General features: G+C 29.3%; 10 protein-coding genes across 18 annotated transcripts; 5 read left to right on the top strand and 5 right to left on the bottom strand.

Moving 5' to 3' along the window:
• Window positions 1-396: 396 nt before the first annotated feature.
• On the top strand, window positions 397-5,394 carry LOC137820889 (putative receptor-like protein kinase At5g18500). Of its 5 annotated transcripts, none has more exons than XM_068625196.1 (8): window positions 397-938; window positions 1,666-2,332; window positions 2,464-2,568; window positions 2,748-2,870; window positions 2,974-3,144; window positions 3,897-4,026; window positions 4,465-4,677; window positions 4,924-5,394. In XM_068625196.1, exons 2-8 carry the CDS (start codon window positions 1,686-1,688, stop codon window positions 5,038-5,040), a joined length of 1,506 nt encoding a protein of 501 aa, XP_068481297.1. In that variant the 5' UTR covers window positions 397-938; window positions 1,666-1,685; the 3' UTR covers window positions 5,041-5,394. The 5 variants fall into 5 exon arrangements, with proteins under 5 accessions (XP_068481297.1, XP_090151434.1, XP_068481298.1 ...); XM_068625197.1 differs by having other exon boundaries at window positions 448-1,000; XM_068625198.1 differs by lacking the exon at window positions 397-938 and adding an exon at window positions 1,306-1,491.
• A 23,035-nt stretch (window positions 5,395-28,429) lies between these two features.
• LOC137820176 (squamosa promoter-binding-like protein 1) lies at window positions 28,430-39,410 on the top strand. 2 transcript variants are annotated; one of them, XM_068624083.1, is made up of 10 exons: window positions 28,430-29,774; window positions 30,031-30,215; window positions 33,535-34,187; window positions 34,664-34,738; window positions 34,828-34,935; window positions 35,035-35,149; window positions 35,274-35,415; window positions 36,520-36,667; window positions 37,222-37,857; window positions 38,678-39,410. In XM_068624083.1, the coding sequence occupies exons 1-10, from the start codon at window positions 29,194-29,196 to the stop codon at window positions 39,128-39,130; spliced, it is 3,096 nt and encodes a 1,031-aa protein (XP_068480184.1). In that variant the 5' UTR covers window positions 28,430-29,193; the 3' UTR covers window positions 39,131-39,410. The 2 variants fall into 2 exon arrangements, with proteins under 2 accessions (XP_068480184.1, XP_090150953.1); XM_090294827.1 differs by lacking the exon at window positions 28,430-29,774 and having other exon boundaries at window positions 30,085-30,225.
• Window positions 39,411-42,800: 3,390 nt separating this feature from the next.
• LOC137820694 (pentatricopeptide repeat-containing protein At3g06430, chloroplastic) lies at window positions 42,801-45,552 on the top strand. Its single transcript, XM_068624885.2, has 2 exons — window positions 42,801-43,220; window positions 44,127-45,552. The coding sequence occupies exons 1-2, from the start codon at window positions 42,861-42,863 to the stop codon at window positions 45,255-45,257; spliced, it is 1,491 nt and encodes a 496-aa protein (XP_068480986.1). The 5' UTR covers window positions 42,801-42,860; the 3' UTR covers window positions 45,258-45,552.
• Window positions 45,553-46,272: 720 nt separating this feature from the next.
• LOC137820695 (uncharacterized protein At4g18257) lies at window positions 46,273-49,432 on the bottom strand. Its single transcript, XM_068624886.2, has 3 exons — window positions 49,078-49,432; window positions 48,647-48,982; window positions 46,273-46,747 (listed from the first exon to the last, which is right to left on the bottom strand). Exons 1-3 carry the CDS (start codon window positions 49,356-49,358, stop codon window positions 46,573-46,575), a joined length of 792 nt encoding a protein of 263 aa, XP_068480987.1. The 5' UTR covers window positions 49,359-49,432; the 3' UTR covers window positions 46,273-46,572.
• A 1,132-nt stretch (window positions 49,433-50,564) lies between these two features.
• On the bottom strand, window positions 50,565-57,768 carry LOC137820979 (Subtilase family protein). Its single transcript, XM_068625342.2, has 10 exons — window positions 57,125-57,768; window positions 56,492-56,651; window positions 55,889-56,286; window positions 55,258-55,353; window positions 54,202-54,274; window positions 53,566-53,848; window positions 52,714-53,045; window positions 51,882-52,152; window positions 51,452-51,733; window positions 50,565-51,293 (listed from the first exon to the last, which is right to left on the bottom strand). Exons 1-10 carry the CDS (start codon window positions 57,352-57,354, stop codon window positions 50,866-50,868), a joined length of 2,553 nt encoding a protein of 850 aa, XP_068481443.1. The 5' UTR covers window positions 57,355-57,768; the 3' UTR covers window positions 50,565-50,865.
• A 9,832-nt stretch (window positions 57,769-67,600) lies between these two features.
• Window positions 67,601-71,463, bottom strand: LOC137821402 (UDP-glycosyltransferase 43). Of its 4 annotated transcripts, none has more exons than XM_068625985.2 (2): window positions 69,791-71,463; window positions 67,601-68,030 (listed from the first exon to the last, which is right to left on the bottom strand). In XM_068625985.2, exon 1 carries the CDS (start codon window positions 71,204-71,206, stop codon window positions 69,803-69,805), a length of 1,404 nt encoding a protein of 467 aa, XP_068482086.1. In that variant the 5' UTR covers window positions 71,207-71,463; the 3' UTR covers window positions 67,601-68,030; window positions 69,791-69,802. The 4 variants fall into 4 exon arrangements, with proteins under 4 accessions (XP_068482086.1, XP_068482087.1, XP_068482085.1 ...); XM_068625986.2 differs by having other exon boundaries at window positions 67,601-68,022; XM_068625984.2 differs by having other exon boundaries at window positions 67,601-68,005.
• Window positions 71,464-83,902: 12,439 nt separating this feature from the next.
• Window positions 83,903-92,126, top strand: GSNAP (gamma-soluble NSF attachment protein). Its single transcript, XM_068624634.2, has 9 exons — window positions 83,903-84,089; window positions 84,546-84,613; window positions 84,716-84,800; window positions 84,941-85,099; window positions 86,390-86,527; window positions 88,094-88,172; window positions 90,437-90,516; window positions 90,807-90,936; window positions 91,849-92,126. Exons 1-9 carry the CDS (start codon window positions 84,043-84,045, stop codon window positions 91,954-91,956), a joined length of 894 nt encoding a protein of 297 aa, XP_068480735.1. The 5' UTR covers window positions 83,903-84,042; the 3' UTR covers window positions 91,957-92,126.
• A 1,062-nt stretch (window positions 92,127-93,188) lies between these two features.
• Window positions 93,189-93,873, top strand: LOC137822478 (FAS1 domain-containing protein SELMODRAFT_448915). Its single transcript, XM_068627368.2, has one exon. The coding sequence runs from the start codon at window positions 93,199-93,201 to the stop codon at window positions 93,823-93,825; it is 627 nt and encodes a 208-aa protein (XP_068483469.1). The 5' UTR covers window positions 93,189-93,198; the 3' UTR covers window positions 93,826-93,873.
• Window positions 93,874-97,912: 4,039 nt separating this feature from the next.
• On the bottom strand, window positions 97,913-105,147 carry LOC137821199 (lysine-specific demethylase JMJ18). The gene is made up of 13 exons (XM_068625674.2): window positions 105,091-105,147; window positions 104,574-104,732; window positions 104,291-104,377; window positions 103,614-103,685; window positions 103,193-103,270; window positions 102,583-103,098; window positions 102,267-102,488; window positions 101,652-101,813; window positions 100,984-101,349; window positions 99,768-100,836; window positions 99,568-99,671; window positions 98,850-99,047; window positions 97,913-98,584 (listed from the first exon to the last, which is right to left on the bottom strand). Exons 3-13 carry the CDS (start codon window positions 104,330-104,332, stop codon window positions 98,276-98,278), a joined length of 3,138 nt encoding a protein of 1,045 aa, XP_068481775.1. The 5' UTR covers window positions 104,333-104,377; window positions 104,574-104,732; window positions 105,091-105,147; the 3' UTR covers window positions 97,913-98,275.
• A 13,752-nt stretch (window positions 105,148-118,899) lies between these two features.
• On the bottom strand, window positions 118,900-120,344 carry LOC137821198 (CASP-like protein 1B1). Its single transcript, XM_068625673.2, has 3 exons — window positions 119,936-120,344; window positions 119,430-119,553; window positions 118,900-119,333 (listed from the first exon to the last, which is right to left on the bottom strand). Exons 1-3 carry the CDS (start codon window positions 120,178-120,180, stop codon window positions 119,094-119,096), a joined length of 609 nt encoding a protein of 202 aa, XP_068481774.2. The 5' UTR covers window positions 120,181-120,344; the 3' UTR covers window positions 118,900-119,093.
• Window positions 120,345-121,896: the final 1,552 nt, after the last annotated feature.

Here is a 121,896-nt window from a genome sequence, read left to right as displayed (position 1 = left end):
AGTTAAAGAGATAAAAGAAAAGTAAAAATAATGAAAAATGAGATAACTTTAAGATGATTTGGTAAAGGAAAAACAAAGAAAATAAATGTTATAACTGATAAAAATATTGTAAATAAAAGATGTAAAATAAAGAAAAATATTTTTATAATTATACAAAAATTGTATTTTTTTTTTACATCCAAATAAAAGTCAGTATATTGATAATATTATTTTAGAAATTTAATAAAATAACTTTTTTTAATTTAGTATGTGTGATTATTTAAAAAGTGCTATAAAAAATTAACATAGTATTAATTTATTAATCAATTTATAGAATATTGATAGATAGAGTAATAATTGTACGTGCGAAAGCGTGCCAAAATCGATTATGAGAAGAATAATAAATACAAATAAAATATGATGAAGAGAAATGACAAAGATATGAACAGGAAGAAAGGGACTGAAAACAGGAGAGGGAAGAAATTTGAAGAAACAGCAAAGAAAAATTTCCATTTTGATGCCTTATCTTTTACTGTATGTAATGTGAGTCATGTCACTTCCCATCACCTACCATTGATAATTCCATGCCTTCTTATTAGCCCCACCATTTGCCTCTCCTCAGAATTTCATGTGCCTATTGTGTTCTCCAACTCCCTCCAACTTCACCACAGGGTCTGGTTAGTGCCTTTGCTGTGACCTCCTCCTTCATTTGGTCCAGTGAGGGGAGGGGGTCCCAGAAGTTCCATTTCAGAAGCAGACACCCTTTTGATCATTTGAGAAAACCCAGAAAGCAAAATCTCACATTGGTAGGATTTTTGACAATGGATGTGATGTTTTAGTGCTGCAATGGCTTCACACCCAAAAGGGTATTGGGAGCATAGAAGATCTAGTGCTTAACTTGCTTCAGGGTCTGAAAAGGAGCTGGGGATAAATCTGTCAAGGATTTGCGTTGTGAACGGGTATCATCATTGATCCTTTTCAGCTCCCAAGAGTAGATTGTTGCCTCATTTTCACATAATAAGTAAGAAAATTGTTGCAATGTTGATGGTAACAACCAAGGAGATGTTTACAAAAGATGGTTCCTTTCTTGTTGTTTTCTCATTGGCTCTCTTGCAACTTGACTCAATTATTTTGGCTCTGCTGAATTTTGAAATTTTATTTGGCTTGTCTTCCCGAGTACCAAGAGAACAAAGTCCGGTCCTTCTCGCTTACTTTGTTTTCAGTGTTGTAAAAAAACATTTTTCTTTGTTTGTTTTTATGCTCTTTTGGCTTCTTACGATTTTGTATTTTGCAATAAGTTTGAAATCAAAAACTTTTCTCCGCTTCATATGTGCTTCATTTAATAGGGATGTGAATACTACACCAAAATGCAGCCTTTGTTTTTCCAAAATTTTCCGCATTTATTTTTTTCTGGGAAATGAGCTCCTGTTAGAATGTAACCAGTTTTTTTCCCCCAGTTACTTGTGTATATGGTGGCAAAGATAGTTCACTTTGTTGCTGACATTTTTTAAGGTGGATGTGCAATTAACTTTCTCAAATCTGATGTATGATTTGCGGAATCTAGTTGAACAATTTGGTGTCATCACTCGTATCCATTGCTAGTGTAATCAAAATTTTTATTTTTTGCTACTTGATTTTCTGTGTGCATCCTAGTGCCCTCATATATTTTAACTCTGACTCGTGCAGATTTGTTTGGCAGCAGCAAAATGGCATCTGATCTGAATTCGGGGTTGTCCAAGAAAACTTTTGTTTTTGGTTTGAAAGTGTGGGTACTAATGGGAATAATAGTTGGGTTATTCATCGTAATCATTCTTGTGGTGCTATCCACATGTCTCACTTTAAGAAAGAAGTTCAGAAAGGTCAATGGCAAGCTTCCACTTAGCCATGTGCTAGCTCTTTCAGAAGAGATAAAAGAAATCAGAGTTGATCAGGTTTCAGCAAATAATCATCCTCAGAATGGTACTTTTATGAGTCTGAATGACAAATTTGGTGAAGGGGAGACTGAAAAGGTTTTGAACCAAACACAGAATGGGGACAATAGTAGTCAATCAGGCTCATTTAATCATTTAGAGAAAGATGCTAATGGCTCTCAATCAGGCGAAGAAAGTGTTGCTAAGGGAATATCTTCTTATAGGTCTTCTTTGCATCCTATAACCGCACCATCCCCTTTGTCTGGTCTGCCTGAATTCTCACAGCTTGGCTGGGGTCACTGGTTTACATTAAGGGACCTAGAACTTGCTACAAACAGATTTTCAAAAGAAAATGTTATTGGGGAAGGTGGATATGGAATTGTTTATCGAGGTCAATTAATCAATGGGAGTCCTGTGGCCATCAAGAAGCTTCTCAATAATTTGTAAGTTCTGTCATTAGCTTGTTATGTTGCATTGCAGCCATTATGTTTATATAATGTCATCTTCCGTGTTTTGTTAGAACATCTGCTGATGCAGGTTGTTTATCTCATAACTGTTGATATCCATCATGCAGAGGACAAGCTGAAAAGGAATTCAGGGTGGAGGTTGAGGCCATTGGTCATGTGCGGCATAAGAACTTAGTTCGACTTTTGGGCTACTGCATTGAAGGCACTCATAGGTAATGTCTCCATTATTCTGGTTTACAAATCTATTAGTTGTTTGAACAATTAAGGCCAGAAGTTTTTTCTAGGATGAAATTTCTTGGTAATTGACATTTATGTCTATAGTAGTACAGTTTGCATTTTCCTATTCATGTTAAGTACTGCTTTATGTTATTTGTAGATTTTATTGAATCAGGTTGTTGATTTATGAGTACGTTAACAATGGCAATTTAGAGCAGTGGCTTCACGGGGCCATGCGGCAGCTTGGCTTTCTTACTTGGGATGCTCGGATAAAAATTCTGCTTGGAACAGCCAAAGCGTATGCCCATTTGTTCCTGAAAACAAATTACTCTACTAATTGTCTTCAGCTTCATTTTCTTTTAGGGGTATGACTTTCCTTTTGATCTCTGATTATCTTGTAGGCTGGCTTATTTGCATGAGGCAATTGAGCCAAAAGTTGTGCATAGAGATATTAAGTCGAGCAATATTCTAATTGATGAGGACTTTAATGCCAAAATATCTGACTTTGGGCTGGCTAAGTTACTTGGTGCTGGAAAAAGTCATATTACAACCAGAGTAATGGGTACTTTTGGGTAAGCTTCTTGTTTGTTTCTGTGTAAAAGTTAGTTTCTTTATAAATCTTTAGTTAGGCATAGTTTTGTACACAACACAAGTAAGCATGATCTATTCTTGTTGTTATATTTTACCCTGAAAATTGAGCAATTATATTATTAACTTTTTATGGGATCTTGTCTGAAGGTTTGGATTTACATTCCAGGAATGTCAAAATGGGCATGTAACATTTTAAATGATGTAAGCTATCAAACATGGACATACAATATTTTCAGAAATATCATTCCTGGAGATTTATTCCCAAGAATGTGGCATCATTTCTCGAAGCAAGCACAATCTTTGGCTTAATTTTGCTCAGTGATCTTATGCATGGAGTCTAATCATGATTAGAAAATATACATTCCGTATACATAAATTAGTCCATTTTGCGTAAAAAAATCATGAAGGTTCTGTCATAACATAGCAGATAATCATTTACACACAAATTGTCATAGTCTAGTATATGTGCTTGCATTTCATTTTTCAGATATGTTGCTCCAGAATATGTCAATTCTGGCTTGCTGAACAAAGAGAATAATTAAGTGTTTCATTTTGCTTAAAAATTTATGACAAGCACCTCAAATTTTCAGTTCCACCATCTCACAACACATATCATTTGCACTCTAAATTTGACTAATTTGATTATTTTTTTTCTTCTTTGCACATGATATTATAGAAACTGAAACTGCCTCTAACATATTCTTCTTTTCTTGTTTTCGTTGCATTTTCCCAGATATGTAGCTCCAGAATATGCCAATTCTGGCTTGCTAAATGAGAAGAGTGATGTTTACAGCTTTGGGGTATTGCTTCTTGAAGCAATTACAGGAAGAGATCCCGTGGATTATAGCCGACCAGCAGCCGAGGTATGTACATTCAGTCTCTTTACTTTTATACAGAGTAGTTTGTTTTTGATAGAATGTGGGATTAAGTTTAACTCAATCCTACAAAATCAGTTATTACAATATGTATTTGTAGATTATAGTTTGATCATATTTAGTTGATATGGGGTCTTCCACAGCTTTTAAGTTGAGTAGCATTGATATTGATTCCCTTAACATATAACTGATTCCAAAATAAAACTCAGTCATAGATTTTATGTTGGATTAATTGATTGACTAATTGCCAAAGGAGCACTAATATGTTTTAACAGGAATTGTGTTTTTGAAAGAATGAAATACATAGAAAATATCGAATGGAACAGACAAGGACTTCATTCATTTCACAATCTTCTTTCTATTCCAACAGTTTTGACTCTTCATAGTCATTGGACTTTCCTTAACACCATCATGTCGATTTTGTAGGTAAATTTGGTGGACTGGCTGAAGATGATGGTAGGTTTTCGACGCTCAGAAGAGGTGTTGGATCCCAACATCGAGACTAGGCCATCGACAAGTGCCCTTAAACGAGCCCTCTTGACTGCTTTGAGGTGTGTTGATCCAGATGCTGAAAAAAGACCAAGGATGAGCCAAGTTGTCCGCATGCTTGAATCAGAGGAATATCCTATACCTCGAGAGGTTTGTTTGAGTTCTGATTCTCACCTTCAACTTCCAATTTGGTTCTGTTACATCAACAACATGTGAAAAGGCTAAACAAAACAAAAGGGAAAGTGTGCATGCAGGGATCACAAAGAGAATGAAAAACAAAAGCAAAAAGCGACATCTATTTTGGGACCCCTTTGACTCTTTGAACTCATCACATTTTAAAGTTTACATCTTTGTCTGAAGTGTGTTGTTTCTCAAACATTGTGAATGACATTTCAGGATCGAAGACGGCGGAAGAGTCAGGCAGGAAACATGGAGGTGGAGACTCATTCTGATACAGATAAGAGTGAGAATGCAGATTTCAAGTCCAATGGCAGAAGGAACCAATGTGTGTAGTAGATCTCAAAGAATTTATGGAATGAAGAAAACAAGTTAAGTGGGAAATTTTGCACTCTTTTGAGGTTTGTAAGAGTTCTGATGGCTGCCACTTTATGCATGAAAAACATGGAGCAGGAAGCAGCTACTTTGGAATGGTTTATATACCTATTTGTTGTTATAGTTAGTTGTAGATGTTAGGTTGTAGATTATTGTGTATGGATGTGGGATTGAACAGCTCCCTTGCACTAATGGTGGTGTGTACAGTTTCATTACTCTTCTTTTCTTTTGTCCTTTCATTTGTTTCATTGTCATGGAGGAAAAGCTGCACTTGCTTTCTGGAAGATCAGAAAAACATAAGCTGCTTCTTCATAATTGCTTTTTCTTCCCTTCTCTTTTCTTTTTCTTTTGGTAAAGGGAGAGGAGTTATGGAATTTCTTTCCTCAAAATCATTTACATTATAGGGTTGGAGAGTTTTTTTACATGTTAAAAAGTAAACTTTTGGAAAATATTATATAAGACAAGTCTAAAAAATTAATTTATGTATAACTTATAAAGAAGTTTATTCTATTTTTCTTCTCTTAAAAAGTATTTGAAAGGAAACTTAATAAAACACATAAAAAAATTAATATTTATTTGATAATTGTGTTCTATCCTACAATCCAATAAATATTAATATTTTAATTATTTATAGAAATTCATAATTTTGTTAATTTTGAAAAAAAATTCTTACTTTTTTTTTTGTGTTTTGCGTGTATTTTTATTAAAGAGTTTTTTTTTATTGCAAATATTAATATTTGTTGTGATTGTATTTTAGGGTTGATTGTCAAAATATAGAACTCTAAACAAAATTATTAATTTGTCTACCTTTTAAGCTAATTTAAATATGTAATATCTCTCATTTATTCTATTATGTTGTCTTTTACACTAAATCCTTCAAAGATATGAAATGGATTTAAAATTTACTACAATTAAATTAGACTAATATTGTATTTGCTTGATGATTTAAAGTGATGTTAACACTTTTAATCACTCTTAATTTGATCTTAGTGATTTTTTTTTAATTTTTAATCATTCTGCTTAATTTAATATTAGTGATTTATAGATTTTTTCATTGTAAAATGAATAATTACAAAATAAATTAAAGTCAAACAGGATAACTTTAACAAAATTGTTAAGCTAGATGAAAAAACATGAATGTAAGGTCATTGGATTTCATCTTTTCTCATTTTATGGCAACTTCATCATGCTCCATATCAATTTTAATCTGCATTTATCATCGTTTGAAAATTTTCCAAAATTGTCTTTATTCCAGATTTGAAAATCTAGAATTTAATAAGTATAATTTAAAATAAAAAAATACATTGGAAAAAAAAATGGGAACACAAAATTGAAAATGCATTGCAAATAAGAATTTCTAGAATTCAAAAATGTATTATAGAAATCCAAATCCAGAATATTTCCAGAGAAAGGGTTCTGAAAAGTAATTTTTTTATCCACATCCTCTTTTTATTTAAAGATTATTTTCATCATTTATAAGGGTATTTTCGTCATTTTAATAGAAAATTCGGTGCAATTTGGAATTGATATGGTGCAGATAGAATTTGGCTCATTTTATTTGTTTGGACTAGTCATCTAGGTTTTTTGGTCTTTTTCTTGGACCGCTTGCCAAGTTTAGTCACATCTTTTTGGGTTTATCTTCCTACACCTCTATAATTTATCTAATATATAAAATGATCAATTCTTTGTGTTATAACATTTTATAACTATATTATGAAATACGTAATTTGATATTGATTTATATTACTTAATAAAAATCATATTCTAAATTGTGTAATCGTGTTTTGAATTAAGTAATTTGACATACTGTTATAAATTACATTATTCATAATCATATTCTTAATTATATAATCTTTGTTATCAATTACACAATTCAAAATTATCTAAAATACATTTTAGATTATATAATATAAAATAGTAATATTCTGAATTACTTAATTCAAAACTATATTATGGACTAAGTAATATGAAAATAGATAATCTTGTTGCAAATTACATAATTTAAGATATTATTATAGATTACTTGATTCAAAACCATATTTTGAATTGGATAATTATACAATCTGGTAGTGTTATAGATTACATAATAAAAATAGTATTTCAGATTATACAATATAAAATTATATAATTTGAATATTTTATATTTCATAATTTAAAACACATTTAAGATATATTATGATAATAAGAGTTAGTAGGCTTGTGTATTATTTAAAATACATTTCGGATATATTATGATAATGTGAGTTAGTAAACTTGTATACTATGTAGATAAGAGAGATAAAAAAATATATAGAAGTGGAGGGAGAAAAACCCCATATTTTGAGTCTATGGGCTTTCATATGTGACTGTTTCTTCCTGCACCTCCATACCTTATTCTCTCACCTCCATATATTTTCAAATTTCCAAAAATGCCTTTCTATATTATTCCAAATTACATAATCTGGAAGTCATTTTTCAAATTTGTAATTAGTTTCTGGATTACATAATTCGGAAGCCTTTTTTCATATGCATAATTAATTTTTGAATTACATAATCCAGAAGTCTTATTTACCTTCCGGATTATGTAATCTGGAAGTCTTTTTTCAAATGAGTTTTCGGATTACATAATCCGGAAACTACTATATGAGAATGACATAAGAAGGATAAAAATGTATTTTCATGTTGTATATGGAGGTGGCAGAAGAAGATATGGAGGTGCAGGAAGAAACAGTCTTCATATGTTGGTATTTATGTGTGTCTTGATCCAATTTTTTTGAAGGTTGTTTCTTTTTGAACTTTCATAACTTCTCCTAGGATCCCACAGATAAGGTGAAAAGACTGTTTTGTCTTAAAAAAATAAATTTTGAATTCAACAATCCAGAAATATTTTTTTTTTCTATTTATATCTCTTGAATTATAAAAAATGTATTTCCAGATCCAGAATACTTTTCGGATCTAACAGTCCAAAATATTTTATTTTCTTAAAAAAAAAATACATTATGGATTACAGAATTCATAAGGTATTATTGGATCCAAAAATATCTAAAAATACCTTCTAGATTCTATAATCTAAAAATATCTTATAGAAATTCATTTTAAAACTCATAATGTATTTTTTAGAAAAACTCATTCTAAAATATATAATCTGAAAATGCCTTCCAAATTTTATAATTTAGAGTTTTTCCCAATCACTCATTTTAAAATAAAAATATATTAATAGAATAAAAAATATTTTTAATATTTTAAGAAATATGAGGGTGTCACAAGTAGCTACAAGTAGCTATGTAGCTATGAAGACAGTGGAAGAAAGAACTTTAGAATGTATTTTTGAAGTAGAGTAAGTTCTATATTAAATTTAGGTCTTTTTCTTCCTCTATCCTACACCACTTCTTACTCCCAAAATATTATGTTTCATTAATTATTTTATATTACTTTGCAAGTATGATATTTTGATTATAAAGTGTGTACTTTTAAAAAGCTAAGTTTATCTGAAAAAAAATTCATAATTATTTATTTTATAATTATTGTTTATTGTTTCACTATATCCATTAATCACACTATCTAAAAATTATGGTAAAAGATAATTTAAATATATTTTTTTTCTTAAATTTTTTTAAATTTAATAGATTTTAAGTCGGAACAATTATATTTACACATTTTGAAAATATAATATAGTGTGTCTAAAAAACTGTTTTTCGAAATAGGTATCTTCAATAAATAAAACTCATCTGGAAAGTGTTTTAGAATACCTCGTTCTCAGCATATTTAAAATATGATTAGGGTTTTGATAATTTAAAAGGAAAAATAGCTAAACAGAAAAACACACATGCAAAAGTTAATTAGTTTAAAAAATTTGAAAATTATGATTAGATTTTCCTGTTGAAGTAAAAAACAATCAGATATTATTACAAGGTGGATTTTAAGTTTAACTCAATCTCATAAAACTAGTTTATATTGTAAGGTTTGCACTAACTTATATACAATGGAATATCCTAATCTTTAGTCGATGTGGGATCTCCAACACACCCCTCACGACGAGAGTGACAACTTGTACGTGGGATAACATATTATGGGTGGTCCGATAACGGTCTGATAGCGGGTGACCTAATAAACCAACAAACACTCGCTATAATAGGTTCGAAATGACTCTGATACCATATAACAAAGTGGACTTTAAGCCTAACTCAACCCATAAAACCGGCTCATGAGGTGAGGTTTGCACCCATTTATATACAATGAAATGTCCTAATTGCAAAAAGTTGCACTAGTTAAGAAAAAAATACACGTCCTTTTAATGTTGAATTAATCTTAATAATATTATAACTTTTCTTTTATATAATTTTTATTTTTTATAAACAAAATTTAATAAAAGTTTAGACAAAAGGGCTTTTGAAGCACAAATGTTATAACAATCGAATATAAAAAACAAAAAGAAATATAAATTTTGATATTGAAACTTATAGTAGCCTAGTGTGCTACCATCCCTATCTACACGTGTTATCAATTATGGAGAGACTTGAGCTCAATGATGTAGTTTGAACGCGAGGTTGATGCCCTACACGTGTAGGACCATGTACTAAAAGTTAAGGATTTGTTTGGTGAGTGGGGTGACCAATACCATTATTATAGACCAAGAAAAAAGTCTTAGTACAAAATAATGTGAAGTCAAGTACTATCACTTACGTTTGGATGGGGGAGTTTACAAAGAAAGAAAAGGAAGAACTTAATTATTTTACTTTTAGTCAATGTTTAAATATTTCAACTAAAACAAAATATAAAAGAAGATAATATCATGAACCTTCTAATAATCATCTCTTATTTTCCAAAATAATAATAATTGTAAGTTTTAAATTTTCTAAAAGGTTTATGATAAAAAAATTCTAAAATTTTGAAAGTGTTACCTAAACTGGCCAAACACAACCCTAAAGAAAAGGACATGCTCAATTTAATAAGGGAGGGCTTGAATAGATTGGGCAGGGTTAATGAAGGACATGGGGAAAATCCTATTTACCAATTTTCTTAGGACAATTTTTTATACCAAGTGACAAATTCAAAAAACTAGTGCAATGACAATGAAATCAAGAAAATTTTACCATTTATTTTGTCTAGACTATATAACCAAAACATATAAATGCATATAAATAATAGTTTCTAGTGGATCAATTTTCTAAACAAAGTTATTTTTATCAAATTATAAAAAAAAAACTTCCTAGATCAAACCTAAGTTAATTAATCATATTCTTAATGGATAATATGGCTATAACCAAGACTAACTTTCTAGTAAGGTTATAAAATTATTTGAAACTGAATTTAGTATATAAAATTAACTTTTAATTAATATTTGTGTTAACATATATTTTATTTTAGTCATATGTTTAAATTGTGTAAGATACACCATAAAAAAAATCATTAAATAGAAATTAATTTTAGAGATAAAAAATAATTAGTTGTTATATTGATTAAATTAGATATTATTTTAGAGAATAAAAAACATAATTGGTATCTAAATTAGTTTCTATAATTGATAAATATAGTTTTTAAATTGATATCTAATTATCAATAAAATATTGATAAAATATCGAATCTAAATAATTTGTAGCTAAAATATTGGTAGCTAATTATATACCCATTTAAAAATTACTTCAGATACCAATAATTTTTGTAGTATCTAATTTAGTCAACATAACAATTAATTATTTTTGTCTCTAAAATTGGTTTTTATTTAACGATTTTATAGTAACAATAGGTTCAATAATACATTTAATTTCAAATGTGAAATTAAATATTTATATAACATTTTAATCATATTCCTAAATCATATTTAATAACTAACTTGAGTGCATATTCTAAAGGATGTGATGGAATATATGTGAATGTTTGAATTTGTGCACTCACATGTACAAAGGACTTCTAACTTAATCTAAATCTTAAATTTTAAATTCAAAAGTGTCCTTCACGAGAGTGAGTTTTCAATCTCTTCACAATGATGATTTGTTGCCACTAACTCATGATATTTACTCTAAATAGTTCTCCATATTTTCTGTTTTCGATTATCTAATAAATCACTTAATGAAAGTAGACTCTCTTTCCATCAACCTCTCCAAAAATATTTTAATGTCTAAGTGAATGTTTGGATGTGCATCTAAGTAACCAAAATTTGTGAAAAAATTAGTCAATTTGATTGTATGACTTGACTTAGTCATTGTAATAGGTATCTCATTTCATCATATTAGGAACTATCATGAAAAATGTGACATATATAAGGAACACATAATTTAACAAGTGGTAAAAATAACAAGTAGGTTAGAGGCACATAAATGACTTATACACCCATTTAATATGGATCAATAACTCATTGACTTTGAGTTTGTTAGTGCCAATTTATAACTGTGTAGGGCAATGTCTAAAAAAAAGAAAAAGAAAAAAAGAAGGGTCAATCTAAGTAGAATAAAAATTGTAGCCTAATATTTTTTGTAATGTTTTTGACATATGCATTAAAGAGAGGTAAGTTGAGAAGACTGGATTTTGGAAGTTGAGGTGGAGGAAAGTGATGTAAGGAATCATTTATAATGATATTTCAACTACCAGATGATAGAGTTTATAAAACCGATAAGGCTCTTGGGCTATTTGGATCACGTGAATCCATATGACGTGTGTTTGATGTTGAAACAAATTTCTTTTGTAGGATTACTACGAATAACTTTTTATAAAAACGTTAAAATATCTCTTAAATACTCTTATTTATTATTTTTTGTCATTAATGATAAAAAAAGAGTATATGAAATATGTTTACATAAATTAAATTAAATGAAAGAAACAACACTTTGAATTTGTGCAAAACAATATGATTAGTTTCCATTTGTAAGAAAGTATCCTTAACATAATCTTCCTTTAACATGAAATTTTGTTTATATAGAGACAAGTTTAGCATCATTTAAATAAATTAGTTGTTGGTTATGTATATGATTAATTTGATGATAGGTAGTAAATAGTTTGGAGTTTGGTCTTTAGGTTTAGGTTTTGTAAGAAGAAAGAGATAGAGAGGAGGAAGAATTGTAGGACAAAGATGAGGTCCACATTAGGAAAGAGGCAATGTCTTTGATAGCAAGCACATGAGGTGCCAACCATTGGGCTTGGGGACCACAAATAGAGTACCATATTACACACACAACACACTATTTTGCTTCCATTCTCAATGGCTTTGGCTTGGGTACAATATTTATGTATTTGTACAAACCCCACCTTCCATTCAATCACTTATTGACACAATGACACTTAGCTTTGTCTTTGGGTTTGGGTGGGTGGGGACTACCAATCCTAACTCACTAAAGCCTTCCATTCAAAGGGAACCACAACCATCATATGTTGAATTTATATATGTGTGTAAGTATATTTGTGTGTATTAGAGGGAAAGAACCATCTAAATTATAAATAATATTTGGCATGGGTTGACACACACTCTTGATCTTAACTTGGTTGAGCTTTTCTAATCCAAAGAGAGGTGTGAGGATGGATTTAGTTTTACATTACATTCACTCTTATATTATTCAAATTTTTATGGATCTCATATATAAAGTTTACATTAATTTAAAATAATTAATATCTTATTTATGTATATCAAAATTAATATAATTTATACTTTAAAAATATATGAAAATAACTTATTTTAGTCATTATTATTGTTTTTGTTTATTGTTATAAGGTTTGGCATAAATAATCTAGACATTGTATAACTATAATTCAAAATAAAATACTATTTAAAAAATAATTTAATAATAATTAATTTTAGAGATAAAAAATAATTAATCAATAAATAAGTTAGATACTATATAAACTAAAAAAATTACTGTGATATGTAAAATAATTTTTATTATTAATAAAAATTTATAAAATAGTTTTTAAATTGATATTTAAGAGATTTTAATTATTAATTATTTAAAATTTTAAATTAAATTATTATTTAAAACTATAGACAAACATATTATTGATATATTTTTACCCATTATGTTTCCATCAGTAATTTTTATTTATCGATAAATTTTTGACATTATGAATGGTAAAACTATTTTTTTTTACACAATCATATCCAATCCAATATTAAAACTCTTATTACTTTATCATTCATTTATTTATTGGATCCAATACCTATTATTGTAAAAAAATTATAATTAATAATCAAGTCAATTCTTTTTAGTTAAACTTCAACATTTCCATTATAACTTGACTTTTGTTATTGGATATATAGTGTAATAATTTTCTCCTAACAACAAAATTTTTCCATTTAGAATCTACTTTAATTCTAATACTAATTATTGAAAATGTTATCTACAAATTATTGAGTCCAATATTAATTTCGTAGTTGAGGTCTTACTTTGTATTTATTACAGTGTAAGTAAATATGACCACCTAACCTGAAATTAGGAATATAATTTACTCGAACTTTTGAGTTTATTTTTTTAATTATATTACACTTGATTTTTTTTTTAAAATTAACGAGATTTTGATATTGAGAATTAAATGCATGTTTTCACTACATGTCCTTGTTATCAATTCATCATTAAAAAAATATAATAAATTCTAATTATAAAATTTACATAATTTGAATATTAACAATTATTTTTATTTTTTTCACTTTTTTATAAAAGTGTTTTAAGCTAGAGTTGTTCTACAAAATATTTTAGATTTGTCTAGCAATTTTGGGCTATAAAAGAAGTTAACCAATTTTTAGATCTTGTTTTTATACTTTCTTTTATAGGATTTGGTGATTGTGGATTTAGGGTTTTTGTTTAGCTTTTTTCTTCTTAATCTTTGTAACTCAAGGTTTTTTTTATATGGATTGATGGATTATATTTATTAAATTTGATAGGTGAATATTGAGTGAGATTATGAGGTAGTAAATATTTTGGTTAATTATATTTTTCGTCATGTATTGTAATATGAGATTGATTTCTGTTTTTGGTCTAAACTTTAGACCATTCATGTACTTGCTTGTAATATGAAAATCATTAGGATGTATCATTTTGTATGCAGAATTAATTTAATTCAAGGTTCAATTCCATCAATCCATTGGAAGTAGTTATAATGAGCATGTGTTTGCAATTAAAATAATAATGAATTTTGAAAAAAATTAACATTTTTTTTAATAAAACTAAGAATCATTTCACATATACAAAAGCATCCATTCCAATCATTTCCATATTATAGGTACTTGAATGGTTTAAAATTTGAACCGAGGACAAAAATTAATTACATGTTATGTAACATCCTGAAAATGCATTTAACTATTACAATACAGGTTCTACATATTTCTATAAAAACTTAGAGTTTTTTTTTTAAAATTCTTAATACATGATTAGGACTTGTAGAAATAAAAATATTTACAAATCCATTGCTCGTAGTACAATCATCGCATTTCAGACACAACTAGAAAAACAAGGGTAAACTAATGTGAAGAACTTCTATAGCATAATTCATGCAAAAAGAACCAATTAGACTAATAATTTATGAACATTTCTTTAAATGTTTCATATAAAATTTCAATACTAATACCATCTTTCATATAGACCACACATGAATCTATTTTCAATCACAATCATTATATTTCATTTCAATCTCACTTCGTCTTCCAGAAGACTTATTAAGTATGTTCCTACCAGAGACTAACACATGATCCAAAGATTACCAGCGAATCTAAGAGAAAGGATCAGGGTAAGTTCAAACATCCAATACTGAATATCTACAGCGGGACCCGGTGTGTATGAACTCCCTCTCAGCTTCTCACCACCTGATATCTTAGTCTATATGACTTAGATCATCAGTGAAGTTAGATGATCTTTGTTAAACATAGTCTTTTCATACTTAATGCCATCAAACAACAACTCATACATTATCCCAAATGTATGACATCAGTTTCATACCATTTTCATTATTCATAAATAATACATATCATTCAATAACATAACATTTAAAAAATTATACCATTCATGAACTTTTCCAACATAAAAAATAATATTTAACTTTCAAACTATCGAAATATAATATTTATACATGTTCACACAACATAAAATCAAACATTTTTATCAACTAACATCACTGCAAGAGAAATTGAAACTTGGGATCACGTCTCCTCCACATTTAAATCTTCTAACCTAGGGTACCATTGAAAATTAAAGTGAGTTTCTCTTACCTGAAATTTCACTGATGGAAATTCTACCTCAAACAGGAAAAACACTCCAAAATTTAGGAACCTATAGCAAGTTATCTAAATATTATCAAATTTTAGTATGAGCTTAATCAAGTTGAGAGAAACACTTTTCTCAACTGGCCCCACTAATATTAATGACTAAATCATAGAGAAAAACAGATAGTAAGAGAACTTTAGAATAAAATAAACTTACTTTGTTTAAAAATCTGATCGGTAGAAATGTAGCAGCATGATTTCTCAGCTACTGTAGAGTGTAATCAAATTTTAAAATATATGAGGAATGAAAGAGAAATTGAAGAAAGAAAAAAGAGATATTAATGGAGAGATAGTGTTCACGGAATTACATGTTATAGTAGCGAAAAAAAACATATTTAACTTTAAATATTTTTATAAACCTTTTCTTCATGCCATTTTCTTTTATTCCTTAATAAAATAGAACATCCCCTTTTAACAAAAGGAATCAATCATAATTGAACCCTAAAGGTGATCAAATATATTATTGTAAAATGTAAAATGACTATACCTTTACCCAAAACCTTCACTTTTGCACAAAGAGTTTGATTAATGCACTAGAAACAAACAAAAATGACAAAATCAAAATCTTAATAACTTCCAAATCTATGCACTACCAATCTTTCTTTCTTTTATTTTTTTAATCCTGCCACTGGTGCTTATATTATTCTCAATTGGAGACCATGTCCCAATTTGACAATTTCATATTCCATTCTCAAATTGTAACTCACTATAAAAATCAATTACTCTCCTTTTCAAAATAATAATAATTTACAACATACTGATTAAAACTACTTAATTAATATAAATTTAAATATATATATATATATATTAATTACTTTTGTATCTCATTTTCAATATAAATCACATTGTATTATTTATTCTTAATTATATGTAGGGGTATAGTTAAAAATATAATTTACAAAATTAAAAAGAGTACACTTTTAGAAAAAAAATAAAAAACTAAAGTGAACAAAAAGTATTATGGTACATATGGTGAGTAATCGCATCTGCTTTTAAACCCTTTTTCTCAATTATCTCTTCCACTGTTCTTGCACATGCATGAACCAAATCACAAATGAAATTTTGGAGTGGTTCCTGATTTTGTGCAAACCCAAAAAGTTGAAGAAACTTGTCTGGAATCATTCCTGGTGCAATCAACACTTGATTGGAGGTAAATTTTAATAATAAGATATTTTGTCTTTCAGAAATATATTTTTTTAAGTTATTTAAGAGGCTAAAATTAACTTTGAAATGGATAAAAAATAAACTTACATACAAAACCCTAAGTACGGTTATGTTGATGATGTTGTTTAGTTATGGATATGTCTGTTTAAATTTTTCTTTTGAAAAAAATGTTTTTTTTTCGTAAAATAATCAGTTATGAAGTAAGAAAAAAAGAGTAAATGAGATAGATGAGAATTTTTTCTTAGAAAATACGGAAAATGTGATTATGATTTTTATTCAATAAAATTATTCTTAAAAATTCTTTAGCGTGTTATAATATTTTTCTCAATTCTCTTATTTTAATAAATGCATTTTTAGAAAGTTACTCCCTCCTTTTTTTTGGTATGATTTCAATGTAATTGGTTACCCAATTGGCATGCATAACGAGAATATCGACATAGAAGCTATCACGTATTTATATAAGTGAGATTGTTAGGTTATATGAAGTACTAGCTAACATTGTATCTTATAAAGATTGTGAAGATTTTGACAAATGTTATCAGAAACTTTGTAAACTAGTTTAAACTAACTTATCATTAGTCATCGGAAGATTATTTTTAGGATTTTATTTGATCATTTGGGTAATTGGGATGTCATTTTTTTTTTGGTGGAGTTCACTTACAGCAACGACTAAACAAGTTTTAGAATGATACCATATGAAGCTTTATACAACACAAAATTGCAGAACACCTTTTGTTGCTATAAAAATGGGGAGAGCATATTTGTTAAATAAAAGTTGTTACACGAGACCACTAAGAAGGTCAAATTAATACATGAGGGAACGAATACCTCTTTGAATGGACAAAAGTCTTATGCAAAATAAGCATCTTTGGAGTTTTCTAGGGGAGAACATGTATTCCTTAGAGTTTCACCCTACATTTGTGTAAGAAAGGTTATCAAGTCAATGAAGTTGACTTCTAAGTTCTTTGGATCCATCACATTATCAGGAAAATAGGTCCAACAACTTATGAAATTGCCCTTCCTTTTCTTTTGGCATGTCTTTCATAATTGAGGAAGTATATACATAACCCATTGTTGAAAATTTGGGCAAAAGCCTATGAACCCTCATCATAATCGCAACTCACATGGTACAAGTTACTCATATCCTATGTAGAAAAAGGACAACCACAAGGCAACCACTTGTATTAGGTTTTAAATTTTGTGCTAAGATTACATTTAGCTTTTCCTTGACGATGAAGAGTTCAACATCGAAGGTGGATGCTCCTCCACCTCCTTCTACTCTGATTCGCATCTAACTTTCATGTCTCACTACCACCACTGCCTCCACATCTTGAAAGAGGTTTTATAAGTTTTGATTTTAAGATGTAACACCTCAAATATTTCCTACAGTAGACTATAAACCCCTTAAAGGGTCTTATAAATCTTATAGTAATTCTAATATAAACTTAACCATATACATCATATATGTATATATAAATTCAAATCTTTACGAGAGGGAGAACAAAATATAATAAAAGTATGTATTCTTTTGCCGCTTTTGCACCTGTACGCATATATGTTTGTGTACATAGTATAGTCATCTATTGTTGGAGAATTTGAAGGTTTCATATACACATTTTCCAAATTATGTTTCAAGTAAGTGAAAAATTCTAAACATCTATTACCCAAGAATGGAGTTATGAAAAAAACATTGAGAAGTTGAGAACATATTCAAGACTCGTTTAAAGAGTTTGAAAGAGTAGAGTAAGATGAAATAAATCAATTCGATTGTACATTATGCAATGAGCATCCCATGTATGTACTAATATCTGTAATATATACTTTAGTAAACGTCTAACTATATTGTGTTTTTCTTTTAAGAGTTTTTAAATTTTAATGATCAATTTTTGATTCAATGCTTTCATCTTTATAAACATGCATTTACATATTATTTAACTACAATTTTACATAGGAAGGGTACATGTGAGCAAAATTCAGGGTAGAGTGCCTTATTCCCCTGAACGTAATAGAGTTCTCCACTACATTTATATTCCAACAGTCTCTCAAAAATTAGGTGCATCCATTTTATTTTCCTTTAAATTGATATTTGTTTTGTATGTGTCAAAAAAAGAAGATAGGAAGGTGATATATAAATATTATATAAATAAAATTGCATCAAAACAATAACTGAATAAAACAATTTATTTTTGTTTTTAAAATAATTTTGAATGAAACACTGCGTCAAAATCGATGAATAGTATAGCAAAACATGTAAAGTACAGTAAAAATCAATGAAAATTACAGTAAAACTAGTAAACTCACAGTACTGTAATTTCAGAAATTTGAAATATGTTTTTACTCTTTTTCTTTCTTCTCCTTATATTTCTCAGTGTTTTCCTGTGTTAAGATTGCAACTCATATCCTTATTTATAAGGTGTTTTGTAAAAATTGCTTATGCTTCCATTTGAATTGCTTAGTGTGGAATTTAATTAGATCTTATTAGTTAGTTTTTTATTTACCTAATTGTGAAGTTGAGATGACATGGTAAAAGCTAATGTGGCATGGTGAAATGATTTAAAAAGTTTTCTACATCAATAAATTTTATTTTTAAATTTATCTTCTCTTTTAAAAAGAATAAGTAAAATCTGATATAACATAGTACAATGATGAGAAATGAGATCAATTACCTACAAAGCTTATTTTATCTCTTAAGAGAGAAGTCCCTTCTATTAATCGTTATACATATTTGTAATTTTATATTTCAAACAAAAACTTTTGTTCTTATTCCATTATTATTTTTTACTTCTATAGTAATAATAATGTAACTATTACACAAATTTGTATTTATATAAAACATAAACCATTATATATATATATATATATATACTAATTATAGGTGGCGTGATTGATTAACTATCATTTTTTATTTATTTCTTTTATCATATTTTTCCCACACGTTCAAGATTTTTGGTAAATTTAATAGATTCAATATCATTTTTCTTCATATGAACTTCAACCTTTTATCATTAAAAATGCTTTTGAATCATTGTCTTGATAGTCAAAATCTTTTCTAATTATATTATTTAGAAATCCTTTTGAGTTTGTATTTTGAAAATCATTTCAAGTTTTTCAAAAAAGTATTTTTAAGAGAATACTAATCACATCAAACAATAAAAATAATTAATTATTATTTGATTAAATTAGAGATCATTTTATAAACTAAAACAACTATGGGTATCTAAGGTAGTTTCTATTATTAATAAAAAATTATAAAATGGTTTCAAAATTGGTATCTAACCATTAACTACCAAAGTTTTAACTATTTACTATTTTATATTCTAAATTAGTCTATATTAGTCTTTTAGAAAATAATTTAGAATCTAAAATATTAGTCTCTAAAACTTAAGTAACAAATTTACATACAAATTTAGAAATCATTTTATAAATTTTTATAACACTTTAGATATGAATATTTTTTAGTCTCTAAATTAGTATCTAATTTAGATAATATAGTAACTAATTATTTTTGTTTCTAAAATTGATTACTATATTTTCTTGTAGTGTTCCTTTAATTTGAAAATACACCACTTTTGATTTCAAATGTATTTTTAGCAAAAATGTTAGGTATAATAATTTTAAAAAACAAATTTAAAGTTTGAGAAAAAATAATGATTTTTTTAAAAAGAGTAAAACCATATTTTAATTTTTTTAATGAGACAAAAACATGCTTTGCCCACAAAACAAAATCTTACTTGTGAAATGGAATCCACCTCCTTGATGTGAATTTGGTTGAACCCTAATATGCCATCACCTTTTTTTGCTTAGTCAAAAAGTTGGATTAATTTTACTTTGATGCTTTTCCCGAATCACGATTGTGTAATGAGAGAAAAAACGTGGTTGACATTGAGTTTTGTGGAAAAGAAGTCAAAAAGTGAGCAGTAAAAATGAAGGAAAATTGTTAGAAGCATTAATGGTGGCTGTCCAAACACAACGAACAACGACAAACAAACACTCACAATCAAAAGTTCCATATTCGTGTGCCATCATCTTACACAAATTCTATCTTCCTCTTCATTTCTTTCCATCTCCAACAATACTTCACAATAATTATCAATAAATACAATTTATATGTATATTATGAATGAGTATATTCAGAGTTTAAATAAAAATAAATAAATAAAAATAAGAAGACAAATAAAAGAATATTATTTAAAAGGAATGAATGATTAAATGTCAAATATCAAATCATATTGATCTATTTGCATATAATGTCCATAATAAAACTTGGTGATAATTACACACCAATACTTTTTCTTAAGTTGACCTATTTTGGATGTTTTTATTGACTTTTACTTCAGTTTTAGGAAGATGTCTCAATTTCTTACATGTTTGTACTTATTATTCGTTTTTACTTAATGATTCATCTTTATCTTTTTAACCCAAACTTAATTATCAAATAATTTTTTTTTAAAAAACTATCAGTCAGGATAATATTCGTTGTTAAGATGGCTAGGCATGACTCACGAGCTTCTTGATAATCTTTTGAAAAAGATTCAAAACAATTTTACAATGTTAAATTATGAGAAACAATTTTACAATGTCAAATCATGAATAATAATTTTAAAAGTAACATCACTACAAGAAAAACGCGAATTACATTCCTTCAGCAACCCTTTAGCAACCAAAGAAAATTTAACCACTACACCAAACAAATTCTTTAGTTTTATTATGATTTTTATTATACTTATTATTATTATTAATATTAATATTAATAATACTAACAATATTAACAATATTAATAATACTAACAATATTAACAATATTAATAATACTAACAATATTAACAATATTAATAATACTAACAATATTAACAATATTAATAATACTAACAATATTAATAATACTAACAATATTAACATATGAATCACATTTAATTTATCTATAATCTACTTGAATCTAAACATAATTTATTATATTATCTATTAGTATGAATCACATTTAATATATGTCATACTCATAGTCATCATATTACCTATTACATTAAAATCAACTATCATACTAATTATTATTTTACGATCATATTGACTTAATTAAGTTCATTATAGGTAGTTGGTTTTATTTGTGTGTTATAGTAAAGAATATTGTCAACAAACAATATTATCTTTTAACTTAGAATGATGACTTTTACATTAACTATTAATTAAATCTCTAATACAGATTACTAGTTAGCTTATCATTATAGTTTAAACTATATTAATTATTCCATAAATCTATGTAAAAAGTTGTTACTAAATAACCTTTTCTACTAATATATAAATCATAATGACAAAGTGATTAAATAACTTATAATTTAAAATATTTTAAAAATTATACATTATATCAATTTTAATCTATGTAAGTAAATATTTGAAAATAAGATTTTTTTTATCGACAAAGAATAAAAAAAATTAAAGGAAACATTTTAAGGATATTTCAATCCTTATACAAGAATCTCAAATCAGAAAAGAAGTGTAAGATACAAGCACCTATATAGCCATCTAACAAAAACTTCACAACTACCTATAATAACCTATATTTGAAAATAAGATATCAAATAATTTTATATTAATATATATATATAATATAAAAGTAAATTTAAATTTAACCATGAGTTTTAAAAAATTAATGATTAAATAAAAATATATATTAATCAATATATATGTATTTATAGTATTAAAGTTATATTAATATTATATAATTTCTTCCTTTTTCTCTCTATCTATCTATATCCGGATAAAAGTAATATTACTCCAGTCAAATAAAACTACTATACACACACAATAAATATCTAAATGTATATTTATATCAAAATTAATATTAATTATATGAATATAATATTGATAATATGAATAATATAAATATAATATTAATAATATGAATATAATTTATTTTATTATTATTAATATAAATTATATTAATATGTATAAATTATATTAACATGTATAAATTATATTAACATGTATAAGTATAATAAAAATGATAATATGACTAAAGAATTTGTTTGGTCTAGTGATCAATGCTTCTTTGGTCACTGCAAAGACTTGGATTCGAATCCTAGTTGGTTTTGCTAGGTGGAGATATTTTCCGTATGAGAAAATTTATTGGTGCTTTTTCAGCATTTATGAATAGGTTGTATAGTGATGATTAACATAAACCGTGAAAGATAAGAGATATTCTTTATTTAATGTTTATGTAAAAACAGGTGAAGTCAATTACAATTAAAGTCTTACCCTTTGAAATAAGAAGAGAGTTAGAATATGACTAAATCTATTATAACTTTTTAATATAACGATAAATACTAATCTAATAATTGATGTCATAATAAAGATTATGAATTCAATTTTTTAAAAATATTATAATTCTTTATGTGATGATAAATATTCAATTTAACAATTCATATCATAATAAAATTAAGAATTTAACTTCTAAAATAAAATGTTATAATTTTGATGTAATCATAATCAATATTATTATTACTAAAAAATTATTAAATAGAAATTAATTTTAGAGACAAAATATAATTAGTTTCTAGATTTATAAACTAGTTTCTAAATTGATATCTAATTTGCTACCAATGTTTTAGCTATCAATCTTAGAATATAAATTAGTTGGTAGTTAAAACCTTGGAAACTAATTAGATACCAATTTAGAAACTAATTTATAAATTTTATTAATAATAGAAACTACTTTAGACACCAATAATTTTGTAATCTCGAAAATATTATCTAATTTAGTTAATATCATGATATTTCTGATATCTAAAATTGGTTTATATTCAATGATTTTCTTGCAAAGTAATTTTTCTAATTTTGCGAAAAGGGAATCTAACTTGGTTATGAGATTATCTTTTCTAGCTTACTTTGACATTGATTGTTATGTTACTAAGAGATTTGATTGTTTTAAAATGAGGAATGATATATTGATACTCTGCTCTACTATACAACCTCTAATTGATGATATAAAAAATGATATTTTTATTATTTCATAAAAAAATGAAATTTTAGAAAGAAAAAAAAAATTATATACGGAAGCAAGATTGTCAATGTATTTTTTTATTTTAAAATAAGTGAAAAGCTCAAACAAGGAGTTCAAAAGTTCTATGAATGAAAGTTTAAGAGAGATATCATATAATTTTTCTCTCCGATCAGGTATTGATATTTGAGTGTCAATATTTGAATACTTTAATCACTCTCTTAAAAAATGCACTCAAGTTAGAACAACTCATGTTGATAGAAACATTATTTTCTTTTTATTTAATGAGTATGTTATTATAAGTTGTGGTTTCCATTATGTTTAATATGAAGTGTGGTGTTTATGAAAAATAAAAATAAGATAGGATAAATAATAGTGTAGATATAGGTGATTTAATATGAATCGGTTATTATCAAAAGGGTAAAATTATGTTTGTAATATCATATAAATACTAAGTTACTTTGCAGAATTACACAATTTTACAATTACTAATAATCCTAATCATAATTATAAATATAGTACTGTTACATTTGTAAATATTTATGTAAATACCAAGTTACTTATTACATAATTATAAAATTCCATATTTTCACTTGTAACCTTAATGAAACATTCAAATTGCCAACATTAAAAAGATAATTCAAGCATCTCTCATACCTTAAAGATGATGAAAAACAATAAACATACATTTAATGCTACAGGAAAAGTTTCTCTCTCTTGATGGAATTTAAAGAAAAATAAGTAAAGAATAGCCCAAATCTCCATCATGCTACATAGTAGTTTTTTTGGGACAACCTATATGTATAGTCTCTCATGTCTTTTATCTAATCAAGTCATAAAAGTGTATCCTTTAGGTTGGGAATACTTTGATTATTGTTTGATAAAGTCAATAAAAGTGACATATGAAATAATACTTTTGTATTAGATCAAGATTTAATAGTTATCAAGAACTAGACAAATTTCAATGTAATGAGAGAAATAAATTTCAATGTGTTAAGAGAAATAAATATAAAAATTGTTGTACCTTTATTCTATTATTGTTTTTAAAAAGTATATAGAAAAATATAATTTATGAGTCAAGGTTAAGGATAATTTAAATATATTTTTTTTTTTAATTTCACTAAGTCATCTACTTACTGTTATTATGGTATGGTATTAATGGTCAGTTTACAAGGATGTTAATATTCCTATTTTATAGCTACTAGTAATTATAATTTTATTATTTATATTTTATTATGTTCAATCAGTTTCTATAATCTTTGTCTTCTGTTATTTCCTTCAACTAGTTTCAACAACTGATACGTATATTAAAAACAAAACTGTGACGGACTCACGAAACAGACAATATTTCAAATGCAGTGATTGATTCTAACAATACTATCAGAATGAAATTGAGATCAGAATCATAGCATATATAAGTGAATATACATTTTATCTTATAATTTTATAAAGATGACTTAAACTTCAACCGAACTTGCCTTATAAATTCATTAAAATTGAAATTATTGTTTTTTCAAAGTACAAGATAATGAGTTAGAAAATGTTATAATTGGAAGGTGACATGACCCTTTGAGGAATAAAAATTGGGCTAGACTTTGAAGGAGTGGACAGGAACAGAAAGATTCATGGAAAGTGTTGGACATGTATAGTTTTTGGATGATAGAAGATTGGAAGAACAAATGCTTTTGCATGGACACTGTTTGTTGTAATGACAATTTTCGACTTTCACGTGAGACGTTGAGTTTGCAGTGTTAATAGTAGCACACACATTGAGGAATAGCAGAGAGAGACCTTGCATTTCATTTGTCAGAGAACAAAAACAGAATATATAAGTGAACTGTCACTTAAAACCCAATAATTTTATTATTATTCTCATAAAGAATCAAAGAAAAAGTTTGCTTTTAGGAGATATAATGATTTCTGATAACTATAGTAAGTTTTGCACATACTATAAGGACATTTTAAAAAAAATTTAGAGTCAATTATATATTTTATCATTTAATTATTATTATTATTAGTTTATCATCTAAGTTAATTTTCACGTATTTTATTATTATTTTTTTAAAATTGACTAGTAAAAGGCATAAAAATTGAATACTTAAAATGTATTAAACAAACTAGAATGGTAAAATTAATAAAATAATGGGAGTTAAATAATAAGATGTATAATTAATTTTAAAATATATAACATGTTGAAGAACTTTTTTTTACTATGTAATGATGAAACTATGTATCTCAAAAAGAGAAATAAGAGTAATGGCATGTCTTTATGATTAGTAAATAATATATTTTATTAGAAACAAACAAACTAAAATAGATAATAATTTTAAAATTAAGGATTTTTTTAAAATAAATTATTTAATGTAAAGCACATTTTTATATTTATTAACATGATTTTTCAAAATTTAAAATTAAATTATAAAATAAGTTTTCAATTCAAAATGTAATACCCAAAAAATATCCTCTACACTATACTATAAACCCATATATTATTAAAAGAAATGTTTTTTTATAAAAGATATGCACAAAACTTATAATAATTTAAAATACAAGGTATTACACAATTTATTGAAAAAATATCCAATTTGATATATAAAAGATTGAGACATTGACTTATAAGTCAATGAATAATATTTTCGTCATGTATTTAAGCTCTTTTTTTAGTAAACTTTTAACAAACGTTCATATATTATACACTTAAATACACATAAATGTCAATGTATAATGACTCTCACTCTTATCTTGTTGTCCCGTGAAACACAATAAAAATAAGCTTAAATATATGTAAATAGGATTTTTAAATAATTTATTATTTTGTATTTAAGTTATTCTAATTTATAAAATGTTGTTCACTATTTCATTTCATACAAACCCTTCCCTCTTCCCTGTTAGCAAAAATTAAGGAAGAAACAATAAAAAAACTCAAAGAAACATAAATGAACCACACCAGTAATAATTTCATTCCACACAAACATTTAATGTCAGGGGAAGTCAAGCAAGAGTGATATGCTTTCTCCCCTTCTTTTATATTTTGAGTCCCAATTTTTTGAATTGTTTTTTTTTTTAATTATTAAAAAAAACTGTCAACAAACTTTATTATTTTGTTTTCTATTTAGTGAATCTTTTACTTCATTATTCAACTGTTCTTTGTGGGTTCAATATCTATTTTTAGAGAAAAATTATTATTTCTGACAACACAGTGAGTGCATTTGCCGTAAAGTAGTCATCAACATCCATGATCAGACCAAAGATGGACAGTCGAAATGTCAGGAATATATGTAATTTGAATATTAATAATAGACTATTGCATTACACTTTTGTGCGCATCTTGAGTCTGCGAGCCAACAATTTTTCTCAAGTATTGGATGAAGACATTTTTATATTGAGACATGAAAAATAATATATTGATTAATTGACCTCATTGCATCATGGAAAATGATGAAATGTTGAGACAATAACATACCTCTTTCTAACGACATTTTCATTACACAAATCATGACTCAGTACGACGTGGACTTATCCATCGATGCAATTGTGAAACTAGGGTGATCACATTATTTCTGAACAAAAACCTTGAACAAGTATAATACCTTTCAAGTGAACAGTGTCTGGCAACATGATAGAGATCACCATGACAATGAACAAGACCCACCAATACTCGATGACCATGTTGAAGATATAGCATCTCAACCCCAAATTTCTCATGATACTCAAATATATTCACAAATTTGGGGTGATATTCAGGACTTGCAGCCAGGATTAAATAATTTGACCATCAATACGAATAGAGGTTTTGATAGGTTCATAAAAGAATTAACCAATTGCAACAAAGATTTAATGACTTTCAGAACTCTTTCAAGGATAATTGTGATCATATAATTATTGTTTTTTTAATTCTTATTATTATAATTCTACTATTTTTTCCATTATATTGCATTTTACATTGATATATTCAATTATTAATAATAATTAGGCGTTGAATGTTGATAACAATTTTAATATATTTTATTAAATTTAACTACACTCATAATTTTTTATTAAATCTATTTCAATTATTAATATTTAAATATTATTTAATTTTATCAAAATCCATTTTCAACAATAATTGTATCTATCCACAATGGCAATATTTTTTTCTATTGAATTCTTCAACCGTAACGTAATGAAAATGACGTTTTAACCTCAATAACTTCCATACTGTGGGGATATCGTGTGTGGAAACGTGATAATTTCAATCAAAGATTATGAGAAATTAAAGTAACAAGAAAAATAAGAATGATACCATAATTTTTTTAGGTAAAAAACCCCTTTAAATAGAGGCAAAAAGATCACCGGTGAGAGAGTCAAACACTTACAAATGGTACTGGGAGTACAATGAATCCCTCTTAGACTAATAGATAAATAGTCTCAAAACAAATTCTCTCTATAAGGGTTAAACACTTACACCCAAGAAATGAAAAGAAATAAAGAGTAAATGAAAGGAGAGAGAAACAAATGTATGTTGTTATTTGTTGTGTGTTACATTGCTTAAAGGAAACTACTGGTTCTAGAAAACCACAATAATAATTAAAAAACAATTAAAGGAAAATGATAAGTAACCTCTTTGATAACAATTAACTGTGAACCCCGTAAATCATTTTTCTTTGATAACAATTAATTATGAATGGTAAGTAAATTTTCTTTAATTTCTTTGAATATGCTACTTTCAAGAAAACGGCAAAAAAGTGAGTTATATCCCCCACATACATAAATAGTTAATCAAATTTTATTTTCAATTAATTTTAATAACTATATCAAAATTCTAATCTTCCTTTTTATCAATTAATTTTTTTTATAGATCACGACACTTATTTCGTACTTATTCCATGACAGACAAATTTTCATTAATTTTTCCTTCAAAATTTTCCTTAACTTTTAACTATCTTCCTCTAATTTCAAACCATTTATTTCTCTAAAAAATTCATTATTTTAGTTTCCATGTTGAAATGGAAAACATGAGTAGTATGAAGATGGTGGAAAAACATGGTGGCAACGTATGAACATGACTAGTAGTCAGTAGTTACCATCCCCAGACAGTGTCTGTACAATTTGTTTCGTACTTTTGACCATTTTTTGATTTCAGTTTTACCAGAGAAAAAGTGAATTTATAACCTCTAAGATTCCTTTACCATGGCATCACACACAAATTAAGAGAGAGAAAGCGGCACTGTCTGAGCACAGAAACAGCATTTTCATCACATTCCTTCCTAACCTTTTCCTAATTTCCCTCTGTTTGACGCATGCTTTCTGTGGCCACCTCCTATATTCTTCTTTCTCCCCATCTCTCTCCACTTCCCATTTTGCTTCTTTTCTCTCCCTTTCAATTTTTCTTCACTTTTGATGCAAACTTCTCCCAACCTTCAAATCCTTTGACATTGAGCTATTGGTCCACGTGAAATCATGCTGCAAGTTTCGATTTTTCAATTATGGGTTACTTCCCATGGTTTAAGGGTTGATTCTGGCATCTTTGCTGGTTTTGGGTATGTAGCTGTTGTTGGATCCATGTGACTTGGGTTTGCTTTTGGGGTTTGTTGTTCCTTTTTTTGGTGTTTCTAGGTGGTTAAAGTTAGTGTTTTTGGAGGAAGGGTTTAAAGTCGTTGTGGTTATGCTGTAATTTCTGCAATTGGGTGTTGTGTTCTGGTGGACTTGGAATCTGGGTGTTTGGGATTTTGTTGATTTTTTTTCCTGGGGTGTTTGGATTCATGGAGGCTCAATTAGAGGGTAAAAATCAGTATTTGTATGGACCTGTGGTGCCAGAGATGAAGAGTGTTGGGAAGAGAAGTTTGGAGTGGGATTTGAATGATTGGAAGTGGGATGGGGATCTTTTCACTGCTACGCAACTGAATTCAGTGCCATCAGATTGTAGGAGTCGCCAGCCGTTTCCTGCTGATCCTGAAATTCTTGCAATTGGTGGTGCTTCTAACAATTTGTCTTCTGCTCATGATGATGTTAACCTTGCGGAAGGAAGGAGAGAATTGGAGAAGAGGAGGAGAGGTGTTGCTGATGAAGGAGGGGTGGAGATGAATGATGGAGCTGGTTCTCTTAATTTGAACCTTGGGGTCCAAGTATACCCTATCATAGAAGGGGAGGAAAAAAGTGGAAAGAAGACAAAGATAACTGGGAGTACTTTGAACCGGGCTGTTTGTCAGGTGGAAGATTGTAGGGCTGATCTTAGTAGTGCGAAGGATTATCACCGCCGCCACAAAGTTTGTGATATGCATTCTAAGGCAAGCAAGGCACTAGTTGGAAATGTTATGCAGAGATTCTGTCAACAGTGTAGCAGGTCAGTTAGGTTATGAAATGATAGTTTATGGGGGAGCTCCTTTCATATTATCGTTTGTTCATCACACTAACTTTTTGGAACATATTCTAAAGAGAAAGATAATTATTTGGGGTTTGTGTGGGGTAATGTTTTTAACTCTATTAGCCCTCCTATCACTTGCGGTTGATTATTTGAAACCTGCTCTATTTGCATTTTGTAGTTTCCTGAACCTTTTCTTTAGCACCCCAGTTAGTACAATTTGTTAAAACTATGGCAGGTTTCATGTTCTTCAAGAATTTGATGAAGGGAAGAGAAGTTGTCGAAGGCGTCTTGCAGGCCACAATAAGAGAAGGAGAAAAACGCATCCTGATGCTAGTGTAGTTAATGACGGCTCTGTAAATGAAGAAAAGGGCAGTAGCTATCTGTTAATGAGTCTGCTAAGGATACTGTCCAATATGCATTGTGAGTTTGTGTATGTTTAGAAATTTATCTACTTGGCATTCTTCTCGACCACAATTTATGTATTTTGGCTGCTTATTGTATTGTTTGGTCTGTGTATCCTCTGCATGGGACAAAGTGTGATCATCATAATTTTTCTAAAAAAGGTGGAAGCTTCTGCAGATGATACCTTGCTGGCAGGCATTAATTGATATCTTTGAACTTGTGATTTATGCTTTAATGCCGAAAATATTGTACCATAAATAAATTTTTTGAAGAGGTAAAATGAAATAACTAATTATTATCTTCAAGAAATGGCACCTTTGTATATAGCTTACAATTTTGAACTTCCAAGTTTGATGGGAATTGAAAGTCAAAACAACTAACCTTCTTGCGCTTTTGGGTGGATAATTCTCTTGAAATATTGCAAGGTGTCCTATCCTATCCTATGTGATTTTAAGAGGCTTATGATCACAACTGAAATTTTAATGTCCTTTGGCACCACAGAAGTTCACACTTAATTCCTATCCTAGGATTATTTTTCAAGATATATATGTGGAAACTTCTCCTTTGCATTTGTTTGGGTGATATTTTCTCTGAGATGAAGAGTAGAATGACTTGTTCTTAACAATAGAAGTTAAAGGGCATTCCTTTGCTTGGGTAGAGATAATCTCATGTGCACCATTTTATGTACCTAATGGCAACTTTGGTTAGTCCATGTAATCGTCATAAAAGGCAAAGTCCACCCTATTGACATAATTTTTTATGTTTATTTAAATCTCATTGCAAATCAATGGTAAATGCCTTAGGATTCATTTGAACAATAAAATTACTATTGATGCTTGGAATTATAATTTTTATTGAACAATGAATTGAGTACGTTAGGCACTATTTGGGGTTTGGGAGAGGTCAAATGTATGCGGCCTTACTCTCATCAGTGGCAAGGTCATTTTGGTTACTGGAAGCCATGCCCACCAAGTGACTTGGTAGTAACCTTGCTATTGTGCCAAAGCACAATAAATTATAGTCTGAGCTCAGCTCTAGTTTTCTTGTTTGATATATGAATTACATAGTAAACTCAATTTTTAATTAATTAATAATATGGTGAAGCAGATTGGATAGCAGCTGTGCAGGTATCCAAGTAGTGGTGGCAATAAATGGTGGCTGTTCAGGTGATGGTTGTTGAAGTATTGAAGTTAGGTGGCTGGAGGTGTTATACGACATATGTGTGATGTAGATTGCATTTTTTTTATTCTTTTTTCTTGGAAATAAAGTTGCTGTTTAGGTTAAGAGTTGATTTATTCCCTAGAAATCATCATTCAGAATTAGGTCTAATTCTGAAACTGAAATGCATAACAAAAATGAAATTTAGAACTGGCCCTGCTTTAATTTTAAGCACCAATGGGGTCCTTTAGATCGGTTGTCTCATTGATTGTTTTTCTAATTTTGCTAACTAGAATATAAAAGTAGTGTATATGTACAAAAAATCAGAAAAATTTAACATAATTCTTGGTATTTATAAAGTTCCTTCTATTGTTTGATATGATTTGATTATTTTTTTCCAGCATTGGCTTTCTGAGCTTGAATCTCTGTATTTAGTAATAATTAGGTTATCAATAGCAGATGACGGCCTATGGTTGCAATATATATGTTGAAAGGATTAGTGACAAAATAGGTCATGCAGGATATACCGCTTCGGTACCATGTTGAGAAGAAACCAGCTCCATGTGTTGTATACATGAGTATTCTTATTTATGATGAAGAGATACAAACTACAGTACTAAGGAACACAAACAATATCTAATAATCGGAAATATTTAAGAGCATATTTCCCTATCAAATCATATCTCTAACACAATCAAATAATATCTTTAAAAATATTAATATCTGATTATATATATATATATATATATATATATATGTATATATAAATTAAAAGAAATTCAGAAGAACATAGAACTTGATTTTGGGTGCCTGACATTGTCTAAAAGTGAAAAAGAATTGGGAACAACATTTTTGTTTTAATACAAAAATAGCATAGAACATAACATGATTATGAAATTTTAAAAACAACTAAAAATTCTCTAATTCTATAAGACAACTAAATTTTAAATTTTGAAAAAATAGAGCCCAGAAATATTCAACTGATGAAGAACAAGAACAAAGAGAGAAAACAAAGAAAAGGGAAAAAGAGATGAAGAATATCTGAAAAATGAAAAAGAAGAGAAAGAAGAAAAAGAAATGGTAGGAAGAACAAAAAAACAAAAACAAAGAAAAAAACCTGTTATGGTTTGCCGGATTTGTTCACAGGAAAAGCTTGCCAGAGCTCGGGTGGTGGCTACAGTTATGGTTGGCCGTGGCTTAGAAGGTTCACAAGAGTGGACAAGTGAAATCCTAGGTTTTACACTTTCATGAGATTGATGAGAGAGAAATACACATTGAAATTGGTGTTTGTCTGTGGGGGGGTTAACCGTTAAAACTTTTGGTAGTAGTAATACCTTAAAAGTGTTGTTTAAAATCGAAAATAAAAGGAAATAGGGGGAAGTTCTGTCATGGATGCTGCTGCATGCTGGGTGCCATGGTTGACAATAACGCCATACAACAGAAAATAATGGATAGCAAATGGCAAAGTGATTCAAAAGGGCCATGTTATAGTGTTATGGTGGCACCATAACTGTTAATTAACAACGTAGTAGTAATCGAGCATTACTGTAACTAGTGAGTTTAGACTCCTAACATTCATGAATTGAAGGTGTAATAGTAAAGTCTTGACGGCAATTTAGTGCTGAATTGACAATGATAATGGGGATGATTTGGGATGTGTTATCTTGTGTTATGAATATAATATAATGTGTGACCTGATTGTAGTGACAATTTAATGATGCTAACATGGGTTATTTAAATGAAGAACTTGCTTAGTTGCCATGATGATTTCAAGAGTTCTTTTTTTCTAATGATGCTGTAGGTTTTCTTCACCCAAAAAACTCTACCTGAAATATAGGTGGTTTTCTTGAACAATTTAGCTTGACTCCTTTTCTCTGTTATAGATTTTTCATTGCCAAAAGGATGGGAAAATAATTTGGGAATGAAAGTTACTCTGCCTGGATTGATCATTAGAATAATGATTCAGTGTGCTGTCATTATCATTTCATTTTTGTTATGGTTTCCCATGGGCACATGAATACTGGATCACTAAAAAGTTGGAAGTTTTAGCCTTCTAGGGAGTGTGTTTCTGCTGAAATATTTCTTTGAAAGATAAACTTTTCTTTTGAGCCTATTCTAATTATCTATGCTATGCTGGATTTCATTATTGGTATACTTATTTGACTCGATATAATTGCAGCAAATGGCTCAGATAATATGACAAGCCAGGATGTTCTATCTCATCTGCTGAGGAACCTGGCAAGTGTGGCTGGTACAATTAATGGGAGAAATATAGTGTCTTTATTGGAGGGATCTCAAGATTTGGTTAAAGCTGGAACTTCTGGAACTGCACATAATGTTCCCAACACAAATTCTAGTGGTCCTGAAACGTCCAGACCTTTTGATACTTCTACCAAGATGGATAATGGTCTAATCAGTCAGGACCCTCCAGAGTCTATGGTACAATGTGAGATGACTCCTGCTAATGGTATGACTAAAAGATTTATAGCTTCGGGCAGTGATGGGGTAGGAAGTTCAAAATATCCTTCATTACCACAGCCATCAAATGTACTTCTGTCACAGGATAGTCTTCCACCCCATTCAGTCTCAGCAGAGCCTACGGTTGGAAGAATTGGATTAAGTAATATTGACCTGAATAGTGCGTATGATGATGTACAGGATTATGTTGAGAACACGAGAAATTCTCGTCCTCCGTTGCCTTCAGGGAACGGGTCCCTTGATCATCCTTTATGGGTTCAATGTGATTCTCTCAAGTCAAGTCCACCACAGACGAGTAGAAACTCAGATTCAACCTCTACACAGTCACCATCTAGTTCTAGTGGAGAAGCTCAGGTATATTATTTTAGTGATTGAAATTCATTTCCTTATTACTCTATAAAGTGATAATCTTCCTATTTCTTCTGTATCAAAGAAGAGGTAAGGTAAGTTAATTTATCATGTAGACTATAATGTGTGCTTGGATGGCTATATTAGTTTATTTGGGAAACGACCTTATGATTCATTTTAGTTTTTTTTTGTTTCCATTTGTTTATCAACTAATAGATTTCTCAGCTATTGCAAATCCATGGAATTGGTTATCTGATGTAAACTTTTTGAAGTTATATATTTGTCAAACTTGTGTATAATAGATGTTATGATTGATTCATTTCTTATTGATTGATAAAGTAATGCATTCAGTTCAATGTTCATTTAAGTCATAGTCTACTTAGAGATAGAGTGTTCCTCCTCCACCTCAAGTATAAACTTTGTTTTCTTGTGGCTGTCAAGATTGTATTTGTTGGCATTTTATTTATATTTTCTGTTTGCAGAGTCGCACAGATCGAATTGTTTTCAAACTATTTGGCAAGGCTCCAAATGATTTCCCCCATGCTCTCCGATCACAGGTACTTTATCTTTGCCTTAAAATTGGTATAAACAATTTCACCGAACTGTTTTTTTATATGTTTGATTTATGTTTTTCTTTGAATGTCAGATCCTTAACTGGTTATCCCATAGTCCCACTGAGATAGAGAGCTATATAAGGCCTGGCTGTATCATATTAACTGTATATCTCCGTCTAGAAAATTCCGCTTGGGAAGAGGTATAATTTGATATAATATGATATATTAGTTGCCTACTGGAATCATGGGAACAGTCATAGAATGTCTAAATGTTTATATGTTACTATTTCATAATGCAGCTATGCTATAATCTAGGATCCAGCTTGAGAAAACTTGCTACGCCGAATGATTCTTTTTGGAGAACAGGATGGATATATACAAGAGTGCAGCACTCAGTAGCTTTTCTGTATAATGGTTTGTTCTCTCACTGTGTTGTGTTCATTCTTCTCATGTGATTGTATATCAATTATCATTAGGATTTTATCTCATCTTACTTAGGTAACAACAATCTATTTTATGTCATAAATCTCTCCTGCAGGTCAGGTGGTCATAGATGTACCATTGCGATTCAAAAGTCCACAGAATTGTCAGATTTTTTGTGTTAAACCACTTGCTGTTTCTTCAAGTTCTTGTGTTCAATTTATTGTGAAAGGATTCAACCTTTTGCTGTCCAACACCAGGTAAATCTCTATATGCCTGATGATTCAAATCTGTTCAGTTGAGACTTAGGTAATGTTGTTAAATGGTGTGGCTGTGCCAGAATGACATGGTGGAATTTTCACCAACCGCCATAGACAGTTTGTTGAGGGAGGCCTATTATGGTAGTGCTATAGGCTGCACTGGTGTGTTTATATAGTGGAATTTTTACCTCTACCATATTCCACCATCTGCCATTGATAACAGTGTGCTTATTTCAGTTATTATACTGCAGGGCATACTAAGTCATCCGAAGAAGTTAGGAAAAAACAAAATATATAATGTTTTTGTTGCTCGTTGTAGATACATCATTTGCCTTAGACTTAGGGCAATATGATAAGATAGGATTTTCAGAGAAGTACGACTTCTATGCAATACTTTTCCAGGCCCTGACATTGTTTCAAAGTTGGATGAGAGAGATACACTACTTAAATGTCTAGGGTATAGTTTTTCCTTACTAGTATATCACTTGTCAGTTGTATGGTCAAATTAAATTAAAAATAACTAAAATATAAAAGATGTGAAATTATATTTTTTGATAATTTTTGAAGAAGATATTACAAGAAAAGGAAGATACATACATACTTAAATAAATGTATTCTTTCGTTAAAATAAAATACTTTTGTCTTAATACTTATTTTTTAAGTAATTAATAGTATCTGAGAGTTTGTACTTAATGCATTTTAAATCATGCTCCAAATTTACAGTATAAAAAAAGTGTGTATAGACTAGATTAGGTTAATTAGATCTTATCTAAATATCAAATAAATATTTTTGTCTTTTTGGCATAGTTAGTTGTTGATATTTAAAATCACGTCTGTAATTGAAATGATTTTTTCTAATCATTTCCCCTAATTAATTTTTATAATATAATAATACTCGAACATCATTTCCTATCTGAATAATGTATGATTTTATTCCACAATTTATTTGACTTGTTTATTCTTCTAAGTAACATCTTATAAATGATTGCTTTTGTTAGTTACATAAATCCAATATAGATAGATTTGTGAAGGAAGGGAAATCTGTGGTCTGGATTTTGTTTGCTGCAATTGGACCTGAAGCTAATCCATTTCTCTTGATTTCAGGTTGCTCTGTGCACTTGAAGGGAAGTATCTGGTACAAGAAAGTTGTTATGATTTGGTTGATGCTGATGCTGCCATTGGACGTCATGAGCTTCAGCATCTGAGCTTCTCTTGTTGTATACCAAATGTGGCTGGAAGAGGGTTTATTGAGGTGGTGTACTTGTACTCATAGAAAAAAATATTCTTTTTGCACTGGCCTTCTCTTCAGCAAAATTTATGAAGTAATTTTTTATTTTTTCAATGTGAACTTTTGTAGCTTAGCTTAGAATTAGATGATGACTGCCACTTGGTGACTTTAGCTTTAATAAACTTTGAAGGTCCTCCATAGTTTTAGATTTTATGAACAATTGAAAACCATTCAATAAATGAGACTGAGTCATAGGTTGACATCACCCATTCTCCTTTTTCCTGTCTTGAGACATTGATTTATTATGTAATTATGTGGCTTTTCCCTTGGCGAAACTAGTTATGTAAGTGATACTTTATTCCTGAAACCAACAGATTTTCAAATGGTTTAAGAAAAGGCTGAATGGAGCCAAGTAACCTATCCATGCAAAAATGCATTTAGATAGTTTCTGCTGTTGAAGCGGAGAATTGTCAAGTGTTAGATTCAGATAAAAGATATTCTGCACAAATAGGATTTCACTTTCTCTTGCTTTTAAAGCTATATTTTCATATCTGATATGATAGATAATCTTGACTCAGGTGGAAGATAATGGTCTTAGCAGCTGTTCCTTTCCATTCATAGTTGCAGAGCAAGAAATTTGTTCAGAGATATGTAAGCTGGAGAATGTCATTGAGACAGCTGAGACTGCTGATGACATCCAAATGAAAACTAAACGAATGGAAGAAAAGACTCAAGCATTGTATTTCATACAGGAAATGGGTTGGCTCCTTCACAGAAACCGTATGAAAGTTCGGCTAGGTCCTGTGGCACCTGTACAAGATTGCTTCCATTTCAATCGGTTCATGTGGCTTGTTGGCTTCTCTATGGACCATGACTGGTGTGCTGTGATGAAAAAGCTCTTGAACATTATCTTTGAGGACACTGTTGATATAGGAGAGCATACCTCAGTTGAGTTAGCATTGTTAGAGATGGATCTTCTGCACAAAGCGGTAAAAAGAAATTGCAGGCCTATGGTGGAACTACTGTTAAAATTTGTGCCAGTTAATGCTTCAGATGGTGGAAACAGTAAAGAGCAGCAAGTCAGCAAGTCCCCTAACAGATTCATATTCAGACCTGATTCAGTTGGGCCGGCTGGGTTGACTCCCCTTCATGTTGCAGCAAGTATACATGGTTCGGATAATGTATTGGATGCATTAACTGATGATCCAGGACTGGTAATTCCTTTCTTCTCTGTATGCATCATACGTCTTCAGTTACTTTTTTAACTATTACAAACTCCAGGTTTTAGAATTTGGGTTTGGGTCTGCTTAAGATGACAAAAGTTAGCTCATATGATGAGGACTGCCCCTCATTTATATACACTATTTTGATCGTATCACTAGTGAATGTGAGATTTCCAACAATTCCTATATACCAAGACTAGATATCTTGCACGTAAGTTGTGTTTAATTAGACATTTTTGGATGATCCGATAAGAATCTCATAACAAGTGGTTCGGCCAACTATCTCTAGGATAGACTGTGGTACTATCTTAAGGATCACCCTCATTGGATAAGGGCCGACTCCTGGTATAAGGATCAGCCTCATTCATATATACTATTTGGCCATATCAGTAATTAATATGGGATCTCCAATGCAACGGATGGGAGATGTGTATGGAGATTACAGTTAAACTATTAGTAATTATGGAACATTTGGGTAAACAAAAGCAATTTTTAAATGAGTATATCAGATGAGTTTATTTTTTAAGTTTCACTATGAAATTTATTGAAATTTTTACAAGGCTCATAAGCCACTTTTACGAGCTTTCAAATGCCTTTTTAGAGCTTAAGATGTGATATGCTCATATACGATCCAAGCTCTTCCAAACGCTCCTTTATTTCTGATAATACTTAAAGCATTCTTCCTGTTCCCCACTTTTCACCTTCTTTAGCTAGTTCCTGTGCAGGATTTAGTTAACTGGCTATTCTTAATTGAATTACATGTGGCAGGGTGTAGTAAAAAATATTTAACTCCTTTGTTTTCCATGTTCAGGTGGGAATTGAGGCATGGAAAAGTGCTCAGGACACTACAGGTTTGACCCCTTATGACCATGCATCCCTGCGAGGCCACTACTCCTACATTCAACTTGTCCAGAGGAAAATAAGCAACACATGCAAAAGTGAACATGTGCTTAATATCCCAGGCACTCTTGTAGATAGTAACATAAAGCAGAAGCAATCAGATGGACATAAATCATCAAAAGTTTCAAGTTTGCAAACTGAGAAGATTGAAACAACAGCAATGCTGCGACATTGTGGGCTATGCCAGCACAAGTTGGCGTATGGTGGTGTGAAAACTGCACTGGTTTATAGGCCAGCAATGCTGTCAATGGTTGCCATTGCAGCTGTGTGTGTTTGCGTGGCTTTGCTCTTCAAAAGCTCACCCAAAGTCTATTATGTATTCCAGCCATTCAGTTGGGAATCATTGGAATATGGGTCCATGTAATGTTGTATATCAGATATTCTTTGCTGTAGGCCTGGACTTTTTTTTTTTTTGAAGTGTGAAAGTATTAGTTCTGGGTATATACATCTGTGGTAGTTGCTGTCATCAAAATATGTAGGGAAGGTTTACCTTCACTTCAGATGTTCAGCACAAAATGTTCACTGTGCTATCTAATGTTAGGTAGATGGTGTTATTAGTTCATGTATATGCAAAGATAATAGGGTCAGTTCGCGGGCATTTAGGAGGGTATTTGTATCAATCAATAATTATACAAGTTTTACTACAGGTGAGTACCCTTTAATATTATCTTGATTTATTTATGACAATTATATAAGCAACTAGATTTAGTTTACTTGTAACCAGAGAATCATGTAACTTGCAGGCAACTTTAGATTGAATTTTGGTGCCATTAATATCTTTCTTTCTCTTGATTACTTTGAATTTGATTTCTTTCTCTCTTTTAATATTTTCTTTTGGAGGTAATCTTACTTGAGATACCATTAAATGTTGACAAATTCTTTTAATGAAAATTCAAACTTTGGTACGTCAAGTTGTGCAGAATTAGTCCTTTCTACTAGAGCTAATTGACTTACAATGAGAGATTGTAATTTCAATCTCTTGCGTTCAAATGATTATATCAAAATTGTACAAAAATACAATATGGTATCACTAGTTTTGTACGCAAGAGGTATGGCAAGAAAATACAATATAGTAAAGTAAAGTGGTGCTTGGAGAGAGCTTGACTACTCAATTCAGAGACTGAGTAATGGATGGAAGAGTTTTATTAAGACTGATAAAACTGATAAAATAAAGTGATGTTCCTGTTCCTGCATGTTAGAGTTGAAAACATAATGAAGGGATCATTTTCTCTTGCCAAACTGTATAAAGAGAAATATGCCACAAGATCCAAACCAAACACTACCAGCCATTTCAGTAAACCAACCAGTTTTTCCAATAACCTGACCATGAACCAAACATTAAAAACCACTAGCCTTCCACTTTTACTACCTACTCCACCACAACATACTTTTCCACCCAACCAAGATGAGTAATGTTCGAAAGATGACACCAACTGAGATGCAATTGCAGAGAGATAAGGGATTGTGCTATACTTGTGATGAGAAATTCTCTCCAAGTCATAGATGTCCAAACAAGCAGTACTTGTGGTTAGAACTGGAAGAGGAAGATTATCAGGCTCAAGAATTGGATCCCCCTAATGCATCGGATACTACAGAATTACCCTCTGACCAAGAACATCATTTGTCATATAATGCTCTTGATGGATCCTCAGGAGTGGGAACAATGAGATTTCAAGGGTCTATCAATGGTATGATGGTTCAAATATTGTTAGAAATGGAAGTTCTGACAACTGCTTACAACCTTCAATTTCTCATTGTTTGAAACTTCTGATTGCCCCTATTCCTAATTTAGTGTTAGTGAGTAATAGGAATGCCCTGGTTGCGGAAGGACTAGTTCAAGATTTGGAAGTAAAGGTTCAAGCACATTCATTAACTTTGTTGGTATACTTGTTACCAGTTGCAGGTGCTGACTTAGTGCTTGGTGCAACTTGGCTTTCCACTTTGGGACCACATATCTCAGACTATAATGCCTTGACTGTTAAGTTCCAATTAGAGGATCACTTTGTTACTTTATACGGAGAGAAACCAAAGCTGCCTAGTCCTGCCCAGTTTCATCATTTGAGCAGAATGCACCACACTTCTCCCATTTATGAAGTTTTTACCTTACATGTTCAACATCATGATTGCCCTGCAGATCAGTGGTTTGGCATTCCTACTGACATTGCAGTTTTGCTACGTACTTACAAAGTTGTTTTTGATATTCCATCTGACTTTCCTCCTCCTAGTTCACATAATCATACTGTTTCCTTGTTGCCTGAAAGTGGACCTGTGAAGGTAAGGCCTTATAGATACCCTCATAATAAAAAACAGTAAATTGAAATTATGGTGTCAGATATGTTGAAGGAAGAACTTATAGTTCCTAGCACAAGCCCGTTTCCTCTCTTATCATCTTGGTTAAGAAGAAATATGGTATTTGGAGATTATACTGATTATGGCTTTAAATGCTACTACTATAAAAGATAGTTCCCTATCCCAACTATTGATGAGTTTCTTAATGATTCGGAGCCAAATATTTCCCTAAGTTGGATATAAGGTCAGGATATCATTCTTTACCCTGGGATAAACATAAAACTGTTTTTAGAACTCATCAAAGTCATTATTAATTGCTTGTGATGCTTTTTTGGCTCACTAATGCCCCCCTGCTACTTTCGAGAGTCTAATGAACCAAGTTTTTCAAGGACTTGAAGAAAGTTTTGTACTTGTGTCTTTTGATGACATATTAGTCTATAGTCCATCTTGGTCTTCACATTTGTATCATTTGGAGGTAGTGTTACAGATTCTAAAATAGAACAAGCTATTTCTATCTAAGTGTTCTTTTGGTCTACAACAATCTTGGTCATATAGTTTCAGGTACTGGAGTTGCTATGGATCAAGTGAAAGTAGAAGCAGTTTTAAATTGGCCTATTCCTCTTAATCTGAAGCAGTTTAGAAGTTTTTTTTTGGCATAACTGGTTACTATAGATTTATCAGGGGTTATGCTTCATCGGTTGCACCAATGTTCAGAGTTTTTATTCCCAGGGATCCAAAATTGAAGCATATCCTTGAGTTATGCAACACATGATCAACTTTTTATAACATTTTTTATATCAGTTAAAATCTTACTCAAAAAAATAAATATTTATTATGTCGATTTTAATTAAAACTGATAATAATAAATTTTAACATTATTTACTTTATTACTACATTCCAACTTATTAAGTATGGATTAACTTTATCATAGTAATTCCTGATTAATTCTATCTTTATATTAGTGTGTACTATTTTCTATATAACCCATGCTTTCATTATATAGTCGAGTGCTATTCACTTCAATAATCGTAATTGGTATGTTATTCTATTTTTTTTATGTGTCTTTTTTTAGTTTTATAACTTTTTAAATGAATTGTGAATTTTATCTAATACAGTGTATAAAAATAGTCCTATATTAATTATTTTCATATTAATTACAGGTTTACCGTGCATGGTGTTGTAATGACCCTAAGTTTAGTTTATATTTCCAACATGCAAAAACTAAATATTCCTCCTCTATTCATTTTTATTAAAGTTTTTTTTTTAGAAATCAATAAATATAATAATTTTTTAATTATAATAAAATAGTTGTACACTTTTCTATTTTCCTCATTTTTGTCTCCATCTAACAGAATAATACGTGTATGAATTAGAAAATAGGTATAAAAATAACAAAATAATAAATATAATTTTGAACTTCTAAAATGGCATATGAAATTAAATAATTATTTTTCAGAAAGAGAGTATTAAAAAAATGTTTTGAGGGAGCTTTTGTGAAATGAGTTTTCAAAGTCATTGATGATAAATTTTAATGAGTGCATTAAGATAATAATATTACACAAACATCCTTGTGTTATTAGTGGAACATTTAATTAAAAGAATCGCTATTTTTATTTAATATTTTGTTGTCAAAATATAAAAAACTAAAACTAATTTACGAAAACAAATTATAAATTATTTAGTGTATTCTACATGTAAATGGACCAACACTATAAAAATTAATATGACAACAATGAAATACAAAAACAAACACACAAAAGTTCAAAGTTCAGAGAAACAAAGTTATCTGTGTATGTTTCCTTTCCATGGTTTCAATGTCCCTTTGTCTTTCTTCTTCCATTATTCCTTCTCCCATTCCCCATTCCAAATTTCCCACAACCCAAGATCCGTTTTTTCGGGTCACCCGCTTCTCGGTTCCTGCTGCATCAAAAACCAGTGTCTCTGGCTATTCTACCAGAAAACCAGCTCCAAAAACCAAAACCAGAAACCCAAAAGATAAGGAATTTTCCCAAACACTGTTCTTTGAGGGTATGGAGGAGACACCCATCAAGAAGAAGAAGAAGAAAAAGAAGGAGAAAAGGAAGAGTGATAAGTTCTGGGTACACACTCTCCCTGAAGTCTTGAACTATCACATTCATAAGAAGGACTGGGTTATTGCCCTTGAGGTCAGTCATCACCCCCTTCTGTTTCAAAAACTTCATCTTTTTTCTTTTTAGGCTGAAAACTATGATTGTTGATGAATACTTGGATTTTTATACTCTTATGTCTAATTAATTGAGGGTCTTTTGGTTTATGTTGATTTAATTGGGTTGCTACATTAGTATGCCACTACTACCTTTAATACTAGTTTTGAAAGTTCAAAAATGATCCATGGATAGCCTTTGTTCCTATACACATAGAGAGAGAAGTGCTGATGTGATAAATCAACAAAGAAAGTGATAAAATAATTCATTTTTAAGTGACTATTGTATCAGAAGAAACTGATATGTGTTTGTTTACATGATTCAAAAACATTGGTTTAATTAAAAACAAATTAGTAAGGGAAGAGGAGGAGGGTAACCCTATAGAAGGATAAACTGCCATCACCAAATGTCTGGGTACTTTTTTGTCCCAAAATTGTCATAAAACAACACTCCATGTTTTTTCAACTTTCTTCTATCTTCTACTGCTTATTTAAATAAGTCTATCCAAACATGTAAGCATTACTAATAAGTGATTATTTTATTTAAAAATGTACTTTTTTCTTAACAAAGTTTAAACAAACAGACATAATGTCATGTGAAAAGGACATAGTCACATAAAAATGAGAGGTTTTAATGAAGAGTTTGCACTATAGGCTATAGCAGATGTTATTGAATTTTGAAGGTAGTTGGTATAAAAATCTGCAAAATTTGTCTTACACAGTGATTTTACAATTGCAATACTTAAGTTTATTTTCTCATAATAAAATTTAGATCGAGTTTGGACAGTTAGAAGTAATTCTTCGAGTGCATAAGAGCATCTTACGTAAGATTATCTTCTTTTCTCATGAGTTTAATACTCAAATCTCAATTAGTATTTTTAATGCACAGTTATTTGACATGCTTAGAGGCCAACCCTATTACCAACCCAGACAAGATACTTACATGAAACTCATTGTGTTGCTTGGAAAATCTGGCCAACCCCATCGTGCCAATGAGCTTTTTAACTCTATACATGAAGATGGTTGCCAAAGTACTGAACTTTACACGGCCTTAATTATAGCTTATTGTCGAAATAATTTGGTTGATGAGGCATTGTCGATTCTTGATGAGATGATGAACATCCCCGATTGCCAGCCTGATATTTTAACTTACAGTACCTTGATGAAAGCTCTTGTGGATGCTTTGAAGTTTGAAATGGTTGAGTTGGTGTATGATAAAATGGTAGAAAGATCTATCATGCCAACCACTCTCACCCAGAACCTCCTCCTGAGTGGTTTAGGTAAGGCCGGGAGGTTTGATGAGATGGAGAAAATAGTGTCAAGTATGCTGGAGAGCACTACCTGCAAGCCTGATGTTTGGACAATGAACGCGGTCATCGGCATCTTTCGTGATGAGGGTCAGATCGAGATGATGGAGAAATGGTATGAGAAATTTTGTAGTTTTGGGATACAGCCACAAAGGAGCACTTTCAACATTTTAATGGGAGCTTATAGTAAAAATAGAATGTATGAGAAAATGTCATCAGTGATGCAGTGTATGCACAAGGAAAAATGTCCATGGACAACCCCAACTTACAACTTCGTGATTGAGGCGTTTGCAGATGCAGGTGATGCTGCAAACATGGAACGTGCATTTGATCAAATGGCTGCTGAGGGTTTGAAAGCAGATACCAAGACTATCTGCTGCCTTATCAATGGCTATGCCAAGGCAGGAATCTTCTATAAAGTAATGAGTAGTGTTGTTTTGGCTAAGAAGCTTCAGATACATATGAATACTTCATTGTACAATGCAGTTATATCTGCCTGTGCCAAGGAGGATTCTTTGATTGAAATGGAAAGATTTTTCAATCGTATGAAAGAAAAAGAATGTCAACCAGATGAAACAACATACTCTGTCATGATTGAAGCATACAGAAAAGCAAATATGAACGATAAAATACACTATTTGGAGCAAGAAAAACAGATGATGATATCTGATGAGAAAAGTTTGAATGAGCCTCAGGAGACAATCTTTGATTGATCTGTTGTTTAAATACAAGTCCGAGTGCTAATTCATCTGCCACCATCCTCTTGAAGAAGCAGTTGGTAGTTGTTTTAAATTGACATGAAAGAATCAATCACTTGGGTAGTTTTGCTTCATTTTTTCATAGTGAATGATAACTACTACCTAACTTGATGTATGTTTATAGTATATATTGTTGGCATCATTTTTGGTGTTTTGATGCCAATAGATGTATGGTCCTTCAAAGATACAATGGAATCTTGAGCACCTCAATGACAATAATATTTTGGTGGCATTGAAATTTCTTTTGAAAGCTGGCCTTTAACAGGGATTAGATCACTCAAAGGGTTTTCTGTTCATGGATTTCAATTCAATTTTTTCATCAGTAAGAAGGCTATGAAACTCCTGCAGTTTGAAATATTTCTTTTTCCCTTGTGATAAACATAGCAGAAAATTTGTGGCGTTTTTAGGTTGTTGTATTTGGATGACACTTGTAATTAACCTAGATTTTACTTTATATAAACGGGAGCATTTATATCAATTGTTTACAACTTTGTCATTGCTTCTTCTTAAGAGTTTTCCATAACATAGTCCTCATATATTTATATGCACTCACTATTTCTGCCTTAGAATTGTTCAGTCTCTTCTTTTTCTCTTTTTCTGTTGTCATCTTGAAAATTTCTTCCATTTAAAATATTGTAATTAAATATAAAATATTGTTATTTATTTAAAGTTATTTATATTTTTTTAATTCAAAATATAATTGTCTATAATATTTTTTAGTTACATATGATTATATTAAGCAAAATCCATGAAATTTTATTTCAAATCTTAATTCAAAGATATAAATTAAGAGATATATTTTTTATTTATTTATTTTTATGTTTCTTTGTATGCAGCGGATCAAATAAGTGAAATAATGTTTTCATCCCCTTCACCAGCTTGTTTTCATTCTTTTTACAATTGCATACGGTTCGATATATGATATACATATGTAATTGCTGCAGCTCTCGTATCAGTTATCAGATTGATATTTTAGCTCAGTTCTGAATAACTAATTGACTAGGGTTGTTTCTTCTCAAGGTTAAAAAGGTGCAACTATGGTCCAATTACATCATTTACATCAGAAAAAATTATGTTTCTATTCATTTCTTTTTCTTTTTCCTTCATCTTTTGAGGCAGTTTTACATTGCATGCAGTCCAATTTACCAATGCTGCAGCTTTAATGAACAGTGATGAGCATTTTGGTCAGCTTGCAACTCTTCCTACCTTTTTCATAATGAAGTCCTGGTTTCACCAACATTAGCCTTCGTAAGTTATATTGGTGCATTCATCATGTTTGTTTACTTTCAGATCCAGATATAACAGATGAGGCTTTCAGTTGTTCCAGCTTCTTTCGAAGATAGGCTTGTTTAAGTTTCTCACGATGAGCAGCCACCTGCTCCTGCCTCCGAAGTTTAATTTCAGAAGCCTTCTCTCTAGCTCGATTAACTTCTTCATGAACTTCCCTACAAATCAAGATCAACTGAAGTATTAGGATTAACCAAAAACTCGCCATTTTAGTGAGATAATTAACCAAGAAAAATCATGAAAATATTAAAACATAGCAGAAGCCTACCTTGCCCTCAAAATTTTAAATCAAAAATAAAATTTATAGAACCTTATTCATTTGTAGGCCCCATGTCTATCTCAAACGGACCAAACGGGGTCATCTTTGTACTCTATTTATTCAACAGGCTCAAGCTGGGAAGAATTGATACTTACATGCACTACTACTAACCTTAATATATTATAACACTACATCATAATTATTACAAATTTCTAATATTCTCTCTTCAATGTAGTTTAATCCAATAAGTGAACATGGGCCATGGCCAGTCTACAACTCACCCAGCCCAAGCTAGCAAAAACAAAATATAACTCTGGAACAGTCTACAATTTCAGCACAAAAGTTTAGTTTGGTTATCAATCTCGGATAGCAGCACGTAGTGGCCAACTCTAACAATGCACGACTTTAAATGTTATAATACAAACTAATAGTATATACACTATATAAATACTAAAAAAACAAAAAAAATACCCAAATTTCAAGAAATTCATGATAAATAATAAGTCAGTTTGCACACATAATCACCATCAATATAGGAGCAAGAAGAAGAACAAAAGTACTAAGAATAAACGATGGCGGTGAAATTAATAAAAGAAGAATATGACAAACTAGATCAAAGTTTGCAAAGTCGATATGAAGAACAGAACAGAACACATGGCTAAAAAAGTCTTATTGAGTGTGATGGAACAAGAGTCAAATCAAAGATAACTTTTTTGTAGAATATTTTACCCCGAAAAAAGAACAAACAATGGTGTTCCAGGGTTAAACTGGGTTTTTGGAGGCTATATCATGGATGCGCCACTACATCATGGACAAAATAAAGCCATATGCATCTTGAACAAAACATACAAGTAAATACCAATGACCAACTATTATCTTCTAAATCCAAATCATCCTCATCCTTTACATCTAAAAACTCATTTTTGGAAATTGAAATCTCCATAGTAGCTCCCCAGAAGGTCCTAATAGTCTATGTTCAGAGGGCTCTTCTGCATCAAAAGATGGTGCCACTACACCTGCTATCGGACCATTATTTGATCTGCTGAGCCACAACACTAAACCACTCCCCTACAGCAGCCCCTGTAAGGGGCAGGTGCTGCTCTGCTTTAAAACCCTTCTTATAATACTGCCATAGTTTTCTTATTCTAGTTTTGATGGGAGTGAGAATTCATGAAAAAGAAACTCCGTAAGGCAAATCCATTGCCTACCAATAAATAGGGTGTTTGGTTAAGAATTAGAACCATACAATAGGGATCTAAAACATGAAAACTGGAAGCTAATATATAAATCTTCCATTGGGCTAGGGTATCAAATCAAACGTGAAAATTCATTGAGACACAATCCAAAACACATCCCTTGTACACTGAATACTTCTCCAAGTAACTTACAGGAGAGAATTAAGAACCTGGTGAATACAGTTTCACTTTCACGCCCTAATTCTAACGGTAATTATCATCTAAAGCGCTTCACATGGAATCCGTCCAAACTATCTGGCGTCCGTTTGAACAAGTTTTTCCATGTTCACTTCTAAGAGAGAAAAATAAGAAAATAATGAAATGTTCATAACTTAAAACTAGCTTATTGTAAAAGTTCTCTCATATAGCTTCACAAAATTATTATTTTTAACTTGTGAATATAAAGTAATTGTAATTTGTAGCTGACAGAGAAGCTCATTTCCTTTTTTTTCTTGTTTTGCTCAGACAGAAGAAGTGCTTATAAAGAAATTTGTCCAAACAAACCCCTAATCAAGAACATAGACATTCAATCACATAATGTAACAGAAAAACAAACCCCATACCTAATATTGCGTTTATAATCAGCAGTGTCAAAAGCTCCAACCGTTCGCCCAGGCCCAACAGGCTTCAAGTTAAACTGCAACGAAGCATCACTATCATCATCCTTAACAGCACCATCATCATTTTCTAGCAACACATTGCAGCCCGGTGGCGGCGGCGGCGGCGGTGGCAACTCATCATGCTCAGTGCCCTTACGAAAAAAGTCCACACAATACTTCTCTTGATCCTCTTCGTCGGACAACTCTCCCTTCACCAACTTCTCATACAGCTCAGCCTTCCTCTCCAGCGCAGCATAGCTCGCCGTGCCATCACGCACTGCTTTCAACTCCAGCTTGTCCCTGACACCAAAATCACCATAATTTTTAAATAATCATCAAATCACTGAATAAATAAGAACAGAAAACAATGAGAGAGTAATGCAATGATACGATACTTGTGAGCGCGTGCATCGACGCCACGGTTTTTGACAGATAAGAGGTCTTTGGGAGCGATTATGTTCTTGGCGCGTTGATACTCCACATCAGGACCTGACAATTCTCGTGACTTTCTGGAATCTTCCTGAGACTTGTAGAGTTCGGCCTTCAATTCAACGATTGAGGAGGCGCCAACGCCCTCTATGGCTCGGTGCTTCTTCGGCATTATCGACGATTCCGTTAGCCATCCCAGCGATTCCGTCACCACCCTCTTCTTCCCACCTCCCTCTTCACCCGCCATGGTTTTTCTGCACACAATTTTTCTCGTTAGGGTTTCTGTTCTATTTCGGTTATCAATTTAGATGCAAACGTAATAATAATAATAATAATAATAATAATACATGTGTTCTATTAAAAAAAATTATAATTTTAACTTTATATATTTTACATTTATTTTCTTATTATTTTATGCATAGTAAAATACTAATGAATAGTTTTCTAATTTAATAGGTGTAGACCATCAATATAAAAATATTCTACATTATTATTAAACAATTATCAAGAAATTTTTATTTTACTTTTGAAGTTATCACTGTGCAAGATGAGAATGGTTATGGTTATTATGCAAGTTAGTAATGGTGTAGAATATTAAGCTTAATTCGATTTTGCAATTGAAATATTTTACTTTATGCTAATATTGATATGCTCTATGAAAAGTCATTTAAAAAATATTCAACTAGTTAAAATAAATTTAATTTAATTTAATATGATCTTATCATGGTCACATTAATCTAGTTTTTGTTAATTAAGAATGTATAGAGTTGGAATTAAATTATATATAGATAAATTAATCATTAACTCAATAAAAAAAACTTTTGGTTAGATTAGGTTTATGTTTATTTTTTTGCTAAGATCAATCCAACTGAACAACTCTTAATTGTCAGTTAAATCGTAAGTTATAATTTTATTTTTCGTTTGATAAAATGCGTAATTTCGAAACACTTTTTTATTAGATTTTTTATAATGACTTTTAAAATAATAAATTATATTATTTCACATTAAAATAATTAAGTAATTATTATTATTATTTAATAATTTCAGTTAGATTGAATATCAAATTAAAAATATAAAACTCATCAAAGATTAAATTAAATTTTGATCTAATAGCAAAAAAATGTATAATTCATAAGATTAAATTGTATCCTACAAGTTCAATCAACACTCTCATAGTGCCAATAACATTCAAAATAGTAAAAAAATACATGAAAATATTTCAGCAAACTTTCCAACCTTTTTTCTTTGAGACAAACTTTTTAAGTGAAATTCAATTAATTTCCATCAAATATCATCATCCATTCGATGAATCACATTCTAAACTACAAGCATTTCCACCATTGATTAAGAAAGAAAAAATTCAAAACGAGGATTTGAGAAGAAATTCATCAAATATTCCTTAATAACATAAACTTGCTAGAGTAAAAGTACCACAAGAGAATGAACATGGTGGTGATGCAGAAGAATCAGGCACTGATCACATTTATCTATCTATACAAGAACCTTTAACTTCTTTACATGATAATGAATGAAAAAATAGCCAATACATCTTTGGACTCAAGAAAAGCAAAAAGAAAACAAATACTAAACAGAAACACATAAAAATCAGAATGAAGAACAAAAACTAAGATGAATCCTAGACAGTTTCAATGTTACTCTCGTATCAGACTATAATTCTGATTCAGGAATAACATCAAAAGCATCTAAAAACCACTACCTAAATTTTTCCTCAAAATGAATCAGTGAATACCCAGTTAGCTTGTAGTGGTGTTAGATGAGATTGTAACCATGATTGAAATTGGAATGTTTAGCACATGACCTTGATTCCCAAACAGCCCAATTCTCCCAAAGCTGGAAACAGAGCTGTTAACTGTTGCATTCAAGAACACAGACAATACCTGCCTCTCACCACTGCCAATGCAGAAGTGAGTTGGAGACACTTTCAATGAAACCCCATAAGGAGCAGTCCAACCAACACTGTATGATTCATTTTGAGCAGTGTTTTGAACTGTTCTCAGCACTATTCTAGATTTGTTCAGCTTTGATATAGTGATTGAGGGAAGGTTCAGATCAGGACCATAAACAGTGGAATTGTAGAGTCCACAATTTTGACCAGTGTAGTTTAGCACCACAGGAGCTGAACCATTGATACCACAGAGAAATGACATATAATCATCATAACCTACAAAGAAACATAAACATAACACTTCCACATTAAGTTTAGTTTACATAAACCAGAGAAAGTTAAAGATTAAGTACAAGTGAACAGTTGCAGTTACATTATCCACTCCACTTTCAATTATTGCACAATTTGAAACTTGAAATGCTGAAGTGACTTACTGGAATCAAAAATCAAACCCGGATTCAGTGCTCCACTTGCATTCACAAAACCACTTCCCATGTCAAAAGGAGTTGCCGGAGACTCGTTTAGTTCAGGAGAGGCATACGATCGCTGAGCCATTATTGGCCCACCACTCTTGTCATACAGAGAAGCTGTAGTGGAAAGTGCAGATCCAATTGCTGCAGGACTAAAATTTGGGAACTTTTGCCTAATTAGTGCAGCAAGACCTGCAACATGAGGAGCGGCCATGCTTGTGCCAGACATCAATGCAAAATTCTCACCTGTTGGCAGTGCAGAAATGAGAATTGCATTTTGACATTATGAACATGAATTGAAAACAAAAACATATCAGATTATTCCTTAAAAAGATGTTGTGTGACATATGAAAAGAGCTCCTTAAACTAGTGTAAACTTGTATCCATTACAAACCTAGGAATTCAACGGAATCGGTGCCAACAGAACTCCAAGCAGCCCATATAAAACTTCCAGGAGCTAACAAGTTGGGTTTCAAAATGTCTGCTTGGTGAGGAAGACCGTCTTCTGGATCTGGTCCTCTGGCAGAGTAATACATAACCTTGGGGGCAACACTGCCATAGTTTGCTTTTAGTCCACCACATATACGGGCAATGGCCCCAAATTTCACGATTTTCTTTGAAACTGCATCTATTTCCAACGAAGAATTGTAGTATTGCATTAAAATCTGACCATGTCAAAAAACCAGGAAACTGTCAGGGAATTATTCCTCATGCACATACACAAGTTACCTAACACATTGGCCAAATTGATGCATTGTTTTTTACAAAGACAGCAGGATGCTTTTAAGTAAAACACTGCATCAAAATATGCCATATATTGTAAAATGCAAGCCCAAGAAAAATGGACCATACAAAATGAACATGACATCAAGGAAGTACACACACACGCTTCAAAACAGTAGTCAAATTATCCACATCAGACCCATTCAGGTCAGACATTTTAAATACTTCTCCAGCAGTATATTATAATTCTTTTACTTTTATTTAGTTAAACTTTTATGCCAATACAAATCAGAATGGCATTAGATAACTGATAGCAGTTTAGTATATAATGACTCGTGCTCACTTTTAACATTTGTTTTATGTTCACTTTATACGAATTTTTATGTCGTATTTTAGACATGTATTGTGCCAAGAACACAAGTTTAAATTCCATGTCCTTTCCCTCTGTTCCCCAGATAATCAAGTCCATATAAGACGGAGAAGGTAAATGGATAACACGGCACCTTGGAATCATTTGTGGATGCAAGTATTATGCCTGGCATTTTCATTGGTACAGGGTTAAGCTGAAAACCAATCACATAGGGATCCATATAGAAGACAACACCAGCTGCACTAAGATTTTTGGCTGTTTCTGAGGCTCGTTTGATGGTGGAGAGTCCCAGCACAAATCGAATTGAATAGCTGCACATCAAGAGGTTCCCCTTTATCAAATCCTTGTTGAACTTATTTGCATCTTGGCACTCACCAACATACATATCATCAGCAACCGTTGTGTCATTGCTCAATGCATGATGTGCATGAATCAGTTTATAAAGTTTGCTTTCATCTGTGCCAGCTGAGGAAAATAATGATAATAATAATAAATGAAAAAAAGAGGGTCATATAAATTAATCCCAGCAAAGACGACAAAGAAATAATAAACTCCTATATTAACAATTGAATAATCTAACATTCTTGAGCAGAAATCCTTGACAGCAACAAAAACTGATTGACCACAATATAATGAGTGACAACAATAGATCTTAAGATTTTTTTTCTCTTGTTTGAGGTTCATGTCTAGTGAAGTATAATAAATTAAAAGTGCAACAGTTTGAGTTAATTCAAGCATAAAAAATCCCAATAACACAGTGAATCCTAACTCCTTTGTCCAATCCAACCCTCATTAACGTTATATATTTTCCACTTAATTTTATCACTAGTGAAAAATGCACAACAGTCTCATAGAAGCTCTTCACTGCCTGGATAACCCAAGGAGGAAATCCAATCATCAGAGTACGTAATATTACCCCCTGTGGCTAGTTAGTCTACAATAACTTTTTATATCATTAACCAGGAATAGAGAAACAGAAACTTACGTGCAAGACCAACTCCAGGTATGGTCACATTATTTCCAAGAAATATGGAGTTGCTATAAACTCGGTCATGAGAGGCAGCACCAACAGTAAAGATCCATGGACTGAAGGAGAACATACTTGTTGGTGATGGTCCAGTATTTCCTGCTGCTTGCACAACAAAAATACCGGCTTTCACAGCCGACAGCAGAGCCATGTCTATTGGATTGAAGAAAGTTGCCACACCAGGAGGACGTCTATTAGGAGTAATTGACAAGCTTATTATGTCAACCCCATCCTGAGCTGCCTGCAACATCATACTATTAATCTTACAAGAAAAGCAAATTGAAAGGAATTTTAGATAAATAGATTGTAAAGGCAACAAGTGTGTAAATGACAGGGATCCTAAGAGCTTAATAAAAATCCTAAAACAGTGTGAAAGAGTGCTCTTCACCACTATTGAGGTAGGGGCCAAATGGAATACAATGCTAAAAACAAGCCCTTGAAAAATGGATAACAGTTATATACTTTATTAGGGAATTGTAGTATTTTATACAAACATCTAGGGGGAATCAAAGACAGAGAAGGGAAAAAAATTAACCTGCTCAAATAATTATTTGCACAACAATGTATGACTTGTCTGAAAAATTAAAAATGTACCTGGTCAATAGCTGCAACAACATCTGCAGCAAATCCTCCAAAGCTCTTGTATAATGCCTTGTAAACAGCAATGCTGTAAAAGATTGAAACGCGACACAAGCATAAATTGTCTTTTTAAAGAAAAGGAAACTAATTAAGGTAGAATGAAATAACTAAATAGATAAAAACAAAGCTAACCAGACATAATTTCTATAGTTTTTTATAAACTTTCAAAGATAACCTATTTAAAAAGGCCTAGCTGTTTGTTGTTGTCAGAAAACAAAGTTATAAATGATAGAGATATTAATATAAAATCATTCATGTCTTTATTGTATTTAAGCTTTTGGAATGGTTGTTTCTGACAATGTGGTAAATCCCTTTTGCCCCCACTCTTTTAATAAAAAGTTTGATTTCAGTACAAGATATGGGACCTACGGAAGATTCACAATTCAACCCCGAAGAGCTCAAGTAAGGGGCACACTAAAAATGTAGTATAAAATAATTCTAGTCACTTTTGCTGGAAATATGGCCCTTATAAGATTTGGCAATCCTTCTTTCTTCAACTAACTTTGTGGTTGAGCTAGGTCCAATGGATTACTCGATGGGATTTTTCTATACTTTCAAAATTGGTCAGTAGCAATTTCAGAAAAATTGTATGAGAACTAATTCTAGATTTCACTCTATTATCCCCTTTCAAGTTTTAACAGTTTTGGACTGTAAGGATATACAAACCAAGTCAATAGGAAAAAAGCTTTTTTCTAATAGAAAAAAATAGTAAAACATCTGTGGGACAACACTAACGAACTACTAACATAACCAGTTAAGCACTATAGCGCGAAAAATAATATGCACAATTTCATACTTTTGCAAGATCTGTCCCTTAATCATGACACTCCAGAAGCATGTAATTTACATATCACTAAGGTTGGTTTAAAGAAACAAAACACGAAATGAAGCAGAATAATGCACAAGTCGTAGCATCATGCATGTCGATAGATCCAACATATTTCTACTCGGGTAAAGATAATGATACACAAATAAAATAAAATAACTAAGAAATGGTTCCAGATTATTTACTGTGAACGAGGAGCCATCCCACTAGCATTTCCAAAGTGATGTCCAGCAACAATCACTGGAATCCCATGGTTTCCTGCTGCAACAGCAGCTGTATGCCTGTGTATTTTAGTTACATCAGAATGGGCATTTAGTTAAAAGAGAAGTAAAGATAACTAATTACGTTGTGATTAAAAGCAATTTTGGGGACAATCCAATATGAAAACATAAGTTCAGTTTCAAGTCATATTTTAAAAATCATTTAGGGCTATAACAATTCCAATTTCCAGAACAAGCTCAACACTCCAAGGAACAGGAGAAAACACATTACTGTTAAGGTTCTGATGGATAGATATAAGCTGTGATGTGACATAATTCATCAATGTTGAAAGAAAGAGAAAACGTGAAAACCAAAATTAAGGTACAGTAAAAAAATTGATTGATAACATGTGGTAAGGGTAGACCAGTAGTTGTAGACAAAGGCTGACAGCTTAGAGTTTGTCATTGTGGACTGGCCATGGTAAAGCAGATGCCAACAAACAAGCCATATATCCCAATTATGTATCCAATTAGCGGTTGGATGAAATCAAGAGTATGGACCATGTAAGATACTACAACCAAACATAACACTCATAGAGAAAAGCCAAGAACTCACGTGCCATGGCCATCACCATCAAAAGGAGAAGCATAGTCCTGAGTTGAATTAAATATTCCTCTGGTTATGGCAGAAGCAGCAAAGTGACGGGCCCCAACAAGCTTCCTATTGCATGAACCAGAAGGAAAGTCGCGAGTAACCTCACAGATGCCAGAAAAATGAGCAGGAACAGGATATAGATGATTAGATTTACTATCACCAAAACTTGGATGTGTTGGATCTATGCCAGTGTCAACAAACCCAATAACAACTCCTTCTCCAGCAGTTTCAAACCCACCATCTTGAAACCATGCTCCCTGTGGCAGACCCAAAAACTGTGGCGTATGTGTAGTCGCAGTCCTCACAGAAAAATCCAAAACCACATTGGACACTTCACTGCTCCTTGCTAGTTTCCCTGCCTTCATGATTCAGTAATTATCAATCAACAGCTCAGAATGTGTTCACTTGCAGTAAATTAATGAGGAATAGTTGTAACTTTTAAACATGGAGGAGCACCGACACATGAAGCCAAATCATCAATAGAAAGAAACAACACATAAATGTATCTGGTCATATTTTTCTTAGCTAAGAGCATGATCACGATGAAGAAAACAAATATCATACCTGTTTCTGGGTAACCAGCACAGCGAATCCATTTATCAGGTAATGGTAGCTATAGAGCTTCAGATATTTCTCTCCGTTTAACACTTTCTTCAACAGAGAATCATGAACTCGGGAAACGTAAGAGCCATATCTCTTATCCGTCTTAGTAGCATTGTCATACCTTCAAAACAAAAGGATAATAAAATGAACAGGACCACATCTGTCAAATTAACCCACCACATTTCATAAACAATCTCAAAACTCTCTAAATTGGAAGAAAAGGAAAAGAAAGGATGAAACACGGCACTGAGAATTGAGAACATCATTGACAAATATAATGCATGTTTCAAACAAACAACCGATCATCTCTAAATGATAAGCAATCATTTATCTAAATACTTTTCATCTTACTCAAAACACAGCTTCCACAAGAAGCCTTAATGATTTGAGACCAAATAAAAATAAAGGAAAAGTTAAAAAAAAAAACATCTGACTTCAAAAGAATCCAGCACAATAGAACACCATCCAACACTTCACAAAAAAGAAATAAGCAATTCCTTTCCATAAAACAACAAAGAAAAGCAAGAGACCCATCAGCACCCTCAACCCCACAGAAAACCTTCAAACCAAGCTTGTGTTAGTGTGAGGGGATACCTTCTTGGTTTGTTAAATTGAGTTCTCCCAGGAGCAGGAGCAGCATCTTTGAAGCCATTAACCTCTCTTCTCAACTCACCATAGTAATGAGAAACAGGAGCATGTCTCAGGGTAACAACATACACAGCAGCGGTGTCATCATCATCTGAATCACCTTGACACAAACAAGGTAAAAACACCCCCAGGAGAAACACCACCACCATCAAATGTGCCACATAAATGTTCCCCATAAGGATTTCTAGGGAAACAAAAACACAAAAGCTGAAGACCCAGTTGGATCCAAAACCACCCCAGCAAGAATGAACAGCAACAATTCCTCAACAACCCACTTGCTCCATTCTCAAGCTCAAGACTTTCCCTTTGGTGTTTTCAGTTCAGTAAAGAAAATGAGACACCCCAAGTGAGAGACAGTGATAAAGCAAGGACCTTTTGGGTTAGTGAAGAACCCTTTGGTGAGTGAGAGAGTGTTTCAGTATTAATAGCTGGAGTAAGAGAATCAGCAAGCAAAAGCCTTCTTCTTGGGGTGTGTGAATTTGAACGTTTTGTTTATTTCAAAGAAGAAAAAAGTAGAAATAAAAAAAGTATGTTGTGTGAGAATAGAATGAGAAAATGAACGTTTTATTTGGTTTTATTCGGCTTTGGACATTTCCGTTCAGGTCGTTGGCTGTCAATATGTGTGAACATTGGAGTTTTCATGTGACTTCTGTAATGACAACAACATTGTACTTTTCTTCTTCTTCTTTTCTTTTCTTTATTTTATTTTATCTTATTTTTCCTCCTTCTAAATATTTCATTTTTAGTATCTATTATCATTTATGAAATTTATTGTTTACATTTACTTTTTCACCTTGTATTATCAATTTTATAATTTTTTTGCAAATTTTATACATTTCTAAGGTTGTAATGATATATCACAAAGAAATAAAGAAAAAAAAAATCAAAATGGTTGCTAATTTAGTGTTAATTTTTTTCTAATATTTTTCTATGTTCAAATAAAAAATTAAATTTTTTTAAGATAAAATACATGAAAAAAGAAGTTAATCATAAAAATTACAATAGAATGATAAGATTTGTAATTATTAATTAAGCTTATAAAAAATTATAGAGAGAGAATAAGTAAATTCAATAATAATTTAATGTATTAATTTAATCATGCAAAATTAATATCATTTATATTTCCCATGATGAGGGTATATAAAATAAATAATCCTATACAGATTAAAAACTCTTATTTTTTATTTTTTTGCAAGTACCTGGTACTCTTGTACTTTCTAGCTTTATACATAAAGTCTTACTTTTTCTTTTATTTTACAAAGGGAGGTGGAATTAATTTTGAAAATATTTATCAAATTTTGCTTGTGAAAAAAAAAAACTATTTCACAAATAGTTATGAACAGTAGCACAAGAGCTACACTGAACTCCAAGTTTACCATAAAAAGATAAACTCCAAACAAAATTATCAATAGCATGAATAGTTGAATATTTATCTTCTTTAAGATTGTGTGCACTATATAGAATGTTATTAACATTTTATTCTTGATTATGTGTAAAAAATAATTTTTTGAAAAATAAAACTATTTTATTACATCTTCATAATGTCTAGCTATCAATCTAAAGATATTTTAAAAATCAATTAGTAGGAGTTTTTTTCCATAAATGCTTTTTTGAAATTATAAATGAAATAAAAGTCTAACATTTATTGTAATGTACTCACAAAAATGTTCTAATGCAATTGATTTAATTAACTTGGCTTCTATATTTAGGATCATTAAATAATATGCCAAGTTAATTATTGTCTCTTGACAAATTTTTCCTTTTTTTAGAAAAAAAAAAACATTTTAGTCCGTGCCAATTAACAAAGTTAAAGTTTTGAAGCTAAGAGTATTTTTTATCTTAAATGTTTGAGGTGAAAAGTATTTATTATACTATTAAATGTGTATATTATTTTGTGGGAAAAAAGTGTGTGCATACCTTAACTGTAAATAAACCCACACAGTAGTATTTTAATATTTGTTTTTTAAATTTAAAAGCATTTAAATAAAATGGTGATACATTTTTTATATGAGAAAAGAAAATACATAAAAGTCACCTAGTAAATTGAACACTCATATTATTAACTTTTAAGGTGAGAGAGTAATTAGGGAAGAAGATAATCATTACATTCATGACAATCTAATAAATTACTATTTTAATTATATTTATTTTATTTTTCAATTTAAAATATTATTATAAATAGGTTTTCAAATAAGTCTAATTTAATTTATCCAATAGATGAACAATACCAATTGGAATGAGTTGGATTACCTGTTTTATCAATCTTAAATACATAATAATAAAATATTTTTATTAAAAAATATATTTTTTTTTAGTTTCCTCTCCTAAAATGTTTTGAATTCAAATTTCTTAGTTTGTGATTCAACATGCAATGCAAATGCATTCCACTAAATAAGTTAAGTTGGCGTGTGATGTGATGGGAGGAGCCAAAAGTTTCAATAGAGAATTAAATTGTGAACATAAAAACGTGATCATAATCAATTGCTTTTTTCCTCTTAATAATTAATGCACTTCTCAATTTAATGCTTCCTAATTTGCTACCATTTTTAATAAATAATTGCTTTCAATTTCAATAGTCTTTTTACTGATAATTTTAATTTTAATATAAATTCAAAATAATTTTTAATTTATATATCTACTCATTTTGTCACACTTTTTGTGAAAGCATTCATTCTTTTATTTCTGTGTTAGTTTTAATTTTGCTTTCAATAGAGCTAATAAAAATTATAGCTTTTCTGTTCTACTAAACTTTAACCCAATTATAAATGTTAAATCTAAAATCAGCATAAAAGTATATTAATTGCAATATTTATCTGAAAAATATTTTAATAAAACAATACTTTTATATACTATATTGAAGATTCAAGTAGATTTAATGATGTTTTATTGTATAAATTTTATAGTAGATATGTTGATGAGATGTTTGTTTAGTATGTGTTATAATTTTGGTGTTTAATATGTTATAAATAAGTTATCTTTATTAGTTTTGATATAAATATTTTTCAGAAGGGTTAAGAGCTCTTCTTGAAATGTTAACTTTCTTTTAATTGATTAAAAATAGTTTTAATAAGTTCTAGAATCTGTTAGATTTTTAAACTATAACATTTTAGTAAAATAGATTTTTGTTTTATTTAAGTAATTTTAACCAATTTTCATTAAAATAATTTCACATTCTAGAAAACATTTCTTAGAGTTATTCACTAAGAAGCATTGAATTAATATAGTAGTTTGATTATTTTTACGTTGATGACTACTTACTTATTTTTTTCCAATTTTGACCTAAGAATTTTAGGTGATTTTTTTTTTATATTTCTATTATTATGTGTTGATTGTTTCTTTATTAGGGTCATTAGGATATTCTTGTGATAGAGTTTTACAAGAGTTATTGTGATAAAATTTCATAAGATATATTTTAGGATTTAAGATCTTATTGTAGGTTAATTTTCTTGTTTTTTTAAGAGTCTTGTAAAACTTGAAATTGGTGAATTGATTTAATAACATTTACACTAAGTTTAGGAGTTATTTTTTAGTTCAATTAAACTCTTCTATTAAACTTAGTCTTTAATTCTAACACATACTCCTATTTATTTAACAACTCCAATAAAAAATTCTTATAAGAGTTTTCTATCAATTTTTTTTTTTAATATAGACTCTACTGACATAAATCATTAAAATTGAATAAACTTATGTTTGTACAATCTACAATAAAACAATATTTTTATTTATTATAAATTATTGTAAAAATCTCTCATTAAATATATTCTAACATTTTTTAAACGAAATTAGTTGTAAATTGTATTATTTTAGTAGACATAAATTAATTTATTAATTTGGATTGATTCAAATAAATTAAAAATGGGTTTCGTAAGAAGATAAAAATAATGAGTGTAGAACGAGTTAGATGAACTAAACATTAAGTTTAGGCTTACCTATTAGAAATTTAACCCAATAATTAAGTTGTGTGTGTATATAAGAAAATAATGTTGTAGTTTGGAGGGTTTCTAATACATATAATAAAAAATAGGGTTTATCAATATGAAAAAAAAAACTAAAAACTATTTAGGTTTATTAATATCGAAAAAAAAAACTAAAAACTGATTTATATTATTTGAATAGTAAATCTATAATAAAAACAAATACATATATAATTTTTTTTATAGGTTTTAGCTTTATTTTGGTTCAATATTTTTTATATTCTATTATTATGATACTTTTTAAAAAATATTTTTAATTTATTTTTTTTAAATGGGTTAATGTAATTTTTTCCATCAAATTAGTAGTGATGACTATATATGATATTGGTTCTCTGTGCCATTCATAAGTAAAAAAATTAATTAATACTAACAACTTTAAAAGTAAATATTGTGTAAATTATATATTAATTATAATAAATTAACTATAATTTTACTTTGGCATATAGTTGATGTGAGATTTTAACTCTCTTTTTCTAATACATTCCCTTATGATAATCATCACAAATATCATGATTATATTTTTTTGATAGAATCTAAAATTAAAGTAACACATACATCTATGGTAGAGAATTTTTTTAAAAAATTATTATATTTTAGGTAAAATTTGAAATTTTATAATTTCAATTAATCCAATTACTCTTATCAAATTCCAATTTTTAAATTTTTTTTACCCTAATAACATATTTTATCTTAGATCATTTCAATTTTTTTATAAATAAATTATTCTCTTAAAATTACATGTTCAAATTTAATATTGAAGTAACGATAAAAATTGAGAATGGTCCTTTATAAAATCAATGATTGTGATATACGTGTGATGTTTATTTAAGGACATACACATTATTAGTGAGTTTTACAAGTTCCTAATTATTACATTATCAAAACATTGGTGTTATTGCCTCAACATTTCTTCCTTTGTATTCCCATTAAATAATTCTATCATTGACATTTATTTTGGACTATGATAACAAACACAACTATAATAACCAATTAATTCCACATTTAAATTAAACATATCATTCCAAGAAGAAAATATCAAATAGAAATTAATTTTTAGAAACCAAAATAATTAGTTGCAATATTAACTAAATTAGAGACCATTTTAGAAACTAATTTTTTTTTTTATTTCTAAATTAGTTTCTATTATTGTTAAATACTTTATAAATTTATATCTAATTAGCTACCAAAGTTTTAACTACCAATTATTTAGTTTTTAATTTAATAGGAATAGAAACTAATTTAGAAATCAAAAATTTATTTAGTCCCTGAAATGGTCTCTAATTTAGTCACTATAACAAGTAATTATTTTTTGTTTCTAAAATTGGTTTCTATTTCATGATTTTCTTGTAGTATATTAGTGTTATGAAATATATTTTTCTTATTGAATTCCTTAATTTGTTACTAGTTAATATGCTATAAAAATCACATAATGTTAAAATTTTAGAGAAATTACTGTGTTATGGTTTTGAGACATTGAACCAAATAATCATTATTAAAGTTCGAGACTAAAGTAATTTTAATAAAAAGATAGTCTAATGTAATATTAGTTAATTACAATTACATTATAGTAATGAAGGTTGTTTTGAGTTATTAAACTAAATATTCTTCTATGAAGGGTAATTTTGTTATTAAATGAAATTGAGTTTTGAAAAATATTATGAAAAAAGTGATTTTTATATTAGGACAAATTATTAAATATTCACTGCAAATTCTAGGTTTGTGTTGAAAGTGGGAAATAAATCAATGATGAAGAGGTCAATTGTATGAGAATTCAACCTAAATTATTTAGGAAATCAAATTAAATCAAATTCATTTTTGCAAAAATAAAATAAGGGTTATTGATATAGAATTTTTTATAAACATCGACTTATGATATTTTGACAACCAAACCACCACCAAAATACAACCACAACAAATATTAATATTTACAACAGAAAAAAATAAATAAAAAGAAAAAAACCTTTAATGAAAATACACGCAAAACATAAAAAGTTATAATTTTTTTCAAAATTGACAAAATTATGAATTTTTATGAATAATTAAAATATTAATATTTATTAGGTTATAGGGTGGATCACGGTTGTCAAATAAACATTAATCACAAACATCTTATGTATGCTATTAGATATTTATGGATGTTCAAATAACAACTTGATAACAGGTAGCACAATAAGTCAAACAAACATTGTTGGTATAAACTCTAATATTATGTTAGAAAGTAAGTCTAAGTCTAATCTAAATTAGATACTAATTTAAAGAATAAAAAGTTATTCATATCTAAAGTGATTTCTATTATTAATAAAAATTTATAAAATATTTTTAAATTTGTATCTAAATTCACTACGTAAGTTTTAATGACTAATATTCTATATTTTAAATTAGTTTCTAAAAGACTAATAGAGACTAATTTAGAATATAAAGTAATAAGTAGTTAAAATAGTTAGATACCAATTTAGAAATCCTTTTATAATTTTTTATTAATAATAGAAATTACTTTAGATATAATAACTTTTTTAGTTTATAAAATGATATATAATTTAATCAAATAGTAACCAATTACTTCTGTCTCTAAAATTAATTTATATTTCATATTTTTCTTGTAGTAATAAATAATTATATTTTTTTTTATTTTGTAAAATATATTACATTAGAATCACCAAATCTAAACTCTAATAAGAAATGTAATGTGAACATAAATTTGTGGTCCATGATAAACCTTATGTTATATACTTGGCTACATTAACCTTTGGAAGAAATGTAGAAAAAAAAATCTTCCCTTCTTTGTTGTTTCAACATCTATGATGAAACAAAATTAGAATATTTTTTGTCTTTAGGGATAGAAAGAAGGTGAGGTAGGAAGCTAGGGCAAAAATGGTGGTGGGTCTCTAACAAAAACAAAATCATGGAAGGTTTGGTGACTCTTCTCTTGCGGTTAGTGTTCTCCACCAACCACAACATTTCAAACATTTTATTCATTTAAAAAAAATACTTATTTATAATATTATACTTTTAATATTGTATTTTTATTTTCATTCATCTCTCAATTTTTTTTAAACTTGTTTTTTTTTATCCTCAACTTATATATATACTATCCACAATTACTCAATAATTTAGGTCATATAATACATGTTTGACACTAGTAAATGTGACTTATGAAACACCATGAATTTATACCAAACTTTAACTTTTCAACTTTCATTTTTTTTTTAAAAAATATTAGGTGCTTAAAGCAAAAATTGGTCATATATTAAAAAAGTAAAACTTATTATTTTATATTTGTTGATTTTAGTGGGTTTTTATTCATTTTATATATATTTTTTCATTGGTAACCTTCAAACTCGAAGTGTTAGAAGAATAGAATAAATCAACTTCTGAAATAATTACCCATTTTCTCAATTACTAGTTTTCGTTGAAGAATATGACTAATTCCTTTTTTTAAAAATTTAAATAAGTTGAAAGTTTATATTAAAAAATCAATAATATATAAAAAGAAAAATCCATAAATTCATTACCTTAAAATTTCGAGTTGAAATCAGTGTCTTAATTTTACAATTAATTAGAAAAAACTATTTTTCTTCTAAAACGTTTTTACTAAAAAATTTGGAAAAAAATTCACAAATTTAGTGTGTTAAATAAATTTTTAAACTAAAAATAGTATCTAATTTTTTTATATGAATTTATTTATTTTCACTATAAATTGTTAGAGAAAAAAAGGCTATATTAGTGTCTAACGACTTCTTGGTAGATCCCTTTAATTTAAGGGTGAGTGTCACTCACTTTGTTCTCTTCCCTTTTCCTTTTTTTTTTTTTTGTTGAGAGAAAAAAAAAACATTATGGGACGGTGGCACGTGATTGGTGGTGACTTTGCGCACATGTGAAAGTGAGTTAGCACTCAACAAAATAAAGTGTTCTATTATGATGCCATTGTTAAATAGCATCTTCTTCCGAATCTTTTTCTTTCTAGATTACTCATAATTCTCTCTTTCTTTTACTATGCTAAATCACTTTCTTCTAATTACACTATTATTATATGCAATTTTCTCAATTCAAAACTTACCAAATGATTCATAAATTTTGTAGTTATTTTAATATTGATCACAAATAGATCAATCGGAAATTATTTTAAAAAATGTTTTAAAAGTAATGTAATTATTTTTTATATTATTCAATAAATATTTGAGTAGGTAGAAATCAGTGTCATATCATATTGTCGTTCTTGTTGAACAGTGTAATAACGTAATTTAGTTTAGTTAAAATGTAATTTTAGGTAATTTTGATTTTTTTTTCTTTTGCAATTTTAGTTTTCTACTTTTACAAATTTCATATTTCTATCTGTTTTTTTTTTTTTACATATTTTTATTTAATTAAACCTTACATCTATAATATTCATTTAAGATAGGTAGAAAAATAGTTAATTAAAAAAAAGTTAACAATTAATTTATTTTCTCCGATCGTATTCTCCGTCTTTTCTCTTTCTCTTCTAGTGTTTGAGTTTCGACTTTCGATCGAGAGTGTATTTGCTATAGTTCGTATTGTCTAATTTTTTACAATTCAATTAATGTTAATATGAACTTTAATTAACATGTTCACTTCTATGTCATTTTGTTGGTATTTAGTACATCCTCGAATCATTCGGTCATAAACTACAAATAGAAATAAATGTATGGAAAATTAAATATTACAGGAGAGTTGTAGATTTTCTAAGACTAAAATCTAAAGGAAGAAAGAGTTATGATGTTAAAAGAAACCAAAATTGCCTTTTATTCATCTATTTTTTTTATGAGATACACTTGGTTGGTTGTTAATTGATAGATGAATTTTTATTATAATTATCTAAGAAAAATGGTTAGTTATATAATTGGAATGAGATGAAAAAGTGAAGATAGTAAATTGTGTAAGACTTTGTGAAAGTTGTAGGACATGGTGTAGTGGTAGCATGATGTTAGGGGACAAATCATAGGACATAGTCGTTAAAGGGTTTCTTGGTGTCCTAAAAGAACCCAATTCCACAATCATTTGCATCACTTTTCTCTTTCCTATTAGCTCATCATCATTTTCAGCATGTCCTATTCAAAACTACAAAAGTCAATCACCATGATCAAGTTTGAGCACCACACAATAGAAAATAAGTATATTGCAAACAATTTTTATGTCTGTTAATATCAAAATTGTTAGGTAGAAATCATGTTTATTAAGACTTGGATAACTTTTATAGTTTTTTTATTAAGATTAAAAGATAAACAATTTATAAATATTCAAAAATAATAATATTTGACAAATATTATATGTTAATTTATTAAAATTAGCATGCTTTTAGTTAATGTTTATTTGAAAGAAATAAAAGAAATAATTGTTAAAATATAATTAAATAACAACTAAATTTAGAGATAAAAATAATTAGTTATTATATTAGTTAAATTAAATATTATTTTTTAGACTAAAAGATTATTGATATATAGTAATTTTTATTATTAATAAAAAATTATAAAATAATTTATAAATTAATATTTAAATTAGCTATCAAGTTTTAACTATTAATATTTTAAATTTTAAATTAATCTTTAAAATTGATAGAAACTAATTTAGAGTATAAAGTAGCTAATAATCAGATATAATTTTAAAAATTACTTTATAATTTTTTATTAATATAAAAACTACTTTAAATATCAATAATTTTTTAAATTTATAAAATATCATTAATTTAGTTAATATAATAAATAATTTAGTTAATATAGTAAATAATTATTTTGGTTTTCATCTAATTTTCTTATAGTAAAAAAATAAAAGATTTAGATTTTTAAATTGACTAGACAATAAATAAAGATTTAAATATGTATTAAGTTCCTAACTAAGTTTTTTTTATTATAATTCGTATATATTTTTTAGTTTTTAGAACTAAAATTCATTTAAAGTTAGGTAAAAAAACATTTGTTTCATAAATCTTACTTTTTAAAAAAGTATTAAATGTCAACATTATATTACAAACACCAGTGTGCCTTGTTAATTTATCTTTCAACACATGAACAATTAACAACAACCATTTAATACTAAGAATAAAATTAATGATTTTCAATTTTTAGACAAAAAATATTTTTTTTACAAACACTAAGCATATTTAAGTCTAAAAGTGAAAAATAATATAAGAAAAAAGAAAAATTTAATAAAATTTAAATAAAAACAAATTTAAGAATGTTTTTTCGAAAGCAAAGTATGTCCTGTTTGTAGTGATCTTTCTCACGGGTTGTTTAAGACATGACAAATTTGATTTTTCAAAAATATAATTCGGAGAACATTTGTTTTCTTGTTTACTTTGTTAGTTAAAAAGAATAACAATTTTAGGATTTTTTTTGTGGGGAATTTTTTCAGGCGCATTTTCACAAATTTGCTTGTACATTAATTATGTTAAATAATTAAATTATATATTTTTTACTAAACACAAATGACAAATCTTTAAATAAAAAATGACTATATTGAATGTGCAAACAAATTATGATTCCACTATAATTCTATGGTTTCTTTTTCCTTTTTCACTTCTGACTTTCCATTTGCACAATCCAAGTGTTAAAGTATTGATATGCACTGAACGAGAAATGCATGGTACATTTCTTATCTCATATACCACAAAAGTTGTTTGGATATGATCTGGATACTGACCCATGACAAACCCATTGAAGAGAAGAGAAAATAAAGATGAATTTTGTGATGATTCTGCAAACATGACAGTGTGATTAAAAAGTATCATGGACCACACTGGTTACTGACAACTTGATCTACACAAATTCAGTTCATTCGTAGCCTCAGAAAATTATTCAATATTATTTAGCTTCATTTATCTCTTTTCACTTCTGTGTCCCTGAAGAAAAATGTTATCTAAACCACTTTAAAAATAAATAAAAATATCAGTATTATCAGCAAACTGAGAAGAAACATGGAAGAATTATGCAGAAAAAGAGTATCAGTATTTTACGAGCAATGGAAAGTTCAGAACAGTGTTATCAGGAATAACCAAAAGCACTAAAGCATTGACAGATGACAGCAATTCCAGTAGGTGACAGTGTAAGAACAACATCAATGAAATGTGCATTTCTAATACCATAATGTTTTTGAGGATGTGAATGTGATTATGGTGATGACCCTGATCAACAACTTGAATTAAGACTATACCATTAATAAAGTTACCATAACACTTCAGAGCATGGCAAGATTGTAACAGTAACTCTGCATAAAGTTTTCTCAAACACAAAACAACTTAAAAGAATTACTTTCCATCGCTAATCATTGGATGCTTTTCAGAATTTTTTCTCTTTTTCTAAAAAATATCTTTAATTAATTGACCTGCTTTTATAAGTCTTTACATATATTAAAGTCTGACTCAACTACTTTACTTTTAAATATAATAAAATAATTTTAGAACAATAAAATAATTTGCTCATTAAATTGGCAACTTCTTTCTTTACCTCCATATTTTCCTCATCCACCTTGGTACTTTATTTTTTTAATTTCAATAATAGATTTATAAGTACGAGAGTATCATGTTTTCTTTTCTATTTTAAAAAATGATGGCTATTTTCAAATGATGGTTGTGGTGGTTGATATAAGTTTTGTAATGTTATTATTAGTGGTGGTTGTATTTTTGACTTATTTTTCTATTTTCTTGAAAACCACAAAATTCAGTAAAAAAAATGAGGTGTAAAAATGAAATACAAAACTAAAAAAGAAATTATCTTCACGTTTGAAAACATTTCTCGTCAACCCTCACACACGCTCGAATGATGAAACTACTATCTCAAACACAATGACGGGAGAAGAATAGAAATGTTACACTTGGAATGGAGGTATAGGGGTGCAATACAATTGAGATTATTAAAAAATTGTGAGATTATGTTGTATTTGAATTGAAGGTAAGGCAGAAAGTATGAATGTGGTGGGAGAATTTGACATTAAGTTTAACTAATTTCCTTAAAAAAAGCTGAATTAGTTAAAAAGTCTTATACATTTTTTTTGAAAGGTCAATATTGGACTGTGAATTTTATGCATTACCCAAATTTTGAAAAAGACTATTTTATTCTTTTGTTTTCTCTCTCTTATATACTTGTAAGAGAGTTCCATACGGTGGCTCATGTGGATGAAAATAATATACTAGTTATAGAAGAGGAAATAATTTAATAAAGGTTTAAATTATTTTGGATTTTTTCAAGAAATTTGTAGATCCCTATAAATAAAAAGATTATCATGCAGAATGTACACAATCTGTTGTAGAAAATTAGAGTACTTTGCATGCTTTACTCACTTAAGTTAGGAAGTGTTAAGATTATATACCTAAAAAGAGTGCAACATACTTTGTGAAGATATTTTTAAGCAAAAAAAAAATTGTTTGTACATTCTTTGATTTGCGAGTAATTGAAGACTTATGTTTTTCTTTTTACCTCAAATGTAAATAGATCATACTAGAATCATTATTTAATTAGTGTAATCATTTACAATTTTGTAATAGATAATTCTATATAATTTAGTGTTAGAGTGAACCAAAGTAAAACTGAAGTGTCTCATAATAATAATAATAATAATAATAAAATATGCAGGGATTATATATTATTTAATTAAAATTGTAATATGATATAAAACAGAAATTGATTACCTTGCATATTGATCAACTTGTCAACTCCTGAACCAGGGACACAAGGTTCTTGTAAGATGACCCGTCTTCTATAAGCGCGCTTTTACACTTCTCACTCATCTCTTTCACCTTTCTTCTAATCTCATCACTACCCTCCATCAGAGACCTTACACCTTTCTCCACTGCTTCCGCCCGCACAAGATCCCCACCCACCCTACAATCCGTGCTAATCTCCACCGCTAATCCCAGCTCCTTAATCATCTGAAACGCGTTCAGATGCTGCTCCGCGTACACCGGCCACGTGGCAATCACCACGCCATGCCACAAACTCTCCAGTATGGAGTTCCAACCACAGTGCGACACGAATCCCCCAATAGCCTCATGACTTAGCACCTTCGCTTGCGGGACCCACCCACACACCAAACCCATCCCAGCCGTTCGTTTCAAAAATCCATCTGGTAGAACATCCACCTCGTTTAAGTAATCAGTCGGGTCTTCTAATTGGGCCTTCGGAGGCTCCCGCAGGACCCACAGGAATCTAAACCCGGCCCGTTCAAGCCCAATCGCTATCTCCTCGACCTGGTTTGCCCTCATGCTTCCCATGCTGCCAAAGCAGAGTAAAACCACAGAACCCGCAGGCTGGCGGTCGAGCCACTCCATGATTCGCTTATACTGGACCGGGTTCGGATCCCATTGGGCCGATCCAGCAAGGTCAAGAACAGGCCCAATCGGGTAAACGCGTGGCAAAAGCGAATCGTCGTGGAGAGATTGAAGCGCGTGGGGTTCAAGCTCTCCAAGCGTGTTCACCACGATACCTTTCGTCTCCCTGTATCTTCGCGCGTGGTAAGAGAACCAGGAGGAGGCGTCGTTCGCATCCAGCACGAGGTTGGGCAAAGCAGATCGCGGCAAGGGGTTTTCGAAACACGGAATGGAGAACTCCTCCGAGTCGAGCGAGTCGGCTCGGGGGAGGTGGAGAGTCAAGCCGAGGAAGCTCGCGGGCGACGCGAAGTAGAGGTAGCACGGGACGGCGAGCTCGGCGGCGACGTCGATGAGAGTGGTGCAGAACATGTCGACGAAGACGGCGGCGAGTCGAACCGAGTCGGTGGAGTTGGAGTCGGAGGGAAGAAGGCTAAGGATTGCATTCTTGACGTGGTGTTTGTGGTTTTGTATGTGGAGGGAGAGGAAGGCGATGGAGGATTGGTACTGATCGGGTGGGGGCGGGTCGACGGTAGGGAGGTGGAGGATTCGGAGATTGGAGGGTGAGGAGGCGCGTGCTTGGACGTAGGCGTTGATGCGGGGTCGTTGTGGCATGAAAATGGTGAGAACGGTTGCAGAGAATCGAGGATCGTGTTTGGTTAGAAGGTTAGCGAATTGGACGAGTGGAACGAGATTACCTAGGGCTGGGGTAGCGATGAAAACGACTTCGTATCTGGTCATGTTTAGAAGATGAAGAAGCTCTGAATCTGGTTCACGTTGGCGCACACTACTAGTAAACGAAGGTCAAATATGGATAACTATTATTTAATATTAATTATGCCCCCACGTAACAATGCATTTCTATTATATTAATATAATATTTTGAATGTCTTGTAATGGGTGGGTATGTACCACTAATATCATGGGCTAACCCATATCATATATCCAATTACATTTAAATTGATTTAGTGAACTTAATTTATAATTAAGAGTTAAGGAATGTATACATGATTCAACTTCTCTAATTTGTTCTAGTAGAAAGATTTATCATAATAATATAAATAACACAATTTTAAAAATCAAGTACGTTATTATACTGTATTTAGAATATCGAGTATTGAATACTTAATAAATCTGACATGAGCGTCAGAGTGCATTTTGCCGGTATCACCGAGTTTGAGCTATGTGAAAATCGAGGAGTGAGACGAGTGGAGGAAAGAAAGGAGCTTGTAGGAAAAGGAACTGAAGTGCAATCCAACCGACCGAGGAAGAAGAGGAATAACTCCAAAACTCACTAGAAGGATGGAGAACTTAGAAAAATCCCACAAAACTCTGAAGGCTTACATAAACTCTTCTAAAAGAACAAAGATGGGTATGATCATGTAAGATTTGAATTTGATAAAGAATAACATGGAAAACTTTGTTGTAATGAATGAAGAGAGACTAATGAGAGTGCAAAATAGTAGCATTCAAGGGAATATGGTAGTTGCTACTACATTCCCACCTCATGTTTTATAAAGTCAAGGAACCCAAGAAAGCTAGACATATATTTTCCTCCAATATGGTTTCCTCTTGATCGCACCTTCCAAAAGAAAAATTATTTTGAGGAAGGGTCAAGCTATGCTTACCATAATCCAAAAAAACATTACGATGTCTTAGATGAGCACTCATGGGCCAAATCAAATTGTAATTCATGCTCATGTGTCCAAAAACCATATGTCTTTGAACTATGTTACATGAGGAAATATGTTTGGAACGACCGCTTTCACAAAACTTCAAGTTACTATTTGGCTTAAAGTTCTATATTTAATGGTGGGAGACATTTTAGATGAAATCATTATCTAATCTACTATAAATCAAAAGATTAACAATTAAAACTATAGTCAAAATTTTATTCTTTCATATATCTGAGTCCACCTTAATGATCTTGATGAAGAGTAGAATATTTCTATTTGCTCATAAATTATTTTTGAGTAACTTTCTTCTTTTTTTTCATGTGGGTGAAAGGATGTCATAAGAGCTTGGAAAATGAAGTGCTAACAAGAGTTTGATGTGCTTGAAAAAAAAATAAGAGATATTACTCTTAAAGTGAAAGAGAACGTTGGAGGTAGTCATAGGCAATGGTTGAAAGAAAGAGTTCAAATAATTAGATTACCATTTCCAAATGACAGAATGTTGATGGAGAAGAAGTTGAACAACCTATAAGCAATAAAGAAAAAATTAGAACTAAAGGCTTTAGAGAACATGGAAGTTGAAAAAATAAAAAGCTTAAAAAAAGTAAAAAATGGTTAAAAGAAAAAATAAACAGCTATAAAGTGAGAATTTTGTTAAATAATTTTTTTTATATCTTTAATTTGTTTAACAATAAAATCTTTGGTCTTTATATCATCAGATTCATGTATTGACTTCAAAAGTATTTGTTTATCCTCAATGGTATAACTATAAAATTGATAAGTGATCTTCTTTGCACACCACACTCATCACTAATAATTGTCACACATGTTTGATTTCGTGAGTTTCTTATTTGTTGTCAAATTTCTTTTGAAAGTAAATGATCTTTCAATTTATTATATACTGACGTACATATTTATCAAGATTAAAAATATTAGTTGCATAAGAAAGAAAATGCAAATGAGTAATTGTTCTTCTTGCTAAATAAAATGGTATCTCCAAACAATAAAACATTCTCACAATACAATAATGAAGAGTATCTCTCACTTAATACAGAAAGAAACTTGAGTTTTGGGTTAACATTGTTAGTCTGATTTCCTTCGTAAAATGCATGTGATAGAGAGACTTTTTTTTCTTCTATTTCAATGTTATTCATTATCTAATTTGTTTAACTCAACAAAATTTGACCACATCACGACAAATTGTAATTTCTCCTAGTGTAACTTTTAACAAATGAATTCTTACAAATCACATAGACTATATTTGATAATTGTTTTCACAACTTTTTCTTAACTTTAAAACAAATATATTTTTTTTTCATCTTTTTGTTAGATAGAATATATTTATCTTAATTTTCCATAACAAAAATAAATTAAATATAAAAAAATTCCTTAAATATAAAAATAAAATAAATTCATCTATCTAACATAAACTAATTTGTTTTTATCATAAATCAGTAAAATAATAAACTATTAATATAATAATATAAATTTTTATCGTAGTAAAACATGTTTGAATAAAATAATTAAAAAACTTTGTTTAAAGTTTTCGCTTCTTGTTTTTTTTTTCTGCAACTACTCCATTTTCTTCATCTTCCAGCGTCATTATTTTTACTCGGTCTAAGCATTTGGATATGATAACTCGATTTTAAACTTAAAAGGTGAATCACGAATTCAACTTGGTAGTCAGTTCAAAATAGATAATTAAAATTAAAGAGAATATTCAGATTTGTTATCCAAATAATTCATAAAATACAATTTTGGTTGCTATATATATTACAACTTTCAAATCACTTATTTTAGTCTAAATCTTAAGATTAAGGTAATGATTATTATAGTATATTTTGATAGATAATTTTTAGAATGTAGTTATTTTTTATAAGAAATTTGAAATGTTTTATAAAAAAATATGTTAATCATGAAATAAATTGAAATTCTAAGAATTATGAAAGTAATTTGATTATTTATAAATTAGGCAATTACAAGAATTAAAGATGAACGGTTGGTATTAATACTCTGATTATAACCAAAATATTTTAACCATCTTTTAGCCTTGGCTTACCAATTATTACATTATTCTTAGTTGTAGTCATTACAAATGCCCACAGCTCCTTTTTTTTTTCTTTTGTTTATCTTCGATATTTGATATTTCATGAATATCATTTTTAAACCTAAGTCACGAAAATGAGATGTTTTTACCAAAAAAATATAATTTCATAAATTAATTATTAAAATAAATATCAACATTTTAAAAAATTATCAAAATAAATAACTAATATTAAATAATATAATTTTAACATAATTAAATTTTAACTTAAATAATGTAAATTTGACACGAATTCAATATTAGACGACACCATTTATCTATTTTAATAATTTTTTAAAATTTATTTATTTTAGTAATTAAACTATAAAATTATTTTACTAAAAAAAAAATCAGAAAATGGGTATAATTAGAAAACTCATTTTCTTTTAACAGCAGCATGAATACAGTGCAGGGTGTTCTTTCTGTTCCTAACTCAGTATCCATTACTCCTGTTTCAGTTCTGTCTCAGAAACCCCTTCGGTTCTGACATAATAAAAAGGTATCACAACAAATTATTATTAACAAAATAACTATATTCAAATAATAATATTTTAATAATTTTATTCAGATAAGATGCTTATTAATAGGTATATTATTAATAAAAGTATTTTATAGCTTTTAATTTTCTAAAATTAAAAAAAAAACTAAATTATTAAAGTGGCAATAATCCTTGTACAAGTTTTAAGCTTATAATTTTTTTTTAGAAATTTTAGTATCATTTTAAATTATTATTCTCTGCGTAAGAATAAGATTAAATATTAAGATTTTAACAAAAAGAGACTAATTAAAATTCATAAATAAATTAAAAGAAATAAAATATATTTGTTTCTGGGGAGTGAAATTTCTTCAACATTATAGTGATTGCTATATATGAGTTGGTAGGTCTTTGTGATTAATGCAATAATTTGATCTGAAGGAACACTCAAACTTATAAGTGGTTTTGTTATTAATTCATTGCTATTTTCTTAAATTTTAGAATATTCATGCAAAAACCAACAAAGTTTAAGAGAATTTAAAATCACAATTCACAAAAAACCTAATTAACACCACTTTTTTAGATATGGTAAAAGAGAGTAAAGAGCCATAACATAATAGCTATTAAAGAAAGTAGCCATAAAACTAACACAAACTGAAACATGTTTTATTCAACAGACATGGTTTTCTGAAAACAACACATAAACTTAAACATGTTTTATTACACACATGACACACATAAACTGAAACACAGACACCATGCACACAACTTTAAGCAAACCCTAATAACATAGGAAGCAAGTAGATTTCCCTGCATGTACTCAGGTAGGTGGAGAAGGTGCAGGAAAGTGAGCATCAGTGATTGGTACAGGAGGAAATGGAAGTGAAGGAGGTCTTGGCCATGGTAACCCTGGAACTGGTGTTGGAAGTGGAAACGATGGAGGTAATGGAAGAGGAGGAAGTGGAATTATGGGTGGAAAAAGCTGGTTCTTATCATATTTTTCTTCTTTCTTTTCCACTTTATAGTTGCTTCTTGGATCTGCTTCAACTTTCTGATGATGTTCATCTTCAATGCTAGTTACCACTTCAGGTGAAGTAGTACTCTTGAGTTTCCTTGCACTGCTTGGAACAGCTCCATTGTTCATCACTGCAACAAAACAGAACAAAAGCATAAGATTAAAGGCCATTTTCAAAAGTGGCTTTGGTGAGCTGTGTTGCTAGAGCACATATGTTACATATATATACAAGAACAAAGTAAATTAAATAATAAAATTGTGAGTTTTAAAAAGACTTCAATGCTTTTATTTCCGTAAAAAATTGTAGATTTTAATTTTGGGTATTCTTAAAAAAAATTGAAAATTACTATTTTTTATCTTGAATATTACATGATACTAGATAATTGTTTATCTATTAAAAAAAGTTCAATTGACTATTTTAAATAACACATAAGCAGTGTGATAGAATGAAAATAAGTGATCTTTAAATAAAAAGTCTTATATATTATAAAATGTTATTTATTATTTTAAAATGAATAAGAAGAAAGTAATTTAAGATTTTAGAGACATGAAAATAAATAAAATATTGAAACCAAATATATATATTTTCATAAGGACTAAAAGTATAATTTCAAATTTCATAATGATGAAAAAAATAATTTTTTTTCTCTAAACCAAAATCCAAACTTATTGATTTTATAGGAACTCAAAGTATTTAAAAATTTAACCAATTTAATATACAAAGTGTATTATTAATAGAAAATATGAATTAAAAATCCACAAGAACACCAATTGATATTGGATAGCGAAGCTTGCTAATCGAAAGATTCCTCATTTGGAAGAGAAGCTTTTTCATCAATGAAGCTTAATTTAGAGTTATGGCTCTTAATTTAGAGTTAATTGAAGTCATTGATTAGATTAGTAGGTGAAACAAAGAACTTATATCTCTTAGCAATGATGTATTGGTTAGAAGATTCATTTTCTTTTACGATTTGCCAAAAACAAAAATCAAATATTTGGTTGAATATACAACTTACCATCTTATTATATAGAGGATCTATTATTGCTATAATGAAATAAAGAAAATAAAAATTATTTGTACTAGCAAATATATTTGGATTTGTAAGCCAAAATATATTTGTTGTCTAACATTACTTAATACAACAGTAAGGAGAACAAGTTTTCTTACTTTTCTTCAATTACAATAAAATAAAAACTTTCTTACTTTCTTCAATATTTTCAAAATTATAGTTTATAAAAAAAATATTAAATATGATATAAAATGTTATATATACATATACTTTTTAAGATTAAATATATTTTTATTCCTTGTATATTATTATATGAAATTGATTTTTTTAGATTTTTATATACTTATAGTATTAAAACTATTAAATATAAATTAGGATATTAAAATATTTCATATTAATTTAATGGTATAATATTATAATTCACGGTTTGTTTCTTATACCTAAAAAATATCAATAAAGACATATTTTAATAATTTTTTATTACAAATATAAATAAAATCTAAAGCTTAATTATGCGGATAAAAACTAATTTTGCATAATAATATAAGACAATAAATATATTTAACTATTAAATAAAATTTACTAAAAATTATAAAAAAATTGTGATATAAAATTGGTTCAGTTTACTCTCTCCAATTCTTAAATATGAGACATTTTAAACATAATTATACATATCAATTTTAATTTAATTGTTAGCTTTTAAAATAATGTTACTAAATGATTAAATTTATCCTTTTATATACTTGTATAAGATTTTTATTTTCATTATTTATTAATAAAAACATATAATAGTTTTCCTTAAAGAAATAATTGTCTGTGGCTGCAGAAACTGATATAACATGTTCAATGTTATCCATATACATTTAATAAGCAGTAAATGGAAATAGAGTATCCAATTGACACGATAACACTATTCTGTGAAGGTTGCTGAAGAACCTAGATGCTTCAGAACAGTGCCACCGTTTCGACATAAATTCACTCACCATAATCTCATTCATTAACAAAATTAATGCTTCTCTAACCACAATTTTAAGATTTTTTTTTTTTACTTTTAACTAATTATTTAATAAATCTTATAAAACACTTGTTTCGGTATCCAAATAAATAATCTCATAAAAATCAGCAAAATTGGAAATAGATAATGTTTTAAATATAATTAACCTTAATACTTGAGAGGTACAAGATCCTAAACCAAATAGTAGTACTTAGGAGAGTTAATTAATAGCATTAAATGAGCATTAAATAAACATTAAATAAAGAGCATAAGAAAAGATGATGATCCGTAGCATTTGACAGAAATGATTAAATCACCGATTGTAAAGCCATGCATGTAAGGCACGTACGTACCAAACCCTGCTTCCATGGAACATGCAATCATTTTTACTTTTTACTATTTTTATTTATTTATTGAATGTATTAATTTTTAAATATTAACTAAGAAAAGATGTGAAAAGATATTTTGGTAAAACAATTAATCTATTTTTTTTTTTTTACTTTTGTATTCAATGTTCATTGATATGTGGCTTATTCCTTTAAATTTGTCTTTGTACTTTAGACAACAATTATAATATTTTTTAAATGTATAGTTTATTCTTTTAGACACAAATATAATAAACACTGTTGTTATTGTAATGTGAAAATATGGTAAATTATACAAACAATTAAAATTCTAGGAGATTCAATGAGAATTCAATAACATTTGAAGTACTTCTATCTACGAAGAGAAAAAGAAACTACAACGTTGTTTAGATGCTTTAATTTTGTTTCTCTAAAAAAATAACATCCCTATAACATTTACATTACTACTAATTATCACAAGATAAATAAACATATATCTAATATTCATATTACACTTCATAAAATAATATTTTCTCCTTAATTTTTTTTTACTCTCCTTTACTTGTCCTTATTGAGATTTTCTTTATGAAATATCATTTGTTCTCTTATAACCCCTTAATCATTGTAATAATTTAAAAATATAAGACGTAGAATTGGTATTTTAAAACCCCACGTATATATATATATATATATATATATATATATATATAATATAATTCACATAATTTATGTCATCTTTTAGTAACATTATATCATAGACATTTAATACGTGGATTGAATTAGCTTAGGAGAATTTTATTTATCATATCACCTTCATTAAGTTGTTTTACACAACAAAACTACATAATAAAAGCTTATATTATTCACTCATGTAAATAAGAGAAGTGATATCCATGAATTATCCAAAAAGATAAATATAAGTATTTTTATAATAAAAAACTAGTAAAATAAAAATGTTATTCTTTTTATAAAGAAATCAAATGTTTAAAAATATACATTTTGGGTTTTTCTCTATCATTTATTTTTTAATTCTCGTTTTTTAGAAAAATAAAAAAACAAAAATTCAGGCCCAGCCCATTAAGATTTTACCGTAAAAAAAAGATGGCAGTTTCTTCCTGCACCCCAAATTTTTCTTCCTACACCCAATAATGTTATGCAAAGACAAATTTTTCCCTAATATTTTATGAAAACCTCAAAATGCACATAACACCCATACTATACTCTTTCTTCTTCCTTTGCACACAAACAAACTCCATTATCTCTAAACGACGGTGCTTCTCTATCTCTTAGCACATGAAGGCGTTTCTGTTGTTGGTGGTTGGTTGTGTCAGCACGACTTGGTGGTGGTTCGGTGGTAAGTACTACTTGGCGGTTCTCTCCTCGGAGAAGAAGGTAAGTAAATTTTTTTTCGTTTTCAAATTTGTAGTTCCATTTTTTTGGCGAATTTTTTGTTTTCGCAATTCATATGTTATAGTTTCAAACAATGCAGTCCGCTAGGTTTACAAAACAGATAATCCACACTTTATTTTTAGCATTCTAAAATACTGAATCTGCATTATGTAAATTAATTTTTATAAAGTGACTCACATGACTTAGAGTTTGGGCTTTGGGCCCAAATATGATTTAATAATAATAATAGAATTAAAGGTCCATTGGTTAATGTGAGAAATATATATCTGATGATATACCTAATGGAAAACCTACATCTGATGGAGATTGGGAACTAAAGGCTATAGGGTTCTGTCTCTGCAAATAATAGTTGTCTCATTGTTAACCATCACGAAAGTGTGTGACAAATACGGAATTGCTAAGAGATAGATTGGGACAAAGGAGATAAAGTAACTGCTCAATTAGGATCACTCATGGATAAAGGTAAAATGCCTATTCCTTCTTGATTGTATGATTAAGTGAGAATCATGATATGATAAGATCTATTTGTGAACATAATTGTATGTGTTCAATTTACGTTTATTCATGTTTTAAACTTACACATAAATCCTGAATTGAGACATCTGTAAATCTTCCAGATTAAAGAGTCGGTAAGTTTCCAGATTGAAGGATTCGTAGTTGTCCTTGGTCTAGAGGTCGGGTTAGATCAGGTTTCAAATCTAGGAAACAGTTTCTCTACTTGTGGGGTTAAGGATATGACATCTACCCATCTCAATCCCACCAAGCAGGAGCATTGTACATTGGACCGTCCTTTTATTTTTGAGATGCAGAGACATATACTTCATCCAAATGCAGAACCTGACTCTCTTGAAGAATAATTATGAATCAATGGGATGAGAACAACTTGACATGTATGATCTATGTATAAAAAAATAGAGAAAATTCAGCATTCTTAAGTGTTCATGTTTTCACTTAAAAAGTCATGTTTTCACTTAAAAAGTCACTTCTCTTATCTGTAGGATATCTATAGATACTATTGTTAGATTGATGGATCCACCAATTCGAAATTCAAAACATGCATTATGGATTCATAAATTCATAAGTCAAAATAACTTCCAAATCCATTAATCCTTAACATAAATTTGGCTTCTAGACTCAGAAATCCATAAGTCAATAATTTATTACAAATTTGCTTCCAGAACACTCCTTATCCGAAAAACAAAATGATTTACTTACAGAACGACAAATCTGGAAATTCCATTTTCACTTTCAGATTGATCAATCCGTACTATAATCCTGGATCCCAATTTGGTAACCACAAAAACTCCCAAAAAAGATAAAAAGAAAAAAAAAAGAATGAAGCACAAAAAGCAATGAAAAAGTAGAATGACAAAAAAAAAAATATTAAAAAGGAGAAAACTAGAGTCAATTTCTTTCTTCAACTCCATAGTTTCTTCATACATCTCCATGATTATTGAAAGGAGAAGAGGGTGGGGTATATGATATTTGCATGTAAATGAAAATTATTGTTTCCAATGACTACCTATTTTCACTACATTCTTTTCTCCTTTTTCTTGAAATTTTAAAATTGTTAAATATCAACCTAACATGTTTATGACTACATTCCTTTGGCAATATCCCAAAGAATATGATCAATAATAATACCTTTTTTTTATATGTTTATAATTATCTATGTCTATCTTTTTTTCCGTCACTACTAAATCCATACCCTTTCATACATGAACAAACTCAATCATTGAGAAATGAGTTACATCACTTAATAAAACATAGTTAATTTAATTATTATATTAAATGCTGTCCCAATATTGATATTAGCATAATAATTCATGCTAACATCGATCTAATTCTAACATAGAAAGTTTACTACATTCTATAAATACGCACATCATTCAATATAAAAATATGTTTTTGAACATTACTTATTATCTCCGATCACTATATTTTAAATACTAATTTAGACATTAAATACTTTTTCAGATACACCGTCTCACCCGAGACCAATTACCAAGAGTTGTACAACCCCAATAAGAACATTCGAAAAGATCAAAACCTTTATGACCATAAAAAAAAGTTCATTTCTCAAGCACCTTTAATTTCTATCGTGTCTACCTAACAAAAAGTTGACCATTTTTTTAATTAAGCATGTACATTTTATGAAAAAAAAAATTATTGGTGTTTGCAAAGATGATTATGGTTGATAACACTCTTTTTATCATCTAAGCCTTTGATCGATCAAACTTTAGACAACATTTCAGTCTCTACATTTCCATAGTTCGAAACTGAGACTATGTTTCTTCTCAACTCCTAGTCAACTTACGAATGCCATTTTGATCATTGCAGTTTCAATCATTCGAGCTTGACAACAATAATGGAAATGTTATGTTGTTATTAAGATAAGTTTAACAAACTATGAACATCAACAATACTACTACTACTTAAAAGATAATAGATAAGGATGACATATTTGACAAGAGAATAACAACATAAAAAAAAAGTAATGGTGAAGTAATTATAAGAACCCTTTTGCAACCATTACAGTGTAGTAGTAGTTTCTTTAATCTTGATAATGGTAATGATACAAATTATTGATAGTGGGAAAATGGAGACCTACACAATGAGTTTGAACAATTGAATATGGACTTCATGGCTCTGCAATATTTTGTTCATGTGGAATTGGATGAAGCAGGGCTGAAGAAGAAGGTCTTGATGGTGAAGAAGGAAAGCAAGGCATAGGCAGAAGCGGAAGAGGGGGCAGAGGAGGTAATTTGGGGAGAGGTGGCAACATTGGAAGTGAAAATGCTGAAGGGTTGAGAGACCCACCAAGTGTTTGTTGGAATGACAAAGGGTTGAGAACATTTTTACTTTTAGGCTTTGAGAACAGTGGTGCAGATGAAGGTGAATTTGCTACCAAAGGCTGTGTTGGAGGCTTGTTTTTATGCAGTAACAAACGACTTGCAGATGAAATCTGAATGTTGTTGGTGTAGAGAAACATAAGAACAAATGTGATTAGTTGAAGCTTGGTGAAATTGAAAGCCATCATGTGATGTTTGATATATTAGTGCCAATGAAACTGAGATTTATAGCAGATGAAGAGTAATACATGAAGATATATTTTTTTTCTCCATAGAGAAATGTTGAGGGTACATTGGGTTTTTCCACTTGAGATTCATCTTTCATGGTATTTCTACTTAGCACCTAATTTTAAGATTGTGCTAGGTGTGAGTTTCACTTCATACATCAAAGTAGTTACTTTATAGGATTGATTAATGGTGATAGCACCTACAAACTACATGTGTTTTTGCTAAATTAAATTTGAGTAATAATAATAAAAATATATAATAGGATATGATATGGTCGAACACAAAGTGTAGTGGTTAATAGATTTTATGTTTACTTATATGAAAAATGTTAATAATAAAAAATACAATTAATAAAAAAATATAATAAAGAGTAAATTTAAAATTAAAGTGATATAAAAATTATTAAAATAATAGTTTTGTGAATTGTACGGTGGTATAATAAGCTTGCATCTAGTCTGTTCTTAAATTTTTTTATTAATAGGTATAGTCTATCTATATATCTTTGGTCTAGTCCCCCATATTTTTGTATTTTCTTTATTTTATTTTTTTTAATAATATTTTTTTCATATGATGGCAAGTGATTGTTGTTACTTGAGGTGTATAGCTTAGATGTCAAGTAACATATAAAAAAAAAAAATTGTAGAATGCGTGTAGAAAATAAATGGATTTCAAATAAAAAATATGATAAAATACAATTTTATTTAACCTTTATAATTATTATAAAATACTATTTCTGTCCTTTATAATTATATTACTCAAATCATTTATAATTTTTAAATAACTATAACATTAACTTTTGTTCATTTAATGATTAAATTCGCACCTATTTACAATGAAAGATCATTTACCTACTTAATAATTAAATAATGATGTAAGAAATTAAAGAAGAATTAGTGTATAATAAACTAGTGGTATTTAAATTCTGTGTATAATAAACTAGTGGTATTTAAATTCCGTGTACTTAAGCGTATAATAAACTAGTGTATAATAAACTAGTGGTATAATAATTAATAAACTTTAGTCTTTAAAAAATCAATAAATTTGATTTAGTCCTAAAAAGTGTATCCCATTGTTAAATTCTGTGAAATCATATTAAATTGTAATGTTTAACATCTAATTTGACACTAATTTATATTTTAGTATGATGGATTTGACGATTAATTTCAAAGTTTAGAAATCAATTATTCTTTTTGCACAACAATAATTGAATCATGTTATTTTCTTTGTTTGCTATATTCTCATGAATTTTACAAAATTGAAGAATAAATTATTAATAATTAAATATTTTAATTGGTTCAAATTTATTAAACTTTTTTTTCTGCATAAAATTTGTTAATTTGTTATAGGACCGAAGTACGTAATTTATTTAATAAAGTGTGCCACGTGGTAGGATGTGTGTGGACCCAAAGAAGCGTGTTCGCTGGGTGAGTTGGCTCGCACACTTGAATCGGAGGGACTGAAGAAGACGCACGCAAGCTCTCAATCGACCAACCATGGCGGCTTCTGATCCCAACAAGTTGCTCACCAAAGCTGATAAACTGTCTGTTCATCTTCTCTTTCCATTGCCTTTTCCTTGTTTTCTGTTCAAATCAATTTCGCAATTTCATTTTCAAATGCCACTGTCGATTTCGCTGCAGCTAGGTTTAATTTTTAAATCGTCTGGGTTTTCGCTGCAGCAATCTTATATAATCTGTGTTTTTTTCACTTCGATGATATAAATTGATGCAGCAGCAGTACACAATTTTGTTTCTTAGGATGATTTGTCCTAATGATGTTGAAATCATAGTGATGATGAAATTGCTATTGATCAAGTCTTTGTTCTTGAGGATTTCATTAATTTGATTCTGTTTTTAAGTTATTTGAGTTAATCAGCTCTCACCATTGTACTTACTTCTTATTCTCAATATGATTTAACTGTGGTTAAGCCCGTTGATTCTAGGACATTGTAGTTATGTTTTTTTTTTATCCATGTTGTTACCTTTCTTTTTCAATGCAGAACAACACTCAGTCTCACGAGGTGGAGTGCGGATTGGAAAAGTGCTACTGCTCTTTATGAGCAAGCAGGTAAAGTATTCAAGCTTCCTTAATATTTGATTATTTGTGATAAAGGAAATTTGGGGAGAAGATTGGTTAGGGGTAATCTGATAAACTCTTTTTCTGTTTCAGCTAATGGGTTTCGAGTTGGCAGGAACTATGAGAAAGCCAAAATATCATATGAGAAAGCTTCAAAAGGACAAGAGATGCTTTCATCGTATCCTTATATCATATGATTTATGGTTTCGTTCTTCGATTTGTTCCATTAAGGAGAAAAACAATATTACTTTACTGTATAGTATTATTAGATTCACTCTGTTAATCTGTCTATATGTCTTTCCTTGACAAGTAAACCAGACCTTGGGATGCAGCTAAGCACATGGAATCTGCCGCTGCTTTGGCAAAGGATCTAAGTAACTGGCAGGAAGTTGGGGACTTCTATCGAAGGGCATCTGAATTGTACATGGAGTGTGGGAGACCACAACCTGCTTCAGATGCCCTTGCAAAGGGAGCCCGGTAAACAGATTGTTTCCTTTACCCTCGTGTTTTGCAACAAAATTCTATGTTTCATTGTAGTTGTTATTATTATCAACCAACTCGCCACCAACTTCTTAAGAAATTCATAATGTGAAAGCCCTAACGGTAACTTGCATCTATCCCTTGGGAACATATAGGATGCTAAAACCTTGTTGTAGTATGTTGTAAATATCGGATTATTAAGATAAAAATCTCCACAGTGATTAAGAGAAAATATCTTTAGAATCTTTCTATTTGTTTCAACATATTTTTATTTCTTTATTTTAAAGTGTTTGATTGTTATAAGTAGAGGAGATGGAAGTGTAATCGGCATGGTTGTTATCAATAAAATAATTCTTTATTTTCTTACATAGTTATAGTTATACAAGTAAGAACAAAACTCACTTTTCAAGTTGATTTTATGAGACTGAGTTAAACATAAAGTCTAATTTAAAGACGAAATTAGAGCCTTTTCTAGTAAGATTTGACCTATTGTGTCACTTGCTATTAAACTACTGACTAGTATATAGTTCTATGCAGGAGAGTTTAGTTCTTTGTGTGGGATGTGTTGAGGTCCCATATCCACTAGAAATATGGGCAAATTATATTATATAAAAACAAACCTTGTCTCGCAAACTGGTTTTGTGATGTCGAATTATACTTAAAGTTTACTTCCTAAGATAGTGGGTATTTTACAGAGTCCTTTGGTAAATATTTTTTGTAGTTTATATATGAAGGCTAAAATATGTTTAATTTATAAAGCCTTAGTCACTTTCGAAAATTTGCTTCTATCGCATTTGGATTGCTTTGGGATGAATTTTTATGCCGTAGCTGTTTCTGAAGGGCTTTCATTTCAGATACGAAAAGGATTGGGAAGCATTCCTGCTTTCATGATCTTTTCAACCTCTCAACTTGTTTCCTTTAGTCTTAAATCACAGCTGTGTTCCCTCCCTTTTTCTCTTTAATAAAATTCCTTTCTACTAAGGAAGAGTTGGCATCAAACTTTTTTTTTTTCAGTTGATGGCTATTACAACAAAACATTTATTTTAGTCAATAGAAATTATTAGAAGTCATGCAAACAAGTCTGTTAAATTCAACACATCATGATGGCTCTCATATCATATTTATCTCATTATGTACTGCAGTTCAGCAGAATGCAGATGCTGTACGTAAAAAACATAATTAGTGTATATATTACATCTATATTTACAATACTGTATGAGTATGATGTCTATATATATTATTTCACCACAATCAATAAGTTTCATAATACCTTCCCCCCCTCTGTAGTGCTTTGGAAGATAGCATGCCTGAAGAAGCTATTCAGCTATATACAGATGCTTGTACAATTCTTGAGGATGATGGAAGAGAACAAATGGCCTTTGACCTATATCGTGCTGCGACTAATGTTTATGTAAAACTTGAAAAGTAAGTTTTTAATTAGAACTTAAAAGTTGAGGCATTACATTTTGATGGTACTTAGAATATGATGAAGTAAACTTATCTTCCACTGTTTTTCCATAAATTTGTTTTACTTTTGTATATTGGCATTGCTGACACGGCATAAGTTGGATACTATAGTTGACTCTTAAAAACACAATGTAACATGGATGGAGTTTGGTATTGCATTTAATGAGGAGCTCTACTCTAGAAAGATCCATAAGTACAAGGCCCTGTGCATCGATTTTTTCCTATCATGTACATATATGTCAATATCCTGCAGAAATGTCTATATTTTCATTCTGTTAATTTCATCCCTATTAATGTTCAACTTGTTGCATGTGATGTACTATACATGTTATTGAGCTGTTTTAATGAAATTGAAATAGAACGGTAAATTAATTAAATAATTTAAGGCCCAAAAGTTGGGGTCTGGGAATCAGATGAATTGGAGTTTCAAAGTATGTAAGGCTTTCAGTCACTTTCTAGCAATGATGTGATGATAAAGTGACAATTTGGCAGTTTGGGTGCTGTGAATAGCAATGTTTAGCTTCTCAAACTCTTCATTCAAACAATCACTGGTTGAAAGAAGACTTATTTTGCCTGAATTCTAAACCAGTCAAGAATGAAGACATTTATCAGAGGAAAAATAAAACTCATTACACATGAAGATTTTTCACAGTATAGACTCTGGTTTCAACTAAACTGAGGGCCACCACTATTTTTTGAATTCACACCCAACTGAAACAACTAATCAATATCTAATCTAAGAAATTTGCTAAAATAACATGAAAAACAAAAAATCAAGAAGACTAGAAGTTTATTTAACCACACCAAGCACATCTGACACCAACAACATACTACTGGGATGTAAAAATAGTTTATCAAAGAGTTGAATGGTTATCTTGCATTAAAATGAGGTCATAATACTTTTCTTCCTACCTTAAGCTTATTATTTTCTTTACCCACTTGCATCTTGCTTTTTCTCTTTTCTATAATTGTGTCTTTGTTCAACACTTAGTTTGGTACTTTGAATTTTCTGGAGTTTTGGGTGAGTTCTAGATTCTTGGACCAGCTCTTGTTGATTACCTTTTCTAGCTTTGGTAGAAGTAAATAAACAGTTTTTTTAGGGAAATATGAAATGTATGCTAATGCTTGGGGCATTTGGCTATGTGTGCGCGCATCTTTTATGGAGATTTCTTTGAATGAGTAATTTCTCTAGGAGAAGATTAGTCATTTGGTTTCTACTTGATGTAAGGCTTGTAATCTTCTAAGAGGGGCTTTCCTTACAGATAGGGACTGGGAAACTCTATTTGTTGATTTTCCCCTTTTTTCCTCCCAGGAGGGATTCTTATAGAAATCTTTTCTCTTTTCTTTTTGTATAAAAAGAAATATGGCAACCAGTTAGGCAAGAACCACTAGTTTTGGAAGCTAAATTGATGTTTTTTGCAGAATGTTAATACACCGATTATTTTCACAAGTGCAAATTCTGAACATTTCAATTCTTGTATGTTGACTTGCATATTTCATCGGGTTTGCTTTCTTAATACACAGATATACAGATGCAGCATCTTTCTTGTTGAGATTGGGCTTGGCAGCTGACAAGTGTAATGCTACCAATAGCCAGAGCAAGGTTTGGAATGTTTTTTATTTTGTTTTCTGTATCATAAGTCATATCTTATAATCAGAGACTTGAAAAAGAAAATAATTGGTAATAGGTAGGCCTTCTGAACAGATATGCTGGAACTTTGTAAGTATGACAAAAAGTACTGAAGACTATGATGTGGCAGTTTTGGTGTTTTAAGTAAGAGTGTCTGCTTTATTGTGTTTTATTTATTTGGAAGACTATATTAATAATATCTGTTCATAGTGGCATTAATTATGCCTGTGGCATTTGGAACTTGAATCTATAGAAAAAGTGGAGCACTGGGATGGTAACTTTTAAGCTTTAATTTGATATTAATTTTGGTCAATGTTGGAGTTGGAGTTGGAGGTTTGAAGCAATGCATTTGCTACCAAAAGAATTAATAATCCTCTAAACTGGTTTTACAGAGCAGTATTTCAAAAAATGTATGGAGGTAGCTTAATGTGATAGTTTGGTATTACTGAGGAATCTATTATGCTTGGGGGGTAGGGGGTTCTTTTTTCTTTCTTTCAGTGTATTTTTTTTCCTTTCTTGAGAGGATATGTCATCCTTTCTGATTATATGTGTTCCTATAATGAAATATATATATAGTATTAACTATTAAGTAATTAGGACACTGTTGAGTGTTTAAGTACTTAGTTTACTTTGATGCACCCAGGATAAACTGTATTCTCCTTTATGGTTTCATATAGTATTATTATTAAATATGTTCTCTGTCATATCTCCTTAGTTTTCTGTATGTACCCAAGATAAACTGCATTTGTGTCTTTATGTCGACATTTTATTAAGTAGAGCTACAGGGTCAACTTATTTACTAAACCATAGTGAGTAATGATTTAAATGTGTTTCCTTTCTGTCACATCTCTGTTTTCTCATTTCTCTGTCCCTAAAATTCTAGTTATTTTCAAGAAATTTGATCCTCAAAGAACCTTACTGGTGGCGCACTTGTGCAGTGAGTTAAAGAAATCATTACCAAGCTCAAGTAAAATAATTTTTTATTTTATTTCTTTAAATAAACAGAATTTATAAAGAAAGAAGAGAAAGATATAGCTAAAGACGAAAGAAATCATCGAGAGAAAAAGATGACAACAAAATAAAGTTTAAGGGGGTGTTTGGCCCGGCATTTTTCCTCCTTAAAAGAAGTTAGGCAGCCACACACTCTTTTCATAAAAGTACTTAAAAATATAAACTGCCTATTTTTTTAGAAGAAACATGGAAAATAAAGGAGCTTTTATAAAGGTGACCCTGGTCGCCTTTTTTAACTTACACAGAATTTTTCCTGATGACCTACTTCCAATCTGGTCATGCATATATTGTTTAATTAGTTATCCAAGTGCCTTCCTACGTTCATATTGTTATTCCGTCATGCGTATAGATTTTTCCATTTTTAAAAATTATAAGTTTTAAACATTTGTATATTGATATTTTTATTATCTTTAAATCAAACTATGTAAATTATACTAATTTTACACATTTTTTATTTTATAAATATACTTTTTTTACTTATGAGATAATTGGTTTTAGAACAAAACTACATTTTTATATTCTTTTACCAAATAGCTTTTAACATAAAAGAAACTTTTAAATTAAAAGAGAAATTAACAAACAATTTTTAGAGAACTTAAAAGTAGATTTTAAGTAAAAAAATTGGGTGAAATGAACCTTAAAATGAAATAAAAAAAGGCTGAAAAAAAGCTCAAGTAAACTAATATTTTAAACTTTTAACTCCAAATTGGTTTTGGACCATTAGCTGTCTGTCAGAAGCTTTAGATTGCATGCATTGTGTTTCTTTTTGGCTTCATCTCTCCAAGTTTAATCCTTCACTAATAAAATCTGAGGCTAAATTTTATGTTGCAAAGTCTGGGCAACAGTCATACTCTACCATGAAATGTGCTTAGCATTGTTGTAATCTTTTAGGTTCTCCAGAACTCATTGCATGATGAATTTCAAATATCTAGAATTAGAGCAGCCGGCACTGTTATTCATCATTGTTGATTGTATTAAGAACATATAAATTAGCACTTGGAAACTTGGATGCAAGTTGAAGGCAATGGATAAGCATCCTTTGTTCGAATATTGTTGACTAAAAATTATTTCCTTGAAACTCTTCGTGTTGTGCTTGGTTTTGTTCCACATGTTTACATGGCCAGGTCCAAGGCTAGAAATAAGAGAGTTGTGTCGGACAGTAGAAGGCACAATTTCTCATATATTAATTTGTGATAAACTTTCTCATATACCTTGTCATAATGCAGGCATATCTCAGTGCAATTGTTATCTACCTTTATGCTCATGACTTTAAGCAAGCTGAGAAGTGCTATAACGACTGTTCTCAGTAAGTTTCTGACTCCTTGTAATTCTGCTAAGTAGCTGCAAACTCGAACAGTGTGTGTGTGTGATATGGATCATTGTTGCATTGAATTTGTCATCATTGTTTTTGTTGGTGTACCTGTTATTGGCTTTTCTTCTTTTGATTTCTAACTCTAATTTTCTCTTGTTCCTAGCATAAATTGCATGGTAAAGTTTCTGCTTTTAAAAAATGGAGACTTTTTTGTTTTATCCTCAGCTATATTGAATTTGATTAAATCGATGAATAAATGGGCATAAATGTTTTTGGTACTCTAGGGTTGATGCTTTTCTCAAAAGTGACCAGAATCGTTGTGCTAGCAAGCTACTTGCTGCCTACACAGATGGAGATATTGAAGAAATCAAACGTATTGCTCAGTCGAGTGGTATTTCACATCTTGACCATGTGGTAAGTGATTTAGTACATAAGTTCTTATGGAACCAGAGTTAAGTGAAAGTAAAACATAATGAATACAATCTAGCTGTAGAAACTTGAGGGTTGTTGTCATGATGTTAGGTTTTCCTCTGATTGAATCCATAAATTAAATAGATCCCAGATCCAATCCAATTTTTTATTTTCCAGTTGGTTTCAAGGGTTACCTGCTATAGTGACTCGATGATCTTGTTGCCCTGCACATTACTTTGCTTAAAATCTCTTAACCCTAAAATGTATAATTCGTGGTAACAATATGTCGTTAGACTTGTTTTATAGCATAACCAGATTATCAGATCTAAAGTAAATGTAAGGGGGAAAGATCTGATACCTGTTGTCTGTTCTGAGAATTCCTGGCATGGCTTCAGATCTTTTTCTTTTTGTAAACTCTAGCAATTCTGAGGAATACGGCCGTCCTGCTATGTTGCAAGCTGCCTCGGTTCTTGACATACAACTTCAGTCTCCTCAGTTTATTTATTAAACCTCCTAATCATTGTTTCTTTCTTAACTCTATCTGTATCCTCCTATAACCCATGGAGCACAATGCATCTGTAAACTACTTTGACGATGACTCAGCTCAACATTGATTCTCTTACTGTTTACACAATCTGTCAGTTCTCCTAGGACTTTTTCATAACAAGAAAACCTTACTTTTCAAGAAGCTTCTCATGGTTTCAGCTCTTGTTATTTCTTTCTGTGCTTTCACCAGTCCTCTTGTTTTAACCTGCCTCTTATTTGACATCCTATTTTGCCATTGTCAACTGCTTGCAAATTTTATGCGACATACGCAATCTTCAACCAGTAGCTACTGATTCTATTACTTTTATTGATGGGGTTTATATATGTGGACTCAACTTTTCATGACACTTTGGAGTGCATTGTCTGCAGATCATTAAGCTTGCGAGGAAACTTCCAACAGGTGATGTGAGTGCATTCAAGGCCAACAATGCTGCTGAAGAAGATGATGACCCACTTGATGAAGACGACCTGACTTAAACTCTGATTGTGTTCTTATATGTGTCCATTTATAGGAGTGTTGATGAACCCATTTCAATTTTATGAGTAAATTGAATTGATCAGTATATATTGGTTTTTGTATAAAATATTTTGTTTTCTTGCGTGTAATGCAGTGCAGGTAATAAGAGGAGAGCTTCTTTTTTTCGTAAGCGTATTTTTATTTATGCGTGTAATGTTAATCCTTCAAATTAGACATCTCATGACTCAAATGTCACTTTTATTACTAAGATGAATTTATGCAATTGAAACTTAAAATCTCATATTTTTATCCGTGAGAATCTAATTTTGATTCAGTTGAAACCCTAAACCTAAAATTTGATAGTTAAAAAGACAGTTTAATTAAGCTAATTTTAAATTCAATCATGGGTACTGTCATTGTAAATATGTTGTCTAATAAAATAGTACTTTGCTATTTATTTTCTATTTATAGTTATATATTAACGAAAACACATGTACTTTTATTTATATTTTTATTATATTAAAAATATATATAATTTTATTACTTTTATGAATAATTAATTAAGAAAAGAAAAATAATACAATTTAATATATATATATATATATATTATATAATTTTGTAAGCAGTATTAAAAAATATATAGTTATTATTTTTGAAAAGAAAAATCATTTAGTTATTTTGAAATGAAGGTTATTCAATTACTTATTTATTAAATAAAATTATTTTTTATTTATTAAAGAGTGAAATTCTTCGATGACACTAAAAGTAGTTACCAAATATTAATGGTATAAATATGGGAAAATAGTTAAAAAAAACTAAATAATTAAGCTAATACCAAATTTAACTTAAGCAATCCCTTTGAAAATAAAGGATAAAAAGAAACTTCAATATGATCATTGAAATAATTATAAAAGTTATAAAAACATAGAAAAAAATTTGTAGATAAAGTTTCTTAAATATTTATTAGTATTTTTCAATAAGAATCATAACTTCACTTCCTTAACTTAAATTTGATTTTAACACAAAATTAGTAAGATTGATACAAATAAATAAAAACTATCTAACAAATTGCATTTAAGTGTTGCTAAAAGTATTAAGCAGTTGTTGGGAAAAATTGAATCAGCAACTGGGTTATTGAAGAAGCATATAGAACTAGAATTTGAGTGCTCCATTTTTGCTAAGGAAAAGAGAGAACTCTTATTCTTTCTTCTTTCTTCTTTCCAAGAAACACACTCTTCCACTTCCTCTTCCTCTTGCTCACAATGATGCAAAACCTCATCTTCTTCATCTTTATCCTCATAATGGTGAACCACACCACTTCAACACCCGTTCCACCACCACCCTCTCCACCGAGGCAACAAGTCAACAACATTCTCGACGCGTTGATAGGCGCCGGCGACTTCAGCACCTGGGTCTCAATCCTCTCCTCCCCCAACGCCACCATCCTTCCGGTCAGCGCCACGCTCTTCGTCCCACGCGACGCCGCCGTCGACCGTCCTCCACCCGATCCCCTCCTACTCCCCTACCACGTTGTCCCCCAGCGCCTCCCCTTCTCCGACCTCCTCCTCCTCCCCCGCCGCGCCCGCCTCCCTACCCTCCTCGCCGACAAAACCATCTCCGTCACCGACAACTCCCCCGCCAACTTCTCCCTCGACCACACCCCCCTCACCCACCCCGACCTCTTCTCCTCCCCCTCCCTTGCCGTCCACGGCGTCCAGTCCTTCCTCGACTACTCCCTCTTCGGCGACGGCCTCCCGCCTCCTCCGCCCTTCCTCCCCGGCGGCCACACCATCGGCTCCGCCCGGAACCCAGGTGCGTCCTCCTCCCGCCTCAACGTCGTCGTTTTGGTTCCCCTCTTCTCTTTCGTTGTTCCACTGCTACTATCCTAGGGTTATTCAATCTCTTCATTTCAAGAAAATTGAAAGAAATTGAGTGAGCTTTCCAACATTTCTTACTAATTTCAACCATTTTTCTTTCCTTTTTTTAGATTTTTATTACACGTTACGCATTCCATTCTTTCGTTCTGCATGCGCTGCACTTTTTTGTGGGTCCCTCTTTCATCTCAACGACGTCGTTCTATCAAACCTAATTCAAACAACTTTTAACTAATACGTCTCTGTTAAGTCATTTACTTTTTTCAATTTTTAATTCTCTAATGAATTTACATGAATTCTTGTATGAAATTCAATATTTTTTTTTTAATTTTACCTATATTTAATTTATTTTAGAGTACTGATGTGTTGATATATCGTATTATAATTAGAAAAAAAATATTTTATTAAAATAAAACAATTTTAAAATTACATTCATCAAATCATAATTATAAATCAGCACATTTTGAATATAGTGTCAAAGTATCATTTTTTTTTTCTATTATCTTTTGACGCGATTTTGATACGTTGTAATAACTCACTTTTAATTTTATTTTAGTAAACAACTTAGTTTCACTTACAGTATTCATGATGTGATTTGATTTTTAATAAAAAATATATTTAAATTAAATATAAAAATTATGTGGTTTGATTTAAGATATTAATTTTTTTTGTAATCAAGCCAATTTGATTTTATTAGGATTAGTTTTATAGTTTTTTTTTATATATTTTTTTTATCGAATTTAGATTATGTAATATTATATTATATATCATGATTAATACTTTTATTTATATTTGATTTTAAGTAATTAAATGTGTACTTTCTTTAACATTGTGTACATTATTTAATAATTTGTTTAAACACATTGTAATTTTTTTACTAGAAAATAAAGTAAAATAAAATATAAAGTTACTGGCCGTCCTTTTAAAGTATTACACGAAATTCAGAATAAAAACATTAAAATTAATTTCTCTATATCGTTTTTTATCAGAAATATTTTATTTTATTTTAAAAAATAAATAAATTAATAACCTAACATTCAGACTATTAATTTAACTTTTACTCCAGTTCATTTATATGTTAAATATATTAGTATAGTGCACAAATTTAAGACATGATATTAAATTTGTTTGTACCCATGTCTTATCTATAAGTGAAATAATAATTAATATAATAGTATTTAAGTGAAATAATAAGTAATGTAAAAATAAACTAAACCAAACACTCAATTCTAAAAAATAATCCAAATTGATATAAAAATTTCCAATTTTAATAGGTTCTAAATTTATTTTATTGATTACTGCGTAAAATTATCTCACTTAATTTATAAGACATTGGCCAAAAAATAAACAAACTTTAATATATATATATATATATATATATAATTATATACAAAATATTATTAAAGTATTTTACTCAATAACTTATATTCACGTAAAATTTTCTTATATTCTTGTAAATATATTTTTAAAAAATTACTTTGACAAGTGTATATATTGAAAACATAAGTTTACACTTATAATATAATACAATAGAATTACAAAATTGCTTCATTTCAATAAAAAAAAATCTCTTTAGTTATAATTTAATGCATGATTGTTAATAAAAGAACACTTTTGATTGTCTCACTCTTTTTAACCCACAATATGTTTTCCTTCTAATATAAGTTATTTCTTTTTATCTATAAAATTTAAATTGTTCTTTAAAGTTATCTGTTCTAACAATTTCACACACTATATAAACTTGTTATAAATTTACTAAGAAAAGTTATAAAATTTGAGATGTTAAATAAGTGAATCCAATGACAACGTATTATTACTTGGATTACCTATGAGTTTTAGCATGAGAAGTTGTAAAACCACTCATTATTGCTAATATTCAACTCTAGCTCAAAATAAAATAAAAATAGTATCAAAGTCAATATCTAAGTTTTTTCAAAGTAACACGACAAAAGCTAATGTTTTTAACAGAAGGAAAATATTATTTTCTAAAAAAGACACACCGCAAACAAATTATTAAATAAAAATTATATATTAATTAAATTAAATATTATTTTAAATTTTTTTAAAAATTATTAGTATCTAAAATATTTTTCATTATCAATAAATAGTTTTTAAATTAATAGTTAGTATCAATTTAAGAATTATTTATTAGTAATAAAAAATATTTTAAATAACAATAATTTTTTAATCTTTAAAATAGTATCTAATTTAGTTAGTATATTAATTTTATTTTTAGAATTAATTTATATTTAATGGAGGAAATATGTTTATAATTGTTTAAAAAACAACATTTATAGAAAATAATGTTTCTCAGGATTTTGGTTAAATTTCTTACGGAAACATTCACATTGATTGGCAAATTTTCCGTGTTAACATTAAACCTTTATTGAAAAAATACCATGTTATCCTTATTAAATCATTTAAATGTGTTTATAACTTAAAGTTTTTAGTTAAAGCAAAATTACTTTTTAATCTCTAGAAAATTTATATAAATATTTCAAATGATACTTTTGACCAATCAAATAAAACTTAATCATTTCTAGCAATCATAGTTCGCAATACTTTTAATTCTCACAAATCATAATTTCTCAGTATGAAAAAAAAATCTGGTACAAAACGTCCCCTTAGGTGTATTCGAAAAAATAAATATATGTTAATTATTTTTTGGTAGATAATTATATAATCACGATCAAGTAATAGAAGTATGAAAAAAAGTTGAGACATGAAATTCAATCTGTCTATCGGCTTTCAAAAAGATGAATCTATTAACAGTGGAATTAAATGTGTAATTTTCCGTCAAAATTCAAAGAAATGAGTGAATTCAAGAATACCCTTTACATTATATATACATTTTTCTTAAATAACATTTGATTCTCTCATGATATCCCATTGTATTATCACTGAAGAACTCAGCTAAAATATTCATTATAAAAAAATTATTAAATAAAAAATAATTTTAAATACTAAAATAATTAATTATTATTTGACTATATTAGGGATATTTTATAAACTAAAAAAATTATTGATATCTAAAATACTTTTTATTATTAATTAAAAATTATAAAATAGTTTTTAAATTGTTATCTAACCATTAACTACCATTAATTACCGCATATGTAGCATTGACACTGACACATACGACATTGACAGAGAGATACGCATACAATGTAGAACACGGAGACACAAATTTATATATTATATAATTATGAATTATATAAATACACAATAAAGATTTATGTTTCAGTTCTTTTTAACATAAAAATGTTTATTATGATTTGTTCCTTATTTTTATAATCATAATAAAATTTTATGCAATAAGTTTGAGTTTTTAGAAAATTGTTGGAGACTCCATGTCGACTAGAGATTAGAGCATTTCATAGTATATAAGTGGGTGCAAACCTCACCTCATAAGCCGATTTTATGAGGTTGAGTTAGGCTTAAAGTCCACTTCTTAATAAAAATTAATGTATTTCTCCTTTTTAAAATTGTGTTAGAATTGTCTAAAGTCCAACAAATATTTTATGAATTGGATATTTCACCAATACATGTCCTACAAGTATCGTACGAGTGTCGATATCGGATACGTGTATCCGACATGGACACACCATTTAAGAGGCGTGTCCGAGTCTCATAGTCTTTCACATTTTTAGTTACTTACTACTTTATATTTTAAATTAGTCTTCTTCTAGAAACTAATAACTAATTTAGAAATCATTTTATAATTTTTCATTAATAATATAAATCAATTTAAATACGAAATCACTTTAAATACAAATAATGTTTTAATCTATAAAATAATATTTAATTTAGTGATTAGTTATTTTTATTTTTGTCTCAAAATTTGGTTGCTATTGTATATATTCAACATTATCTTTTCTAAAACTATTTTCTCTATCTATTTTCATCATATTTATCCCACATATATTTCCTGCTCACAATAATTGGGTCACAATTTTTTAAATGGTTACATAATTAATGATTATTTGACGTTTGGCAATTTATCACTCATTAAATTGTGGGATTTTTTTATTAAAACCCTTTATGTTCTAAGTAAGATGCAAGGATTTATGTACGCATTGCGTTTTACCTGAGACTAAGATCATACATTCAAAATTTTGAGCTGAAGCAATTGCATTTGAGTATCAGATGTCCCCATGAATTTTCCCCACCTTCTATCATTTATTGTAACACCAGCATTTTTTTCTAAGTATATACAGAAACTTTTAGAGAAAAGGAAAATAATGTAAACCTAAATGCAGCTACAGCTGATGGCTGACCTGAAATGGGTCAATGGATTTTTCCATCTGTGTATAGGTCACTGATGAAGGGCAAGTAGCAAAAATTTATCTCCGCTTCACCCAGAAAAACTCTTCACTTTAACTTTTCTTTGAAAGAATGGATCTAACTATAATGACTAAATCAAATATAACTATCCAGACTCAGAAAGAATTGAGATCTTCATGTTTCATTGACAAGCTTTTCGGATCTCATCCATCAGTGCCATTAATGTCAATTTCCACTCACAGCACCTTGCATCAGAGCTCAGTAACTTATGCAGTGTGCTTAACTCATCAGGGGTTGCCCTTTGTAGTATTGGTTTCATGTCTCCAAGGAAGCTATGCTTAATCAAATTGATACCAAAAATTTTGGTATTGGTATTACCGAAAGGGCTTCTGGAACCGTAGGTGAAGTTATCAACAACACTGCCTGAAGGGGCAACTTTGTGATTCCAGTACTCTACACACATATGACAGGGATCTTGAACTTCGATGGCCTGAGAAAGTATCAAGATGTAATAGAACATCAGAAGCAAGAACATAATTCCAGAGGAATATTCTACAAGAGTCAAGTTTTACCAAATTGTCTCCAAATAAGTTCGGTATCATTCAACAAAATTGGCCATAGTTAAGCTTGTTAATTTAGTTCAACACAATTTGGTAAATTATGGGAATTAGTTTTACATTAGATAATAAACTACACATAAAAGATATTAGTAGCTCAAGTTGGGCTAAAATATAAGATTTATTTGTTTATGTTACCTGAATAATAGATGGTAAAAGGAAGCCAAACATTCTATGACCATTAATGCTTTTCAGGAGCTCTAAGGTAGGAAGTTCTAGTTCACCTAGACTCCTCCGCCTCTTGATTTCATGATGTAATCTCTTCAGAACTGATTCCCAGCAATTATCTGATGAGATATCGGTGAAAGCCTCACTAGGATATTCTTCCATGGTAACCTGAAATACATTTGATGGAACAAGATAGAAATACACATCAATTGAAATCATTTAAATGCAAATAAATTCTACCATAAAGACTCGGATATAGTTAACTAAGTAGTGGTATATAGTAATGTGATTGAGTTTCTTAACCTAAAGAAACAAAAGATTGTCACTATTTATCAGATTCAATAATTTGAGACAATGATGCCACTTCATTTAACATCTAATTATGGAAAAATTAGCAGCCACATTATCCCACCAAGACATAAAGCAATCATACAATATATTTCAAGATGATTTCATGAAGAAAAGTACATAAGGGAAAAGAAATCTTCCTAGATCAAATTATTCTTCACGTTGAATCTACATTCGGGACTAAGAAACTTTGTGTTTTAATTAATATTGGGCAAAATGCATATGGAAATGGAAATGGGCATCTAAAAATGTAAACTACATGGATTCTAATATTACCAAAAAACAGTACCTTGCAAATATATTTTGTTTTCAAAACTAAAACAGAGGTCAGCAACGATACCTTGAAAAGAGGTCCAAGAAATCCAGCATCAATGACTTCAGAAATATAGCTACAGATTATCGTTGGATCAAGAATGCTAAAGAAGAGAACTCTACTCTTGAATCCTTCAAAAGTATATACCATAAAGTAGACATGTTAATTTACAGAAAAATAAATAATCAAAGGTAAAATATAACCCAGAAAAGAACATACGTACATACCCTTTGGATATATTGCCTGCTTACTGCACCACAGCTTTCCATGAACAACAGATCCCAAACTTACAGGCTCGACAGAAGTACTAAACATTCGCACCAAGCAGCTTTCATCTGTCAAATCCATGGGAGTATCTGCAGTGTCTATGGCTCCTTTTGTAAATAGATTGTTGTGAAGTTTCCCTGAATCTGTTTGCAGATCCAGCTCAATTTTTCCACCATCAAATGTACAATAATTGTGAACACCCCTTGAACTTGACGAGAAATCTCTGTTTAGAACAGAAAACGAGTTTGACAAGTTACCCTCCCCACAAAGTTCCATGCTGTCTTCTTCCTTTTTGGCCTCTGAACAGCATACTTTTTGCTCTACTGAAACACCTTGGTTGTGATGATTATCAGCAATATCCAGCACATGATTTTCATTTTCACCAGAGAAAATATCAAGATTCAAATCCAGATAGCCATCCTGATCCATTTTATCTTCCTTGTCAGTGTCGGACTTTTTATCACTATTATTGTCATTGTGACTATCTATACTGTCATATGTTGCACTAGAAGTTACAGGGTGAGACTCAGACTGCACTATCTCAGAAGTAATATGACTATTAGGACTACATGATGTGTTTAAATTTGACCTATCCTTGGTTCTTTCACAGCCAGATAAGCTATCCATTTCTTCACAATTATTGGTTTTGTAGATATCTTTCTCAACGTTTGATTTATCTACGCAAACCTCACTGACATTGGCAGAAACCATTCCGCAGTTTTTATTTGCCCACACCTTAATAGCATGTGATTCTCCTTCTAATGCTTCAAGCAGTTTAGTTAGCTCATTTCTAGTATATCGTAGCAGAACAATTTTTTTCTCCATTCCACATGAGCAGAACAAATTAGCATGCTTAAGACAAGAATATCTGTCAGGAGAGCACTCACAACCCACGGCAGATAGGTGCAAGTCATAGAAGCAAGAGAAACATTCTCTTTCTGTGTGCAAATCAAAGTCACTATTCATCTTGAGCAACTTAAGATTTGTTGGAAGACAATCTAGCCTTTCATCTTCCATCTTTATCCTTGCCTATCACAATAAGGTAACAGAGAAAATAAGTACAGGATAAAATATTTGCATGGTAGCAAAAACTGTAAAATAAACCAAACTTTATGGAGCTTTCAGCATTTGTGGAAGTGGTATGATCGAGTGGAGTGAGGGTGAGAGAATCATTACCTTAACTGCCTTCGTAAGATCTCCATCTTTCCCACAGACACTTTTCCATTTCAAATTTTTTGGAGATTCATTTCCAAGAGCTAGCTCTGTAATGGCCCGTACAGCTTCCAGTGCTGATCCAAATAACAGCTTGTCATGGGACAATGATGTCTTACGGCATTGTAAACTGTAAAGCTCGACAGCATTCTGTCCATGCATTAACCAATCAATAGGAGCCACATTCACTGCCTCAGCACAATTGAAGCCACAATTGAAGCCAGAATGATATGCCCTTGGAAACGTAATAACAAATTCCCCAGAATGCTGAACTGTGCGATACACAGGCACTCCCTCAGATTTAAGAATAGAAGGAGAAAACTGGGTAACCTGCTCAAAGACGAAAATCAAAACCATTAGAATCCCAGTACTTTCCCAAACAGTAAGGTCCAATAACAGCACATCTTATAGCTGTATGATGGCTGTTATTATAATTAGGGATTTGATTTGCATTCAAGACTGACTCCCATTGTACTTTACTTTGTTACTATACATAGTACACATGAGCATACCACTAAAATGCACAACATTAAGATATATTTTTTCTCCATAGAAACAGTAAGGTCCAATAACTTAACATACAACAGTCAATGAGTGAATGCAACAAAGAAAGTACAGGCAGTATATTATACCAGTTCATTTAGTAGATTTGGTTGTTCCTCAAATAAATCAGGCAAGTGGTTCCTCATTGCATTTTCCAAGGCTGATGCCTGGCTTCCAGGTACTCCATACCATACTTTAGGGTCACCCCAGTGCAAATAGTTTAGTGAGTAAAGGTGATGGTCCTCAACATGCTGTTCCAAGAAGCAGGAAAAGACCATAATGTGTTATCTTTCAAGGAAACAGTTAGGATTTAAAAGGAAAGAAATGCAAAATTCAAGATCAAGACAGGTTATTAGATTTATAGTTCAAATATCAAATATATCAACATAAGTAGAATTCAAAATATTGCAAGGGTAAACATTCTTAGTATTCTATTAAATTAAATTATTTAATGAAGAAGAAGCAGCATGTAGCAACCCACTTCATTCTCTATTACTTTTACTTATTTATTTGGTCACCTATAACTAAATGAGAAGTGATCTAAACTAAATAAAAGATGTTAAAAATTTAAGCAAACTTTCATGAAAAATAACTTAAACTTTTCACGTCATGTCATGACAAAAAATTGGCAATATTCCAACTCATGTCTTAACACTTCACCTTATTCATAAATTCAGAGTTGGAAAAAACTTCTCACCACTTACCCAGCAAAATGATGAAAAACACATGCCAACATACAGCCACGGCACTAGAACTCCTGATATGTCACTTCCTTCATAGCTTAGTACAGAACCTGGCAGTCGTGGGAAATTGTTCAGATTCCAACCAGACAGGGCATATTGAGCTGAGTCACTCGTAGTTATGGATGATGCCTTAGGAAAACCACTTCCAAGTGCTCCAGTTTCCAAGTCAGCTCCATAATACACCTACAAAACAATATCACACAGTAACATATATACTGTTTGCACAGTTCTGTAGCAATAAAGACTAATATAGTAGTCAATAGACCATGATTAATACCTCAACCTCATCACTTGGTTGCCCAACAATTCGCCAGTATTCACCTTCAATTTCTTCCTCAGAGGGCTCCCATCTCTTCTGATGATTACTGTCACTAACTGTTCTGTCTCTATCGGCATCTTTCAACCCAAAATAGCATTCCTTAAAATAATCAGCGTAATGCTGAAAGTCTTTAAGCGTGAAGTCCGATCCTGATTGGAACCCAAATTTCTCCTCAGAATCAGACGCATTCTTAGCTTGAGAAGCTGCATTGGCAGGCTTCCTCCTACATGTGCCTGTTTTGGAGAGCCTTCTACGTTTTCGCTTCCTTCCCCTGCACTTTTTCCTCATAGGTTCCCTATTTTGAAGCAAATCAATTTGCTGAATGCGGGTGGGAAATTCAGCATTTTCCCATAGATCTTTCTCCTTAAGAGGACAGGGTGGAACCCAGCAAGCTGGAGGAACAATTCTACATATGCCATGGGGTTCAGCTAGGGGTCGTATCTTTGCTATGTAACTGAGTGTGTCTTCAAATTCCTAATTCAAAAGAGTAATAATAAGAAATCAAATTACTCAAAATACAATATTAGTATACCACAAATATGAAGATGGCTCTAATAGTAACAAGTACTTCGAGAGTCGGATAAAAAACAGGTGCTTCTTCAATTATAGGCCGACATGCTCCTACTGGATCCCATCGAGCTGATACCTGCAACATGCAACAAAAATCCAATTTATGAATAAAAAAGAAAAACAAATCTCTCTCACTCACTCTCTTATACATAGTCATTAATAGTAGGTTTTCATTGCACTATTTTCTTCGATACTAAAAGAAATATGTTAGAAAAACTGAATTTAGTGGTTGACTTGACTTAATTGATATTCCATAACACTTTCAATAAGATCGGTATCGGATTATTGAAGTTAGACTCACCTCGTGGTTAACTAGACAAGTATAGATAGCTCAAAAGAATGCCAAGGAAAATACAAAGTATTGTTCATGGACCGTCAAAGCATTATTCGTTCTCACAATGTAGGACCTTATTGCATACCTTTCTATTTCTCAGACTGTCAGAAGACTCAAGTGCATTGCTATTTTTTGGCTTGCTCCCCAAAGGGTTATCCTGAAAAATATGATTGATAAAGTTGATAAAACTAGCAGCCCCACTAAAAGTAATCAAGGTAAACAATGAATTCAAGCAAAATATAACTAATAATGTTACAAGCCAAATATTGCCAAAGAAATTGGTACAATCAGGTGTAACAGTTTAATGTCAGAGATAAAAATAACCAATGCCACACTGGTGTATGCAATTCCAAAAAGCTAAACAGAGGCAGTACTAGTCATCACCATTTGATGAAAACTTCCTAATCTTCCCAAACCCCGTGAAAGAAAGGAACCATATAGAAAAAAAGTCAGGGTACAGAAAAAAAGTTAAGCAATTACGGAAGGAAATTAACAATTTAAATCATCCTTCTGAGCAGCAGAAGTTAGCTCATCAACTAAACTGCAAGTGTTGAACAACAATAGCTCTCACAAGTGAACAAACAATGTTATGAGCAGAATAAGAAAAGAAGAAGAAAAATCAAGAATAAGATCACCAGCAATTGTGATCCGTAAAAACAGAATAGAAGATTCGAACAGACACGCAAGATAATATAATATTCCAAACAGGCTTCAGAAAATAAAAAAGATGTGTGATACATTGCTAGGGTTTGAAAATTTAACCTCTTTGGCGTCAGAATTTGTAGCCAATTTCAACTGCTCCATTGAGTGCAATATTATGATATGAAAAGACCAATTGAATAATAATGCCTGCAACAAAAACCAGATACCCCTTTTTCATTAGAGTTCACAAAAGATCAAGGGGATAACCCAGAAACAGTTTTCTACTTCTCTACAAGCAAACTAACTGTCAGAAAAAAAAAACGTTAAAAACAGTAAAAAGAATTAATAAAGAAAATTAAGAGGGGAAAAAGGAAGAACAAATGCAGAACATCAAAATACTCACCCAATGCAGCAAATGATAGTTGGGTTCCTTTCACGTTGTGATTGCGTACAAATGAATTAAACTATAAATTCCTTCAGAGATCAACACAGTGAAGAAAACCTAAATGCAAATTCAATTTGCATGTGTATGCAAATTTCTGTGAAACCCCCTAACAATTACCTACAAATTTAAAACAGTACAAAATCCTATGAATCTTGGAATCATATGAAATGCTCAAAAATTCAAACAGTTCCCACAAAATGAAGACAAAACAAAATTAAAAGGAGAAACAGAAACAACAATTGACTGAGTAAATCTCTTTAATTTATTTTGACAGGTGGACTGGGAAACAAAACTATCAAATTAATAATCAATAAAAAGAAATAATGGGAAAGATATATCTCCTCAACAAAAAGTAAAATCCCAATACTTTTCAAAATATTCTATTTAATTCCCTTTATTATTCTACTAAAACCAAAACCATTTTTATTATTTTAGAGAAAAAATATATATTATAGCCTACAAAAAAAATATATACCTTGCATATGACAGAGAGAAAGAGAGAGGTTAAGATACTTCTTTCAAAGGTGCCTTTGCTTCTTCAACTCTTCCACTCCTTTTATTATAACAGTTTTTTTTCTTTCTTTAAAAAATATTATCAAATTCCCTTTTTTTCTATGAACCTAGAAATAAAAAATAAATTTTTAATGTGATAATATAAGAATTAAAAGATATTAAAATAGTATGCAATATCTATTAGGAATCAATAGATTAAAATTGCATACCTATAAAGACTAAATAAATCATCAAATAAATGTTTAATTATAATTTAATGCGCATTTGAATTGAAAAAAATAATCAGATAAAAGAGTAATTATGTTATTGATGCAAAGTATTTATCTTTCACATGTGAGTAATATTCTATTATCTAAATATGAATATATAATACATTTGTGATAGACTAGTTAATTTTTATAATTAATAATAATTTCAAAAGTTATGGTAGCAAGTACTTTGACCAGTTAACAGTATAAAACTCTTTTATATTAAAAGTCCATAATGACTAAATTATAAAATAATTGAATGAATAAAAAATGAAAACCCAAGAAACCATTGATAGCAGGGTAAGTATAAAGATAAAAAAATATATAAAAAAAAGATAAATAAATGAATAAATAATAAAGATAAAAAGTAGGAGAGAGTAAGAAAGTGAAATGAAGCCGCTCTAACGCACACAGTATTAACGGAAAGTTGTGAAACCAACCAACCAACTCTGTGTACTCTCTCTGCAAACAAAAACACATTCACACAAACTATCTCAACCTAAAAACTGTGGGTCCATTTTTTATTTTTGTTTTTCTCTAAATTAACATCAAACAAAAAACACAAATAACCACCTATTTCATTCTACTTCCTCTAAAAAAAAGCATAATTATTGTAGATGCATGAATGATACATAGCTAATGTTGTAATGACACCACCTGCTGACGTGGTCGAATATTTACTTAGATTGATCTTACACGAATGATATGAGAGAGTCCGATTATTAAGGAATCAGTAATTAATATTTTGAATGGTACAATTAACATCATCATAGGTATAAAATGAGATTAACTTTGCGGTCTACCTTAATACAGGTTATAATCAATGGTTCATTAGAATCCTATAAATATGCACTACATCTAAAATAAACGTACGTGTTATTAAATAATATTTATTACTTTCATTTATCATATATTGAATCCTAGTTACAAGTATTCGTTCTAGTTATTCATGATCGAATAGAGTACCATAAGTGACAACATGTACAATTAGCAACATAAATACCTCCGACCCATAAAAAACAGTTATGTATGCTTTTTTTATGTAAATTTGGAGGCACTAACAACTTACTACAACCTATCAAAAAAAAAAATTATACCTAATTAGTATAATTTTTAATTTAATATGTTTTCTCCATTTAAACACAATGTTCTTCTTTTATTTTGGGTATAAAAAATTATATTGAAAAAAAATAGTCATATGGTATGTATTTAAGGTTTTAAAAAATATTTAATACACCATTTAAAAAATAAACTTTTTCACTACAAATATTTATGAAGTTAGGTTTATAATATGTAGAGAAGTTAAATAAGCGTTTGATAATTGACTATTGGACACCTTCAAACCTTAGTGAATGCAAGTTGATGGGAGAACTTACGTGGTTGTATTGTAAGTGTGACTTTAGTATCTATAAAGCATGTAATATTTTCTATTCAAAATTATTTTGTTGTTTTGTTTGTTATTTTTTAATTTATGGCTTCGCACTATAGTCAATTTATTTCTTGGTTATTTTAATTTTTATAAAATTATAAATAATTTTCTTGTTCAAGAAGAAAAGTTTATTTTAGTTTTTTTTTTCTTTGGACAAATTATCTAGACAATAAATATCAAACTTATTTCTTTATATGTCTTAATCAGTTAATGAGTGAGTGAGAATTCTAATATTAAATGTTGTATTATAAATGCTTGTGGTAGGCTTTAAAAAAAAAATATTTGAATTATTTGTAATAGTTACATGTAGTTTGGTTTGATAAAGTTTAATATAAATTAATTTGAATCAAACTAAATCAAATTTTTTATTTGATTTAGATTGATTTTGTAGTTTTGTTTTGTGTGTATATATATATATATATATATATTATATTTCATTAAAAAATTAATAATTAAAAATTAATTTTAGAGACAAAAAAAAAGTTGTTATGTTATATTATTTTAGAAACTAAAAAAAGTATTGATATCGAAATTAGTTTTTATTATTGATAAATAGTTTATAAATTGGTATCTAATTAGCTACAAAAGTTTTAGCTATCAACTTTAAAATTTAAATAGTTGGTAAGTTAAGACCTTGATAGCTAATTAGATACCAATTTAGAAATTATCTATTAATAAGATATCAATAATTTGTTTAGTCTTTAAAATAGTATATAATTTAGTTAATATATCAACTAATTATTTTTTGTCTCTAAAATTAGTTTTTATTTAATGATTTTCTAGTAGTGGTTTGTGCTATTTTTATTTTTATGATATGATAATGCAATGTTATATTATGATGAATAGTTTCCTTGTATATTACATACTCGTTTCTTGAATATTTTATATAGTATTAAACAATTTGTTTATACAAATTAATAATTTTTTCTTTTTTTATTCATAAAAGAACTAGACTAAAATATAATAGTAATTTGAGTCAAGAGTTGTTACATTTCAAATAATACTTGATATTTTAGTTAAGAGTGATTATGTGTAATATTATTCAGGTTGTTTTAGTCAAGAGTGACTGAAGTTCAAAGAACACTCACTTGTATATTTGGAATATTAATTTGCTTAGTGAAACTTGATCAAGTTGATAAAAAAAATTAGACTTAATCTGCCATTTACAAAATGAGTCAATATAAAAATATTAAGAATAAATCATTTTTCTCCTTAATCTTTTGTTATATTTATATTGCATATTATTTATTTGTAACTAATGTAAGGAGAAACTTGTGAAAAAGTCTTTTAAAAAGTCTTTTAAAAAGTCTTTGTAGATAATGTCTATGTCCTATTAAAGTTGCATTTAATGACGTTTCATCATATACAATTTTTAACAAATTCACTTGATAAGGCATTTGTTCAACTTTTAACTTTGTCAAAACTTTGCAAAAAGTTTTTAAAGTTTTTAAAACATAATTCAAATCATCTCTTGTGTTTTTTTACATATTTTCACACTTAGTCTTTGTTCCGACCTCAAGTCGTTGGGCAGCATCGCTAGGGTCAATCACCGCATTCGAGGTATTGTCTGCTTTGGAGGTCGGTGCTCCGTCACGGTTTTGTCCTTAAAAGGCGCCTCGAAGGGTGAAAGGAGGAGGGAGTATATAAACTGCCCTTGGCCTCGATTCCTGAACGATGTGGAACTGTATTGGCATACGGGAACAGTCTTAATTAGGAGTGACTACATTCCAAATAATACTCAATCTTAACTAATAATGGTTGTTGTCCAAACAATTTTTAATTTACCCAAAAATGTAAGATATAAAGAATACTCACTTTGTATTTACAGTGATAGTTTATCTAATGAAACTTAATTAAATTGATTAAAAATGCAACATTATTTGAGTTTAAAACTAACCATTGTAAAAACATTAAAATGTAAATATTTATTTACTCTCAACTTTATTAGCGTGCATGCCATTTATATGCTATCTAACTCTAAAGAAAGAAAGTATGAGGAATTATATTTGTAAAAATATCTTGCCAGTGCACCTATCAACATAAAATTGTATTTGATTGTTTTAATAAAATATTGATCTTATGAAAACATCTTAACAATGAGTCTATAAATTTAAAACATTGTATTACTATTTTCATCAAGCTCTGCTATTTCAAAATACTACAAATTGTTAATTACAATAAAATCATTGAATAAAAACCAATTTTAAAAATAAAAAATAATTAGTTATTATATTAACTAAATTATAAATAATTTTAGAGATTAAAAAATTTATTGGGTTCCAAATTAGTTTCTATTATTGATAAATAGTTTCTAAATTGGTATCTAATTAGCTACCAAAGTTTTTGCTACCAAATTTAGAATGTAAACAATTGGTAATTAAAACCTTGATAGCTAATTAAATACCAATTTAGAAACTATTTACCAAAATTAGAAACTAATTTTGAAACCAAGTTTTTAGTCTCTAAAATATTTTCTAATTTAGTCAATATAGCAATTAATTATTTTTTGTCTCAAAAATTGATTTTTATTTAATAATTTTCTTGTAGTATTTTCATTACATAATTGAACCTTTCCTACTATTTTTCACATTAACTAAGATGGTAAAAAACTATCAAACATTTTTTTTAAGAAAACCAACACACACACACAAAAAAATTTGAAACTAAACTTTAAGTTTTATTAACTTACTGAGAATATAAATATAGAGAACATAACTTGGTTTCAAGTGATAAATGTGTTGGTAAAATGGAAGCATCACATACAAGAAGATCCCAACTAAGAGTACTATTACAAATTTTTAAAGAGATGACAATGATATGAAATTTGTTTGTCACCAAATCCTTTTTAGGAGATGTCATAAGAGAGAATTAGTTAGTAATTAACTTACCATTTTTAGTAAGTTATTAGAAAATAGTTGGATATAAAGATAACTATTTTTGTTGATTTTGTAGTTAGTTTTTTTGTATTCATTGTGATTCTTTCTTCTTCCCAATAACATTCCATTCAAAACTTTTATCGAGGTTTTCTATTCTTTTGATTCTTCTATTATTGGTAGTCCTCGTTGTGTGTATGCCACATACACATTTACAACTATTCAAAAATATACACACATACCACTCACATGTGTTTTAAATTCAAATAATATTTCTTTTATAATGTATATGAATTGATATATGTTTGCACAAATTTTTCAAAACTTAACATTAATATTTTATAAAATATTTTTTTTCTTCATAAATTAAAAAATTAAATTTTAAAGTAATTATATAAAAAAATTACAAATTAATTTATGGTGCATAAACTAATTTTACTTAAAAAAATATTTCATTTTTTATATTTTTAAAATCTCACTACAAAAAAATCATGAAATAGAAACCAATTTTAGAGACAAAAAATAGTTAGTTGTTATAGTGATTAAATTAGAGATCATTTTAGAAAAAAAAAATTGGTTTCTAAATTAGTTTCTATTATTAAATAGTTTCTAAATTGGTATCTAATTAGCTACCAAGGTTTTAACTACCAATTATTTAGATTATAAATTTGGTAGCAAAAACTTTGGTTGCTATTTAACAATAATAGAAACTAATTTAGAAAAAAAAAATATTTTTAGTCTCTAAAATAATATTTAATTTAGCTACTGTAACAACTATTTTTTTTTTATCATAGAATTTTTTTTAATGATATATATCATATACTACTTAATGGTTTTATTTTAAAAAGATGTTTGAATAAATTTTTTTATGAAAAAGTTTATTGGACTCATCTTACCCACTATCATACTATTCATAAATATGTAATCTTATGACATACGTGTTCATAAGTCTTGACATCAATTTTGTAAGATTGAGCTAATTAAAATTCACTTTTTAATATAAAAAAATTAATTTTTATATAACTTCAAATTAGTTAGGTTATGCATAATTTAATCATAATTGTATGCTCTTTTTCATGTATGTTGCAACGCAATTTTTTTTGTTCAATTTGGAATTTCCTGTTTTTAAATTTTGGAATAAAAAATCTAATATAAATAATAAAAGAAGACTACTATTAATGTTGAGCGTGATGTATATATATATATATATATATATATATATATATATATATTATTTTTTATTTTTTTATTTTTTATTTTTTGCATACGTAAATTCTAGTTGTAAAAATAGGTAGTTTTATTTTCCGAAAATGAAGAAAAAGTAAAAAAAATATATGGTTAGTATAAAAAATGGTCTACTAAGAAAATGCGAAAGTGAATGATATCGAAAAGTAATGAATTATAAATTAAGGAACAAGTTCCAATTCCATAAAGAATATAGAGAATAATAAAAAAAAGACTTTCTTTGTCCAAATTAATTTTTCAAAATAGCTGAAGTAAGCTTAAGATTTCAATAATCGAAAGTTGATAAGCAAGTAAGTAAACAATTAAAGAGAATTGGTTCAATAATACCAAAAAATTGGAATACTAATTTCTTTAAATATTTACTTTTTAATATGTACATAAGCTAAATTGATTTAAAGGAGCTATTTGTTATTTTATTTTTATTCTTCGTTTTTTAAATATTTTATAGGAAAAATTGTCTACATATGTTTTAAAAATAATACTTCATCATATATTGTATATGTAAGTTTTAAGAATATGCAAGAGTTATATTCAAGTCATGATTTTAAAACCTAAATCTATAAGACCTCTCTATAAGAAAGTACCTCTTTCATAAAAAAATAAATAAAAAGTATAAAAGTTGGGTCTAATAAAATCATTGAAATAAAAAGTATAAAAGTTGGGTCTAATAAAATCATTGAAATAAAAGTTGTAAAAATGTTTTTATAAATAATATAATACATTTACATTCAGACAAATAAATTAAAACTTCATGTAATAATCAATTCTTATATTATAAATGACTTAAGTGAAGGAAATATCATGTTTGTTTACCTTCAAAAGACACAAAAATAATATAAGAAACTACACATTTTTGTAGTGCATGTGGTCAACAAAATAAAAAAAAATAATTAATTATGTTTGCACATAATTCATTGTATTCGCATATAATTCATTGTGTTGTTTTTATTTTACTCTTTTACATTCAAAACCGTGATAGAATTAATAATCTTGTAAATTTATTTTCTTAATTTTTTTAACATATTTTAAAGATAATAAGAGTAATACATAATTAATGAGAGATATGATAAAAAATTTAAGACGTTCGGTTTAAATAATAATCAAGATTATATAAATAAAAAAATATTATTTCATCTTAAAATATCTCTTCTATCAACAATTAAATGAAAAAGTATTAAAGTGTGATTCTTATAAAATCTGTATTTAAAAAATTATAAAAAATCTTACAAAGGACCTATAGAGTTGTGCTATATTAAAACTCACAAAAAGTTATATTAGTATCTCATGTGATGGTGTTTGCATTAGAGACATGCTTTATTTATAATGTGTTATTTTTAACTCAATCGTATAAAATCATCTTATAAAGTGAAGTTTCTACTCATTTATATACTATAAAATGTTTTTATTTTTAATCCATGTGAGATCTCCAACACACATCGTCACGTTGAAACTACCAATTCGTACGTGAGATTATATATTTATAAATGATTCAATAACAGGTGGCATGATAAGAACTTGATAATGAGCAAAAACTTTAGGCTTTTGGATGATCTTCTTGTTCACATTTTTGTTTCTCAGTGAATCTAGTTCAAGAAGGAATACCATTCACATGGAACATCTTACTTTGATTCTTAAACGATTGACTTAATTCCTATGAACTTTGTCTAAGGTTGGAAGTACATGTGTTATTTTAATTCTAAATATACCCAATGTTTTTAGGATGGATTCTAAATATACCCAATGTTTTTAGGATGGAATGCTGAACATGAAGATTTTGATACTATAGTAGAGTTATTATAATTGAAAGTCCTAATCCACATATGACATACCGTCTATCATTAAGTCAACTTTGACAAAAGTCGATTTCATAAAATTCAATTAAATTTAAAGTCTAATTTTTAATATAATATCAACCTAACTCAATCTTACAAAATCAACTTAAAGTTAAGTTACATATTATAAAATATTATTATTTTTAGTTAATATAGATTTTCTAACCACATCTATACACATTTCTTCTTCAAATAATCACAAATTCACTTTCTATTTTTATTCTATCATCCAAATTAATCATTATTAATATTAAGGGTATATTTACTTTCGTTGATGGAAGAAAGAGGATAAGGAAAGCAGTGATGTGACACTATACAACCCTCTTTAAACAAAAGTTAAAAAAAAGCACACATTTGTTTTGTCTGTACAAAATATAAGAAAATAATTGACATTTTTATTATATAACTGACTACGTTTTTATTTATTTATTTATGTTGAATAATACAATATAATCTTATCTCATAAATTTAAATATAAATAATATAATAATAGAAGTATATAAATAATAAAATAAATAAATAAAAGAATATTATAACAAAAATATTCTCTTATCATTTTTCTCTATCTTTTCTACTTAAAACAGGTTTTATTTTCACTTATTTTTTTTTCTTTCTATTTTTGAATCTAAATAAAACATAGTTGTAGAGGGTTAGTGGTCACGAGTGTAGGGTCGGTCCTATAAATGTAGGTTGTGGTATTAAAGTGTCCTTATAATAGAAAGGTTATTAGGTCTAACCAAATGCCTTGTGATAGGTGATAGTATTCAGGAATATGGTTGGACCATATTTTCATGCCATAACTTTTTTCAATGAATTTTTAAAATAATAAGAAATTTATTTAAGACCTGAAAACTACATCTTCATAAATACTTACAAAACATTACACTTATTTTACTTGAAAAAGATTAATGATTGTGATTTTTAAATGAGGAATATTAATTTGTTTCACTTAATTAAAACCTATAACTTATTTTGTGGCTAAAAAGAGAGGACATACAATAACATATTATCTTGAGTAGATAACATATCATAATTTTATTTTATATTTTATTATCTTATTACCATCTTATCTATAGCCTTAAAGACAATTATAATATAATTACATATTCTAGGAAGAATAGGTAAATTATTTTTTAAAACTATAATTATCAATTTCATCTATTAATTATTCTTCTTCTTATTATTTATTGTGAGTGTTATAAATACACATTGGTGCAGAAAAACAAAACGAGTGCAACTATTTTACATTTATAAGGGCGGCTATATAACCGCATTTGATGAACATGCATTTGTAAATGGAAGAGATAAGAATGCGGCTATATATATAGTCGCATTCGTAATAGTCGCATTTATAAATCGCATTTACGAGAGGCATTTAGGGTTTATTTTCTTTTTCGCTGTTGATTGAGTTTTTAATCAAAGTTATCAACTTTGATCTTTTCCGAATAACATGGTCATTATTTTAGCATTTCTTTTGATCTCTTGGTGCATCCATATTATACATTTTAGTATTTCATCCCAATGGAAGTCCAAAATATGCAAATAAAAATTCTCTAATGAAACGCAAATATATGACGGAGCAAGGCGGCAACAACGACGAGGAAGGCACAACAGAAAGTGCAAACAAAAACCTTCCCAAGCATGACCTTAGCAATAACATAAGACAAAACATAAGAGAAATGCAAAACATACAAAAATCAATGGTGAAGAAGAAGAGAGGAAGACAATGCTTACCAATGGCACGAAGACAATGCAAAGAAGAGATGAAGAAAAGAGGAAACACAGTTAATGGATGAAGCACATAAGAGAAACGAAGCATAAGAAAAAGGAGAGTATTAAAACATAAGTGACGCTGTACAAATAACCGCTCTTGTAAATTCAAACGTTTGATTTACAAATGCGGCTTTACTAATAGCCACACTTGTAAATGAACTTAATTACAACAATGACACTACATTTTTTATAAAAGCGTGTTTGAACGCAAAACCGCACTAAATAAATCACATTTGTTTATACATTGCACTAGTGACATTAACTCTGAAAACAATAATTACACCTAGAGTTATTAAAATTGATTTTATCAGAAAGTCAAAAAAATCAATCACCATATCCCAATCCATACTTTTGTGATTTAGGTTTATAGGTTTAGTTTAAGCAACACCCATTTTTATAGCTTTATACATCATTAAATAAATTATTAGATTATTGGATTTTAACTTTTTAATTTTTGACCATGTCATTCATAAAATTAAAACAAGTTTTTAACTAATGTTATTAATAATAAATGACAAAAATAACTAATGTTATTAATAATAAATGACAAAAAAAAAGGTTGAGAGTTTAAAATGTGTGATAGAGAACAATTCATAATAAATATATGACTTCTGCATAATAAGTACAAAACATATATATTTAGAAGTTCATAAGTAAAAAAAAATAAGTTGAATATTTCTTAAAAGAATGTCCCAGAAAAAATCGATCAATATTTTTTTTATCAGCTAGAAGATACCATATATTATGTTGGAATAGTACATTCCAGTTGGTTTAAGTAGAAATAATATAAAATAAAGTTATGTTTTCTCTATCATATTTATAATAAGTTTGACATGTAAACTTTAAGTGTATTATGAATTATAAATATGAAAATAAATAAAATTATTATTATTCAAATATTAAAAATACTAATAAATATCTGAATAAGAATTATAATTAATTATTATATAAATTTTTATAATTTAAAAATAATTTGAATTAACACAATAATAATATTTATTTTATTATTAAGATCAAAGTATATTATTATTTTATTGTATCATATTTTATTTTACTTTTATATTAAATTAATAAAAAAATTTAATTATGATTTATTCAAGATAAATTAGTATAACCTCGCTACTTTAGTTACCAATTTGACCTAAAAATATTTTGTATTAAATTTTAAGAGACAATTTCACCTGAAATTGTTAAATTTTTCTTCTCTTTTCAAATACATCATATTTCAAAATGTTTTATAAGCTTTATTCAAATATATGTTTCTGAACTTTTTATTTTAGTTGGTAGTAGAGTTAGTTTCATAGGATTAATTATTCCTTTTGAAAATTTTGGATGATATGGTTGTCACATTGATATGGCGAGTGTGGTAAAAATATGAAGATATTTTTAGTTTTTGATCAAAATAATATTGTTTAGATTCAAAAGTGCGGAATTATAAATAAGCACATTTCTAACATCCTAACAATACATCTAACTATTATAATACAGGTTCTACATATTTTTATACAAGCTTGAGTTTTTCAAAACATTCCTAATACATGATTAAGACTTATAGAAATACAAATATTTACAATATAAAGTTCAAAAGAAATCCTAAAGCTTTCCGGGACCTCCAACACCTATATGATCATTTGCTTGTGTACATATAGTACTGTCATTGTAGTTCACAACACAACAAGAAAAGTAAGGGTAAGCTAGTGAAAATAAAATTTATAATATACACAATTAAATCAAAAGAAAAAACCAAATTACATGAATCAATTTCTCAATTATTCAATCTTCTTCAAATCCCAACATAAAAAATCATATAAATCTCACATGGATCTACACATTTAGGATATTCAACAAACAAAATAATATTTGACGTCTTTTGGAAGACCCGTATTAAGTAAGTTCTACCAGAGACTAACACCTGATCCAAATATTATCAGCGAATCCAACAAAAAGGACCGAAGTAAGTTCAATACAACCCAAGACGTGTATCTCATACGTCACAGTGTGCATGAACTCCCACATTAGCTTTTCACAACTTGATATCACTAGTATAGAATAACTCATTAATGACGGTTAAAAATGATATATAAAGACGGTTCCCAAACCGTCGTTATTGCGTGTGTCATTATAAATCATCGGTTTATAACGACGGTTCTAGAACCGTCATTATAAACCCACATAAACGTGCAAGTAAAAAAAAGTAAATAAATTAAAAAATAAAAAATACACTTATAATGACGATTTTAGTCTGGAACCGTCGTTATAACTGCCTATGAAGGCTTTTAAAGTCGATTTCAGTGGGAACTGTCGTTATAAGTGTATTTTTTTAAAGAAATATTTTTTATTATATAATCTCTCTAATATTGCATAAAATATCAAATTCCTAGAACATATCAAAATTTCCAGATCAATAATGCAAGTAATATCACCACCTCGTATCATAACTTAAATATTAAAGTGTACAAAAAGTTCTATAAATATATTGAAAAGGTTTACGTCATTATAAAGTGTTATATATGGTTATCTTAAGGTGCATCCAAGTGAGTTTCTTTCCATTTGCACTTGCACTTCTCCCCCCACTCAACATGTTATATCTAAGAATAAGTACTGAAATAATAAGATTTCATGTTAGAACACACATAACAAATTTGTGAGTAATGTATACGAATGTAATGCAATGTAATTATAGTGGTTTGATAAATCTCTAATTTATACTAAAAAAATGATGAAAATTTTTAGAATTTTATGATAAGTGTAAGTATGAGAACTAAAACATCAAAATATCTAAAAAAAATACCTAAATATACTAAAAAATAAAAAAAATGATAGTAAATGATGGATTTTTGGAATTTAGTGATATAAAAATTTACTTATATCACTAAAAAAAAATCATGAAATAGAAATCAATTTTAGAAACAAAAAATAATTAGTTGTTATAGTGACTAAATTAGTTGTTATAGACAATTTTAGATACTACAAAAAGTTTTGGTTTCTAAATTAGTTTCTATTATTGTTAAATAGTTTCTAAATTGGTATCTAATTAGCTACTAAGATTTTAACTACCAATTATTTAGATTCTAAATTTGGTAGCAAAAACCTTGGAAGCTAATTAGATACCAATTTAGATACCATTTAACAATAATAGAAATTAATTTAGAAACCAAAAGTTTTTTCGTTTCTAAAATGGTCTTTAATTTAGTCACTATAGCAACTAATTGTTTTTGGTCTCTAAAATTGGTTTTTATTTCATGATTTTATTGTAGTGTACGTAATAAATTGATAACTCTCTCACTTATCATATCTTTAATATTACTCAAAAGAAAGCTCAAAATGTTCACAACACTTTTTAGAATGAATAAATAAGTATTGAAAACAAAGTTAGGAATATTCAACATAGTTTTTGAATATTCTAATGCTTTGCATATTTGGAGTTGAGTTCAACAAATTTTTACTTTTCATTTATCTAATAAGGATGATCTTCTTTCTTTTATTAAGAGTGATGGTAGTCCTTTGGTTAAATTGATTAAACTTGTTGTGATAACTTTTTCTATTTGAATTATATGACGTTTGATGAATTATGCTAGATTTCAGGTTAAGATTGAGGTTTCTAAGGTTATTTCTGTAATTAAAGATTTAACTTGTCTAGTGGGAAATTTCGTCTAAAGCTTCAATGAAGAATGATATTTTGGATTTCAACGTGATTAAGTTTTTCGATATTAATACTCGTAGTGGTAAAGTTCTTCGTCCTCTTCCTGTTAGATGGGTTAAAATCCATCAGGCTGAGTTAAAATTAACACTGATGAGGCAGCTAGGGGTATCATAGTCTTGCTACTTGTGGATGTATTTTCCATGGGAGTGTGAAGGAGTTTATTGGTGCTTTCTCTGCGTTTCTTGAAGTTCAAACTGCTATGGTTGCTGAGTTTTATGGAGTTATACATACTATGGAGGAAACTCAAAAGATGAAACTTATTAATGTCTGACTTGAATGTGATTTTGCCTTGGTTTGTGCTGCGTTTACTGCTAGGAATGCGTTTATTGGTAGGACTAATGTTCTGTGAATGCTTCGAAATCGATGAAATACTTGTCTTAAGTATTGTGAGAAATCAGGTTTAGGGTTACTCATATTTTTTGTGAAGGGAATGCATGTGCTGATAAGTTGACTAATTTAACATTTATTCATAGAGACATTGGTATAATAGGCCTTCCATATAGTTTGTTCTTAGAATTATTTATGAATAGGTATAGTCTATCTATGTATCATTTTTGTTAACATATGAGTTTTGGTCTAGTCCCCCATATTTTTGTATTTTTTTTTAATAATAATACTTTTTTCATGTGATGGTAGATGATTGTTGTTACTATCACCAAAATGTCAAGTTGTATAGTAATGTCTAACATAAAAGTTTTTATAAAAAAAAATTAAAAATATAAAGAAAAACAATGTCATAAATAGAAGGACTAAAAAGAAAACTGATAGAAACTATTTAAAGCAGGGAAGCCAACATATGATATAGAAAAAAGTTACAGAAGCAAGCAACATGTTTATTTGTTGTATACGATGATGTGTGATGTTATGGAGAGGCATGGTTAATGCGATTAGGCTTGAGCAATTTGATGATGGACATGACTGAAATAATGAGGAGGAGAATGAAGCCAAGGAAAGAGACAGCAAGAGCAGCAGCACTTCTGTTGCAATAGCTTTCAAATTTGTCACATATCTTGTCCCATCTTGCATGTGAATTCCCATTTTTTCCCAATTCAGACATGAATGCTGCTGCACCATCTCCAGCTGAGGCCACAGCCATTGCCATCTTCACCAAAATTATAACACATCATTTTTCATTCACTACTTTCAAACAACAAACATTTTCAATAATAATATAATAAAGAACAGGTTTACACAGTACCATGTCTAATATTGCAATGAGCACAAGCCTGAGTCCTTTATAATCATATTGGGGTCCCAAGACCTCCATTGCTATCATCACCAAGTTATGCAGACTGGCATTTGCATTGGCTACAACAAAGAACCTGCATCACCACCAATCATCTCATCATCACAACAAATATGCAACATGAAAATAAACTGTAATAAAAATTTAGGTCAAATTACGTATTTTAAGTCTAACTCAATCTTATAAAAACAATTCGTAAAATGATAAGATCGACAAACTATAACTGTGATATATATATTCTAAATGGTTGTGATATCATATTAAAAAATAAACTTAACCAAGTTTAGTTAAATCCTATAAAACTTTCTTAGAACGTGAAATTTGTATTTATTTATACTACAGAATATTTTTATCTTCTAGTCCATTAGGAATCTTTGAATATAGTAAAAAACATTTACACAGAGAGTTTCAAAGCTAATTGAGAATAGAATGATAGGTTTAAGTGATTGCAGACTTACACAAAAGCTGGAGTTTGGTTAAACTTTGCAGCAAGAGATGCTCTTATTCGGGTGGTACCAACGGTGGCAACTACGAAGCTTTTGGTCTGTTTGTTGAGAGCCATGACAAGTGTTGCAGAAGCAGTGGCCAAAAATGCAACCACTCTGAGGGACAAAACAACCCAATCCTTCTTCTTTGCCTTTGCCTTTGCCTCTGCAACTGCACTCAAACCAACCTCAACTTTTTCTCCATTTTCTGAGGCCATTCTGCTAATTAAACACTCACAAAATTATACTGATTATGTGATGATGCTAAGGTTATTATATAGACAGGGACAGTGAAATTGGTCAACCATATAATTTGTTAAGTCTAAGAAGCGAAGTGAGGGTTCTTTGTGAGGATTTCTTGGGTGGTGTAACCAACACAAAACTTCAGGTGGTTGCTGGTTGGTGAAGAAATACTACACATTGCACCAAAAATTAATCATTTAACTTTCACCTTTTCGGAACTATTTACCTTAATTTAACACAAAACATTATTCTATTCCAATTCGTAGGTAAAGAAGGTTTTCCTACCACATGTTTTCTGCAACTATCATAGCTTACACAGTAAAAATTTAACTTTTTCATTACCAAAAATCATCATCCGAACATCATAAAATAAAAACTAATTTTAGAAATAAAAAATAATAATCACTATATTAGACATTATTTTATAAATTAAAAAAAATATATTTTAAATTAATTTTTATTATTGTTAAATAGTTTCTAAATTGGTATCTAATTAGTTACAAGGTTTTAACTACAAATTATTTAGATTCTAAATTTGGTAGCAAAAACTTTGGTTGTTAATTAGATACCAATTTATAAACCATTTAATAATAATAGAAATTAATTTAGAAAACAAAAATATTTTTAGTCTTTAAAATAATTTTTAATTTAATCATTATAACAACTAATTATTTTTTATTTCTAAAACTAGTTTCTATTTCATGATTTTCTTGTATTGATCATCTTCTCAAAATGTTATCATACTAAAAAATCACTAAGAAAAAATTAATTTTAAAAACAAAACTAATTAATTGTTATATTAATTATATTAAATACTATTTTAAAAACAAAAAATTATTAATATTAAATTAATTTCTATTATTGATAAATAAATTTTAAATTAATATTTATTAACATTTTAAAAGCTAATTTAATAATTATATAAAAATCAATTCGATTCGATAGCATGAAATGAATAACCTTTTTACAAGATCTATTTGAAGACCTCGAATTTTCATTCTAAAATAATATCAGGCAAATGACTTCTCCAATAGTATTCTTTTCATTCTAAAATAAGATAAAATGAGTGTTTATAATTTTGAAATATACTAGTTGGGGTAATGAACCAATTTTATGTTTTTTTTTTGCAAATTTTTTTTGTCTTAGTCGTTTTAATTTTTTTATTTTTTTTATAGTTTAGAAATATATTACTTTTAGTCCGTCAAATGTTATTTAAATTACTTTTCTTTCGTTTATAAAGTTTTGTATGAATAATTTCAAAGACTAAAAGTCTTGCATTTTAAAATTAGAGAAACTAATAATAAATAACTTATAGGAACTACCAAACTTTGAAAATTAGAAGGATAAAACAATATTTTACCTTCTAAAATATTACCATTTAAGGATATAATATATTAAATAAGAAATATTGAAGCAGGAAAGAGGTCAATACAGTTGTCTGTACTTTTTATTAATTCAATTGTCGAATTCAAAGTATGTCTGGGGAAGACTGGTTTTCCAGATTTTAGTAATTTGTTAGATTAAAAGGTTGTTATTTTTTTTATAATAGTTGAAATTTGTATAAAAATTTTATTTTAAAAAATAAATTATTCTTATAAATCTAAACATTTGTTCACAACTAAAAAATTATTAAATAAAACTAATAATTTTTTAAAATAATAATAAATTACTATGACTAAATTTGATATTAT

The sequence above is a fragment of the Phaseolus vulgaris genome, chromosome 9, assembly GCF_051622355.1.
Source record: "Phaseolus vulgaris cultivar YP4 chromosome 9, ASM5162235v1, whole genome shotgun sequence".
Lineage (NCBI taxonomy): Eukaryota > Viridiplantae > Streptophyta > Magnoliopsida > Fabales > Fabaceae > Phaseolus > Phaseolus vulgaris.
Note: the sequence above shows the minus strand (reverse complement) of the source record. Positions and strands in the feature narration are given on the sequence as shown.

Coding starts and splice junctions, on each gene's coding strand:
- LOC137820889 (XM_068625196.1), top strand. CDS start 1,686: ATGGCATCTGATCTGAATTCGGGGTTGTCCAAGAAAACTTTTGTTTTT. Junction 2,333..2,463: donor AAGAAGCTTCTCAATAATTT/GTAAGTTCTGTC, acceptor TCCATCATGCAG/AGGACAAGCTGAAAAGGAAT. Junction 3,145..3,896: donor AGAGTAATGGGTACTTTTGG/GTAAGCTTCTTG, acceptor GCATTTTCCCAG/ATATGTAGCTCCAGAATATG.
- LOC137820176 (XM_068624083.1), top strand. CDS start 29,194: ATGGAGGCTCAATTAGAGGGTAAAAATCAGTATTTGTATGGACCTGTG. Junction 34,936..35,034: donor AAAATTCCGCTTGGGAAGAG/GTATAATTTGAT, acceptor TTCATAATGCAG/CTATGCTATAATCTAGGATC. Junction 35,150..35,273: donor AGTAGCTTTTCTGTATAATG/GTTTGTTCTCTC, acceptor TCTCTCCTGCAG/GTCAGGTGGTCATAGATGTA.
- LOC137820694 (XM_068624885.2), top strand. CDS start 42,861: ATGGTTTCAATGTCCCTTTGTCTTTCTTCTTCCATTATTCCTTCTCCC. Junction 43,221..44,126: donor ACTGGGTTATTGCCCTTGAG/GTCAGTCATCAC, acceptor TTTAATGCACAG/TTATTTGACATGCTTAGAGG.
- LOC137820695 (XM_068624886.2), bottom strand. CDS start 49,358: ATGGCGGGTGAAGAGGGAGGTGGGAAGAAGAGGGTGGTGACGGAATCG. Junction 48,983..49,077: donor GTCGATGCACGCGCTCACAA/GTATCGTATCAT, acceptor TTTTGGTGTCAG/GGACAAGCTGGAGTTGAAAG. Junction 46,748..48,646: donor GATTATAAACGCAATATTAG/GTATGGGGTTTG, acceptor CTTGATTTGTAG/GGAAGTTCATGAAGAAGTTA.
- LOC137820979 (XM_068625342.2), bottom strand. CDS start 57,354: ATGGGGAACATTTATGTGGCACATTTGATGGTGGTGGTGTTTCTCCTG. Junction 56,287..56,491: donor TGCTGGTTACCCAGAAACAG/GTATGATATTTG, acceptor TGAATCATGAAG/GCAGGGAAACTAGCAAGGAG. Junction 52,153..52,713: donor CATCCACAAATGATTCCAAG/GTGCCGTGTTAT, acceptor TGACATGGTCAG/ATTTTAATGCAATACTACAA.
- LOC137821402 (XM_068625985.2), bottom strand. CDS start 71,206: ATGACCAGATACGAAGTCGTTTTCATCGCTACCCCAGCCCTAGGTAAT.
- GSNAP (XM_068624634.2), top strand. CDS start 84,043: ATGGCGGCTTCTGATCCCAACAAGTTGCTCACCAAAGCTGATAAACT. Junction 84,614..84,715: donor TGCTCTTTATGAGCAAGCAG/GTAAAGTATTCA, acceptor TTTCTGTTTCAG/CTAATGGGTTTCGAGTTGGC. Junction 85,100..86,389: donor GCCCTTGCAAAGGGAGCCCG/GTAAACAGATTG, acceptor CCCCCTCTGTAG/TGCTTTGGAAGATAGCATGC.
- LOC137822478 (XM_068627368.2), top strand. CDS start 93,199: ATGATGCAAAACCTCATCTTCTTCATCTTTATCCTCATAATGGTGAAC.
- LOC137821199 (XM_068625674.2), bottom strand. CDS start 104,332: ATGGAGCAGTTGAAATTGGCTACAAATTCTGACGCCAAAGAG. Junction 103,271..103,613: donor ACAGTCTGAGAAATAGAAAG/GTATGCAATAAG, acceptor TGCATGTTGCAG/GTATCAGCTCGATGGGATCC. Junction 99,672..99,767: donor GCAGGCAATATATCCAAAGG/GTATGTACGTAT, acceptor ATACTTTTGAAG/GATTCAAGAGTAGAGTTCTC.
- LOC137821198 (XM_068625673.2), bottom strand. CDS start 120,180: ATGGCCTCAGAAAATGGAGAAAAAGTTGAGGTTGGTTTGAGTGCAGTT. Junction 119,554..119,935: donor AACCAAACTCCAGCTTTTGT/GTAAGTCTGCAA, acceptor GTGGTGATGCAG/GTTCTTTGTTGTAGCCAATG. Junction 119,334..119,429: donor TCATTGCAATATTAGACATG/GTACTGTGTAAA, acceptor ATTTTGGTGAAG/ATGGCAATGGCTGTGGCCTC.